Here is a 125,777-nt window from a genome sequence, read left to right as displayed (position 1 = left end):
TGAGATACAGATCTAATCTACTTGATTGCGATTGAAATGAAAAACAGTGGTGAATCAGTGCACACACAGCAATCATTTTCATTTTATCTTTGAAACCTTCTGCCAACAATGGCAATGGCAATGACAAAGGCACTGGAATAGACCCACCATTAACTAATAACCGATTGGGAATATGAAATTGATGATTAATATATTGAGATGTCATTTGAAATTTTTAGGAAAAAAGATTCATCTTATACCAACAGTGTGAGGATGCTTTCTTAAACCCTTTCATATCCTCATCATGCATGTGGGTATCGCATTGACACACTGATGTTAAAGACTGAGCAATCAATCCACTTGGATCGCATGGAAGAATAGGAGAGTTGACCTCAGATTTGGTCACCGTGGATTGGCCCAACAAAATCTTATGTCTGAAGTTGGAAACCAGTAGGGGTAACATAAATTTTGTAGTTAAAAGGGGGCCATTACCCAGTCCTAAATTTTGTAGTTAAAAGGGGCCATTACCCAGTCTTGGCCTTAGTTAGTAAGTTTGTATATTATATGCGTCTTAAACGTGTATCTGAATGTTTAAATAAAAATATGTATTATAACGTATATTTTCATATTTTTATTAAAAAAAGCGTTTTTTATGTGTTAGAGTATTAAACGCGAATAAATACGAATTAAACAGATTTAATACTTCTTAAACTTAATGTTTAAAAAAAAAAAAATAAAACTAAAGTCTAAAACAAGAAAAAAACGCAAAAACTTCGTTTCACATTCTGTTTGAACCCTAGCAGTTGCTGCCCCCAATCCCCTATCATCTTCTCTATCTCCGTTCAACAGCCGCCGACGAATCTTACTACAAGGCTCAAATCCTCAACGGCAACGACGACGACAACAGCTTTGCTTCTCTTCTCAATCTTCAAGGCCGATGGCTCTGTTCCTCCTCTTCTTCTCCGTCTCCGTTCGGTTGCAACGGTGATCGCAGGACTCCGTCCATCTCTGTTGTAAGTCGTTTCTCAAATCTCAACCTATATGTTATCTTATTTATCATATTTGGTAAAACTAATCCTGAGCTTGAAGATCTATGCACTGGGAATCATGGTTTTGATTTATAAGCTTGCTACCAGAAGACATTATCTGGTAATCTACACAGTTTTGGGTTAATGAGTTCAATGCAGACCGAGCGAGTTGTTTTTAAACTCCATTGATATCCTCATTGAACACTTGCGACTCCCTGGTTTTATCTTAAGTTTTTCAACCTAAGACCTTGGCTACCACGGGCTGTTCTGTTCATAAGATCAACACCATCTTTTAGGTTTTACTCGACCAAAGTTTGGGTCCATTGTGAGGTCTGGTTGTGCTGCTATTAAAAATCTCCATATTTCTGAGTTTTCTATATTTCAGAATTTAAGTTTTCAAAATTGTTTTCGATACAACCTTCTAATTGTTCTAATACTTTGGGGATTGGATTGGGCTACTGAAACAGAGGTTCAATCCAATTTTCAGTCCATTCCATTGGTTTGAATGTCTGTTTACATAGGGTATATACATAGTGAATATATACCCGTATTTTTGTTTATAGAATGATCATATTAAACACTTATTAAACGTGTATCGTATTATTGCGATATATATTTGAGTACGTCGAATTTTTTTAAAATATTATTGTCTAATCCGTTTAATTACCGTACATATGCATTTCTGTTCAATTGCCATTCCCATTCTTACTAAGATCCTGCCTATGTGAAATTGTGAGGTATTAGGAGTAGTAAGTGTGAAATCGGTTATAACCTTTGATATTTTGGCGCAAAATAATAGTCCTCAAGACTCAAACTCGAGCATTTGCCCCAACAATTCAGTCTCTTTGACCAAAGGAAAAAGGCTGGCATGGGACCCTGGTGTATACGCCCCCTCACAATCTCCCTTCTCTCCTCATTTATTTATTATATTCCATTAGCCAAAAATCAAAACCACCTTCTACATCGTTGACCAAAAATCAAACCAAACCATAACAAGTTGGAGACAGAAAACTGGGCTAAATGACAACAATACAGGGGTTCCACGCTTGAACAAGTGCTCCATGTTTCTTTAATTTAAGATATGGTCAATGGATCTGATCCAACACTTGAAATCATGGTTGTTTTTTTATTTTATTTTTTTATTTGAAGGAGCTGGTTATGACTGACGCCAAGGTGCCTAACATGTGTCATGTTCTCTTCGCCCTTTTGAAAAATACCTAGTTACCATCTTCTCTCTAACCCTATAATTGGTTGCATGTCTAACCCTCTCCCTTTTTTTTTTCTTGTTTTATGGAATACTTGAAACCATGTTCATAAATTTGCTTTTGATAATGGCTACATAATCTCAAAATATAAAAATGAAAAAAAATTATGATTAGGGTGATAAAACAATTATTTTTAGGAAAAGGAAGTTTCCCCCTCTCACTCGCTCATCTCTTTCTCCTCATTAAATATGTGGACCCTCCTCTCATTAAATATACAATTTTACTGAGTAAATAATCTCAAAATAAAAATTTTGATAAAATAAAGAAAAATATTTCCCTATGCACAGTAATTGACAAATGGCCAAGATCCCCACCATACAGTGGACCCCTTGAAATTACAAGGAATGGACCCACAAGAAGGTGGGGAACCCCGACTGTGAGCACATGCATGTAGGGCTACAACGACTATTATTTAAGATAGTTTTAACATACAACAGGATAATTTGAAATTAATAAGAAGAGCAATGGAAGAAGGCAAATTTGAATTTCATATACTAAATTCCTAGATTTACCATTAGATTCATGATGGGTACAGTTCTAACTTTGGTCTGATCTCTAGCAATCTTGAATCTTTGGGGGGTCAATCTGTATTTTAGTTTCTGAAAACCATCAACGAAAGAATATTTACAAAACGGGGGGAAGAGGATGAGGAAGATGAGATCTCAAAACCAGGATATCTTGGGCTCAAGTCTTAGTTGAGTTTCCTGTTGAAATTTTGGGTGAAGAGCCATGGTCAAGTTCTACATCAGTCTTGGCCATAGCAAATGGTTTGACAGATGAGCGAAGTGATTCTGGACCCTCTACAGAAATTCTCTTGCACAATGCATCACAATTACTTAATACCTCGGTAAGCCTACCCTTCAGCTCCCCTACCTCCACCTGCAATGGATGAACTGCATGCCATTTCCAACATCACATAACATACTTAAATATTTTAGAGAGCCATAAAATGTAAAATTAGAAACAATGATAGATTGATAGAAAATCTTAAACTGAGGACACTAATTCAAAATGACACCCCTGTACACATGGGATGGATGGATCTACAAGTTATGATGCCAAAGATCAACCAAGACCTTTAGTTCAAGGAACTGGAAACTCTATGAAATAAAGGGCATACCCAGTGAACGAGGCTCCCGCCACTGTGGGGTCTGGGGAGGGTCATAACATACGCAGCCTTACCCCTGCTTCGCAGAGAGGCTGTTTCCAAACTCAAACCCCTGGCCACTTGGAAATTCTTATGAAATATGCACAGGAAACTCACAACCATTCTAATCACATGCAAGGGAAAAAAGGGGAGGGGGGGGGGGAAAGTGTTTTTGTCGATCTTTGATCATCATGCTTGACTATCTTTGATGTTTTCATCTTCTCAGAATAGATTATGGCATTTCATTTCAAGCAATTTAAGTATTAAAAAGAAACCCAACATGAAAAGTAATTCCTCTACCTTCTGATAGATTATGTGCCGTTGTCCTCATAGTAGAGACTGAATAATTATAACGCTGAAGAAGTTTTACTGCCAAAGCATCAGCCACTTCTATTTTGTTATCTATCTCCTCCTGCACCCGTCAGAGAAAACTACAAAATAAGCACTACTTTTTCATCTACAACACTTGAAGTTCTTATAACAATGAATTAACACATCAAAGAAATTGCACAGATAAAAGGGACAAACTTGCAACAACAACCTAGCCTTATCCCAACTAAATGGGGTCAGCTACATGGATCCTTGTTCTCCAATCAGATCTCTTTGAAGTCATACAAGATATGAGACCTAAGCTATGCATATCCTTCCTCACCACTTCATTTAGGGTTAATTTAGGCTTGCCCCTGGATCTTTTAGATCCTTCTATCTGAATCAAATCACTCCTCCAAACTGAGACACCTTGGGGCCTCCGCTGAACATGACCATGCCACCTCAAACGACACTATCAAAGCTTATCATGTATAGGGGCTATTCCAAACTCAGCTCTAATATGGTCATTCCTTACTTTATCCTTCCTAGTCTTACCACACATCTATCTCAAGTACTCAACATCCTCATCTCTGCCACACATAGTTTATCTACATGTTGCTTCTTAACTACCCAACATTCCGCACCATCATCATAGTCAGTCATATGGAAGTCCTGTAAAAGTTTCTTTTGAGTTTTAAAGGAATAATGCCGACCACATAGTGCGCCTGTCGCACTTCTTCACTTCATCCATCCGATTATAATAATCACTTTGAGGGATCTACTTATCATCAATAATTACCCCCTCGTTAACTGTCATAGTGCGGCTAAAGTAGCACACCATGAACTTTGTCATCGTTCTACTTGTCTTGAGACCTTTTGGTTCCAAGGTAGATCTCCATAACTCCAACTTGGTGTTAATACTTGCTTTTGTCTCATCCACCAACACAATATCATAAGCAAAACGAATAAACCAAGGAATTTCATCATGAACGTCTCTAATAAGGTCATCCATGATAAGCGCAAACAGACAAGAGCTTAAGGCAGATCCTTGATGTGGCCCAAGCATAATTGGGAACTCACTACTTTGAACCCCCCCCCCCCCCAGTTCTTACGCTAGTCACCGCACCCACTGCACCATTATACACATCTTTGGTTATGATCGCATATTTACATGGTATCCTTCTCTTCTCTAGTATGTGCCAGATTAGCTCTCTAGGGACTCTATCATAGGCTTTTCAAGGTCAATAAAGACCATATGGATATCCTTCTTACCCTCTCTATACCTTTCCATGAGTCTCCTAAAGTAAGAATATAGATTTCATTGTGGACCTACCTGGCATAAAACTAGATTGGTTATCCGAAATAGTAGTTTCCTTCTTCAGATGGGTATCAATATCCTTCTCCCATAGCTTCATCGTATGACTCAAAAGTTTTATGCCTCTATAGTTATTGCAGCTCTGAATATCACCTTTATTTTTGTAAATCGGGACCACAATGTTTCTCCTCCATTCATCTGGCATTTTCTTTGTATCAAAATCTTGTTAAAGTTAAACAACTTGGTAAGCCAGGTTAAACCACAAAGACCTAGGCTCTTCCACACTTCCATAGGGACTCCGTCTGGGCCTGGTGTCTTGCCTACTTTCATCTTTCTTATAGCTTCTTTGACTTCAAACACCCGTGGATATATGTATGACTTGTGGTGTCATGATGGGTAATACAGGATTTCCCAATTCAAATGTCAGAAACCAGGCAGCCAAGAAAAGGACCTTAAAAAGGCATCAATGGGTACCTGGTAACCTAATTACCTAATTGACCCAACCAACGATTAGTACAACTGTTGGTCCAATTTAGGAACCCAATCAATCAATCCGTGAAAATAAAAAAAAACCGGTAGTAAATTATTTGTTGATTACTACCATTGGTTATTCATATGGGAAAAGGTAAAAGAAAAGACATACACAGAGAGAGAGAGAGAGAGAGAGAGAAGAAGAAGAAGAAGAATATTGCTATGGGAACCACAGTACGTTCTTGTTCGAAGCCTCAAGGTGCTTAGTAGGGGGTGGGGGAGACCCAAGATAACAATTCACTCCAAAAAATTCAATGCTTTCCCTAAACCACGTACTTGGCCATTAGACAAAACTGAGTCAACTTTTTCTTTCAAAACTTTAAGTGTCAGCAATATAAGATACCGATCAACAGCCAAGTATTGGGTGTGCAGGGTCCAGAAACATTTGTCTATATCTGGGCACAGATCCAAGCATCTAAAACTATTCTGTGCCTGTTGACCCCAGAATTAAAGCATTAAATTTCTACAAGTTGTCAGGTGCTGACAGAAGAGCAAATAGAACTGCTTCAAGCCTCCAGAGGATAATTGCTCCATGAGATACTTTGTATAGAGTATTTCATAAGGCCTTACAAGAGTGCAACACCTTCAGCTATCTATCACTGAAAGGTGAAAACTCCACTGTAATTTATATTCCATCATATTCATTGCAGAGACAGCCGTCTCCATGCATGGACAAGTGATCATGTCTACAAAGGGAAATTCACTTTCCAGAACTTGATTGCTCAACATAGTCAAATTCAGAGTGTTGATAATTCTCAAGTCAAGGATGCTCACCAAGTGAAAATCAAAGAAATTCATGATTTCTGTATATCTAGTCAAAGTCAAAGCGTTGATAGGTGTACGTCTAGAAATATACCTGCCTCTTGCTGATCATTCTGGCTTTCTCTTCCTGCCAATCACGGTACATTGAGAGGAGCTCCAGTAGGACCTTGGGATTTAAAGAACCTGTAAAAGCCACCACAGAAAAGGGGATCAATTAGACCTTGCCGGGCAATTTTTATTTCTATTGTTCAAAGAAGAGTAAAGAATTGGTACACAAAAGCAACAATGCCACTAATAACCAAGCAGGTTGGAACCTCAAAAAAGTAAGCAAAATCAAATAAATTATATAGACACCATATTCCTAGGGGATTCCAAACCAAACTCATTATTGGTAAATTCTGGAGCTTTTGAACAAGCAAAACAAAAGAACATCACAAGATGATTCTTTGGGTATGGAAGCAGAACTCAGCTAAAATTGCTTCAAAGACAAAGAAACAAACTATTGCAACACATCTTAAACCAGTCTGATGAATCGGATCAATGGAATCTTCCAAAAGAAAAGAAAAGCAACCAATTCTGATGGTCGACTTGTACCGGCAGAGATGGCACTGCTCCAACCATTTATAGATCCTGATCTTAATAGTTGAAAGAGGATGCAGTATTTTTGTATGACAACTCTTTAGAATTGTCAATTAGTTATTTGTTTCATTCTTTTTTACCACCTTACTTTTAGCCATGAGGAATACTTTTTAAAATGTTTATTTTGGGGTCAGTCTCAAGTCCAATTTAATTAGATAAGTTAATTCAATGCTTGATAATTTGAATTTGGGTTAGCCAAATTGGCTTTGAGTTAGTATTTTGACTTTTCAAGATGGGTCATGGAAAGGAATGGCCAAGCCTATGCATGCAAGACCTTGTAACTCCACTATTCATATGATCATTAAGATCTATGGCTGCTTCTGGGTAATGGGTGTTCTGCATGGATGGTTTATCACCATAAGACGTGTAATGATTTGAAGGAGTGAAATAGTGATCATATCTGAATTCTCTAGTAAGTTGCACACTACCTTGCTTGCCTTATCTGAAATTTTCATTGATACCGCAGTCCTAACCCTAAGAGCTGAGCTCAATCAATAAACCTTAACCATAAGTTGTCAACATAATCTAGACCAATCCTTCGCTCATCTCTCAGGCCATTAATCCCATCCTTTAACAATTTAAGCTGAGCCGCTTCCTTCTAAACCCATATTCTCTATGAATCACTCTGCTGCCCCAAACCCATATTTCTTCAAAATCCCCATTTTTCCTTCACATTTCCTGTTTCCCTTTGCTGGTTTGTTGGACCAGCCATGCACATGTTTGTAAAATTTACTCCGCCAGCTATCCTCTGTTTTTCTATCATGCGATTAACTTGGGACAGTATAAGCCTCAGAAGATAGAAGCGTCTTTCTAAGATTGACAATCAATATGGAAGATGAGAAAATACAATGTGTGTAACAGCTTGTGAGTCTTAAGGGTGTTCATTCCTCATATAATTCTTTCTTGTTTAATGTTTACTTGCTGTCTCGGACCCAACCATTAACTCTGTTGAAGACCCCAGTGTTTTCCCTAGCCCTAATTCTCTGATCAGGAATCTGATTTGCAAATAGAACTGGGGTTGTCTACCCTTTATCGGTCCTGCATTATACCCTCTCCTTACATCCTTAGCTCTGACGTCAAGAATGAAATGTTGAAAGGAAATCATATAGCAGGTTTCTTAGGTAAAGTCAAAATGTAATGCAGTGATATTCCTACCTTTGTTTCCAAATACTTTGAGTCTAAACAGGCTTCTCTATGATTTCCTAAGAAGCTGGATTTTCTTATTACCATGCAATTCCTCACTACCAGTCATCAGACCATAATTTCACCAAAAAGAAGAGCAAAACGGAGCTGAATTCAATAATGCTACGAATATTCATGTGCAATCCACCCCAGAAGCCCACAGAATTCAAAGACAAGGATGGTTTTTTGGGTTCATCGAAACAAGACACACAATAGAACAGAGAAAGAAACAGCGAGAAAGCTGAGTCACTACTCACTAACCAAAAACACTGTAAGTTGTTGAGATGCAAAACACCCACCAGTAACCGAAGCCGAGGAGGGTTTCTTCACAAGGATATCAGTCAAGCTGTTCTCCGTCGGCGGAGACGTCAGTATGGGCGTTGTCTACAAGTTGATCAAACAGAGAAATTAAATCGTGGACATCCGAAGTGAGACCCTAAACGAGGGACCAAATGAAACGAAAGGGAAACAGATGCCAATTAGAACTCACGACTTCCAGAGACTTGAGCTGCTCTAAAAGTGGATCTACGCTCTCTACTCTCTCGGAGATGGTGGTGATCACATCTCCCGGCTGCTTGATTGTGATATCGCAAGAGATGCGGGAAGCAGAAAAGATCAAATTAATAGAACCAAAACTAATAAATTACAGAGAGAGAGGATGAAATTGGAAAAACCTGTGACTGCAAGTTCGCCAGTGTGGATTCGGCGGAGCCCATGCGTGGCACTTAGACAGTAGGATGGAATTAACCGTCTCGCTTTCTCGATTATGTATGAGATGATGATAGTCGATATTGTTCAAAGTTACCAAAGGGATCTTCGTCGTTCGCAGAACCGCTCAAGCGGCGATGACCTCAACTGGTAAGCTATTTCGCCGGCTCCACCACGACCCCCAGATGGCCGATGCCTTAGCCAACAGTACATGCGGGAACCGTAGAAGACTATCTCCTTGGCTTTGCGTGTCTCGCTTTTGCTCGGGGGAAAGGAAATCCATGCTTGGTAGTTGGTACTTGGTAACAGGGTTTGAAAATCGACCGAATCGGCCGATTCGAGCCGAGCTTGATTCAATTGATCCAGATCGAACCAATCTAAACGAAAACTGATATTTTGCCGAGTTTTACCGATTCCAGACTGATTTTTTTAATCAAATTTGACTGAGACCAATCTAGATCCCGATTCCTGTTTTTTAAACCAAGTGGCAAATTCAAGGAATGAAAAACTAAGGACTATAAAGGAGAAATAAGAGAGGATCACTGGCCATTCATGGTAGTAGTTGATTGAAAAAAATGGACATTTGGATTAGTCCAAATCATTTCCTAGATATCCAATGATCGGAATAGCAACATTACCTTTCTACATGGTAAAAATAGGAGACTCACTTTAAAAAACTCTCTCCAAGCAGTCTTGTGTCGAATGTTATAAAATAAAGGGAAAGAACGCTACCTGGGAACATGCAGTGCGCTGCCCCTGTGCCTAGACCTGTGGCTACGAAATGACCATCGCACCCCTATGGAAAAGCGAAAATTCTTAGGGATGTAGGAATCAAAACGTTTTGATATAAATAAAACAAAAATAAAGTATATGATATGTAACTTTAATAACAATAGGACGAAGAGTGAGGTCATGCAAATTGATGATAGGGAGTCACCATAAAGTGATAATTTTAGATACATTCAATCATGAATAAAAAATGAGAAATAGAGGATAATATAATACAAATAGTTAGAATACGGTGGATGAAATGGAGGGTGCATCCCAAGTGTTGTGTGATCAACGTATCTCTTAAAAACTCAAACGGGAATTTACAGAATTGTTGTATGATTAGCAATGACATAGGGGACTGAAGATTCGGCAGTAAAGAACAAACATTTTAGGGTAAATTACACATCACCTCCTGGTTTTCAAACAAAACTCATATCACCCTTTGGTTTTTGAAAAAATTCAAATCACCCCCTCTACAGTAACGGTGTTGGTCTGTTGTTAGTTATTGGTGTGAAAGGACTATTTTACCCTTGTACTAAAACATTAGAATTAAATTTACAATACTACCCTTCCTTCATCTTCAACATTGGTCAAGGGTAATTTAGGGATTTAAATTTATTTAACTGGCTGACATCATCACTTAACAACATAAAACTAATTGTAGGGACTAATTTGTCATATTGGGGTCTAAACCAGGGGGTGATTTAAGTTTTTTCAAAAACCAGAGGATGATCTGAGTTTCGTTTGAAAACTAGGGGGTGACATGTAATTTACCCTTTTAACAAAACTCTATGTGGCTGAAATGAATATGTTATGGTGGATGTGTGGTAAAATTAGATGAGATCAAATAAAAAAAATTAACGAATTAGAGTAAAATATGTACATCACCCCCTATTCATGATAAATTGCAAAAGAACTGTCTAAAGTGGAATAAATACATGCATTAGAAGCCTGTTTCATCACGAAGAAGTGATTTGTTTTAGATTAAAGGAATTAAAAGAGGTGGAGATACACCTAAAATAAGTAAAGGAGAAATAGTGAGGAAAGACATATATGGTTTAAGACTACAATCTTGTATGGCTTTGAATAGAGTTGATTGGAGAAATAAGATCCATGTAGCTGGCTCCATTTAGTTGGGATACCGCTGAGTTGTGTTGTACCAACATTTTCAGTTTTTATATTTAATAATTGTTCAAATTCTAACTTGGCAATCCACAAGGCCTGATGGCTAATCCACTTATTAGACCGGCTAGTTATTAAATGAAAGTTTTTCAAAGTTTTTAAAACATTGTAGAGCAGTGTAATAAAAGATCAAATGTAGTTTGGCTGTGGTTACTCATTGCTGATTGCATCTCTGATTCTTCTTATTATCTGTAAATGCTGAACCCCCTAGAGGAACCTTCTTTTTCTCATCATCCTCTCCACTCAACCAAGTCTTGAACCTTGGACCTCAAGGTTGCACACATGATAAACTAACCATTTAAGATACCAAGAGGCTGGTATACCACTTGAATGGAAAGCAAGAGTGAAGCACAAGGTATATTTCATCTTATTTCAATAACTGTTATGCTCTCTGAAATCTCCATCTTACATTTAATGTCAAACTCTGGATAAAACTTAAAAGAGATGACACATCTCCACGAAGCCAACCAAACAATATTGCACACAGATAAAGACATAACAAACACAAGCACACCTCATGGCAGGAGTTTTGAGACACTATATTGTACATGAAATCCTCAATCCTGTGTTCTCCCTGTCTCCCCCTGCCCATTCCACACCTCAAACAGAGCAAAATCCTGAGATCCCAAACTAGCACCTGTGATAAAGCTCAACATCAGTCTACTGCTGACGCTCATGAGAAAGCCTGATCAAATGTCTCCACAACTCTGCATGAGAGGCCCTTTCAGAGATATTCATCATCTTTGCCATTTTCTCTCTGAAACAAGCAAACATTTGGTAAATATATAAACTCAAGAGCTCTACCACTAGCTTGGTATTGAATAAAATGAAACGGAAAAATCTAGTCTGTGATCTGTTGCACTTAAAATTTATAAACAGTTCCCCAATATTTAAGGATACTATTGTTTCTCCTACAGCCACGGCACATTAAAATGGGTATCCCCTCAACCACAATGCCTGAATAATTCTGTCAACAGCACAGAGAATAACATTTACAAAGACAAATACTCACCTCCCCATGCACTAAACATAGCACTACTGCACTAGAGAAGTGGGACACAGAAGGTGTGGTCATCACTCAAGAATGTAAAAAACTCCGCTCTCTCATAGGAACAGAGGGAAATGGCAAGGGTCTTTCATAAATATATTCAGAGTGGCATTTTCTGCAACTAATGCCCAATCATTCTAGAAATGCTATTTCTTTTTTTTTTCTTTCTGGTAAACAACTAGAAATGCTATATCAAGCATGTTTTTTTATAAGTGGACCACTATTTAATGAACATATATATTACCAACATTTTCTATAACCTAAAGCAACCATGTGAAAACAAGAGCAAGACAAGAAGATATAAAGTAAAGTCTAGTAGTTACCAGCTGGAGAATGTGTACCATTTCCCTTAACGCCCTGTTGCGCTTGTGACGTTGATCGTTGCATGCGAGGGGAGCCCTGCTTTCCATTTGCACTGGGTAGGGAATGTCTCTTCTTGATATAAATATCCTTGTCTTGCACATCTGGACTTGACCTCGGAGAATTATAGGTATGGTGGGCCTTGGCCTTGGCAGATTCTGTTGCTTGCATGTAACTGGGGAGAGAAATACTGCTGCTACTATCTCTTCTCTCCTGGTCAATGGGATCAGATCTTGCTGAACCAAATGAGTTACGGCGCTTCCCATTTTTGGAGTCCCTAGGCAATTGCTCTGTACTACTTCGTGCACCCGAGTCATTCTGATTTGAAGGGGACCTGTTACTTGTTGCATGGGACATCCGCTTTTGGTTGGACCCTCTCCTTTCCAATTTGTCCCTCTTAGCTTTGATTGACACCTGACTCGATGGTGTTCCATGTGCTTCAGGGGCAGTCATATGGCTTCTTGGAGATCCCTCTGGAGATGATTTGCAAGCTTGCTGATCAATGATGTTGTCCACCTGAACCCGTACATCTGACACACTTCCGTTTGGCTGCTGCTCCATCCTGGGAGAGCCTACAGCTACAACTGGATCAGTGGATTCGTTATCAACTTCTTCAGCCTTCCCTGATTGAACAAAGACATCATGGGACAGATTAAGTGGAGGCGTGGAGGAAAAGCCTTTTGCCTCAAGACAGGAAGTTCTAAGTTTATGTACATCATTAGCAAGGCTGTTTACATTGTCAGCTCCTCTTTCTGCAACTTTGGCTTCATGTTCAAGTTCTCCACCTCCAATTTCAGATATGTCTGGGGAATCAAGAGTGGAAGAAATAGAAAGTTCGGTTCCACATTCTGATCCCCCAACCTGAACCTTTGGATCGTGAGAGATTGAATATTCTGCAAGGCTTGATTCCTTGGTCTGCAACCCAGAATCTTCAAGAGAAAGAAGGTTGTCCGATTTCAATTCTGATCCAAGGTCTTCATTAATTGGATTGATTGACCTACCTAATGTTGCTGATGAACTCAGCTCTTCAAATTTTGACTGCGCTGCAATAAATGCAGGATTAGATGCCTTTCTTGATCCAAAAACAAACTTCTTACCCTCAGTCTCTAGTTGGTCAGATGCAACTCTTTTCATAGTACGTTTTGGTTGTTCACTGTTTAACCCAGCATTCTCAGAAACAGAATTGAGCACTGTCTGAGAAATAACACCAGATTGCATCTCTGTTTGAGTTGGAAACAAATCTATCTCAGAAGAGGCATCTTGCGATACACTCAAACACACATCCTCAACTCGAGGCTTATCAAGATCATCTTTTACTGATGGACAGGTTGAATGACCGTCCTGAATGCATAAGTCATCTGCATTTTGAGCTTTTCCCAAATTCACATCCTCAATGTGAGGCTGATCAAAATCATCTCTTTTCGATGAAAAGTTTGGATGCCCAGCTTGAAAATCAAGGTCATCTGCATTATAAGTGATCAAGCTCTCTTCACTCTCAAGTGCCATCACTGCTTCCTTGCTATTGGATTTTATATCTGCTGTCACAGAGACAGCAGATGGCAGTGCAGGTCCTGCTTCAGAAGCAGTTGCCTTGATATTCTCTCCTTGTTCCACATTCTCTGGACACACTGGTTTATCTGGCTGTGCAAGTTCTGATGATGATACGGACATCCACCTCTCCAACCAATTCCAAGCCGAATTAGATCTCGAAGCATCACATTTGATGTGTATTGCTTTTGTCTTTGGTGCTGACTCCAAAAGCTTTTGATGCAAAAAGGAATTATTGATTTCAGTTAGATGAAATGCTTCAAGAGATGAAGAACCCACTATGAAGTTACAGGTCAAAGGATACAAGAAAAATGACTTTACCTGACGAGCAAAACCATTGCTAAACAGTTTCTTAGTGGAAGAGTAAGTTTGGTTCGGCTTAGTTTCTGAATCTTCCTTCCCCTGAATCCAGAAAAGAGCATGGGAGGTTGCCACATCAGCATCACTTATTGTACATGAAAGTACAACATGCACACATAAATTTTAAATGAACAAAGATGAAAAATAGCATGCTTCCAATCCTGAAAATGAAAGCAGAGTTTTTAATAATGTATTCACTATACTGGAAACAAAAGACCCAGAAAGCAACAAAATTATCGATCAAAAACCTAACCTAGACGCTAGCTGCACCTTAAGATGCGTCGTTGCAAGTCTGAGCCACAGACAAGTTGGTTAAGGGCATGAATCCGGTCAGTACAGGCTTCATGAAGTTTTAAAAATTGTGTGAAACATCAAACTTAACTGGCCAATGCCAAATTATATTTCATGATTTACATCACAAATTTCCCCCCGACAGTCTAGAGAACTTGTTACACCATATGATTGAGGTATACTTGCAACAAATTTTGATGAAAAAAAAGCATTACCAAGGGCTTCACCATTTGTTCACTTCTCTCATTAACCAACTCTTCTACTAACAGACGAGCACGGCGAGCACGCACAAGAGCCTGCATCTTGACAATCGCTTGAACACAGCGTAGAGTTCCCACAGCCTGCCTCCGGACCAAATGCCCACGTACTGCAGCTTGCAATTTAACAACATTCTTAAGCTTCAAGAGAGTTCTTTTTGCCTGGAAATTTTGATGGGAAAACAGAGACATGCACACAGACAAGAATAAAAAGTAGTCAAAAAGAGAATCCACCAGAATAGTTTTCAGAAATAGAAAATTCTGTTAAAAGAAACTACCAAGTATCCTCTGATAGCAGCCTGGATGACAACGGCAACAGATTCTTCTAGGTTGGGATTACATGTAATCGCCTTGGCAAGTGGGGGATCAGTCTCTCTTGTGGGCAGTGCGGTTGACAATTCAGGTTTCTCATCCGTCCTTTGCGGTTCAGATACTTTCTCAAGAATAGCTGAGTCAGGTTGTGGACCAGAGTTGATTGCAATTGATTCTGGACTCTCCTTATTCCCAATTGATGGGGTTTCTGAGATAACAGTGTTGCTTAGCACTCGATGACTGGCTGATCTCTTTCTGAAACTCCATCCACGTTTATCTGTAGACTCTTTGCTCTGGAAGGAGATTTATATAAAACAATTAACAATAATAAACAAAAGACCCCTGAGATACTTTTCGGGATTTCTGGGGCGGGGGTGACTGCCCATCTATCCCTCCTCACCTATCATGTACAACGCAAATCCAATTCATCAAGTGGATCAGAAAAACTTTATTCATCCCAAGTAGTAAATTTATTTGGATAGTAGAATAATCAGTATATCAAGCCATATAAAGAGTAGCATCTGATCAAACCCATCCAATTATATGTGCATCTAGATCACGTAGAATCAGTCAGCAACAGTAAAAAATATATAAATAAGTAGGTCCAACATAAATCAAAAGGTTCAGAGACATCTACACCTCATTAAACATGACAATCAACCGGACAATGGGAAACAAGAAGAATATAATGTTATACATATATATTGAACATAGTGTCGCAGGTTCAAGTGAGGAAACAGCCTCTCTGAGAAGCGGGGGTAAGGCTGCGTATATTATGACCCTCCCTACACCTCGCAATGGCAGGAGCTCCGTGCACTGGGTACACCCTTTTATTGAACATAGTTTAAAAAATAAAAAACATTGGAGAATTATTAAATCAATAGGATTTCTTTCTCAAAACCAAAGCATGTAAACACACAAGAAATAAATGACCGCCTCAAAACAAAATATCAAAGCTATACCCAGGATGAAGCTGGCTTTTTGAATGCTATGTCAGCAAGAATAGTCAGCAATTAAGCATTACATCTTTGGTATAATGCCTGCAATATAGGCATCATAGAAAGCAATCAATGCAGAAAGCGATGCACTCATGGATGCTAGTGATTTAACAAAATGACAGAAGATATAGTCTTGGATAGAATGAAATGATAGGACAATGATTATCTATCCAGCCTCAAGTAATTGGGATTTGGGAAAAGGCTCAGTGAGTTGGCTAAGTTGAGATGAGACTAAAACTCTGATTGCTGAAGTACCATCTATTGGTAAACAATTTGATAAAATAAACTGCAGGCTCTTCCTATTAGGGAAACAGATGATCAAGAGCCACACCCCATTCTGTCATAGAAGCTTGAAATATGACAGAACCATAGCACATCCAAAGCCACGCATTGTAATGTATTCAACACCTTTAGTACAGCACTCATGCGCAGCAAGGAGTCAAACAAGCCATTTCATTGATTTGTTGAATTCAGCAGTCAGAAGAAAAGAAAAGACAACATGGAATTATCATTGCTATCGACAGAAACCCTGGATGAAATCCAGCATTACCACTTCCCAAGCAAATAACCAGCTTAAGCTTCCAAGCTATCTTAGTAGCTACTGAAATTGCCTGCAAACTTCTAACAAACATTTGGAAATTGTAACATCCTAAACCATGTAAACAGAAAAGAAAGAGCTACCTAGTGCATGAGGCTCCCGCTACTGCAGGGTCTGGAAGGGGCAAACAGAAAGTTGAGTAAAAATGCAAGATCTCCATAAAATGAAATGGCCTTCTTTTTCCCCTCCACTTTACATTGACCCGCAAAGAAGCTTCTCCGAGCCCAGATAGGCAGCGTAAGCCATCACAATAGTTTCTCAAGCTTAACTGACAGTAGATAATTCTGTCATCATTAAATCATTAATTACTAATCAAAGGAGGCTTAATCTGTAACTGGACAATCCACGTGCATCAATGCATAATTATCCTCCCCAAGTTATGCCAACATTCCATCTTTCTTTTAGAGGTTCCATGTCAATATGCATGAATTTGCTACATTTGATAATCATGCTTATGGCCACAGAGAATACTACACACCTAACAGCATCACAGTCCAATCAGATGTAACCTCGATCCAGAGCTACATTTTGATTTGAAGTAAAAAAAATAAGAGGTGTTACACAGGTACTACCATATAATAGACATTATCAAATACAATTAGTACATAATCAATTAATCATAAAAGGAAAAAAAAACGTAATTAACAATTTATCGTATTAGTAAAAAAGTAGAAAAATACAAGTTGCTTGATCACGCTGCTGACTACAATCAACATTCTCTCTTTCCTTCCATTTTGTCTTCCAAGTAGGTATCATGGAATGAACTGTGAAATGTGAATCACAAATAGAGATCTAGATAACAAGTAGGTGTCATGGTATACATTCACTGTGAATCCAAAAGAGATCTAGATAATGTACATTCCAAATAGATGGTTTTGAAGAGCAAGCCCAATCAGTTCAAATGTTGTTGTCCTTCAAATGTAGTCGATTGCAATAGATCTGTTGCCAGTTGTATATCATCCGAATCACATATCCAACCCGACCACTGAATTCAAGTCTAGAGTCGTTTGAACATATCAGGAAGGAAAAATAGAACGAAAAAGCCAACTAAGGCGAGTAACTCACTCTACTCCTCAATATCTTCGCTTCTAAAACCCTTCAAAGATTTCAACAATTCTAGAGAACGAAATCTTACTTCAGTAAGGAATAAGAAGGATTACAAACAAATGAATCAAACATAAACAGCAACAGTAATCAATTATTGATCATCAATGTCACTCCAATCTACAAAAGAAACTATACAAGTAGAATTTCAACAGGAGAGCGGAAAAATCCGACATTCACCAAATCAAATAGCGCAAGAAGTAGTTGAAAATGAATGCTCGGATCAAACTGCCAACAGTAACGCTAACGAAAACAGGAAATCTGAATAATGGAAAAAAACAAATACCTCAGTCTGTTCAAGGTCATCTTTGTCAACAGCATCGCTGCCACATGCAAGGATCTTGAAACAGGTGCTCGAGGATCTCACCATCTTCTCTGTCTCTCTCTCTCTCTCTCACTAGACTTTTTTTTGATGAAACCTCTCTCTCACTAGACCACCTCACTCAGTGAAGCTCATGAAGAGGAGCTAATAGCTATACTACTCTATAAGTTGGGAGGTTGGAACCAGAGATGTTTGACAGGTCGGTCGGAGTGTCGGAACTTAACACATTCCTAAATCACAGTTGAACATTGCGTTCAAGTCCGCCATTTTATCAGGTCCATTTTCCTTCTTCTCTGCGCTTCTCTCGTTCGTTGTAGTTGATAAGAAAGAGAAGAAGCAAAATAAGAAAAAAAAGCTGTCAGATCCGTCATGTGTTTTCCTTTTTTGATTTCCTTCTTAATCCCATCCTTTATTTATTTATAGTATTATTCTTGAAAAAGAGAAGCTCTTTATTTAGTGTAAAAAAAATTGAATTTTTCTTAAAAACAAATAATCTTATCCAGCAGTCAGTTACTCACAAGATTCCGCGAGAAATTTCGGTTTTCTCGCGATATATCGGGTAGTGCAGGAATCTTGTACTACTCCTATATATAGGGAATATTATGTTGGGGATGATTGGTGATTAATCTTACCTTAAACAGTCCTCTAGAGAGGACAAATATTTGGTCCACCTCACTTTCTTGACAGGACACGTCCACCCATAATCATTAATCAATTTGTTAGGAGAGTTTAAGGGTGTCAATCAGTTGGTTTGGTTCTCTCGGTTTGGTTCGATTCAAGATATAATATGTACAAACCAAAATCAAAATGAATTGGTTTGATTTTTTATTTCATTTGATTTGTATACAGTATTTTGATAATTTGGTTTGATTTACTCAATTCATTTCTTCGGTTCACTCGAGAGTTGGGAATGTCTCGTACTGGTCTTGAAGAAACAAGACAAGAAAAAGAAAATAAGCAGAAGTGAGGAGATTTGATAGTCGAATATGGAGACATAAGAAATGAAGTGAGAGTTGAAGTCTTAGAGTAGGGGTGTCAATACCCAACCCGAACAGATGAAATCGGCCTGAACCAGCTCGAATGAGCCTGGACCACATCGAACCAAACTCTTAATGGTTCGGATTCGGTTTGTGGATCCAAAGAGGCAAACGGTTTGGTTTGGTTTGGGCTAGTCCGACGGTGTACCTGTAGCTCGAACCGTTAGGCCCGAACCCAAACCGAACCGACCTAACCCAATAAATAAGTAAATCAATAAATGCCTAATGCCCCATTGCCCCCTAAATGTGTTGTGATAGTTTCTCACTTTATCTCATATCCTTTATTAGTGATTACCCAATCAATTGTATCCATAGGCCATAGGACATAGGATACAAAGATGTATTGTATTTAAAATATTTTATATACTTAAAAGAGAAAGAGAAGAAAAATTAGCACTAACCGGATCTTACTAGTTATATAAAACCGGTACCAAATCGAATCCAAATCGATATCAACCCGTTATCATAAATCGAAACCGACACGAAATCAAACCGCACCGAAACCGAAATCGAAATTGAACATTTCTTAATGGTTTGGTTTCGATTTCTATAAAAGTCACACCGAAACTGAAAAACCCGAACCAAAACCGACCCATTAACACCCCTATCTTAGAGCTTGGATATTAACCTTTTAGAGTTGAGTATGGTTTAAATTTGTTTTGAATTGGATTTATATAGGATACATTTCATTTGGTTCAATTCAGTTCAAATTAATAGTTTTTAGCCAAAAACAAAAACCAAATAAAAAAAAATTATCTTTGAAAAGCAAAATTAAACCAAATTTTGGGTGAAAAGTTCGCGCGAAAGAATGTACTGCCCACGCCCAAACAATTTCGCCCCACCCCATGAAAGATGGAAATTCTACGCTCTTGATGTCAATCGTGCGCTCTCATTAACCCATATGTGTGCAGGAGCTACGCTCCCCACAGAAAACATCAACCCCAAATTTTATTGTAGACAGATGGGAGCGTTTTCAGCCACGCTCTCAAACAGAAAACATTCCCCCTTCTTCCTCCTCTCTCCCCCCCCCCCCCCAAAAAAAAAAATTCTAAATTCTAAACCCTAGAATGGAAATATCCAATCTGCCGAACCGACTTCTCAAACCCTGAGTGTGAGGGTGAGGTAAGATATCGGACTCAAAGTGGTCGGGGTTTCGTTTTTAAGTCCTTCTCGAGGCAATAGATAGATTACCTTCTTACACAGCCTAGAGTTTCTGTGTTCGCTTTTGAAACATGAGCATGGTCTACGCTCTTACATGAAATGGATTTGAACCGTTAAAATCCTGTTTAAAGGAAATCTTATCAAATCAACAAGCAATGTCAACCGTCCACTCAGGTCACGTAGTTTCGTACTAATCCAAAAACGGGTGACCATATAAAAAAGATCCTGTCAATTCGGGCAGCTTGCAACCATGTGCAACGCCTGAGATGAGGCAGATGCATTGACCGCCTTACCCTTGCTCAGGCAAGGCGTTTGGGCAGGGGTAAGGCGATAAATGCACACCGTCTCATCTCAGGTGCTGCACATGCAGCACTACTGCCCCAATTGATAGGAGCAGAGTTTGTGACCATATCTCGCAAGCAAAAGAAGTTTTTTTTGTTCTTTTTTCGGTAAGGAAACAAATGGAAGTTTGATGTGAAGGAAAACTTTCCCTAACAAAGATTGATGAAGTCGCTTCTTCTTCTTATTGGATAGGTTCATCAAGAAACGGTTTGCAAGTCTGTTTTCTTTTGGCTTTGATTTGGGTGAACGGTGAACCGGATTGATTGATCCAATTTTGATTCTTGAAATCATGATCTGTCTCAAAACTACAGTTCCCGGTATGACTTCCAACCGATATCAATACCGATACTTTAAACCTTGCTTTTTATGCAATGGAGAGAGAGAGAGAGAGAATCCAATCCAATCCCCCATTCACACCTTGATTCATAAGAATTAGGAAGTTAAAGGGAACTTACTATTAAAAGCAAAAACGAATTAAAACGGTGGGGTAAAAGAAACCAATCATCAAACCAAACCAAACCACATCAAAGGTAACGGTGGTGGCCCGTCGTTGTCATGTCTGGGATCCCTCCAACAGATAACGCTGTCGCCGAATCTAACCACCGTTTTGACGTTAACCATATCTCCTTCTAACGTTTTTTTTTTTGATAGGTAGGGGGGATGTATTATGTGTGAAACGGTCGAGTGACACGTGTAAGATCAGGGCAATCCATACTTTGTATATAATTATAAAACATTAAATGTATACAATATGATCTGACGCATCACGCACCACATGTGATATATTATTATTATTATTATGTGATATCACGGCAAGTGGGATTCTTTCGTAAATTGATGGAGGTGGGGGTGGGACCCCCAAAAGGCTCTTATAGCTGTAGCAGAGCTTGTATTATATATTGGGAAGAATGTTCTCTGTGCCGCAGCGCAAGCTGCACCAATATACATGGGCAGCCTGTAGAAGAGGCAAGGTGGTCATTGTGCCCACCCCCATGTGCCTGGGCGCGACCTGCGCTGCGGCACAGAGAACAACACCCCTATATATTGACTATTGCTCCTCCAGTGCTCACTCCTTGTGGGCTGTGGCCTCTCTTAATTGTAAGATATCAGTCCACTCAGGCTTTCACATCTTCTTCCTCTTCTTTTCTCTTTTTTCCCCTCCCTTATTCTTCAACAGATACTACCACCTACCAGTTGAAATCATTTGGGGTAAAACAAAGCTTTCTTCTCAGTTTAAAGCTTCCAAATATGGGAATTGAAGCTTTGTAGGAGTAGGAGAGGGAGGAAAGGTCAATGTCACAATGAAAAATAAAAATCCAAGCTTAAATTGGGTTTAATTTGCATTTTACGTATAAGCATGGTGATATGTCTTCTTCCTTTTCTTTACTTTTAAATGGGACAACATTCATTTCTCATTTCTCATTTCTCATTTCTCATTTCTCATTTCTGCTGCAGCAATGGAGCCCATCTCACATGCTAAAAGCTATACGTATACAGGTTGATAATTAGATGGTCATCAGATGTTCCAGTTCAAGTGTAGTCTTCTTCACTCCATCACCCAAACATAGAAAATTTTCAACTATAGCTCCCCCCCCCCCCCCCTACATGAAGGCTTCACGTACGTGTCCTTTTGCTTCTGTAAAGCCTAAAACTCCTTCATGCTGCTTTTAAGAGTGTTTAGAAGAGTATTTATGAAAGAAAAATGACAAGAATTGCAGTATTAATGCATCCACATAGAGCTTACTTCAATGGATTGGATCATATGATACAAAGCCAATTTGAATTCAATCCAATTGGAGTGGATTTGAATGCCATCTGTTTTATGTCTGATTTATTTCAATTAAGATTTTTTTTTTTTGGTAAATCGTATTACCATTGAAGAATACGGATTACACTCCTGGGATCTAAGATTGAATCAACAGAAACACAGGGATCAGAATTTGGCCACACTAACCTGTTTGTAAGAGATAGAGCCCTCCTAGCAAGAGAATCAGCCACAGCATTGGCTTCCGTTGGAATATATTAAAATGAAATATGGTCAAAATAAGTAACCAGATGTTTAATATCACTAACAATCGGCCTAATTGAGAGGACCGAAATCTTCGTGAAATCACGGAGATAAGAGATAACCTCTTGGTTGTCACTTTCCACCACTAACATATAGGTTCCTTCTGAAAGGGCCTCAAGTAATCCATCTCTAATACCTTTCAATTAAGATTGAGATAATCTTTTTTGTTAGATTAAATCATTTATTAGTGAACCTATGTTGAGACGGCTGAGACAACTCATTTATGATGCAACTATGAATTATAAAACCCATTAATGGCGGTACTGGAAAAAGCTTTGACAATTGAGAGTTTGTAGGTCCTAAACGTACGTACTCTTAGTTATGGCATCAATTTATTAGGTTTTATCGTCACCGACAAACTATAGATTTAAGTATCGGTATCGTATCAGCCGTATTAGTCAATACATACTGGCTGATACCAATATGGCACCATATCATATGTATTGGTTAATACGGTCAAAATCGGATTTTTTGGTTGTACTGAAAGTGATCCGATACAGATTGCCGATCCATATAAGTATCAAATATCGATATAAATCTACCAAAAATATATATATATATCGATATAAATCTCTTTAGAAAGAACTTTTTTGAGTAGAGAGTAGAGACCAACAAAATGTGCTGAAATACAGAATCTAGAGCTATCAGAGATTCCCAACGTTAGGAGTTCCCTGAATTTTCAACCAGAATATGAACTTCCAGACCATTGGAAAACCCAGACCAAGGTCTGCTAAATTTAACATGGGATGTCTCTGTTGGATCCATTAATTGGATTTGGAGGTTCATAACTAGGATCCTTTCTTTTGGTTGAACACAAAGACCATGAAAACTGAGGGAAACACTAATATAAGCCCAGAAACCAAATAGATTGCAAAATAGAATGGGAAAAATGTCATTGATAGTAATAAATAGGTATAAAGTTTACATCTATGAGCCCCAGTTAGTACAATAGTATTACCAATGTCAAACACAACAAGATTAGAATCATTGAAAGAAAACCAGAAATAACAGGGCAGTCTATGTGAAAAAGAATACAATTATCTACGCAAAGAAGAAAAAAAAATCCGATTTGGATACGAGAAGAAGCCTATCACTTGCGAGGCCTCCCTCTTTTCCCTGCTTTCCCACTCCCTTGGCCATGCTGAGAACTTTTCTTCTCCTCGACAGGAAGCCATCCTCGTCCTCGCCCACGCCCCGTGCTTTTCTTCTCCTTCATTGGAAGTTTTTTCGCACCCTTACCTCGACCTCTACCTCTACCAGCTGACCTACCCTCGTCTTCTTGCTGGCCATTAGCATCCTCTTCACTACCGTCATCATCATGATCGCTATCTTCCTCTTCTTTAGAGTCAGATTCCTCAGCCTTCTTCCTTTTCTTTGAGTTAGCAGAAGACTTAGCAGCATTCTTTTTTGCAGTTTTCTTGACAGTTAGATTTTTGCTCTCAGGTTCTTCACTCCCTGCGGAAGGAGAAATTTAATTTCCATGTCATGAAATTGTCAACATTTTTCACTAGGAAAAAAAGAGATACAAGATCTGAATCAAAATATCAACTAACATCTTGCAAATATGAGTCAGGAACCTGTCGCATAAAAAAAGTTGCTATGCTCAAGTACTGAAGTTGCAAATATAACAATTTTCATGAACTGAGTGGCCAGGTCTCCCTCCACCCACTCCCCCTCCCCCCCAAAAAAAAAAAAAATTTGGTTGCTCTGGATAGCCAGTCTATAAGCACATAATTCAAAATATTGAAAGTAATAGCCCACATCCCAATACACATCGGTATTGGATCTAACCTATTTTAGGTCAGAAATCTATATAGGTTCAGCCCTAGTAAACAAAACCTCCTTATGTAGAATAGGCCCGTATCAATAATTTTGAGAATATGTAAACCAAGAGTACCTTCAACTCACGGGAACAGTTGTAATATCATTTAGTTTCATATAAGCATAATGAGTTGAGAACTTGATATTTTGCAATCCAAATAAGATTTCAAGTTGTTGAGAGTTTTGCAAGTTTAGTATTAAGCAAGTAACTGAGTTAAGTGTTACCAGGAGTCCATAACAGTTGGTGTTTGGTCAGTTTTTAGGTTTTCCTGGTTGTTGTCTGGAATTTGGAGATTATTTAGGAATTGGTTTAATGAATTAAGTCTGGTCAGTGTTTATAAATACATAATATGGCTATTTCAAATTTTCAAGTCCTGGAAATAAAGAGTTGAATGTTCTTTTTAGTAGTGCCAACTACTTGGCTGTCTTTAAATCGTGATAACTACATGGCTGTGCGTGGCTGAACTTCTTTCTCAGACTTGAGTCCTTACAACTCAGGTTAGTTCCTCTCTTATCCTCCTTCATCCTCTCCTATCTCTTCTATTCCTTTATCCCCTCTTATTGTTCCTGTTTTAACTTTTTAGGTGATATACCTTGTTTTTGTTCACTTTTCCATCCATTTTTATCATACCAGATCTCTCATAATTTTAGTTAATTTCCTCTCCAATTTGATAGTTAATCCACTGTTCTTGTTCCCACTTGATCACTGTTCTTAGATTCAAGTTTAATTGACTGCTATTATCCATGTAATGCAAAACCAGGTCACAATACCCAATGTGGCTTCACTATGGACCCACCCAAGTAATAGCAGGCTCAAATCAAGAGCTTAGTGGCACAAACAGTAAATATGTGAAGATTATAAGAGCAATGGCAGATTTGTAAATAAATATAAATTTATGATAAGAGTGGCAGTACCGTAATTTATTGAAACTTCAAATTATAGAAGAGAAGAGAAAGTGGAATGTAACATACAAGGAAAAGGGGTAAAACTTGGAAGGGAAAACAAAATTTAGGATAAGGTTGAAATTGAATTTTTTTTGGATGAATGAAAATTTAAATTACGAAGAAAAGAGAGAGGACCATACAAGCCCAAGGGCCAAAGAACAAAAACCAAAAAGCCTACTGCGGGTCAGGCTACAGAAGGGAAATAGGCAGACCTCAGGATAAAACAGTGAGCCTGTTCCTTGGGGAATCCTTAACAGGAGCAAGGGGGAGGGAACCTAGTTTAGTGGAAACTTCGAAAAAGATGGCATTCCAAATCTTATCTAGGGAGCGGGAGTTGGAAGTCCATCTTCTAAGATTGCGTTCCATCCAAATATGAGAGATAGAGACACAAGGCGAGCTTGCCAACAGAATCGCAAATAGTCTTCCTTCCAAATGTCATGTCGATCCAAAGCCATTCGCGCTGAAGGGGGAGGGGACTTCTTCTAACTGGCCAGCAGGTACTTAGGACTCTTTTCCATATGGATGAGGCAAAGGGGCAAGAGAAGAACATGTGGTCTGTGTCTCCAAGGCCATTCCAGCAAAGGCAGCAAAGGGAGGAGACTAGAATGTGGAGGTGGTTAAAGAATGCCTGAGTCGGGAGGCAGTTGGAGAGAGCTCGCCAAGAGGTGAAACTATGGCGGGGAATGTGACCTTTGAACCATACAACTTTGGACCAAGGGGTGGGGGGCCCTCTGAGTCTAACCAAATCCCAAGCTGAATAAGAGCTGAAGGTGCTAGTAGGGAGACAAAGGATCAAGTCTCCTCTACCACGGTGCCGAGGGGGGATGGGGGATGGGGGATGGGGGATGGGGGAGGGAGTTTCAGAGGACCTCTAAAGGGGGAGAGGGAGGAAGGGGGGGGGACCAGGCACCTCTGGAAATAATGGAAGCAACCATGGACATTCTATCAAGCCTAGAGGAATAGATCTCTCTAGGGCTCACAACCAAGGAGAAGACGCCTGAGGGATGCCATTTGTCGAGCCAAAGAGAGGTGGTATGGCAGTCGTCAATTTTGCAAGAGGTGGCTTCAATGGCTATGTACCTAATTTGTAAAATCCTGCACCACACCCAAGAAGCATCGGAAGAGAGGCTGACCGACCAAATGGAGTCTCTATGAAGAGGACCAGCATAAGCCCAAGATGTCCAAATGCCGTCTTTTTTGGTGAGGATCTTCCAAATAAGCTTGAGGGAGCCAGCAAGGTTGACATCTTTAATTCTTCTAAGACCAAGACCCCCTTCTGATTTTGGGAGACATAGGGAAGACCAGCTCTTGGGGTGGAGAAATCTACCCGGATCCACCCCTTTCCAAAGAAAAGCACACATAATAGATTCAGCTGACTTGATAATTGCCTTAGGGAGACCAAAAACTCCACACCAATAAATGTAGCAAGATTGAAGCACTGATCTGATGAGCTCTAACCGATCTGCATAAGAGTCTAAGAGAGGAGTCGGGCTTTTCAAAGCTATAGTCTTTTGCAAAGGAGATCAAGGATGGGGGAGCAGTGGTGGGCTGTCAGTGTAACGGGTATGAGGGGAAGGCCAAGGAATCTAATTGGGAGGGAGCCAAGGGTGAAGCTGGTGAGGTTAGTGAGGAGGGTCTTGTTGGTGTCGAAAACTCCAGCAAGGAAAATGTGGGACTTAAGGAGGTTAATACGGAGGCCAGAGAGATTCTGAAAGAGGAGGAGGGAGGCCATGATGGAGTTAATGGAGAGGATATCAGCCTTAGAGAAGATCATAAGATCATCGGCAAAGGCAAGATGGATCAGGTTGGACTGTTTGCACTTAGGGGTGGGGGAGATAAGGTGAAGGTCAGTTTTGGACTGGAGATTATGGGAAAGGACCTAAAGAGACAAACAAAAGAGAAAGGGGAGAGGGGTCAGCTCTGGTGGATACCAACAGAGGATGAAAAATATCCAACTGGGCTGCCATTGACCAGGACAGAGAAGCGAGGAGAGGAAATGCAAGAATTGATCCAATTAACAAAAATGGGGGGGGGGGGCATTTTAAGGAGGACATGGGAGATGAAGTCCCAACGGATGGAATCAAAGGCTTTGTGGATGTCGATTTTCAAGAGGGCAGAAGGAGAATGGGATTTGCGATCAAAGCCTCTAACAATTTCTTGACAAAGGATGATGTTATCAACGATGTTGCGACTTGCGACCAGCTATGAAGGCGGACTGGTTTGTACGGACCAAGGAGTCAACAAGTTGGAGACAATTTGCTAGGATTTTGGCTACGAATTTATAGAGGAGATTGCAAAGAGAGATGGGGAGGAAGTCAGCCATGGAAGAGGCTCCAGATTTCTTGGTGATGAGGCAGAGGAAGGTGTGGTTGATGCTTTGGATTTTCCCGGGGGTGTAGAAAAAACTCTTGATGGCATGGATGAGGTCGACACTGATGATATCCCAGCAGGAGAAGAAGAATCCCATGCTAAAACCATCAGGGTCCGGAGCTTTGCTAAACTTGTGGGAGAGGACAGCAGTTAGAATTTCAAAGTCTGAGGGGATGGATTGGAGGGAGCTGAGGAGGTGAGAGGGGATGAATTTATTGATTAGGTCATCCGGAATGGGGGATTGAGTGGGAGGAGGGTGGCATAAAATCTCAGAGAAGTAGGAAACCGCTTTCGATTTAATGGCATCAAGATTGGTGAGAAGGGTACCATCATTGAAGGCAAGAGTGAGGATGGAATTGGAGTTGACCCTAGCTTTGAGAGAGCGGTGGAAGAAAGTGGAGTAAGAGTCTCCAAGCTTAAGCCACTTAATATGGGACTTTTGGTTAAGAAAGCTTCCCTCTTGGGAAAGAATGGAGGAGAGCCTGAATTAACCTAAAGGAGGAGGGTATTTTCAGGACTACAGGATTAAAAGAATTGGAAGACCCCCACCCCCATGCATGAGATTGTCTTCAATCTCACAACAGCCAGAACCAGCGGAAACCTGGTTTGTTTCCGGATGAGATTACACTCTCGAATCACACTCAACCAAGATGAAAATTTGAGGTTCTCTAGCTGAACCTTGGGACTCTGGAATCATCACAAAGAACAACCCAACCTACATCTGAGAAATTAATAAATAATTCCTGAAATAAAATCAGGTGGTAAATGAAGAACCAGATCTGTGTTCAGTTTATAACTCAAAGCAGAGGTTAATTTTAGGCCTGAGTTTCTAGGGTTCGAATCACCCTATAGTGATGAACCAACACCAATAATATTACGAAGAAAGGAGAAGGGTGGAGTGAGATCTATCAATTTCTATGGGTCACCAAAACCCACGTCGGAACAGGTCAGCAGGAGAGACTGTGAAACAATCCAACAGAAAAGGAAGAATAAAAGAGAAAGACGAGGAATAAGGGAGGGAGAAAGGAAGGAAGAAGAAGAGCAAAACCTGAGAAGGATGTCCCAGACATGAATTGAGTGAGAGAGAGAAGAGGAGAAGAGATGAAAGAGGGGGGGGGGGGGGGAGAGGAAGGTCACACGACCTGTGCTATCGTACCAATCACCATAAACAACTCAAATAAAATCCATTCATCAAATCTAAATCCCTCGGTTACAACCATGTAGTTAAAGAAACTAATAAAAGACTCCTAATTAGATTCTAGAACTTGAAACAAAATTATAAATCAAACTCTACCACAACTTGGCCTATTAAAACTAAAATAGAAGATTACAAGATAAATCCAATTAATAAAATTCCAAATTAATTAATTAATTAAAATATCCTACTAGACCAAAAACCAATTGGGTACATGGAAGTGCTCTTGCATCACTATGTCATAAACCTGTCCTGTTTTTCCCCAATTCTGCAACCAGTTCTACCACACCATCTAATTCTCTAGAGAAAACCAGATATTACTATACTTTAAATAGGTGGGGTCCACAGAACACAGATGAAGTGTCTCTCTGTATGGACTTTTATTGAGTAAAATAATACAAACCCCCCATTCTTTTCTTCTTTTTTTCGGGTTTCGGGTTTCTGGAATTATTTATCAGTTGACACACAGCTTGTGCATCCTTTGGTAACTTCCTTGTTTGGCAATTTTCTAACATTTTTTCCCTTAGCTCTATTTTATTTCATTCACACCACTATTTCTATCTTAATTTTACCATCTAAAACCTATTACAAATTTGTCTAGTTACATCTCCAAAATTAAAAAACTGCCAACAACCTTCAAGTGCAATCCAGATCTCCTAATTTCAACTGATACTAGGGTTGACACAAGATAACGGTCCAAGAGCATAATTCTTCGCTCCCCCCCCCCCCAATTGAAATGATAGGTGTAATTGTTATAAATCAACTCAAAAAAGCTGTCTGCGCACTAAGACAGCTGTACAATTTGCACAGCCAAAACAGAACCCACTTCAAGAAAAGATTCAAAACCCTTAACCTATTTACCTACAAAATTATCCCAATTTCCCATTTATCAAAAGTATTTAAGCCCCTAAAATCCAAAATAACAGGATACAACTTGAAACCAGATTCATCGCTTTCTCATAGAACAGGTAGGAGCTTTCCTTGCCTTGAAAAGTGCAAGCATTTCTTTCTTTCCAAATGCACCAGATTATTACAAAGGGATCATCTCCCAAACTCTCTGCTCTCTTCCTTCCATGCCCCCTCCCCTCACATTCCACCACTGCTGCTTGTAATGAGCTAGGAAAAATGTAAGAGACTCTCATCACCCAAAAAAGCCCCTCCGAGGCAAATGGTGTCCGATGAACAAATGATGAGCATCTTCTTGAACCTCTCCATGTAGCTTTCATAAACTCCCCACCATTTACCACCTCCTAATCAAGTCGTAGAATTTCCTGTAGCATTGTTGTCCACATGAAAAAGCATATCCAAATAGAGATTCTGATGACTACAAACCACTTTTGTAAGGAAAAGACAATCCTCCTCCATGCAACTCCACCCTTCCTCCTCCAAAAGCACAACTTTGGCTAATGTGGGAGCAAAAACCTTCACATGTTTCTCCTCAGGCAAGACCACATTGACTCTCTATACAAAGATCTTTGGAGTTCCATTTGGCTTCATAGATTCCAAAGAAATGACAGGAATGGTTCATACAACAACGAAAGCATATCAGGTGAGGCATTCACTGGCTTTTTATTTAATTTCCTTCCTTTATTTAGAATTGAACATGGTGTTGATTTTATTCCAATTCTGCAGTAAGTTCTTTTTGTTATATTGAAAGATTTTCACAATCTTGACCAGGCCTGCTACAGTCTTTCACACTGACAAGGCAAATTAGTGCATCTGTCGGATTCTTCACCATTTTTTCCTGTCGTTGCAAATAATGTGGCATCAAAACTACCAGCCAATTGCAACAGATAGCTAAAAACAAGTTCAGGAACATAGAGAACTGATCAACCTTTTTTTTATAAGAATATTGGTGTCTTGAACATTGACTTGGATCTTTTCCTGTTCACAGTTGCTACGTAATAGGTATGGAGACATGGTGGGCCCAAATCATAGATCTCACACTCATCTCATTGCTCAAGTTTTATCACATTGTGGACATGCCACTAACATCTATTATGTAATATTGGAAGTTAGTGGCACCTTTGTAATTTTTCACTACTTTGGATGCATATTTTAATTAGTATTATTACATGGACCCACCCAATGTTTGACTGGTGATATGGGTTAAAAGTTGGCAAATTTTACCAAGTTAACACTAACCGTTGCAAATGGTATCAGAATTCCCCTTCTTAAGTTCAGTCTACTGCAGACTCCTCAGTTAACTTCAATTACCTTATCTGATTCATCCAGGTCAACCTAATCCTACACCCAGATATACATAACTTCCAGAACTAGAGATTCTAGAAAATTTGATGGAAAATTTTCAAAAGTTTAGCTTACCTTCACCAGAAGCTTTGCCATCATAAATATTGAGCTGCCAGAAACAGGAACAATCAGAAGCATATCATCAGCAGAAACTAAGCTAGCAGAAGCAAAACAATAGAAATAAGACAATGATACTGAAGTAGGCAAGTATCACATAAGAGCTGTCCCCAACATGTAAAACATGTTAAGAAAGTTATGAACCGCAGGGGTGTTATGTTCATTTCTTATTTAGGGGCTTATGTGTAAATACACATAAGGGTCTTTCTTGTAATTACCTAAATTTCATACCCATACAGAAATTAAACAGTAGAAAAGAGAAAAACATTTGGAAAAAAAAAACAACATACACTCAGATTTTACCTGTTCAAGTCGGTCACCAACATTTGTTCTATCAACAACAATTAGAGAATGGCCCAAACCACAAGCAACACTAAAGAAGATATTAAATAACTAAATCAGTGTCGTTACGGGCAAGCAGAGTATACATCATACATATAAAAAATAAATAAAAAGAGTATACATCATAGGAGAATTAGGCACTACAATTACACACCTGACAACATGCATACCCTCTAGTATATCAACCTTTTTGGGATTCGCAGAAGACCTATTGTGGAAAAAGACTCAAATCAGTGATGGTTAAAACCAACAAAAAAAAATAAAGAGAACGGACAGACTTAGGAAAAGCATCATCGTTGATGCCAAAAATAAAGGAAAAAAAAAACACATACTTTTGACCATCAGGGCCATATCCAAGCTCTCCATACGTTGCATGGCCCCAACTTATACACGATTTCTCAGCACCACAGAAATGGTGCATAGAACCTGAATCCATGCAACGTATATTCCAGCCGCTGGTGACAGAAAACATTCAGCAATAATTGAGTTAGCAAAAGATATGGATATATTTTCTTTTTTCTTTCCTTTGAACATTATTACATGTGAAGATGAAAATAAGTGATGTTTAACTGTTCACAGTACCGGGAAAATGGAACACAAGACTCGGCATCAATCAGTACTAAAAAAACTGGAAATTAAAACTAATGCGTGGGTAATCAAGTACAAGATTTTGACGCTAAAAAGAGATTTCAGGATTTGATCAAATGACTACTTGTTTTCTTCGATTTATGATGCAGAATTTCAGCAAGAAGAGAAGATGGGTCTGTTGTTTTGGGTTTGGTTCACTTTCTTGGGTCAAGTTAGGCTTAATTTTGAATGTCCAACGGATTATATGGGTCATGGGATTAGTATTTTTGAGTTCTCTATTGTAATGGGCCACTCTATAAGACCAAATATTAGAGACTTAGGTCCTATACGGAATAAAGTAGTTAGTTTCTATTTTTGTTACTTTGTAGTATCTTAAGTTTCTAACTTTATTTTCTTTGATGTACAAGGCACCACTTTACATGTGGGCCCTTAGCCCTATTCTTTTAGTAGTTTCTATCTTATTAGTTTCCTTTTGGAGGGAGTAGACCCTTCTATATATTGTAAGGGCCTTTGAGCCCAACCTCACAATTTTGAAAATTAATGAAATTGGCTTTTGCCTCCATTGTTGTGAGAGACAGTGAGCATGGTGAGATTCCTTGCAAAGCATGGTGAGATGCCATAGGGTTAGTGAGAGACTGTCTTAGGCCATAGGTGAGAGGCCTTGGTCATATCACCCCTCTTCTTCTTCCTTTTCTTCCCCCCCCCCCCCATCAGTTCTCTTTAGTTTCTATTTTTATTACCACTGCACCTGAGAGTTATACAGAGTCATACTGAGACCTGCTGGAGAGTTTTATTTGCTGTTGCATGTTCCATCAGTTCTCTATGCCTCTATGGATTGCTGAAGACTTGGAGGCAGAATACCCCAGCGGCACTGTGAATCTGTGTTCTTCTGGCTGCTACATTCAAGGGTTGTATAATCCACATCCAGCCATCAAATCGTAGTATGTTTATCCTCCATTCAATGGTCTCCTTCAAGGGTTCAACTGTAATTTCATAGCCATCCAATGGCTGTAAGTTCGTGGGGTAACATTCTTCTAATTCTGATTTCCTAGTTTCTAATTTTGAGTCATTGTCATATCTCATAATCTAGCCATTAGATGAGGCCATAATTTTGAAATGATCACTCCCTCAAAGTGTATTACCCTCAACTGGGAAATCTGGTCCATCTGAGGTGTCTATTTGCTATTTTGGAGTCCTTTCTTACTTTCTGTTTTTTGAGCTTCCTGTGTTCTGATGACAGCAGTATTTTGCCTTACTGTTGTTCACTGTGGTTGGGAATTTTGAGGCTAACTTGTATCAGTCCTGTGGCTATATAAGTGTCAACAATACCATCGTATTAGCTTTTCTTCTGGACTGTTATCTACTGTTCTGTTGCTGGAACAGGGTGCTATAGCCTACTGTATTCACTTGTTTTGACAGTACCTGGGATCCTATTTTGGGTTAGGTTACCAGTGACCAAGTCCCACATAATTTATTAGGTCTTTCTTTTCATTTAATTCCAATGTTACTCTTCTGAAAATGCACTGAGCTGCAACTAAAAATGCTCATTTTTCAGTTTGTGTCAGTTGTGTGTTTGTGTAGGTGTGTGTGCATGTGCTTGTTTGTTTGTGCATAACCAACAAAAAAAACAATTAATCAAGAAAGAGGATAACCATTAGCATGATGGTAAAATATGCACACCAAGACACAACCTTAAATCCATCAAAGGCTTTGGATACATCCAGTCATCGCTTGAAAACTTTATCTTGCCCCACATATACAACTGCCCTCCACCTGAAAAAAAAACATGAATAAACATCATCAGTCGAGCTGGAAAACCCATATCACAACTCTCTCTCACCCTCCCCCTCTCAGACACACACACACACACACACACAATCATATTACTTGATTATGTGCAAGATATCTAACATCCAGTAAAATAAGAACGAGACAAGCTAATCAGAAACACTGTAAACATAATTATTTTTCTTTTCATTCTAGCTATAATCAAATTTGTTAAAAAGGAACCTTAAAACAAAGTGCACACAGCTTAAACCCAGTAAAGATCAAGCCGTAAGCCAGAGAAACATGAAAAGATGCCCCTCCCTACAATGGAACACTCATCATGCCTTGTATTAAAAGAGTGTCAAACGTGTAAATGATCTGTGTCTCCACTCCAATGAAACGTTTAAGGAAGAGGCAACGGCATAAATTTGTCTGATCAAGTGCTAAAGTCTCCAAGGCCCACCCATGAACAATGAGAAATGTCAGCAAACGTATTATCATTTTGAATGTATGTTTTGTTCACACAATTGTAACTTACATGACCCCTTACTATCTTATAATGAAATGGGGTGATAAACCCTCTTTCCATGTATTTTTTTCTCCCCGGGATGGAATAACTTTGGTAAACCAGACAAGAGAGGCTGTACAGCCCTCTAATCCACTAAAAGCCTAAAGCAAAGTTTAGGGTTTCTTTCCCACCATCTTTGGGTTTGTCCCAGATTTTAATAATGTTCAAATTGGCATTTAAAGATAAACATGGTCCAATTGTTCTCCTTCCCTCTTTCGCCATTGTCTCAGAAGAGTCTCACGAAGCAAATAAGTTGTTCAAAAATAGCAAAGAAAAAGATTCTAAAAGACCAAACACACAAAACAAAACAAATAATTGGATATTTCATGGAATTTTCAAAATATTCACATTTAATCAAATATGTTGGGCAAACCAATACCAGCAGTGCATGCAGAATTAACAGAACCAGCTGAAACCAACGCATCAGGAGGTAGAACATTGTGTCTTTGAAAGACTTCAACACGACGAGGAACCCACTCATCCTTCTGCTCTCTATGTCCAAGCCTATATCACCAACTCAGGCAGTTACCAAAAAGATTCAGCCAAAAATGAACAAATCTGAATGGTTAATGGCAATGAAGCTATATTTTTTATATTTTTCCATTATCTTGCATTTTCTTCTTGTTGGGTAGGAGGCCAGAGGAACATGCACAAAAAAGTGACATACAAAACAGCAGTTGCTAACATTCCAACCTTCCATAACCACCAAATCCCCACCTGAATATGCACCAAAAACAAGAAAAATAATTATGTCATGCAGGAATAGGAAATATATACACTGGATAACCTTTCCATAGAAGAAACATGAAATAAATTTAAAGCAACAAAAGAAGTACTTACGTATAGACAAAGCCTTTTGAGTCCACAGCAACTGGATGACAAACCAAATTGAAACAACAATAGGTATTAATAATATGACAGAACGAAACAAACAAACCATATACACCATATACAGCAAGAGAGGGAAGGGAAAAGTTTATAGTTAACCCGTATGATTTGTTCCACATGCAACTTTTACAATAGTTTCTCCTGCAAGGGAAGCTATAGCTTTTGGGCGAGGCTGGGGTCCGTAAGCAAGTCTCACTGAACTTTCTTTAGAATTGTACTGCAAGGCATCCAACATTCTTTCAAGATTCTAGCCAAAAGCCCAACTTCAAGTATAAAGGATTAAAATTTTCTAGAAAAAAACCTCATTGTCTGTTCCATGTCCAAGTTGACCATATTGTGGAAGACCTGCAGTTCTGAAAACCAACAAGTAGATCAAAAATCAAGAAGACACATACACAATATAGAGATCTACAAATCATCAGGGCCACCATGTAGATGCAAGGTCATCAACCCATTCAAAATCAAGGACATAAGGAAACAGCAAATCTACAAACCATACAATATAGAAGATCCTTCAACAGAAGATAGCCACACAGTAAAGTCAGCCCCACAAACAGCATTTGTGACGTCAGTAACCTGACAGCGGACCGGTGACAGCTCGAACTCTACAGAAATTAGAGTGAAGATGTTATTAAATAACCAGAAGACTTTTCTCATGCACATAAAATGTTTAAGAAATACTGCCAGAAATAGATGTTTAGGAAGCACAATTAAAACCATCAAAGGATGCTGCTGCAGATAAAACATAGGAGTGGACTTATTTTAGCAGAAATAAGCCTAGGGTTGGGTTACATATATGTTGGGACTTTAATCCAATGGGCTTTTTATTGAAATAGGCCACTTTAATGAACCTAAAGTAGGGTAGGAGGAATGAGTACGGGATTTACTAATTAAGTAAGTTGGGGGTCTGTTCAGAGTCCTATTCTTTTGTTTTTTTAATTGTTCTTAAAGTGTTTTCGTTGGGCTGGTTTAAGTCTGTTTAAGTTTGGCATTGTTTAAGTTGTTTATTTCTTATTTTATGCAGAGTTTTAATCAGTTAACAGCACCTCCAAGGTAAGCTTTTGGCTGGAGTGAGTTTTAAGCTTTTTTTGAGTCTTGTTTTTTTAAGTCTGTTATATAAGGTTGTAAGGGGCTTTAGCCCTGTACACAAATTTGATGAATGAAAGTTGGTTTTTTTGCCTTTGGTTCTGTGGGGATTCAAAATGCTCCATACTGTGGTGATTCAATAGGATCCCTAATGGTGATTCCAGGAACCCTAGATGGTCATTCCAACCCTGGCATGGTTCGAGGTTTCGCAAAATTTCGATAGGTTTCGGCAAAAAGATTCAGTTTCGACAGGTATCGAAATGAAACGGCATGTGAAATACAAAGATTACCAAGTTTCGACTGAAATTTTGGTGTTTCATCGAAATTTGGGTCCTATTAACAGTTTCGCCGAAATTTTAATCGAAATTATTACAAACCTATACTATAAAAGCAAGGTTTTGCACGAAATGAGTCGAAATTTTGACTCATTTCGTGAGTTCTGTCTGGTTTCGACAGAAAAGGATGAAAATCCCATTTTTCTTGCTCTTTTGGCCAAATCACCGTCGTACAAGCTTGGAACCAGTGCTTGAGCAGTAGAAGCGACGATTTGCTGCGCTGTTGGAAGATTTGTGCAAGATCCAAAGTTAGAAGTTAATGACTTTTCCAAAAAACTAAGTTTTGAAAAAAAAAAATAGGATAAATACTTGGTGGTTGCCATTCAATTTTTTAACTGTTACACAATATTGCCTGATCTATAACTTCATGGAGCCGGATTTCATTTTCTGTTTTTAAAATATTTTTACAAAATCATTGGATATTATAAGTATATATGATATGGGATCCCATACTATACACAGTGGCCGTCACATAGCTGTTTGAGGCAAGACCTGAAAAACTTCCCACAGTAACTCTACTGCTGCGACCTGAAAAGTGCAAAATGACTGTAACCACTAAGACCTAAGAAACATCCAACAGGCCACCTCTGATTTGAGATTTGCGATTTCCCTTATTCCTTCCCACAAGCTCGTCCCATCTGTGTGAATCCCAACGTTGCAGCAATCTCCTCCCATCCCTCACTCAGCCTCTTGGAGTTGATTGAGGCTTTGATTCAGCAGCGATCGAGGGTTAGAGGGGGACAGAGTGAGTTCCGCTAGTCTGTGACCCTTTCTTTCTCTCATTCTCCTGTTTCAATGGCTGGTCTGCCAGTCCCTATCTCTCTTTGATGTCCATTCTGGCTCTGCCTGCCTTAACCCTCTCACCCACAGTGCAGAGATTTGGAGACCAAATCCTTAATCGGCTGTTCACGGGCTGGGGTCTCAAACTGATGGGACAGATGAAGGCCCAACCGAAACCGGCCGCTGACACCTTTATATGACACCATATCTTCTTTCCAAATATACCCCTCCCTTCATCCTTAATTCTGTTTTATCCTTTATTTATTGCTATTGCCTAGACTGTCCCTGATCAATAAATACTAATTCATTTTGTATATTTGTTCCCTCTTTATCTACCTTGGTAGCCCTTTAAAAATCTGGTTAGTTACAGAACTAGCATTAGCCTCATTGTTTGAATTGTTTAACCCTTGGGTGGGCCCATAAGCGATCCGAACCAGGATTTTTGAACCCCGGATTGCATTACCTTCACCAGATCTAGTCTTCTCTAAGGAACTCATTAAAGCAATAAACTTGTCACGGAAGTTTAAGTGCCAGTCATACGTTAGTTTTGCAAGAAGAACATAGAAATTTGACCTTAATGAATTGTGGCATAGTAGAGTGGTGAATTGACCATCTCGCAGGCATATGCAACAAGTCATCAACAGTAGAACCACAGTACATCTTGCAAAATCTTCAAAAGTATAGCTCATTCAGCTAATGGTCCTTAGTTTAACCAAGCTCAGCATGTAATATGTACGGCTTAACCATCAATGACAACAGAACTGTTTATAATTCAGCACTTACACAATTCCACGTGTAACTCGATCCAAAAAGGGGAAACTGTGACATGACATCTGCTACCCCACAACCCAGATTAAACCTGTTTGAAATCAGTCCCCCAAAATTTAATTTATTGTCCTACAATTTGAATGTCACTAACGTAATAACAAAATGGAACAAATTAATAGAATCAATGAATGAAAATTGGTCCAAAAACAACTAGTCCTCGTTAGTCAAAACAAATTAATAGAACCAATGAAGAAGAAGAATATTGAAGCCAGTTGCCACCTGAATATCTCAATAACAGATTTCACAAGTTTTTCTTTCTAGCAGAGAAAGACGATAACAAGAAAATACAGACATAAAATTACCAAAAGACAATACAGCTTGTCCTACCTAACCACTACCAGCAATGTTTTTATCCAGAAAGCACGCTTAAGAAATTGCAGGAGTCAATGGTAATATCAGGAGGCTATCAATGAAAACTCTGAAAGTTGACTTACCATTCTTTATTGAACCAGAACCCAACTGCCCATGCTTATTCCATCCAAAAGAGAAGGAATTTCCATCGTTAGTGACAACCACAGTGTGACTCCTCCCAGCACCCACTCTAATGACTGTGTGTCTACACCCAACAGCATTATTTAATTCAGAGTTTTCCTAGCAGAAATCAACTATGCAACTAGCAATCCAATAGCTTCACATATATTCAGTAAACTATGAACCAACAATGACCAAGTTGCACCAAAACATATGATTATTTAGAGACAAAATGATCAGCAACTCATTCCTTAATAAAATGCATCCATTACAAAATGGAGGTTTTACCAAAACACAGGCAAAAGCATTTGAAATTAGGAATGAAATTGGAGATGCTATTGCTCACATTGAAAAAGAATCCAATGTTGCGGATGAGGTTACTCGTGTTTTGGATTAATAGTTCCAATGCGTTTATTTAAGATAAAATGCTTGCGCCAAGAAAGAAGCAACTTACTTCAACAGGTCAGACACGACTGTAGGCCTGTCACGCTGAAGGTAATCTCCATGTCCGAGCTGTCCCTTCTGCAAACCAGTAATCAGTTAGGTATAAGATCATTTCATTTTTTTGAACAAAATGCTAAGCGTACTTTTATTTGTTATACCTTATTCCGACCCCAGGTATAGCAGCGACCTTCAACATCCAATGCCACACAATGACAGGAAGCTACATGGACATCGACAAGAAACCATTCATAAACACGTCGTTAGGAGTTGAGGGAAGGAAACAGTAGATGCATTTCGATGATCACTAGTAGGAGCCTAAGCGGCTACTCGGCTGATCAAGTTCAAGTCATTTAATAGTTCATCGAAAGCCAAAATAAAAAATAAAAAAATAGCCACCAGCTGTCTGCGGAACAGAAGCAATCAAGAAAAAGTATGATAAGAAGCAAATGAAAGAACTTACTGCAACCGGAAGCTACGAAGCGAATGTCAACACCAACGAATGGACGCAGGCGTGTTGGGGAGACCAAGTTGAATTCGCCAGGAGCTCCTTTATTACCTATAGTATCCCAGTTGGTTGCTCCACAGAACAATAACTCTCCGCCCTGCTTTACCGTTTTTTCCTCCTCCGGCGTCTTCTCCGTTTCCGTCGTCGACATTTCTGGTCAGTGAGAACTCAGAAACGAAAACGGAGAAAGAAATGGAATCCCTCGAACTAGTGGTCGAGAAGGATGTGAAGGTAATGAGGGGAGAGAAGGGTTTAAAACATTAACGGCTAGGCGGGAAAGGGTGGGGGATGGCGGGATTTGGCCCTAGATCTCAAACTGGGAAGAAAGAATGAACGAACTAAACCCAACCCTTGATGAAACAAAGGAAAAAAAAAGAAGAAAAAGTGAAAACAGCGCAAATGCAAATGTGAGAAATTTCTTTCCATTTATTATTGCTCATTATTATTAGTAGTTAGAGATTCTTGAGAATGGACCAACAAACTCACTCATTTCTCATTAGACTCCCTCCCTAGTCATGGTACTTCAGGCTCACCCACTTCTCCTCCTATGCACTATGCAGGGTTGGTTATCCCTCACTCATGCATCATGGAGGATCTAAGCTCCTTACATTGTGCTATGTCTGAGCTTTCATGTTTGTTCCAATGGTTTTACTTTATACACAAGTTATGTCAAAGTATCATTTCTTAAAGATTACCACAATGCCTATCTGCAGTTTTCTCTCATATGATTTTTATTATTTTTTCTTATATATTTTGAAAATGTGGTCCCATGCAGATGATACCTTTTTCAGGATACCCATTGGTGTACCGTGCAAGTTTCTTCCCGCATTGACAACGTAAAAAATGGAAAAATATCTGCCCCATCTCCTACCCGGTCCATTTCCCCAAGTTCCTCTAATAGGGGGGGGGGGAGTGGACCCCACTCGGGTACAAGCAGGGTGGTCATTTCCACCCCCTATTAGAGGAACTTGAGGAATGGATCGGACAGGGAAATGGAGCAAATGATGATCCCGTGAGAAACCCTCCTCATTTTTTAAATATATTGTGCCAAATCAAAAGCAAACCGATAAGGTATTTGGTCTACAAAAAATCAAATAGAAATTCATAGCTATTCGACCGGTCGCTTTCAATCCATTGTTAGTTTCTTCTAATGACCTCTTATTAGTCAATATCAATCTAGTCTTGGTTTTTTCATATATAAAGGCTAAAGTATGTAGGGGGACCGCAAAGGCCACGCATGCACGACAGCTAATGAGAGCACGCTCATTGGCACACAAGGATAGGGTGATCATTTCACCCCCCCCCACCCCCACCCCCACCCACACCCATTATGTCTGGGTATGTCCCTATGTCCCCCATAGAGAACTTTTCTCCAAATATATATGTCAAAAATATTGAACTTTCTAAGTTTTTATTTATTTTTTATTAGGTTTTGGATTTAGTTCAAATGATCGGTTCGGTTAGTCTTATTGTCTAGTCCGATCGATCCTGCCCTATTGATGGTTTTAAAAGTCTAAATCAATACCGAACCAATAAGGTGTTTGTTTGGTCAATTCTAGTTTCTGTTGGTTCAATCGGATCAATCTAAATTATGACATAGTTATACTAGATGGGCAAAGATAAAAAAGCAAACAAGTATCGATAAATATGTGTATCCATAAAGTCCAATTTAAACTCTGTTAAATTAAAATAAAATTTGCATTATCATTTTATGTGTGATGCGTTATCTTACAATTATACATTAAAGTGTTTACAACTAGGGATTGAACTGTGCTTTTTGTTCATAAGGTTGTCACATTATATATATTTTTAATTTACACCAAGATATAAATGCGAGCATTCATATTATATGTTTGTTGAACATGAGAGAGTTTTGTATGGATCGGGTCAGTTGTTTATGCAATAAGTCTCTTTGATAGTTATTTTGGTCCCCATACCTAAGAATTTTTTACTAGGGCGGAAGGTTTCCTATCCCAGAGCGTGGTCCTTGCGCTAGCACGAGAGGCCAATGGGAGCACGCATAGTAGCATCAACAAGGGCGGGATTTCTGCCTTTCATAGGGGTGGGGCAATTTTTTTGCTCCATCCTATGTTTGGATGTAGGAGCTACTCTCTCGGACAGAGCCTTTTTCCCTTTTATTATTACAATTATACTTTGTGTGTTTTAGTGTACCAATATACTAGCTATTGACTGTTACGATGAATTAGGGTTTTAACGATTACACTTTCATTACCAGTATGTCCATCATACGATATTGTTAAAGTGCATGGACTTAAATATAATGAAATTCTATCACTATGAGGTTTATTTGTTATTTCCAACTAACATTGCACTTATGGATACATAGTGTTGTTTGTGGGATAAAGAATAATATATGGGTTTTTTTTTTTTTTTTATGATAAAAAAAGGAACAAAAACTAAAAACATATCTTAGAGGAAATACAGGCATTCCTAGCTATATTTTGAGCTAGATTAACGTAGAAATGGTTACAGTTGTTAACAAAATTCACTCCTTGCACGTTGTCAGATATATATAAAAAGTCCTTAAAAAGGTTCCATGGCCATCGGCATTTGGTGGGAGATGGAAGAGTAACGGACAAGAGCAGGTTATCCATCCAAATCTCTCTAATCTTCAACCCAATGCAGGTTGCACGGTCGATCCCTTTACGAATTGCAAAAAGAAGAGCTATAAGAGAATCCGTAGAAATTGTAATTACTGTGTCAAAAAACTGAATCTTGCCAGTTATCAAAAAGAAATAGAACCATCCTGCCACGTTCAGGCCTGTAGAGAAGTATCCTGCACAGATCAACACAGGGTAATTGAGCATGGGTAAAGGAATACAAATACGATTCACAGAAATAGAATCCGTATGATCCATTATATCCTGGGAACAAAGGGGGTTGGGGGAGAGATTGTGATAAAAGATCCAATTCTGAATCCACCATAACACCTTTAAGGGATCGGCCGATTCAGAGGAGTGAATCACCCTATTCCTTGCAAACCAGACAAAATAACAAGTAATAGAGAACATAGAAAAAAACCACGCCACTAGTTGTTTGTCCTTCTTAAGAAGAGAATAAAAAAATAAACAAAAGGGGTATATAATATCAAACTTCAAAGACTCAGTTCTTAAACCCAATGGTCTTGCAGCCCAGATGTGTATAACCCAATCACAAGACAAGAAAAGGTGGCCTGAGGATTCGACACCACATTCACAAAGAGCACAAGTTGAGTCAATCTGGATCCATTTCGACAAATAAGCCTTGGTAGGAATTCCTGCATGTAGCAAACGCCAAAAGAAAATTTTAAATTTTGTATGAAGTTGTAGTTTTCAAAAGAACTTCCACCAAATTAAATCAACATGAGATAAATTAGGGGTTGGTGAAAGATAACGAGCTGCAAGTTTAGTTGTGAGAATACCATTTCTGGCATTAACACACCACCATTTATCCTCAGAATCAGAGATACTCACAGATTGGATCTGAGATGATAGAGAATGGGGGATGCGTTCACCAAGAAAATCAGATTTCCATAAATATCCATCCAAGAAAGAGCTAGCCAGGAGTGATTGCTCAGTAGGAAGCAGGTTTGTGGTATTCAGATTAGAAAGATTACCTGGGATGGAAGGAATCCATCTATCAAACCAAAAGAGGGTAGATTTACTATTACCAATCCTTTTAATCACCAATTGCTCCAAATCGGGAATTGCAAGAGCAATGCAATTCCAGACCCAAGAACCTTCCTTAGAACATGTAGAAGGATCAAACAGGGATCTGTTATGGAAGTATTTGGCTTTAATGAGTCGGGCCCATAGAGAACAAGGTTAAGATAGTAGTAGTATTCTACTACTATAATATTCTACATAGTAGTAGAATACTATATGGTATTCTACCATGTGGACAACTGATTTGGTCATTCTAATCATTGCATATATAAGTTACATGGCTCACCCACTCTAACTTTTCTCTTGTATTCTTAATAACCAAGGATAAAATTTAATGGATAATTTACACATACCTCTCTTGAGATATAATGTAATTATAAATCCATCAATAAATTTTGGATATTTACACATGCCACCCTACTTTTCAAAATAATTAATAAGTAAATTCCAACGATTGGATCAAAAGAAGAAAGAGGAAAAAAAGGGTCAATCGAAGTGGGTACCGTTAGATTTAGCATCTGTCATGTGTCGAGCTCTGGCACCCGCACTGGCACATGTGGGCACCGGAGAGGATTTTAATCCCAACTCTGGGAATGTCATGAAGGAAGCTCACTGAGCACTTATTGTTAGTTTTGCTTCAGAAGAGAGGACTTGGGACGGGATGAGAAACTCTTGCAGGAAGAGGGTTACATAGGAAAACATGGCTTAGGTTTTTTTACGTGCTTAGTTACCGTTGGGAGTATGTGCTGTGATTAGAGACCAACTGACCATTGGGAAGATAACATTGTAATTCTTGTGAGGAGGTTTAGCAACAGGAATCTTCCTTGTGGACACCCACACCACCTTTTCACCTGGAAGAGTACTAATAGGTCCTTTGTGTTTGTTGATAGTCTTAAAACCACACCATTACATGAAATAACACAGTTTAAACCAAAATCTCCCCAGATTCCTTGTTAACTTAGATTTGTAGTACAAAATTGAATACTGTTAATATCTCAACATCATGTACTCACCCTCGGAACCTGAAAATAATCCCAGGCTTGAATCTCACTGCAACAGAGATTTACAAGTTGAGTTCATCAATAAATTGGATACCTCAAGGGTTCCAATTTGAACAATTAAAACTGGATCATCGGATGCAACCATTTATAATGATACAGCCCAAAAGAGTATAGTATGGTCTGTACCAATTGGGATGGGCAGCAAAGACTAAAAATATCACCTTGCCATAAAAGCAGAGACCAATATCACCCACAATAGCACCAGCAGTCCCTAAGTCAGCCATTTTCTGCACTATCATAGGCATTAGATTTATGTTTTGGTGCAAATGTGAATCCAGCCGGAACCTTGCCAAGCAGCATCTCAGATATTCGAATCTACATAAATAATGAAAATATTATAACCATAAAAAGAAATTTTCAAGGAGAAAAGCGTTGAAAGTACATCGTCTAGGATGAATATCAACCACATACCCAATCAGCAGCAGATTCCGAAGCCATTAGCGTCTCAAGGTCATTGCGACCAAAATAACTGGGTGCCCGCCAGTTCAGTTTTTGCGGAATAACATCTAATAGACCAACAGGTATGTATCTATGTGTATAGCTAAGCCACTCCAACAAGAAATGCCTTGTTGTCTCCACACCTGCAAGCATATATTAGACAATAATAAAATCCAGCCCCCACTGCTGCTCGTGTTGTAGATTAGAAAGAAAAAAAATCAGAAAGTATTTAGTGAAGCCTAATTTTACTACTCGGCAATCAATTACCAAGAGAAATAAATACAAAACTTCTCCTTAGGAGAGAACAAGATTCTCTGAGGATCTTTGTGTGAAGAGTCCTTTGCCCAGTTAACTACTGTTGACAACTCCAGTGTTCTATTCATAAATGAATTTCTGGTTTGAAGAGCCTGGAAAAACCCCCAACCCAAAATATTAAAAAAGAAAAAAGAAACCACAGCACCACAGCAACCCTTTTAATTCTTGAATTTTATTAGGAGAAAGAGACACTGCAGAGATAACAATTAGTCTAATATGATGAATGATACTCATCCAATCATCCCCTCGAATAATCTGCAAATTGCATCAAATCCATGGAAATCCCTATCCATGCCTAGTATAGACACTCCAGGCCCTAACTTTGGTGAATTTGGAATTCACGGTATGCGGATCATTGGCAGCATCCATCATTTACCCATTACCATGGACAAAGTGTTCTTGCAACTTGTAAAACAAGCCAACCATAATTTAAACCAGTGAACTTTCTGAAATACTATATTTCGACAATGTAAAGAATCGCTCTATCAGAACTATAAACCTGCCCCCAGCCATCAGGAATTTAAGTTGTCTCAATATCCAGGACAGCAGCCACTTTTCGATTATTATTTCTTTCTTCTGTATGTAGGAAAGCAGCCAGTTTTAAGCATTTTATCTTTGACATTCTTGGAAGAAATAACTTAAAACAAAGCGGACCACGTTGGTTCAGAAGACCTCAAGATCTCTTCACCTTCATAAATGAATTGATCAAATAAAATAAAAGATGGTAGAAAACTCCATACCCCTAGGGTTGCTTCATTCATTCACCCACTACTTACCATCTTAAGTTACATTCTTCAAACTGCTTTAAAACACTGAATATTGCCATGACAATCGAGTATCCTTGAGTACTCTCTAGATCTTCTATTGCATACCGTAAGAGTATTTCAATCCCTTGGCCAATGCGTCACAGCGTCAGTCCCTAAGAAATGAAGATATAAACATTTTCTGTGCAATTGTGTGGAGGACAAAAAAGTTTGAGATGCGGATTTAATTTGGTTAGAGGGAGTTTGTTTTTAGGACTAGAAGGCTAGGAAGCCTTGGTATACACCTTGTAAGATTATGAATAAAGCTCTACTAATGAAATGGGTGTGGAGATTTTGCAATCAGTTGCCCCTGTGGAGGGAGTTGATTAAATGCAAACATGGGGTTACACCTGGTGGATGGGATTGGGAACTGATATTCATCTGAGGGATTGATGCAGTAGTGCTAGCATCGTTATATAAATGTGTAACCTCCTATCATGGAATTAGAGATTCTGAATGAATTGAAACTGGTTGGATTGCTGTGATTAGCGTGGGCCTGCTGGCCATCATGTTCCTTGTCTTCCCTCCCCTTTCTTCCTCCTGCCTTCTTATTCCTTCTCTTCTTCTGTAGTTCCTTTCCCAAATCCTTTCTTCCTTCTGCCTTCGTATTCCTTCTCTTCTTCTTTAGTTCCTTTCCCTTCTGCATTGCTTAACCCCTGCATTCAGTTCCCTATAACAGTGGCACCCAAAATCACCCATAGTTCTGGTTTTAATCTCCCTCAGTAGTTTTCTCATTCAGCATCATATTTTGGGAATTAAATCACCACCAGAAAATGACCCAGTTCCCTAGGTATTATCAGATCAATGATCCGATGTGAGATCGAACCAGGAATGACCCTAGTTCTGCAAGTTACCGTTCAGAGATAGTTCAGGTTGTTGGTTCTTCTCCATTGTTTTTCCTTTGGTCTTCAGACATCAGGAAGGAAGGATTGTTGAACTGAAATCTCAAGTCAAATGGTACTGCGGTGGTGGAGTTCTTTCCTTTTAAGTCCTCCCTATTCTTTCCCCTTGGTTGCTGTCGAGAGGTTAAAGACAACCTCATATCATGGTTTGTCTTAAAACCCTTATTGTTTTTATTTCCAAATTATTCCTGCCCTTCATTTCTAATTTTAAGTTTATGACCCATTAGTTAATTTCATTCCAAGTTCATTCTAGCCCTTTAAATATAATTCCTTTCTCATCTCTGTCCCCTTACCTTCCTAAGATTCTGTTTAATTACCAAGTTGTCAACCTCCTTTGAAAACTCCAGCTTATTTACAGTTTTGCCACTATCTTGTTGAGTTTATATTAGTTCAAGTCGGCCCATAAGCGATCCAAACCGGGTTTTGGAACCTTGGATGGTGTAATGGTGTATCAATGTACAGATTTATTATGAAATCCAATGCTGAGTTCATAGCCAATGGTGCTTTCACATTGGGTGATGGTTCTTGAATCAGATTTTGGGAGGAGGAATTAGAGAAGGAAGTTACGCAACACTCTCCGAAAGCTGTAATTGCTGGTACCTCAGAAAGTTGCAAGATAAATCAAATCTTTGAGGTCTCAAATGGTTCAGTTGTATGGGTGCCACTGTTCTGAAGAAACCTAAGATATCATGAACTTGACCAAGTTACTGATCTACAGAGGTTGCAGAAGGTATCATTGGCGAACAAAAGAAAACGGAAGAATGTTGCAAAAGTCAGTTATCTGTCAAAAGTATTCAACTTTTTAGCTGGAGATGACTCGGAAATTAAACAGAGAGCGATAATCTGGACAACTTCAGTTCCACACTTCCACCAACATGTGCGCTATCCTTGAGTAATTGTTAACTCTTGTGTGGTTTAAGAGTGAAGGCTCCTCTTTGGCTAGCAGATGCAGCTTGTGGTACAGGGCTGAAAGCCTGAAAAGAATGCCTGCATAGTTGGTACGGTGTCTAGGCGACCCAAGGCGTTGGAGAAGGCCTGGATACAAGGCGACACCAACAAGGTGACAAAAGCGTCCAAGGTGCCTGCCTGGGCAACCAAGGTGCCTGGACCCCTAAGCGTTGCGTAGACAATGCCTTGACCATTATGAATGCCAGGCATATGTTAGATTGAGTATGAAATCATGGACACACAAGCCCTGATCCACTCACACCATGACGAGGTGAAACCAAACTGCTGCAGCATCCTCAATATTTCAGAAGATATTAATATTTCTTCCTTCTTAACCGGTTAGCTCTTAGCAGTGGTGAAAAGAAATTGGAGTACGAGATAGTTTTATTCTATTGAATGTATTAGGCCTTACCCAACTACTTGGGATTAATAATGTGAATCTTGTTTCACCATTCCATATATAGGGTCATCTCTTTTACCAACTCATAAACAGTCAGTCTTTTCTCATTTCTTCAACCTAGGTCCAATTTGCACCATATTGCTCTCTCAACATGTTCAATTCTTTTTAATCTTCATTGCATGCGGCTAAACCATCTCAATAAATTTTCCCTCATTTATCTTTTTGATTTTATCTATCCCACACTTGACACTTATCCATTTCAATGTCATCATCCGGGTTACACTCATTTTATGTATATATTTCATGGTTGACCATTGAAAAATATTGCACTTACAATATGCATAGTTGCATACTTACGGTAAAGGGTGAAACTTGCCCAATTTCAATCCATAGGACCACCCCTTTTGTGACTTTTATTCCAATAATTTCTTCCAGCCTGGAACTTACCCCATGATGTAGATCTGAAGACCTACATCCGTAGGAGGAAGAAGTCCAAGTAGTTGCTGTTTTAGTTTATTTTTATGTCTTTTGTTTAGGTTTAGTTCAACTGAACCGGTCCAACTCTGGTCCAACTGTTGGTTCAATTTAAGTTGCAAGTAATTGTTATTAAGGGCTTTAGTGGGGTTGGATTAGGATTCTATAAGTCCAGTCCTGTTTTGAGTCTGTTTCCTTTAATATTTCACTTTCGTAGTCAATTTAGGTTTCCTACTTAGTTAAGGATTGGGTTAGGCCTTTCCTTTTTAAGTCTATTTTTGAGTTTTCTATATAAGGTTGTAAGGGGGGAAAGCATTGTACATTTGTACACGAATTTTATAAACAAAGTTGTTGTTATTGCTGCTTCTTCTCCATTGGTGAAGAATCCTTATGTTTGATCGAGGAAGAAGGAATCAGTGTTTGATCCAGTTGACAACTAGATGTAGGAAGCCTGGGTGGATCGTTTGGTTACTTTGCAACATACTCTACTGCTGTTCTTCTAGTTTAAAAGTTCTAATTTCCGTTTGCTACCATTAACAAGTATAAACCTTCAAACCTGCAACTTGAACCTTCCTTTCTAGAAGATCACATACTTGGTTTTTTCGGGATTAAGCAAACCAGCCACCCATTGACCTTAGATTTCACCATACCTCCATTAGCCCTAATTTGGAGAATGATTCAAATTTGACCTAATTCCTGTGGCCTGATTTGAATATATTCCCATATTTCCCATTCTACCCCAACTAGGAATCAACCAATAAACCTAGTTTCTGTCCGCATATTAGGCTGCAACTTTCAGCAGGCTTTACTAACCCAACTTTTGAACCATCCCTTGATTAAAGACTTCTTCTGCTACTGGTTTGAACAATTGAATCCAGTACTACAGTACCCCATTACTGTAAGAAACCTACGTTCAAATACCTTAGGTGATCACTAGAGCTAGAGTTTCAGGGCATTGCCCGATGTCTTTGGATACAGCACCATGAAGTTGCTACAGTTAATGCATAATCAGGACATACCTTTGTTATCAGAACCCCAGTGTTCAAGGCCAAAATGTGCAAAGTCCTTCAAAATATTCAGTCGTTCAGTGGAACTGATGTCCCAATGCCTCTGTTCCTTAATTTCAGTAAATATCCAGGGCTGCATGGCATAAAGATTTTTTATTCACAGATACTAATTTATATCCAGGAAAATATAGCAACCTTAATCACAAAATAATATTTTGAACTTGAATTTACACATGAGGGAGGGAAAGAGAGAACCTTAATCAACGCTCCTCGAGCAATCATGCAAGTAGATAGTTCAGGACAATCAGACTTGTGATTGTTCCAATCCAAGTGAGAAAATACATCTCCATTGCCGAGGACTTGCAAAGAATCTGGTGCCTTCCGCGTACATTGGTAGATGTAATCCCAATTCGCAAGCTTGCTGTAGCGCTGCTGACGAGAACGGCCGTGTATCGTCACAGCAGTGGCACCCCACTGGCCAATATCTGAAATTAATGAATCAATCCGATTCTTCCCTTCAAAATAAGCAGTCCGTACCTAAAGCAACAAAAAATTGTGTTGTATATAGCACTTTGTCAGACAGAAATGATAAACGATAACATGAGGGGTGAAAATAACAAGGAAACCTATCAAACCTATTATCTATTTCAAAGTAACCTCATTCTCTTTTTGGATAAGAAAAGCATGTTGGAATTTTAACCAACCCTATAGAAGGACATTAAAAAGCAAAACAAGAAAAGGAAAAAAAAGAAATGGATGCTATTTTAAGAAACCAAAGTCATGCTAGCTGCTCATTATCACAAATCATTTTATTTGGAAATGTCTACAACCAATATAACCTTAGGTAGGAAGTACCTTTACAGTAATTGGTGTGTCCACTGTGCCGGAAGCTGCCTGTATGATACTTTTCATTCTCATTGGTTTTGTAAGAAGAGAAGAGCCAGCACCCCTGTTAACAACAATATCAATAGGGCACCCCATATTTATGTCAATAAAATCAACCGTACATTCACGATCTATAAGGTCAATAGTGCGTGCAATGGTATCTGGGTATGCACCACATATCTGTACACCAAACAGATCCTCAGATGAATGGCGCCTCAGTAATGCCCATTCTGAAGCTTGCCCCTGTTTCCACCATCCATGGTAAAATTGCAGTGAGAAAGGATCAATTTATCTACGGATTAATTACAAGAATTAGTAGGCTATATAAAAATATCGTATCAATTCTGAAGGATGTAAAACAGAATAAAGAAAAACACAACAAACTTGAACCAGTCTAAGACCAAAAATACGATAATTTTTTTATTAAGGATCAAAACTAAGCCAAACTTGCAAAGTGTGACAATATGTAAATGATTAATGCAATATATGCAAAAACACATCAAGAATCAAGGTGTGAAATCATGCCCAGTGTCCCCCCAAAGTACATCATCCAGAACTTTGGTTGCTGGAACAAGCCAAGGATTTGAGCGGATGACTTCTATTTCCTAAGGATCACACTATTTTTTCCCTTAAAATGGATTATGTTTCTATGCTTATAAATGTCCCAATATACTGTAAAGGGGGCTATCATCCACAATCTTCCTTCCTACTTCCCAGAAGGAACACTTGGCCAGGCAATGAAAATGTCTTCTTACTCCAAAGGCATCACCCAAGCAACTTGGAACATGCGGAAAAAAAATATATTACCTTGCATCCTTAAATTAAAATGTGCAAAAAAGATGAAGATACCCACCTCCACCTCCTTTCACATAACAAATATTTTCGACAAGTGAAGACCTTTCTCCTTCAAATGCTCAACAATTAGAAACTCTATGACAAACTAAGGTCCAAATGAAAGCTTCATTCTTGGAGGAATCGGTTTCTTAAAAATCTTCTGAAGGGGCAAAAGTATTTGTTCCCTCGGGCTACTAATACAACAGCAGCTCAGCCTTATCCCAACTAAATGGGGTCGGCTACATGGATCCCTGCCCTCCAATCAGCTCAATTTGCGGTCATACTTGATACAAGGCCTAAGCTATGCATCTCTTTCCTCACTACTTGTCCTAAGGTCATTTTAGGTCTGCCCTTGACTCTTTTAGTTCCTTCAATCTGAATCAAATCATTCTTTGGGCTAATAATGAGTCATATAAAGATTTAGGGAAAAAGTCCCTCTTAATGTCCACTTTCCAAAGTTGCTCCTCCTCCTCCCCCTTCTCCCTTCCCAAATAATGATTCACTGGAAGCAACTGACAAAGCAAGGGACACAGGCCAGAAAACCTTTTCTAACTCCAACCATCTTGCCTAATCCTCCTCCTCATCATTACCCACCTTAAAGCTTGTTCTCCACGATTCCAATTAGACCTTCATGGAAACCTTGTTACAAGAAGTTCTTATATGAAATGTTAACCTCTCTGAACTACCAACCCTAAATGTCACTTGCTCGCAGAAACTTTACAGAACAAAGCATCTTGTTCATTAATGAAGCACCGTATCCATTTTCCTGGAAAATCCAAAATCAAGTTCCTTGCAAAAAAACCCCAAAACTGCCAAGAATACATTATGAAGTGTCCACCTCTCCAGAATTTCGGACAAATTAGAAAAATTCTATTACTTTCTAAGAGATATAGTGTACAATTTAACTTCATAATTTAGGCAATATTTCAATCTGATATGATCTTACAAGTTATAAGCTGTATCCATAATTAAGTTGAAACTTATAAATATTAAGAGAGGAAATTTGAATAGACAGTAGACACGAAAGAAGATACAAACCTGCAGGAGATTTGTACACATGGCCATTTCACCACATGTTATATCTGCCCCTAATACCCTACAAACCCTCCGAAAAGGAAGATTCCCAACAGTGGTCAGAGGTGCAAGATACAGCTTCCCCCCGAAGTCAATAAGCTTCTTTTCACGAGGGTGTAATTTGAGGCTCATATCGGTTTCTGTGAGAAAGGTGTCACTTGGTTTGGTTTCTGCTTCACTTTTTACATTGTTTTCCTCAAAATCATTTCCTGAAAGAGTTGATCCTGTCCCAAATGGTGAAAAGGTAAGTGACACGAAAGCTCAATGACAAGTAGCATAAAATCAAGTACACCCACAGGGAAAAAATAAATCCAAACCATTATCCACTTCACTGAAGCAACAATTTTCATCAACTGGGATTTTCGCCTTCTTCTGGGGTCGAAGGTCATCACTTTGAACATCCATATCCTGTTCCGATGGAACCTCTGGAGTGCAGTCTGTTGCTTTATCAGAATCGCCCACTTCTTTATCATTATCTTCATGGCAAACAATAGACCCATTCAAAACATCTTGATCAGATTCATTTTTAGTTTCAATAGTTTTTGACTTTGATTTGGCCTGACCCTGCAACTCAGGAATAAAATGGAATAAAACCAGCTGAAGAGTAAGACTATTGGAACCTATCTGAAACTTAGAGGAATATAAATAATTTTAACAATGGGATAAATGAAAATAAAATACAAACTGGAAACCAATTATCAAATCATAATGAAAAATCAGACCAATGCACTGCAATACCAAAACACTTTATGGTTCTTATATATCCAAAGAAGAAAAAAAAAAAAAAAAAACTACAGAAACACTCCAAAATAACATTCTTTGTGGGATATAGTGGCAGGTTTACAAATAAAAAAAAATGGTGGTACAGGACCAAGAGAAGCATTATTCATGGGAACAGAAATCCTGCAACCAAAAAATAAATAAAGAGAAGGATGGTACAGGACCAACAGAAATCAATAAAATTATAATTCAGTGGTGTTATAAATAGTGAATGAATACCAAAGACACTGAGAAGCTAAAGAAAAATAATCAGAATACGAAACGAAATAGCAAAGTATTCGATAAATGCCCATTAAAGGAGTTGCAATAATAGTCAATGATGGGGGGGGGGGGGAACTTTGTTTAAATGAGTGTGCGTACATGCATAGATTATGCAGAAAGAGTTATGTGGCATATGTTGAAGTATTCATACCGACAGCCCAAGACATTTCAGCTGAGCATCAGCCCTGGAAAAACACATTTTATTTTTCCATAAGAGTTTCTGAACATCTTTATTAAGTCCATTCATTTCGTAGCTCATCTTCTGGACGCCCAAAGTTTCTGCAGGAGCACCATCTTTATGTGAACCTGAAAATCTACACGCCACTCCATAAGGACATGGCTTTTCAAGACTGGCAAAAGGACAATTTCCCTCCAAATCTGCTGGTTTCTGCAATTGAAAATATTTGATACATCATACAGGTTCAGAGTTACATATATTTATATGGGGAGGGATTCTATGGTCTGACAGACTATGATAGTTTAGGGACATGGGAAGAATAGAAACCATCATTGTGAGGTTATTTCGGACACTTAGTCCCATATGGGGGGAGAGCTTATTCCATTTTCATGGTCTGTTGCTCCAGACCATGATGTCCCATCTCTGCTCCGCCGACAAGAAAACTTTTCTCCTATATTATATGAAAATTTTCATCCAATAATAAAGCAATGGCTTCAGAAAACACATGTCAGTAATTTACAGTACCTGAGCCTTGAAGGCTTCCAAGTCATGGCTGAAGCGACAATTGTCACCATAACGACATGAACTGACAGTTCCAGTCTTTGCAACCTCAGGACAGATATGTAGCGACGATTTCTGTTCCTGAGAATTAAAGGGAGCAGTGTTATCAGTAAACCCAATATACACAATCTCACTGTTAGCATAGAAATTACATGTACTACAATATGCAAAGATATAAGGATGGCCAGAATGCTGCCTTGTGTGATTAATTGGCCGATTTAGACGGGGTGAGCCATCAGAATTTTACTAAAGGTAATCTAAAGGTTCCGAAGGACATCGGGATTTCTTGGTCATTGGTGTTAAGTAATCACAGACTTGAATATGTCTCGGCTTGCTTCTTATCTGAAAATTGTGAAATCCTGATAAGGCACTAAGTTTGTAGCCTCCCCACCCCCACCCTCTCTTTCGTGGGGTGGGTGTTACTGGTACACATCTGTTGGGTCCTTTGCATCCCCGTCTCCTTCCTCTCCAAGATCTTCACCCAAAAAGATGGCCAGCATGAGTTCAGAACCTTATCACAATGACCTTATTAAAGCCTATATAAGTTTCAATAATTGTATAGCAGATCATAATCACTGACTGAAGACAACTGAAAATCATGTTTTCGTTAGGAAGCACTTGAACCAAGGAGAGTTTTAATAGTACAGTAGAAGTACAAGTCAAGTTTGCTTTTCAGATTGGGCCGAGATTAATGGCTGTTTTGGGACGGTCTCAGTCCCCATTTTCCCGGCAGTGGGCTTCAGGCTTCTTTCCTTAATTGTTGCAAATCGCACCCAAACAGTCTCCGCTCTTAAGGTAAATGTGAAAATATAAAGAATAGAACACTATATTGATCCCGATAATTTGATTAACTAAAGAAGAAAAGAGGCCGAACTGAATTTCGCCCACCAACTCATTCAACAAAATTGGAACAGAAGTACTGCTTGAGATACCAAACCTGTCGGCGTTCTCTCTTCAACTGTCTCTTCGATTTCTTATTTTCCGTCACAACATTCGAAGAAATAGACTTCTGTTCCGAAACTCGAACATCAATAGCGCCATTAGAGCTAGGCCTGACGGGTCGCGGTCGAAGGTACTCTCTCTTCACTGGAGCTATTGCTTTGGCGACGAGTTCCTCTTGTGTTAGATGAACTTCCTCTGTATTCAAGGGAGACGTATCACTCACTGCGACCTCTGTGTTCGGAAGAGAAACATCTTCCGAAACCTTCACTTCTACCTCAGACGACGACTCGTCCATGGTATGACCAAACTCTCCAGTGAAGTGAGGTGGTAACTGCTTCATGATTCACGACGATTAGGGCTTTGTGATCCACCAAATGGGCGGTTGGCGCGTTGGCTGCCCAATGGTAGCAACGGGCAGGGCAACTCGGCCCGCCTAAAACGCCTCGCTAACCCAGCCCAACTTTGGGCCCGCCGGCTGGATGGGCGGCCCACTAAGGTCATATGTGCATGAGAACCCAACAAAAAAAACAAAAACACAAAAACCCAAATTCACAGTCCAATCACATGAATGTTGCTTACAATCCACAAAGTTGGGCCATGGTTTCAAGATTCCTAATCTGGATTAATTCGAAAATAATCATTTATGTTTAACAAAATTCAATCTATTTTCTTGAATTCTTATTGAAATTTGACAAATAATTCAGACTATTCATCAATTTTCTTATAACTATTATTGAACTATATTAAATTTCTGAATTCCAGATTATTCAGTTCAAAAGTTATTCGGAAATTATTCGCAATAACATAGTTTCTGGACTCAGGATTTTTTGAGAAATTAGAATTCTATTTTATTCCAATTGACTTTGGGTGCTCTAAAAGATTGCTTTTTTCTAACATTACGGATATGATACAAGCTCAACTTTCGGGTTGGAAGGAATCCCTCCTATCCTTGGCAAGCAAAGAGGTTCTCATTAAATCCATTGCCACTAGTATGCCGACTTACGCTATGTCCATGTTTTCTCTCCCTACCTCTATCCATGATAATATAGCCTTATCAAACGGTTCTGGTGGAAGGATAGGAATGGGAAGGGGGTCTTTTGGAAAAAATGGGATGTTCTGTGTTCCCATAAGTCGGTGGGTGGTTTGGGATTTAGGGTCGTTTAACCTAGCCTTGCTAGTTCGCCAAGGGTGGCGTATCTTGCATCATAGTGGGTTCGAGTACTAAAAGGGAAGTATTTTCCATCCTCTTCTTTTCTTCAAGCAAAGGGTCGACAAAATTGCTCTTGAGATTAGCGTAGCATTCTTAAAAGAAGGGAATCTTTACTTCTTGGTTTAAGAAGGCATATTGGTAATGGGCGTACGGCTATAACCTTTGAGGACCCATGGATCCCTTCTCTCCCTGGAGGGCATATTACTAGTTGTCTTCCAAATCCCATATATAATTTGGTTTCTAGCCTTCTTCATCAACCCCTTAAGGAATGGAATTGCTCTATTCTTGTTAATCTCTTTTCAGCTGATGAAGGAAGGGCTATTAGGTGTATCCCTGTCCCTATCCCGGATATAGAAGATAGTTGGATTTGGGCCTGTTCTAAGAATGGACTCTTTTCGGTCAAATCAGCTTATCATATTATATTCCACAATCGCATTAGCACCCCATCCCCGTCCTCGGATCCTTTTTGGATATGGTTATGGAGCCTAAAGCTATTACCCAAGATAAAACTATTTCTTTGGCGTGCATGTTCTAATGCCTTGGCTGTCAATGAACTCCTCTTTAGGAGATCTCTGGCTCAAAACTCTTTTCTTTGTGCCATTTTTGTAAATATATTGAGGAGTCTATAGTCCACTCTTTAGTACTTTGCCCATTTGCTTCCAATTGCTGGCGGCTCTCTCCTCTTCGAATTGATACCAATCTGTTTAATGGGTCAATATTTAAAGACTGGATTGCATTTTTAAACACAATAGGCCAGCATTATCCAAACCCGAATGATTTTGTTTTACATTGGACATCCCTTTGTTGGGAAATTTGGAAAAGCAGGAATATGTTTGTCTTTTCTTTTATTCAGCCTAATCCTATCGCTCTAATATCTGTTTTTTATTTGTTTTTGGAGGAAAGCTTTGTTGGTCTTTAGTCTTCTCACTCGTTGCCAAATGGACACTAGGTTGATCCATGCCCTCCTCTGAGTGTGCCTTTGCATTGTCCCTGTGCTGTTACTGACGGTGCGTGGTCTACCAGATCTTCTAAAGGCAGGCGTGGGGTTATTTTGTTCGATTCTTCAGGAGTCTTTATGGTAGCTCGTTGTCATTCATCTTTTGGATGTTCTGCTTCTATGTTAGAGGCTTTAGCCATTCTCGACGCTATTACTCTGGCCAGCAGTGTTTAGCTACCTCAGTTGCAGATTCATCGTGATTGCCTCCTAGTTGTCCGTGCGCTTCAGAGGTTGCCAGCCACTTTGGATTGGAAATCACAGTTAGTGATTGATGATATTTTAGTTCTTTGTACTATCTTTTCTTTTGTGTCTTTTTTGCATGTTTCCCGATACTGTGTTAAAGGAGCTCATTTCCTTGCTATGGGGGCTTCTAGGTTTGGTTTGTCTCGTTTTTTGGTGGTCTAACCCACCTCCTGTCCTTGTAAATCTTCCAGCCGGCCAGAGTTTCTCTGTTGCCGATTTCTTTTAATAAAATTTTTCATCTTTGACCAGGAAAAAAAAACAGCTTGTGAGTTTTTCTAACTAATTAATAACTGACATGGATTTTTGTGAACCAACTTTTTACCAAATTATTATTATTTATTAATTTTCTAACTAGAGTCATGGCCCATAAGTCCTTTTTTTTTTTCCGTCTTAAACAACTTCACCATAATACCATATACCATGAGATTAGACTCTCTTAGGTTGTTACGGATCAAATTCTACTCACAATAGCCTATATTAGGGGGCAATTTTTTTTGGTAGAAAGCAGGGCTATTCATTCATGCACATCCAACGCCAAAAGAAAGAAAACAAGAAACATAACATAGATAGTTGACATGTGATACACAAGGTTTCAAAATTGACAAGGTTCAGAAACCAGTGAGAGAATATATGGTCCTGACATACATGTCATAGGCGGGACCAGTCGGGGGAGGGAATGGGTAATAACCACATCCTAAAGAAACTCGTTGTAGACACAGCTTACATAAGGAAGCGCATGTACGAACATGCCATAAAAAATGAATACATCAACAATAAACAAAAAGAAGACACCATTTTTTATGCTGCATATCAGACACGCCCCTGAGAGACAGGAAAAATCACAGTATGCACGTGGTCCAATGAAGACCTTGGTGGTTGCATAGATTCCAGGGTGCACATTCCGAGTAGCTTCACCATCGCCGGCGATGGTGACCGCCCAATCAAAAGGGGGAAGGGCTTCGATTATGGTCAAATCCAAGGCGCCACTAACACCGGAACCTGCAAAAACTGCACAGTCACAAGTAAAAAAAGAAAAGGAAAAACAGAACCAAGCGGATGCATAGGGGTGGAAAGGGGGTGAGCTGGGGGCTGAGGTGGGAATAGGGAATCAAAGCAGGAGTTTGGATGGAGTGAGAGAGGAGGTCGAGGGACGGTGAGAAAGGTGGTAAAGAACAGTAGGGCGGTGGCAGTGAGAATGAGGAAGGGGGCAGTGGCGGTGAGAGAGAAGAAGGAGGCAGTGGCGATGCGAGTGGAGGAGGAGGCCATGACGGTGAGAAAGTGTGAAGTGGGCAGAGGTACTTTGAGGGCTAATCTGTGGTGGGTGGGGACAGTGAGGGTGATGGTGTGGAGGATGGAGGCATTGATGAGAGTGAGGGAGGTGGCAGTGAGGGCGATGGCGAAGGGGATGGGAGCAGCGAGGGAGGTGGTGTGGAGGATGGGAACAGTGAGGGCGATGGCGAAGGGGATGGGAGCAGCGAGAGCGGTGGTGTGGAGGATGGGAACAATGAGGGCGATGGTGTGGAGTATGGAGGCAGTGAGCAGGAAAGTGTCGGTGAGGGCGATAGAGGTGGCGGTGAGGGGGGTGTGGGTGAGAGAGGTGGTGATGAGGGAGATCTGGAGGATCATCGGCGGTGGTGGTGCTGGCGGCTTCGGCAGCGACACCCAGAGTCATGGCTGGCGGACTAATATTGAACCTCATAAGGAGGAGAAACGCCATTGGGGCATAGAGCTTACACACCACAGGGACGGAGAGATAACAAGCCAACAGGGGTAGAGACTGAGAGGGTGCATGTGGCGGCGGGGGAGGTTGTAGAGCTCATTTGAGCGTAACAATTAGGGCTTGGTTTTTTCCTCTAAAGAATTAATCCATGAGAATCCCCTTCTTACCAAATAGGGGGCAACTTCTACAACGATAGAACCCAAGGGGTGGGGGAAACATATTTTATGAATCTCTCCCTAGATACCCACTTTAACTATCAATAATTGTCATGCGAGAACTTATTTTTATGTTATAAATATAGATTTTATTGATATAAATGACGCAACACTTCATTTACAGAGAGGGAATGGAGCCAAAGAGTGGGGTTTGATCAAATTATCTTATTAGAAAACGACAGGGCCTTCTTAACTAAGGAATGAGCCACACAATTAGCATCAATAATGGATAAATAGGCAATGTCATTAAGAATAGGCCCAACTTTAAATGGTTTGTCAATGATGAGCTAAAGTATCTCACTGCTCCCAGATTCGATCTAGATAAAAGGATACCCTCCCATAAGGCGTAAGACAAACCCAACTGAATGACAGCTTCCCAGTGTTGACATCCTTAAAGCTGGTAGGATCTGAAAGAGCAAAAACTGGAGCACCCAATGTGCTTCTAAGCCACCATGCCTAGACGGCTAGACCACCTTGGGAAGAATTTTGCATGCAAACTGTGCGTTTTGGAGATTGGGCAAAAGGCCATTTGCTGTCTAGAATTCCTCAAATGCTTCTTGAACAGCTTGGAAGAAGACTTCAATTGGAGTCCATTATTTTCTTGTAAAAATGACAAAATAAATTTGTCAGAAGTGGGATTTGAACCCACGCCCTCTCACGAAGACCAGAACTTGAGTCTGGCGCCTTAGACCACTCGGCCATCCTGACTTATTTGATAAATAAAATGTTTTAATCAGGCAGATAAAATAAAAAAAACAGAGGAAGGACCGTTACTCTTTCCTATCCCTCCATCGGCGGCCGTCTGATATATATTGAAGCGCAAACGCTGTTCTTCATTTTCTCAGTGTTATTGTGTTTTTATGGTTTCAGGCTCTAGTCCGTCAATTGTTGGTTCCGAGGGCGTAAAGCAAAAGCCGAACAACGGCAGAGTTTGTTCACCAGGTTTTCACAATCCCAGATTCCATTCCATCTGGAGAAAAAGGACATTTTTGATTTTGTTATCTTGATTTCGTAATGAGAACTCGCAACGCCGAAACCCCAAAAGCGAGGGCTACGAAGAAAACGCCGGTGAGGAAGTCTGCCACTAAAACCACTCCAAAGGCATCATCAGAAGCGCCGGAGTCTTCTACGACGACACCCAAGTCCGCGGACATTCCCATCTCTTCACCTTTAATTGAACCGAAACTGTCCAATGACAACAGCGCCACTGCGACGCCCGTGACGCCCACTACTGTCTTAGAGCCCGAATCCAAAGGTACGATTCCAGTCCTAACCAAATAATTTTATTTTTTTTTGAATTTTGACTTTATCTCATGGATGAGCTTATTGTTAAAATTGCGGGGTCTTTCAACCATCTGTCAAATCCTTCAGAGCTGGAAACATCCGTTGATGCTATTGCTAGTTAGAGTTTCATGGGGTTTTCCAAATCATTTCGTTCCATAATTTCCCCTCCCCTTAAAAACAAATAAGCTTTCTCTACTTTTTGCAGTGGAAGATTCCGGCCCTTTAGCAGACACTGCTCAAGCAACGCCTGAGATTAAAGCAACCCCCACCACAAAAGCACCAGCGAAGAAATCGCCCGGAAAAACTAAAACTAATGCTGCTGCTAAAGTCTCTCCTACACAGACACCCGAATCGGTAGTGAAGCCTGAGCAATCGGTTGTGAACGTTGGAGAATCTTCAGTCAAGGGGGAAACTGCTTCTCCACTGGTCGTAGAAACCCCATCGAAGGGAGAATCTCTCCTTGCAAAAGTTGGACAATCTCTTAAGAAGGAAGAAACGCTGGAAGAAGCTGCGGTTGCAAGGGTTCGGGAGTCTCCGAAGAAGGAACAGCCCGTTGTGGTGAACATGGAAGAGGTGGTCAAGGAAGAAGTTAATAAGGAGCCAGCCGCTGCTGAAGATACAAAGGAGCCCGAGAGTGACCCAGTTAGCATGGAAGGAGACGTGGAGGAAAATGTGGGAGGTGAAGATGCTGAACCGAAGGGGGATGAGAATGTTGCTGATGAGGGCATGCAAGACTTAGGAGAGCAAGAGGGATTGGAAGAACCTGTGGATGAAGAGTGTGCGGAGGATGATATGTTAGCGTCAGATGAGGAAGCTGTGGGGCTGGATGAGGAACAAATGGAAATATCCGCAGTTGCAAAGGAACGGAAGATGAAGAAAGAACAAGAGATCTTTGTTGGTGGATTGGAGCGGGATGCCGTGGAGGAAGATGTTAGGAAGGCATTTGAGAAGATTGGGGATGTTGTTGAAGTTCGATTGCACAGGAATCCGTCAACAAATAAGAACAAGGGATATGCATTCGTCAAATTTGCGGACAAACAGCAGGCAACCCGGGCGTTGTTAGAGTTGAAGAATCCTGTAGTACGGGCCCTTTCTTCTATTTGCTTTGTGGTTTCTTATTTTGTATTTGCTAGGTTCTAATTACCCGTTTCCAATAGATACGTGGGAAGCGATGTGGGATTGCTCCCAGTGAGGATAATGACACACTGTTCTTGGGTAATATCTGCAACACATGGACAAAGGAAGCTGTAAGTTTTTCAGTAAGCAGAAGCCAGTTTGCCACTATGATTGAATTGTTTCTTACATGTTTTGTTGACTCACAGATCAAGCAAAAGCTGAGGGAGTATGGTGTTGAAGGCGTTGAGAATATTACTCTCGTGCCAGATGCTCAACATGAAGGGTTGAGCAGGGGTTTTGTTTTCCTGGAGTTCTCTTGTCATGCTGATGCAATGCTGGCATACAAGCGACTTCAGAAACCAGATGTAATTTTTGGCCATGCTGAGAGAACTGCCAAAGTGGCTTTCGCTGAACCATTACGCGAACCAGATCCTGAGGTTATGGCGCAAGTTAAGTCGGTGTTTGTTGATGGGCTTCCTCCTTATTGGGATGAAGACCGTGTGAAGGAGCATTTTAAAGGGTATGGAGAGATTGAACGTATTATGCTAGCCCGGAACATGTCTACTGCCAAGAGGAAGGATTTTGGATTTGTTGATTATACTACTCATGAAGCAGCAGTTGTGTGTGTCAATGGTGTAAATAACACAGAATTGGGTGATGGGAAGTCAAAGGTAGCTTTCTAGTTTGATCTTTTGGGATCTCACGGTGTTACATGAATTTGTGTGTGGTAAAATTCTATGTTTAGATGGTATTGCCATTTACCAGCTCCTCCAAAAATTCCTGTTATTGGAGTACATTGACATCATGTCTTTCTATGTTCTGGTCTTTCTTTCATTGCTCCTTCTAGTAAGCAAACATGGAAAATACTCTATTTTTAGGTTGCTTTTTCCCCTTTTCAGAAAAAAACATCCCCCTGTTGTCTAGGTGAATTTTGGTTATATAATATTGTAGTGTTCTTTTCAATTTCTTCTTCTAATAAGCAGATACATGCAGCTGTATTTTTTGGCTTTTTATTTGGATTTTTCTTCTGGTTTATTATTAACATATTGCACTTGATCACTATGTGCTACTAGGCAAAAGTGAAAGCAAGGCTTGCTAATCCTTTGCCCAAGACTCAGGCTGTTAAGGGTGGAATGCGTGGTGGGTTTCGGATCGGTCACATTGGCAGTGGAGCCTTCTCGAGATTTGGTAAGCTAAACATGGCTATATACTTGTGCCTAACAGACAACTGTTTTTTTATGTTTCTCTTTTAATTTTGTACCTTCTACTTTAAAGGGAGGGGGTTTGGACGGGGTGGACGTGGTTTTGCTCCCATGAATTTTCAGCGTGGTAGAAGCTTCTATTCACACGGACGTGGTCGTGGTCGAACTGGAAGATTTGGTTTTTCTGCTGGTGGTGATCTTGGACACTATTCTGACTTTCATGGGAGGCAGCCTTTTGGTGGACGGGGTAAATTAACAAACTTACCAACAACTCTTCAACAGAAAAAGGGCTGTGCAGTTTGCGATCTTGAAAATTGTTTCGTCAATTTGTATATTGACATGGTTCTGTTATTTTCCATGATCTGTTTTTATCCAAATGCAGGAGGAAGAAGGGGGTTCTTCAGGGGAACTCATCAGACACCTGTTGAAGAATTTGTCCCACGAGCTGCTACCTCATCAAGGCTTGATCGGCCTAGGCGTGGTGCTTTTGAGAGGGGTCGTGGGAAACAGATCCAGTATAGGAGGCCACCATTTTCACCAGAAAGAGAATTTGGTGGTCCCTTTGGTGACAGGCACTTTGTTGATGAACCTTACATGTATGACGGTGGACATGGGTTAAAACGACCTTTTGCTATGATGGTAAGGGATATATCATATATGTGATATTTCATACATTTTACTCTTACTAAAGCATTCTTGATGTATCAACTCTCACTTATTGTTGAAAACTGTGGTTGCATATTTTGTCTTTAGGACCAAGATCCCCTGTATATGGAGCAGCCTAGTAGACTGCGTGCTCGGTATGATTATCCTGATCCAGTAGTATCATCTCGTGGCACTCATTTCCGAGGTATGGATTTTGTGCGTGAGTTTATGTAGGTTGGTGCATGCATGCATGTTTCATTTAAAGTTGGTGTTTGGTAAACTCACATTTGACATGCCTTAATTTCTATCAGATTCTCTTGGAGCTGGCGGTGATCTTTATGAACATGATTACTACGGTTCAGATGTAAGTGAATAACGTTCAGCTATTTCCTTGTTAAAAAAAATTGCACTCTGCTCGATTGCTTAAACTTTTGTACAATTAAGGTCTTGGTTTGGTTAGTTTATCAAAACAGATGCCTGGTCAAGGGTTGTGTGTCTAAGTATATATGTACGTAGGTATTGGAGAAGAAAACTAATGCAATTTGTACTTAGGTATTGAAGGAAATTAATGCAATCTGTAAATCCAGATTCGGATCTCAGATGCAAGCATGTCCAATAATCAAATCTGTGATCAGATATGAGATAAATGAAGCAACTGCAGTGTTAAGGGAAAAAATCAGACCGATGGATGGGGTGGGAAGAGAAATGAAATCAATCTTCTTTGGAGGAAGAAGAGAATAGAGGAGAAGAAATGAGGTTTGGGATACCAATCTTGTATGCACTGCTCAACAACATCAAAACTATTAGAAACAACTTATATTCTTTACTCAAATTATCTCTAATTGATAGTGGTGTATTATATAAAGGCCTTCGAAAATTCCTAACTTGACTTCTAAAAGGACTCTTAATTACTCTAATACACTCTATAAGTACATAAAGTAAATAAATTCAAAACAGAACTCTATAGCTATTAATTAAGTATCCTAATCTAACTCTAACACTTAACTACTAATCCCCTGTACTAACTTTATCTCCTCTTTATGGGCTTATAAATTAGGCCCTTTACATCAAAAACCCAAAAATAAGAAGCCCAATGTCCATAGAACCCAACCATAGGCCAAAATAAAGTCTTCTGAGGCCTGAGTGACCCAATTGGACAATCTTAACTACATAAAAAAATGTTGAAATTAATACTTCTATCATCAATGCAATCTGAACCTTAATCATTTACCACATAATTGTGCCAATATCTATTGAACAAATATGATATTTACTTGTATAATTCATATTATTCCCCTTCCCCATCAGATAAGTATGGCATTGCAGTCTGGACCACTTGAAATTAGTGTTTGGACTGTTGGCCAAATTGTTTGACCTTCGGTATGTGATGCTGCTCAAAGTGAAATTGCACAGTAAGGTCGAAATGGAGAGTTTTTTATAGCAAAATGAAGAGCCAAGTACAAAGTAACAAAGGTGAGAGGATCACTTAACTCTTGGTCTCTTGGGAACTCTTTCACTACTAGAGGACCTCAAACTCTCAATGGGATTATAAAAGCACAACCAAAGGTAAAGGGTATGAAGGTATTCATTAACTTATTTTTCAATTGAACTGCAATTATATAGAAGAGGAGAGAGAGAGTCCTTGGGGGGAAAAAGCAAAAGAGACAAGGGAATAGAGGCGTTAAGAGGTGGTCTTGGGAAGGGAGAGAGAGATGTTTAGAGTGGAAGGGGGTTTGGGAAATGATGGGGGTGGGAGAATTATTAAAGGCTTCCCATATCTCGATTTCATCATTCTCCCTCACTTTGAAAGAATGTCCTCGAGTTTGAAGAGGCTGTCTTTGTCCACGTGTCATGATCAAACTTTTTCAACTCTTGCATATTCACCCTAGTATCTTCTGAAGAATTAGGCTTGTTCTTCCAATGGACAGATTGTGTGTATGTCCAATTTCTAGTGGCAATAGACTTTGAATCAAGCGCTGCCAAGATTCTGAAAAGATCAGTTGGTGAAAGGTTCACATTCCCAACGTCGGGTGCGGGTTGGTTATTGGGATCTCTATGATAAGGATAAAGATCGGTGATATAAAAAAATGCTATTAATTCCAATTCCATCGAGTAGTTCAATAAGGTATGCATTAGGCCCAAACATTCTTGTAAATGCTGCATGAGGCCATTCTTGAGTTTGTTATATGTCTCCTTTGGAAACCTCTCTTTCTTCAAATATGCCATAACCAAGTCTCATTCATTGGACTTAAGATGTCGGCATCGAAAATCATAAGCTAACTTCTTGTGGTTCTTGGCATGTTGTAGTTGGAACTTCTCTTGCTCTTGCACTTCTTTGATGTGGTTGACAAATTCTTCCGCTGCCTTGCTAACCTTTCCTGTATTAAGAATAGATAATCGATCTGAGATATGGCTAGGATTTCTCCCATAGATTGTTTCAAATGGTGCCCTTTGTGTAGGTCGGCATTTAGACCTATTGAAGGCAAACTCAGCTCGAGATAAAATAAAATCCTATTCCTTCGGATGATCACTTGAAAGGCAATGAAGAAAATTCCAAAAGAGCGATTAACCACTTCAGTTTGTCCATCGGTTTGTGCATGATAGACACTTGAGAATTGGAGTTGTGCCTATGAGTTTCTATAGAGTACGCCAAAAATGACTCATTAATAGTGTCACAGTCCGATGTAATGGTCTTTGGCACCATGAAGTCGAACAATTCCCTTGAAGAAGAGATGAGCCACATGTACCGGCCCTCTACTAGTACATGCTTCAACCAATTTCTTTTTTTTATTTTTTATATCAAATTAAAGCTTACATCTGCCTAATTACTCCAAATTAATTCTTTGGACTTCATGGAAGTTGTCATTGAAGCAACAATGGTAATACAAATTTTTATGAACTGCTAATAGAATGTTCAATGTTGCCGATACATTTGTCTTTGGAGCCACATTTTGGTAAAAAATTTTATGAGCACTTTGGTGATTGACTTTGGAGTTTGCCAATCCATAATTGCTTTGATCTTTGCCTCACTCGCTTTGATACCTTGATAAGAAATAACAAATCCCAAAAAGGATATTCTCGTTCATGAATGGACACTTCTTGAGTATGACAAAAAGCTTTTTCCCTGCGCAAAACTTAAAAAAATTGACACACTTGGTTAGTGTGTTCATCATGAGAAGAACTAATATTGCAAAAGAAGGTAGAAAATGGGGAGAATTGAATTGCGAAATGAAGAATCAAGTGCAAAGCTAAAGGGTCAGAGAGGACCACTTAAATCAAGGGTTAGAGATGACCACTTAACTCTGGGTCTCTCACCATTAGAGGACCTCTAACTCTCAATGGGCTTACAATGCACAACTAATGGTAAAGGGTACAAAGGTATTCACGAACTCGGTTTTCAATTAAACTACAATTATATAAAAGAGGGAGAGAGAGGCCTTGGGGGGAAAAGCAAAAGAGACCGGGGGAGGGGAGGAAGATAGAGACTATGGGAGGTGGTCTTGGGAAGGGAGAGAGATTTCGAGAGTGGAGGGGGTGGGGTTGGAAAATGATGGGGCATTGAATGCTGCCCATCATGACTTTGTCAGTATGGTTCCAAAAGTATTATGACTTTTTTTATCTTTTGCTGTTCCATTCAGAATTTTTAATTCCTTGCCCTTTGTTATTTTGCAGTATGCTGGTGGTGCATACTCATCTTTATATGGAGGTGACCATGCATTTGGAGGGGGCTATTATTATTAGATTCAAAAACCTTTGGTAATTATGCTTACTTTGCTGCAATAACATCTCCTTTCATGTTATTGAGTTCTCACTTAACTGTACTTTTGTGGCCTTACAGAGGGGGACAAGCTGTTGCTGAATGATGGACCAGTAGCTGTTCTATCCTTTAATTGGTTGCTCTCATAAACTTTCTGCTTAGCTTTGCTGTCTTTGTTGAGTTTATTCTAGGTAGGTTGTTTGAAGGACTTATACCCAGGAACTAAGATGTTTGTATTTTGGGTTGAAAGTAATACAACTTCATTTTGTTAATTAAATGAATCATCATGGGGACATCAAGTATGAATTTGTGAGGTCAATCTGGAGTTAATGGCTTCCAATCTTATGTTCATGATTTACATCTGGTTTGAGGATAGATGTTGGCAATCTTTTAACTGGAAGCTTGAAAGGAGCAATTTTGATGGTACTTTTGCTTTACTGGATAAAAAATAATGGTGGCGGGTTTTTGATATCTATATTATTGGTAGAGATGCGAAAATGTATGGGCTTAGGTGGTTGTCTTGGAGATCAATCAAGTTTGTGAATACCAGCATTTGACCCCTCTCAAAAATGTTCAAATCTTAAATGTGGGACCTATTTGGAGTATATTGTGGACTAAGATGGTCCTCTTTTGAACTTATTTCATCATTGTTTGAGTGAAAATGAGAGGCTTAATATCATCCTTTGTTCTTCCAAAAATTTATTTATAGTTTGAGCATTTTTGCACCATATGGCTATGGGTTCATGGGGCTGCAATGGATTCTCATGCTCAGAAAGCATGCTTGATCTTTATGTGCGTTTTCTGAGGAAGCACATGACTTTGATTTATTGCAGATTCTAGGCCCCAGCTACTTTGTACTTTCAGTGGGTGTTTGGAGGAGTAGAAATGATCAATTGAGTTAATGATGCTATGTGATACTTCGCTTCCATGTAATATTCACTGTTTCATTCTTTGTTACAAAATGGTATTTTTACTGGTATATTTTGGCAGTGCAGTGGTTTCACTGAATCTGGGTTGATCTGTCGGGTTTAAGCAACCTTCATGATGTTATAGAGGGAGTTGTTTTTGAGGTTGATATATGCATTTTAATCAAGTCAGGCTTTAAATTCTCATCATGAAGGTTGAATGCCCTTAAAAGGGTGGAATTGAAAGTACAGTTACTGCGGCTCTGTAAGCATCTCTGGTATCTATGGAAATGATTGATCATGTGAGGTAACAATTAATTTGGGGAGGCAATTTTGTTATGTGGTATGCCTACTATCTATTTGTTTGAACTTGTAATGCTGGAGGCTGTAGATTGGATCCAATAGCTGCTACAATGAGTCAGTTAAATTGAGGGAGAGTAAATCTACTGATCAACTTGGCTATTAAACCAGTCCTAAATGATGAATGACATGGGCTATTAGACACCCGTCTTAAACGATGACTATGTTGATTTTTAACGAGGATTGTTCCTCCAAGTTGAAGGAAAACAATAAGATCGTACTGCCTGGTTTTATGGATGCTTAATTTTATTTATCCATTTTTGTGGTTCTTATTGCTTCTTAACCTGGAGAGTATAGAGGCTCTGTGACTTCAATCATTTGAATATTTCCAACTTGGTCCCACTATTGAAATAAGCCTATGGTGAAACTCGTACTCATGGTTTAATTATGTGATGTCTCATGATGCAATTTACTTTATGGGCATCATACCTGAAAATTTATCTGCATGCACTTTTTATTGATTATCCGCTGTCTAGGGGGAACTGCTATGGGTTATTAGCAATAGAAATGTTCATTAAGCTTTATGTTTAATACCTTGTAGACCCGTTAGGCTTAACTGTAGTATATTTTGTACCTTAGATCTATACACTGAGGAGTTGTTAGATAGAACCATTAACTGCCCTCTGTTAAAGCCAAGCAGATTTTCTTGTGAGGTGGCTTTGATTGTGAAAGTATGGGGGGGGGACTTTTTTTTGGTTTATTTGCTCTCTTGATGGGTTGATTTCTTTATGGTCTGAATGAATAGTAACAGTGCTTGAGGTTCCATTTTTTAAGCTGAATACATGTTTGCTGGTTTAGGATGTTTCTTAACACTTTTTAGTCATGTTGCATTCAATCATAAGTGTTCTTGAATTTTGAAACATGAATGCTGTTTTCTCTCTCTAGAGGGCAGGCCTTGGCGCAACGGTAATGTTTCTCCATTTCGACCTGGTGGTTGCGGGTATGAATTGGGAAACAGCCTCTCTACGAAGCGGTGGTTAAGGCTGAGTACATTTGCCCCTCCCCAGACCCTGCAGTGGCGGGAGTCTCATGCATTGGGTATGCCTTTTTAATGCCTTTCTCTCTCTCCCTCCCTCTCTTTCTCTTGGTTGTTGAAAGTGGAGTTGGAATGGATGAGCATAGTTGGTAACTTGCTGTGAAAATTTTCAAAACCATGGGATAACATTAAGTCTTCAAAGCTGAGAATATTCTATAAAGTAGTATGGAGAAGTTTGGGACATAAACTGTAATCAAGAGAGCACAGAAGTACTGTTACTGCGTGTAGTTTTGTTGAAAGCCTATTACAATTTTAATCCTGTTATAGACCCTTGTTTTTAGGTTCCATTATTATGTTTGATTATTTAAAAGAAAAAGAAAACATAGTTTGAACTTTTACTCATCTCTCCTAAGTGATGACCCCTAACTACTCTCTTGGATTATTTTTTAGATTGTCTAGGGGAAAAAGGTACGCTAGAAACTTTTTTATTGAATTTTCTTAAGAATCATTAGTCATTTGAAGGATCTGCATCTTTTGGGGGGGTCCTATTTGTTCTCTCTGCCCAAATCTCTTCTTTCTGTTTCATTCACTTTGATGTTGAAGGTGGTTTTGGATTTGACTATCTTCTCCACCAGACCTAGATTGGGGATTGATCATCCAAGTTGCTGTGTATTTATCATGTCGATTTGCTGTGTACTTATTTTTGTGGGAAATGGTTCTTCGTTGTACTTTAAGCTGCATTTGAAGTAAAGTATGGGGCTTCTTCTATTTACTTTGGCAATATTTTGTGGGGCACAAGCTTATAGATAATTTGCCTTTGATTATATGGCTATGGAGTCAGAAATTAATCTGTTTAAAGGAGGATCGACAAATTGTGCCAACTGACAGCAGAAACCAGGTCTCATGGCTCTCTTCATATACCAGTCCCCAAGTTGGTAAATACAGACAGACAACTGAAATTGAAACTTAAGGGCTGAAGCTTGGCCTTGGCATTGGCATTTTCGTCCATTTGAATATATGAAGGGACCTGGTCAGCTGCGTGGGGAAGACATTGGAGATAGAAAAGGGGGCAAAGGTTGAAGATTCAGAAAAGGGGAGTAGAAAGAAATTGCGCAGATAAATGTGGGAGAAAGAGTGAGACAAGAGAGAAAGATATCAGAATATTCCGTAGGTGGTTGGTGAGTTGCATTTTCCTCTGGAACCTCTTGAAGATTTCTGGACGTTTTGTGAGAACATTCTACAATCAAGAATGCACTTTAATCTTAATATGTATCTAAACAGTGTTCTCATTATCAGTTAAGAATGCATCTTATATTTTGAGAATGGGAAAGCATACCAAAAATAGTCTTAGGCTGTGTTTTGTAGGCATTATTGGAATGCATTCCAGGTTGATTTCGCATCTAGGATGATAATAATAACTGTTTTTATAGTGAGATAATGCGAAAGTGATCTAGAATGCACCAAACACAGCATTACTGTTTGAATTGGAAGCCAAGTCTCCGAGTCTATAGATCGTATGATTCCATTCTCTTATTTTTTTCTGGACGGTGAATGGATATCTGATTATATTGAGATTTGTTGATTTTCACCTTATCTGGGTTTCTTAATTTTTTGGTAATTAAGGCTATGTTTGGAGTGCATTTTTGGAATAGATTTTAGATCTAGAATGAATTCTTTCTAGACGTAGAATATATTCGGAGGAGAATACATACCAAACACAACCTTAAATAATTTAATCCCTGCAAAATTGTAACCATTACCAATGCCAGAGAATAAAATTTAACTGAGTGGGATGTTTATTTTGTAGTGAAACTAATAGAGTTTGCCTTTTTCAATCCCTTTTAAAAGGAACTTACCAGAATTCCACTCTGGGATATGGACAAGAAGTACCATAAAATTCTTTAGCACACGTGTCTCAAATAAATTGACTTAAAAAAAAGTAAGGAATCTAACAGATTCCTAGAAGTTTCATGATTTCTATGACCCTGTCAAGGAATCTGCTCTGAGCTTATAGAGAATATATGTTTCACGGGCAATCAATGGTTTAAGTTTTCTTTACATTTTTTGGAAATGGAAATTTTGTGCTACAAGGGCTCTGAACACCTTTGACATACGAATCAAAAGAACTACCAGGAAAAAGGAAGAAATGGAAATCCAGCAGTCAAACCAAACCAAAATGGCATGGAGTTATTACCAGAAATGCCCATAACCGAATTGAACGTTAGATTTGTTCCATGGAACCAGCAACAAAAAAAGGGAATATAAGAGTTGATCCAGAATAGCTAATAACACAGAAAGGGAGTCGTTTGCCACTTCCATTTAAGGGGTCAGGGGGAAATTACTAACACGTGTTGTTAGTATCATGGATGGACATGTCAGGGTGCCTGCCCTGTGTCTCTCTCCCTTCACGTCCCATGGAAAAAACCATCCTGCCCCTCTCATTCCAACCCGCCCATTGTTCAAGGCCACCCACTTCCCTACAGTCCGACAATAACAGCAATAAACTCAGCCTTATCTCATTTACAAGGGTGACCTACCCAACCTTTGCCCTTATTATTATTGGAGTAAGAAATTGTTGTCTAGTCACGCAATCCTTCCATAAGCACAAGGGCCAATAAAAGCACATGAGATTTTTTAGTTCATCAAAGGCTTATTGATAATTTCACAAGGTCGATCAGTTAACGTTGTACCCTTTCCCTTATAATAAGGTAAAGTGTTATCTCTGAAGGGAAAAAAAAAAAAAATTAAGGAAAAAAGAAGTCTGCTTGGTCACGCTTGCACCCCGTACGCCCAGACACATGGATAGTAGAATGACCACCCCACCCTCCATATTGGATGCTTGGACATGCTCTTCCATTGATCCCATGCTAGTGCAGGGGCCATGCGACCATATTTTAATATGGCAATGATACAAGCCTTCAAAGAGAAATTTGAAATCACATAATGATTGGGATATGGAACCGGAACCACCACACGTAACCTAAAAACATGAACCCATAAATATAGAGTAAAAGGTTTGTACGGTATTCTTCCCTAAAAAAAAGGACAGAGGAAGAGTTGCCTCTCCTCAGTGTCCAAACAAAATAAACAAAGCCTTTAGACAAATCAATGCTTAAGTAATGTAATGAAACTTTGAAATATTAACAATAAATAAATAAATATATGTGCTTCTATAACTTTATGCTATCCTGGATTCAAGTCTTCAGAAGGCAACTTTGCACAAAAAATGCCGAAGGGAAATCTCACCCATCCTGGGACCTTGCAGCCCAAAACAGGACACAGATCGAATCAGCTCATGTCATTTACCTGCAAGTGCACATCTTAACAGATACAGGTAATGATTTGATGGAGAGTAGAAGCCAGACTGAATCTCCAGATTAATATACTAGACCATTAAATAGTTTTAACTTGTAACCAAGATACCACTTCCCCCTCAGCTTATTGGTTCGATTCATTCTTTGCCGTTGTGTTGCTGGGATGCTGCTGTTGCTGATGTGCCTGTTGTTGCTGTGGTGGTGCCTGTTGGTTGTGCGGCTGTTGCAACTGATAAATGTTGAGCTGCTGATTCTGCATTCGGAACATCTGAGGATTTATGGATAACTGCTGAGCCAAGCAATTAGAAGGATGAACTTCCCCACTCAATTCTCCAGTAGCCATCTTCAAGCGCTGAAACTCCGCAGTCAATGCCTCATTTAAGGCTGCCATGTTTTCAAATAAATTAAACTTCTTTTCTATTCTGAAAGCTAAACTGATCAGGTCAGACCTAATCGAAAGTCATTACATGAAATTACTTGGAGAAAAAAAACCTTGGACTACAAATGTGTTATGGAATTACAGAAATGATGCAATAACAGGAAAGAAAAATATTTATCAGCATTTGCCATAAACAGGAAAAAAGACACAGGGAACAGAAATCAGATTCCAAGCATATGCATAGAATGGTACTGACATCTTATCCCACATTTACCACAAAGAAAAGGGAAAGACAAATCAGATTACAAGCATATGTCAGCTAAAATATTGACCTCCCCTTGCATGGTCAGAAGAAAATAACTGAAAACAAATACGACAGATGTTAATATAAAGGCACAACAATGACTTTCTTCGAAGAACTGCCACATGTTAGGAATGCAGAGAAAATGGTACACAAATTGACTCGGCTGCAAGTCAGGAAATTGTAATGGAGTGTTTTTTATAAGAAATGTTAATATTAATCCAACTCAACAAACTGTCTATGTATCAACATAGAGTATTCTGTGTCACAGTATGTGATTAGGATTATCATTATGCACAACAGTATGTGATTAGGATTATCATTACGCACAACAGTATGTGACGAAGTAAATCCACCCCAACCCAACCACAACACACCAAAAAAAATAAAACCCTTCATAGAGAAGTAAAAACTGCTGGGATGTAGTAAACCTATCCAACAATAGCACCAACAAAAATGCATGTAGTCAAGCTACAAAGGTTGTCAATAAAGCAATGCTAGGAGGACCCAGGGCTCACCCATCTAGCCGCCCCTCCCCTAACCTTCAATGCATCAAATGGTAACCCATATTTCATAGTCTTGTTTTAGGGCAACGGTTTGTCGTATGGGGGGAATATCTCACGCCACCCCAATCATGATGTGAGAAACAGTTTCATCAAAACGGGCCAACATGATCAGAGAGGAGAGAGTGTTAGTGCAGGCCCACATGATTTGAGAGGAGAGAGAGCATGGGAAAGTATCCCCACACTGTCAGTATGAGGATATTTTCCTCCTCATTTGATTCCTCCAAGGCCCAGCCAAATTTGGAGGTCCTTTAGATGGTAGGCCCAGGGTCTCTTAAATATTTACATTACCAATATTGCAACTATATACAATAAGTCCTTTGAGTAGTTCTGGATGTTGCAAACTTGCAATTACTTACCTTTGTAGAGAAGAGCAATATAATTGTCAAAGCGTCACCAAGGGCCCTAGGCGTCCAGGTGCCTTGGATGTCTTGATCGCTTTGTTGGTATCAACTTGCATCTGGAAACCCCCCCCTCCTTTCAACTCCTTGGGTTGCCTAGAAGCCATGACAACCATGTTGACAGTCCCAGGGCCATCAACTTTCATTATAAAATACAACCTACAGAACGTACAATGATTGCATCTGTTCCTACATTACAAGCAATCAACAGCCATTCTTTACGTTGTACTAGTAGTACCAAGGATGATGATAATGATAATTATAGTAACAAAGGTCAAGCAAGCAACATAAGATGCCGCATTCCGCATGTCCAAAGGCTTAGAACCTACACACAAACAGGCCACAACTTAAAGATAACATGTATCATTAAGGGGGAAAAAAAACGAGCGTTCTAGTGCGCGAGGCTCCTACTAGTGCAGAGGCTGGGAGGGGCAAATGTATGCAGTCTTACCCCCACTTCGCGGAGAGGATGTTTCCATGTTTTGAACTTGCAACCTGATGGTTACAATAGCACATCTTAACCATTGCACCAAGGCTCGCCCACTCAAAGTCATTAAGAAGCTTTTATTTTCGGGTAAAATTAAGAATCAATTGACATATTATTATTATTGACCAGTTCATCAATCCTATTATAGTTTTTTCACCAAGTATAAATGAAGTAGATCCAACTTTTTAATTCAAAGAAATAGGCACGACGAAGATAGGTCTCTTTTCCAACACATCCACTGAATTGCAAGTGACTAAGGCCACAAACATCAAAGAAAACTACACGAAAGATGTAATGAAATGCATACACCATTTGACAGGAAAATAATGAATTTCCCAGGCATACTTATGTAACCAGTATAAGCCTACTTGCTGCACATCAATTCGATTGTAAATTTTTCTGCTTATTAACATAAAACACATGGTAATCAATCATGTAATAAGAAAGGAAAAACAATAAAAGAGAACAAAACATGTATACCATCTCTGAGTTGAGCCTGTTGTTCCATGGCTTGAAGACGAAATTTCAACTCATTGTTCTGGCTTGTAAGCCCAGCAGAATCCCTCTGAAAAACACAAATTAAGATAAACCATTAGTCAAGTTTTCTTTTCTTTTTTATTTTTTAATGGTAAGAATTATTGTCAAGTCATTTTGATGGAAAAAAACACAGGAAAATCTAGGCATGTCAGGTTCCAACCTGTAACAGGGTCAGCTGTGCAGACAATGTGGTGGCTTCTGTCTGTAGAGTTTGCACCTTGTGTTCCAGTTCTGAGATATACCTCATTTTTCGCTCCTTGGATCGAGCAGCCGATTGTCGATTTGCCAAAATCCTGTGACAAACAGATGAGCATTAGGAAAGGGAATATACAACAACCCTGGAATTCATTACTTCCTGACCAAAAACAACTTCCTTTACTGAATAGATTATGAAGATTTCAGCACCTTTTGGCACGTTTGGGGTCTGACAATGCAATCTCAGCAAGTTTTTCATTGGCCATAATCTTCTTAAGCTCAGCCCCACTGAACTCGCCGTTCCCAAAATCCAAACTGAAAGTAGAGTTCCCGTCCATCGAATTACTGCGTGAATGTTGAGCTGCAGGGTTTCCAGGGGAAGGTGGTAACTTTGGTGACTCGTCACCAAAGTTAGGCATCTTGCCCATGAAGCTATCCATAGAAACACTTCTGTGGTGACGGGTAGTTGGAGCAATATCTCCCCCTGCACTCCTTTTGGTACCTTCCTTCCTCTCAGTGAAGGAACTTGGGTTTGGGCGACTTAAGCTGTTGCCACTCTCATTTATGCTGCTTTCAGATTCATTGTCACTGCTATCGGCCCCATTTGTCTTTGTGCCACTGGCTCTGCTATCTAAATCCTCACGGTTCTCATGATATTGTTTGTCCTCGGTTCCAGATAAATTCAGGGAATCCATGTTGTCCAAGTTCATATATGCGGAGAACAAATCATCAATAGCTTCCCCTTCAGATTTTCTCTCCCCCATTCCTTCTGCTGCATTGCTGTCGACATCCCTATCCCAGTCCGATTCTCTTTTCACTAACTGAGCCGGCTTAACCATTCCCAAATTCTCTCTTGACGATGTTGAGCGGTCGAGAACACCCTGACCCCTGAGCGGGATGAGTGGAGGCGAAGATTGGATCATAGCATTAAACCCGAAAGGGATATCACTGCTAGAACGCCTGTGCGCTTTCCGAGGTGGGAGGCTTTCACTGACGCGGCTGGTGTTACCTCTCGTGAAAGGTGAAGGAGGGTGGGATGCCTGCAGGCCACCATCTCGGTCTTCCATTGAAACATCGGCAGAAGATGGGTCAGATAGTGATGGGGATGAGGAGTCACGGTAAGGTGAAGGGCTCAGGGGAGGTAAGTTATCAAGAGAGAAAAATGTTGGCTGTGACAGAGATCTCGAATGAGAAGGACCTGGGCTAAAATTTTGAGAGCCCAGTTGCTGAGTAACTGGGCGGGAGACTGGGATCTGGGAGTAGGGAGAGGCGGGAGGGAAGTGAGGGTGTGATGGAGGTATACCAGGCCTCTTGTTGTTATCCGGACTAAAATTCTGCGAGAAATGTCTCAGCTGAGGGTGAACCAACGAAGTATTCAAATGGGGAAGGTCGAATCGGCTGGTCGATGGCTGCTTGGGAAGAGAAGACGACGATGTCCCAGAAGACGACTGAAGTCGCTGCATCACATCAGCGCGAGCTTCTTCTGTGTCTTCCATTTCCCCCACTCTGTAGCTACAGTAAATCACTTTTTCCCCTTCAAATACAATATAACCTTCCACGTTTGTTCAAAGCTCTCAGACTCCGATCAAATTAACCGAATAAGTTGTCTACTATTCCGTTATCAAAACTCAAAAGGAAAACCTGACGATCAAACCCTAGAACATCGAAAACCAGAACAAATAGAATGTCTAAACAAGGAAACTGAACCATAACATTACATTCCGGATTTACAAACCAAATTATAGACCATTTGGTTCCTCATTACTTGGGGAGAACACGATAACACTAAAGTGTTTGGGAGAGGGGGTATACACAGTCCGTACCTCACCACTAATAGTAGTACGCCATTAAAGTCTTAACCAGAGCAATGCCGGATGACCATTGTAAGCTACCATTAAATTCTCCGCCGAGTTTAGCAGCGATTCAACTGAAATCCAAAGAAAAAAGGCGTCGAATAAAGAAATGGAATCGTTTACTTCACCGACGGAAAAGACGAAGTCATCCGCACGCAGCCATAAACAGAGCTCTCCCTCTCTCCTCCGACCATCGGGCGACTAACGAAGCACTCTCTCTCTCTTTCTGCCTTTCTCTATCTTAATTCCGCGTGAATTTAAGTCGCGTTTCATTTAACGTTAATTTCAATTTTCATTTGAAGTGAATTTGAATTTCATTCCGACTGGTCATTTCTTTTCTCACGGGACTTGTCTCAATATGTCAATCGCCTCCTCCGTCTCCGCAGATGACGCAGGTTAGAACTTTCTATAAATTAGTGTATTCGGTCTTAAAAGGACACGCCCTTTTATCACATTGACATATGTGTCTTTTTTTTTTTTTTTTTTCCTTTCCTTCATCACGGGGGGGTGTGGCTCCTACATCAGAGCAAGACTCAATCAACGTCCCCTTTCGGTTAAATTTATAATAAACGGGGAAATGATCTCCATGACGACGATGTGTAGATGCCATCCCACATTCTCTCACATTTTATGTCATCGACTTTACACACTCTGTCCACATTGAATCTTGGAATCATGTCCCACGATGCATATTGATGTAAAAGTGCACTCTAGCGTCGTGAGAAACCTCTTTTCTTGTTTCTATTTTTTCGCATTTAATCGATTCTTATCCTTGCAATGAACTCACAACTTACCTGTACCGTTGGTTATGTAATGGCCATATTTTTTTTTCTTCCTCTTTATCTTAACGGGAGGGTTTCCCACACCACCAATGCAAGGAGTTTGAAAACCACATCAATGAGAATCTAAAGAATGGTATCATCTACAAGAGTTACATGGTCAGAATATGAGAGTGTTAGTGAGACCCCCCCTCCATCCCTTCTTACCAACAAAAAAAAAGGGAAATTTACGAAACACCCCTTGAAATTGGGTCAAAACTCGAATCACCCCCTGAAATTTGAAAATACTCAGATCACCCCCTGCATTAGAACCCTATACTCAAATTAGACCCTATCGTTAGTTAACTGATGAAGTCAGCTAGTTAAATTTTTTAAAAACCCTAAACTACCCTTGAGAAGAGTAAATTACTATTTTACCCTTAGATCTAAGAACCCAACAAGTATTTTTTTTCTTTGGAATGGGAATATTCCATCTCCTCTACAACCACCATTGCCCCAGCAGCCGCCGCCGTCGCCACCACCACCATCACCATTACCGCCGTGCAGCCCCATCCCACATCATCCTCTTCTTGTGCAATCCTCACTACCCCCTCCCCCTCTCTTTCTCCACCCTTTCCTCTCTGTTCTCCTGCTCTTCTTCTCCTCCTTCCTGTTGCCACCGCCACAGCCAATATCAAAACCATGGCTGGGCTTGAAGGAAGATTCAAGATTGTCTAGTTTATTGAACTCGTCTTTCAGCAAAAAGAACACCTGCAACTTTTTTTTTTTGGGTCAAACACCTGCAACTCAATCTCAAGGAGTTCACCGGAGGAAAAAAAAAAAAAAAAAAGCTTTAAATTTTGAGAACCACATGAGGTTCTTGGGGAGGGATAGTGGCTCTCTAATGGAATTCGTTCGTCTCTCCCCTGTATTTTTCCTCAGATTTTCATGGGGATATTAAAGCCGAAATAGAGAATAGGTAGAAACTCTCCTGCTGGCTAATTTAAGATTCATGGCTGTGACCAAATAATTCTTGAGGTCTTCTTTGGTGGAGATATCATCTTTCGTTCCTGCTTCATTAGGAGGTTTCAACTGGCCGAAACAGAACAAGAAGATATCATTTTCACCACCTATTTTGGTGGTTCCTTTGGAGAAGAGAATGTTGCATTCAATCATTGGCTCTTCACTGCCGGTGCCGACTGCAAGTTTGGAGACTGCAAGTATGAACCTCATCCCTCCCTAAGAACCTCATCTGGTTCTCAAAATTTAAGTAATCCCAACATATTGCTAATTATTTCTTTGAAATTGCTCTCTGAAGCAAACAGCCAAATATCAAAATTTAAGTAACCCCATTGCACCGCCATGGCGCCACCAGCATTTGTACCCTCTTTCTTTCAACATAGGTTTTGGGTCGAAAGAAACCCCCTTCTGCTATCAAGTTCCTGGAATTTCATCCCTGAAATCATCCGCTGCTATTAGATTTACACAATTCGTTTTTTTTAATAAAGATTTACACAATTCATCCCTGAAAACATTTTTTTTTTTTCTAACGATGAATTCATCAGAAGCATGCAAAGATCCCCTTGAATCAGATTAGGGTTTTGTTGCTACAAGTTAAAAGTTCAAATCCTTGGTTTTCAGCTTCAGGCCTGCTCATCCCACGGAGAAGACAAGAGGCAATTGGGAAATCCATGCTTGGAACTTGTTCGATCCCGAACCCTTGTGTCAGTTTGAGAAACCAAATTATTCCTTCCATGGAGTTCCTTTTAAGAGTTTCCTTCATGATGCTAAGAGAATTGTTGTGGCCTTGAGTCGGTTAAGGTGGATTAGTGGGATACCAAGTCCAATGAAATACTATGCCCTCAATTACTTATGTTGAAACAACCTCGGTTTAATGAGGCTGTACTGCAAGCCAATGAAATAAAGGTTCAAGCAGAGAGGAAGAAGACGACGAAGAGTGATCGAGCATGGACTGGCGGAGGTGGCGGTGCTAGGGCAAAGCAGAGGCGGCGGTGGCGGAGTTGCAAGGAAAGGGGTGGGGTATTTTTGGTTGAAGATGAAAGAAGGGTCGTATTGTAAATTTAATTCTAATGATTTAGTATAAGGGTAAAATAGTCCTTTTACACCAATAACTAACAGCAGACTAACACCGTAAGTGTAGAGGGGGTGATCTGAGTATTTTCAAATTTTAGGGGGTGATAAGAGTTTCGACCCATTTTCAGGGGGTGTTTCGTAAATTTCCCAAAAAAAAATGAGATCCCTCCACTCATTATGTGAGAGAAATATGTTTGAATCCACACTCTTGCAGCGTATGCTTATTTTCCCTTATCTTATTGTGAAAGATAAGATCCTAAATTGATTTTATATGAATCTTTATTCATGGTATAATTTTTGTATTTTAGGTAAAAATGAATTACTTTAGAAAAACATTAATTGGTGGTGTATGCTTATTTTTCCCTTATCTTATTGTGAACTATAAGATCCGAAATTGATTTCAAATGAGTTTATATACATGGAATAAATTTTGTATTTTAAGTAAAAATGAATTATTTTAGAATAATGATAATTGTTATTAACACCCTATAGAATCTCTCTACAAGCATAAAGGGGATTTTTTTTAGGGGGAGGGAAGACGATTCTCAAATCATTTTATATCAATCTACACATTGGTCGCGTATGCTTAGTTTTTCCTTATTTTATTGTGAAGTATAAGATCCTAAATTGATTTCATATGGATTTGTATATGATATAATTTTGTATTTTAGGTAAATGAAATACTTTCTAAACAATAATTGTTGTTAAAATACACCCCATGAAATACCTGAACAAGCACAAGGAAGAATTGTTTTTGTAGGGGAGGGGGTGGATTCTCAAGAATAATTATCACCTTCAATTCCTCTAATAGGGGGGAGTGGACCTCATCTTGGCAGTGTCTTCGGACAAGGGGTAGGGTGGTCATTTTCGCCCTCATGTGAGAAATTAGAGAAATTGGAAAGGACAGCGAATTGGAGGAGACAACAATTCGGATTCTCAAATCCTTCTAATTTTTTTTGAGACCAATAAGGTCTTCATGTAAGATTACTACTCTTTATAATTCTAGGGTAGTCGATTTTAATAATCTGGCATGTTTCTCTAAACTGGAGTAAAAAATTGTCATGTGACAAATCGCATAAACCTGAAATTTTATGGATTAGTAGGCCTTGATGTCCAGTGTTCACATGTCAATTTTTAGCCAAAACGAAGTTGACCATGTTGCTTTATAAAATCTGATTTGGTTCAAACATGTGAATCCACTAGATTATATCAAAATTTTATTTTGCTTTGCAAGACTTTTGTTGTAACAATCTCCGTTAATGTAATTATTATATTTCTATTTTTATTATAAAAAAGGTAGAAAAGTTTCTTTACATCAACAGACGTAAAGGGTATCTCTACACTAGCACCCAATTTATTTATTTTTTGGGTAAGGCTAGCACCCAATTTTTACCATGAAAAGTGATAAAGAGAATTTCGATCATATGGATATTTTGGAAATAGTGTGAATTATTCACATCATTTTTCGTACTCAGATTCAATCATACACTCTCTCTCACGTAGTGATATTTTTTCATGACATATCCACCCTTAAAATTTTTAAAGGATAGTCTTAAATTTTTTTATTGCTTTATTAGCAATAGATATTTGGGTCAACATGTCTACAAAGTTCCAATCTTATCTAATGTGCCACATGGCATAACTTGGGTACTAATGTAGAGAACTCGTCTCATTTAAAATTTTTATAATTTAGTTGATATATAAATTCTGAAGACAATAATAGATATTTCATTTTCTATCATGGATCATACATGATATTTTATATTTATTTATAGGGGGACCGTTCTCTTTGGGGGAGCACAGGGGTCACGCGTGTGCGGCAGTCAATGAGAACGCACATGTTGGCTTCTCGAGGGGGGGGATTTCTGCTTTTCATGGGAGTGGGACAATTATTTTTGCCCCCTACTGTGTCTGGGCGAGGTCTGCGCCCCTCTCCCCACAGAGAACATTTTCCCTTATTTATAAGTATATTATACTAAAAAGATAGTATCTAATAAGGAAGGGTCATATGCATTGTTGCATAAAACATGGTCATGCATGAAACACAAAAAGAGAAGTGCCTTTTAATATAAGACATGAATATGTAATGCTGGTGTCATTCAATTTGTTCCAATTCAAGTGCGCCGACATCGGATGAGATGTTTTTTCAAGTTGATAACAAGGCGAGTGATCGTTGGTTTACATTTTACTAACTTCACAGGGAGTTGGATGGAACATAATCATGAGTTTAAGGATATTTTGGACACTTCATAAATGGAGAGTAATTATGTTATTTACGTGATGTATTATGTCAATAAATCTTGGGGTAAATAGTTTCTTTTGGGCCATGAACTACTTTAGCTAGTCGACGAAGCAACAAATTTTTGTCATTGATATTTTGTATAAATGTATAGTTTGTCCTAGCCCCCAAGAAAAATATTGATGCTAAACACTTGAACATTTGGTCATAACCACAACTCTTGTAATTTGTGCCTATTATTTTGAGGTGTTTTAAATATTTGAAATTCACTAGAGATCATGACAATTTTTTTCTTCTTCATTTAATTACGCATGGAATACCATCAAGGTCTGCATTGTTATATTGAAATAAAATTTAATTCATTCGTATTTGATGCAAATACCTTCTAATCCCAATCTGATTGATGTAATGGTTAATGTAATCTACTTAAATCATAGCACTACCCTTGTTATATGAACTGGACTCCAACCTAAGGTTGTATTTGGTATGCACTCTTAGAATAGATTCTAGGTTTAGAATGCATTCTAAAACAAGAAAATAGAAAAAAATCGAGTATTAGAATGTGTTCTAGACCCAAAATCTATTTTTAAAATGCATACCAAACACAGTGAGTTATGCTTACGTTGGCTGTGTTCATATGTTGTTGCCAAATGGTTAACAAAAACCTCGTTTCTTTGTGTAGGTTTGGTCCCCAAACCCACCATAAGGATCATAAATGCATAAAGGATTAAACGGGTGTGCTTACTTGGCTAAGCATTTTGCTTTTGAATGTTGTGCTTTTGTGTGCTAGATGCCACAAAATCTGACAAGCATTTCTGAAATGTTAGGCTTATGCTCAAGTTGGTCATTCGCCAAAAGTTTTCCCTTGCAACACTGAATGGCCAAAAGAGACGTGAAGCAAAATATGATCCTATAAGTCATTTTATAGTAGTAAACATGGCTTTAAATCAACGAGATTTTAAGATTTGAAATCATTGGCATCAGATCAAAACTAGGAAGGATAAAGTAAAAAATAATCATATTAAAGTTGATTTGGGAGTAACTTCGATACATGATAAGCTACGAGAAAATAGTTTGAGGTAACATGACCATGTTTAACAGAGGCCTTTGGATGCTCTAGTACGAAGGAGTGATTTGATTCAGATTAAAAAACCTAAAAGAATCAGAGAAAGGCAAACATAAAATGACCTTAGGAGAAGTGAGGAAAGATATGCATAGTTTAGTTCTTGTATCAAGTATGACCTCGAATAGAGTTGCTTGGAGGGCAATGACCCATGTAGTCAACCTCATTTAAGAGAACCCACTATGTAGCTTTAAGGAGCTCCACAAAATAAACATTAAGATTGGATGGATTAAATCATTTAGTCATATTGCTTGTTATGTGTACAATCTCATGTTGTAGAGTATAGTTAGTTCACATATGATACTTGAACAATGCTAGAGATATGGAAAAATAGTTATACATTTTTAGTGAAGAAAACATTACTCATATTTTATGGCTAAATCGTTAAGATATAGGAAGGCCTTTTATTTGGTCCTATTTTTTGATCACTTGAAAAAATAGTTAACTATTTCAATTATGGCATTTCTACCAAAAAGAAAATTTCAATCATCTCATAATCTAAATTGACTATCTATCAAATTTTAAAACTTGTATACTCTTTTAGTAGGCTATGTATTGCTTTGTTGCGATTTCATGTGAAATCTACGATCTCACATCGGATACGAGTAGCCCGATGTAAAGGCTTTATATAAGGACTTAGACACCATCTCCTTAATGGTTAGGTTTTAAGAATGAGTTTTATACGAGTTTCAACATATCTTACATTATTTTGCTATTTGGAAAACCTTCATCAACTATTGCCATTTTTCTTTGGTGCTTCCACCATTGTGAAGTTACAAGGAAATCCCCCAACCCAAACCCCCAAGTAAAAGTGGGATTTGGTCTAAGGGCACCATGACGGGAGGCCTAAAACCTTACTAGTTGTGTTAATTGGTAACCTTCAACTATCCCATGTTTTGAACGAACACCCCACGTGTAACACGTTGGCAGGTAGCAGCAATAAGTGGATGCATTGTTATGATTGGAAGAACTCACCCTCTTAAATCGGTCCACAAGGGGAGAAAACATAATATTATATATGCCCACACCCAAGCCCTTACGGGACCAATATGGGACTATTAGTGTACATAACACACATCACTAAAAAAGGGTAGGAGTCATTTTGAAAGGGGACGAGAGAAGAGAGAAGAGAGACATAGAGACATAGAGACACCCCAGTAACAAACAGCATACAAGGGGCATACCCAACCTTTCCCAAATTTATATTTGAAGTAAAATTTTTCATTCACTTATGAAATAAGATTCACCAACAGGTACAACACATTAATGGTTAGATAGGTAATGGACCATTCCACTATCTATCAAATATTCAGTCTGAAACACAAAAATAAAAAGTCAACGATAATGAAGCCAATATCCGGCTTTGCAAAAGCATCATGAGAACCGCCAATACCAATGCATTTTGGGGGATCGTGACTACGTAAACAATAATAAATAATATTTAGATTTATAATTTTTCCAACTCTGAGAGATGCTCTTACATACATGGCTCACACAGGCGTGTGTATAAAAACGTTCCCTTATTTTTAAATATTCACGTGGCAAACATAGCTGCGTTTGAGGTAAACAGAAGGTCGAATATAATCAGAAATTATTCTGGGCCGTGTACCCTTTTTTTGTTTTTGTTTCCAATGTGCTAACTGCTCGGCCCGACCAAACTTGTGTACAGGCCAAGTGGGCCGCACATTTTTGCACTTTTTCTTTTACAGTTAAAACCCAAGAGATATTTTATGACGATTCCTTCCAAATAGGTTCATCTCATAGGTTTATCCAAGTAACCCGAACTATCAAAACAGGAAGTAGTTTTATGTTCGGGAGAGTGCTGGCGTAGGCTACACTCTGGGACAGAGTTCTTTTTCCCTTCATTTTTGGAAGAGGTAGGGTACTCTTAGCAAGCGGAGCATGACAAATCAATATCATACAGAGGAGAACTATGAGATCATTGCATATGAATAAGAGAGAGATAGACACAGAGGTGTTCGATCGAAGAACCCATTCCCTCGACTTTTTGTATACAAACTAGTGACGTAACCATTCAATCCACCATGCATTAGCCAAATGATTAACAAAAACCTGATTTTTATTTGTAGGTTTGGTCCCCAAACCCACCATAAGATCATAAATACATAAAGAGTTGTGCTTAAATTGGCTAAGCCTCACTTTTCTTTTGAATGTTGGTGGGCTTTCCACATGATTAGATGCCAAAAAAAAATTGACAGACATGGCTGAAATGTTAGGCTCATGGTCAAGTTTGGTCATTGGCAAAAAGCTTTCCCTTGCAATAGGGAATGGCCAAAAGAGGTGAAGAAAATCAAAAAGGTTTTAACTTTTTAGACTCAGGATTGGGCATCCTATCGGATCAGAGTCCATCAATTCTAATTAAGATTCCAATTTGCATCAATAGGGTATTGATAGAACTTGTCCAAGACTTGATTGGACTCGTTGAATATACCATTTTTGGAATCAAGGTTGGTCGATTTCGATTGGAACATCCCAATTTCGTCAATTTTAAATTTGAAATTTAGAAGACATTTGAATGTATGAAATCAAAAGGTAGAGAATCCACCAATTAAATTAAAATTGATTTTAATAGTGTAATCCCATCTTAGAAAATTTCCAGAACTAGTATCTGATCAATTACTTGAATGGTGAGGGCTTACAAAAAATATTCTTACAAAAAGTAAAATGATTTCCACCATGAGGAGTATTAATCATAAGAGGGCCCACTATATAGCTTGAGGGAGCTCCACAAAATAAACATTAAGATTAGATATATATATATATATATATATATATATCTTTTTGGGAAAATTATACTGTCATTTCCTGAAGTTTGTATTAAATACAGAACAACCTCCTGTGTTTTTTAATTGTACAATCACACCCGCTGAGAGGACGGTGTTAAATAATACAATGTAAAATGCTAACTTTGCCCTCTTCTAATATCCTGTTAAATAATACTTAATGAAAAATACCAACTTTGCACTCTTCTATTCAATTCAAACCTATTCTTTAGCTTCTTCTCCTTCGCTGCCGTCGTTGTTTTCATCGAAGCAGCACCACCACTACCACCGCCGGAGAAGATGACTGATAGGATGAGATTGGAGCGGGAGAGAAGAGAATGATCAACTATACAGAATGTGGTATACATATTTATGCTCGCCAACTCTTTATGAGGAACAAGAACAACACAGAAAAAACTTATAAATTTGAGATAGAGAGAGGGAATTAATGGGATATTGAAACTTGAAACCTTCAGATCTCCTGAGTTTTCTTATATCTCTTCTAAGAGCCAAGGGCTTTGGCAATGAAATCCACAATCCGTCGTTGTGATTTGATAATCATCTCCATCTTCATATTCTCTACCCGAACAAACCCTTTCCCAAATGCTCTAATCACCGAAGCAAAGTCTGAAATCGGATCAACTCCCTCTTCCTCCTCCACATCCTCATCCATCTCGAACGACTTTCTCTTGCGAAACATCGGATTTCTCAAAACCCTAAAAATCCCAGGAGGCCCTGCTACTCCACCACCACCGCCATCATTCCACTGCGGAGGATACAGTGAGGCCATTGGTGGTCGGCGAAGTATGTGATTGATGCTTCGAGATTTATTAATTGCATCATCATCGTCGTCGTCTTCATCGTCATCGACTCTAATACTATGCAGATCGATGGCGGAGATGAGAACGGCAGCAATGGGGAATGGCCCAAGTTCCATCCGATCCATGAGGTTGAAGTAAGGCCAAAGGGCGAGAGACGAGCGTTTCTTGTCTGAGCGGTAGTGGTGCGAAGCTTCTCCATCTTGTGGCGGCACTGAGTAGCAGTCTTTGAGAGCTCATCGTAGCTGCACCGAACACCGACAGAGATGGCGACTTCTTCCCATTAACTGGCCTTGAGGTGACCTCGTTTCAGAGAGTACCACTTTTCCTGGTAGGCTTGGATGAGGTGTACGGTCTCCATGAGAGGCCATGGCAGAGGAGAGATTTTCTTGTGTTAATAAGTGGAAAGTAGTGAGGGTTGGGGCTCATGTGTAAAGGGTTCGTTCTCCGTCCTGTCGCCTACCACCGCAACTCCCGTGGTCATTGCACCTTCCTGTTGCGGCCTCTCTGTCACAGGTAAGTTGAGTAGCAGGGGAGGGGAGGGGAGGGGGTGTGAAGTTTGGGCTTTCCTAAGGGTAAAATGGTAAGCTCACACATCCCATTAGAAGTATATTTGTCATTTTAAGACATCAATGGTCAACACATCAGCAACTAAGGAAAATACTCTAACGGTTGGGGGCTGAGTGTAACAAATATCCCAAACTTAGGGGATGCGATTATATAATTTAAAAATACAGGAGGTCATTTTGTATTTAATACAAATCTCAGGGGATGGTAGTGTAATTTTCCCTATATTTTTTTGGTAAGCAAGATTAGATAGTTAAAAATCATTTAGTCGTATTGCTTGTAACGTGTACAATCCCATATTGTACGAGTATGGTTTGGCGAATTTCAACTATGGCATAACCAATTAGCTGCGTTTGAAGTAATCAAAGGTGGAATAAAATCAGAACATATTCTGGGCCGAAAAGAAAATCCCTAAATTTTTCGTACCGAATTTGCTTACTGCCGCCCCTGTAAAGGTTGCATGGGCCGCAGAATTTGCCTTTTTTTTTTTTTTTTAAGTTTTTCTTTTCGGTTAGATTTTTCTTTTTAGTTTATTGAGATATTTTATGACGATTCCTTACAAATAGGTTGATCCGGAGGGTTGGATTCCAAACAACCTAAATCACTAATTAACTTTCGAAAAAGACATAAATCTCTTCCTAAAGGTGATGTAACCATCTGATTAGACTCTTGGGTTGTAATTATATTCTCTCACCCCACTATTGAGTAAGTCGAAAGTACCTTTTGATTTCATACATTCAAATACCTGGGCTGCGTTGGAAGTTATCACAGGTCGAATAAAATCACAACACATTCTGGGCCGTATATTTTTTGTTCCCACTGTGGATTCCCTCTTCACCATGGGTGCAGAGAATCTCGCTCCAGAAACTATAACCAACCATCAGGATTTTAACCGCAGTCAAACCAGATTCTCCACTGCTAAGCTCCAAATTTGAAAGGTTGGGTTAAAATAGACTCACCTAATTTAAAAAGGATTGGGGTACTTAGTTCTGCCATTGGATGGGACAAATCTTTTGTAGACAGATACACCCAAAGGGTACCCAATCAGATGTCAAGTTTCAGTCCAAACAAGGTGGGCCAAGTGAAGAATACACAGAGATGATGCATATCAACACACAAGAGGGTATATATGACTGAAATTAAGTTTCCCATTTGACACATGACCATTGAACAATCCAAACCTTTCCCTACATATCTAACAGTCAAAATGGCCACCATTCCACATGGCAGCCTTAAGAGCAACCATCCATAGTTTCCTGAAGAAAAATATATCTATATATATATACATGCTTCCTATGAAAGTATGAAAAATATAAATTGGGTACATTAGGAATTACCATTACTATACCCTTTTCTTCTACTTTACTTTCTCCTCCAGAATTGGGGCTCAATGTCTATCCAAATGTCAACCTGAGTCAGGGACGGCTCTTCAGAATGGCTCAATTCCCACCTCTGATTTGCCCACTTTGCCAAAGAGGGAGAGAAAGAATGAGAGACATCCTAGGACTGATTTATAGTCAAAAGCCAATTCTTTACTTCACAAGCAGAAAAGAGTAAGCCAAAAGATTGCCTACATCTCCCGCCATCCTGTTTCAATTTATGTCAAATATATACGTCAACTTACCAGCTACTTGATGGTAATAAAGCGATTCGTCCCATGCTTGGCCCAGTGGTCTTTGAGATCCAGGGATGTTGACAGGTCATGGCCCTCTGCAGCCAAGCGGGTTAGCAATTTAGCAAAGGCACTGCCACTCATCTTACGTCCACCTTTGCGAGCGTGGCGCTTGTTAGGTATTGCAGGAAGTGGATACATTGACAAGTTGGTGGTGCAGCAGGCAGACTGCCAACCCCCATTCCCCCATTTGTAGCACTGCTTAAGGACTCCAGTGCATGAGCAAACTGGCACTGGCATGGTTGACTCATCGAAAGTGACCTGGTTCAATCCCAGATCATGACCCTTCCAATCGGGCTTTGAAAATGCTATCTGCCTATTCTGATCCTCATCATCACCCCCACCAGTATCACAGCCATTCCTCCATTCATGTGTCTTGGCAATAGTTACCTTATTCAAGTCCTGACCCTTCTTACAACCCTTGCTTGATGATTTTGATGACGTCTTCAATGGCATAGTCTTGGTTTCCGTCCTTGCTCGCTTAGCATGCAGGGGCTTCACAACGTCAAAAGCAGCTGCTGCTGATATAGGTATGGCCTCGGTTGTGTGAATCTCCCTTCCATAAGGAGATCCTGCCAAGTGAAGTTCATTATCATGGTGATGGTGCATGTGTTTTGTCCCACGTGGGCCACTGTATCCTAGTGTACATGTTGGTGCACCACTTGCATTCATGGCATTTTCCCTATATTGAAGAGCTGCCAAGGCATTATCCCTTTCCATTATGGCGCTGTTCCGCTCAGCAATGGCTGCATCTTTCTGCAAGATAGCCATTTCTCGCTCAGCCACAGCAGCTTTTTTTTCAGAAATGGCTAAATTCTTTTCATGGATTGCAGCATCCCTCTCGGCCATGATGGCCATAATTTGTTTCACTGTCAAGGCATTATGTTCCTTCATCTGATGTTGAGGATTCATCCACTGCAATAGAAACATAAATGAGTAGAAGTAGAGAAAGGTGAAGAGCAATGATTTTATTCATTGCTTAAGACACAGGTCTGAGATAAACACCAGTAATTAGGACTTGATGCCTTCTCAGCAGAAACATAATGGAGATTGATACCTGTGAGTGAACTGCTTTATAGTGATCTGGTTTGTGTCTTCCATTTTCACGTTGGCCACCATCATCCATGTTAAATCTACCTTTTGCAGTAATTGCACAAGATCAGTTTTTAGCCTCCACAAAAGTTGAAAATGCAACTGAAACTCCAAATCAGATCTTCCATAGGGAAGAGGTAAACAGTTAAGGCTGTGTCTAGCTGCTTAAAATGCACAGTTTTATAATGGAGAACACTGGAAAGATGTTAATTTCTCATGCAAAACAAAACTCAATTTCACATCAAATTGGTTGTCTATAACAGATAAAGTGCACCCCACAAGTTTTTTCTTCCTTTCTTAAGCTCATTTTTTCTGCTGATTCCATCATATTTGACCCACTTCCTGAGGAAAGAGAAAATTCCATGAGTGGTGGCAACAACGGAAGAAGCCTCTCCTCATTCTCCATCTGAATTTCTGACCATTTTCTAGACAACCAAATTCTGTAAGCAGTGGTACTTCCTATCTAGTCTTTTAGTGAACGAATTAGCAATAACAAAGGACACAACTTTCTTCATCCACTTCTGGACAACCAAATAGTCTTGTAAGCAAACAATAATTACAAAGGGAACTAAATAGAATCCATCACCTCAAGACCTTAAGAATTATCATAAATAAAGGAGGGATGCTTAAGTAGAAATTTTATGGAAAAGCAATACAGAGGCCATAAATCAACAGTGAGACAGCGTCCTGATGAGCGATGACCAACAAGAATGTCTAGTATTTTTTCGCAAATGCGGTAATGCCAGCTGCTTTATCGCCAAGTGGCAACAAGCAGGAGAGCTAGATCAGAACACTACCAGAACTTGTGGGTGTCTCAAATCAATTTGAACAAATAGGATCATGTGAAACAACTGCAGAAAGACTGCACGCCATTTTTTTAATAAATGACAATAAGATTTTATTCAGAATAAAACAACAGAAAGTAAATAGAAAATTACAAAGAGTCCATGTGGGAATAGAACAGTAACAAAACAGAACCACCCCTCTAGAAGCCTCATATCTGGTCAACAATGTAATATGGCATCCCACCACCAAAAATAGGGATTATTTCTTTCCTATTGGAAAACAACACATTGAACAAAATTAAACATAATGCAGTTTAATAGCCCCACAAATGCACCACTGGAATTCCAGCTTCTGAAGTTGACAAAACTCTTAAAAGGCACATAAAGATCATTTGACTAGGATGAGATTCCTTAAACTGAGACACACACCCAGACAGCAAAACAACCATGCCAAACTTACTTGCTGGTTAAGTAAACAATAGTGAAGCAGGCTCAGTTCGGCAAGACCACATCAACAGCTCAGATTGAACCAAGCACCCCCATGCAAAATTTGATTTTTAGAAGTGTGAACACAACCAGCCACTCTTGTTAGTCACTTTCCTATTTTCAAGGAAGCTCTTGCTATTCTATCGGGAAGAGCATGCAAGGAAGATCTTGTTTATTATGGAAACTACTTTCCTAATCTTTTGTAAAGTAAATATTGATTACCGATTCTGGAAAGTTGCTTAACAAAGGAGGTTGAGGGAGATAGGAAGATAGTCCTTTCTTTTACGGAAGTTATGAAGCCAACACCTAGCCGCCACCTCACTCCCTAGATCATGATCTTCATGAAAGATCTCCATGGCTGGACGATTTTGAATTCTCCTAGCCACTTACAGAGTTTTGAGAGTTCCCCACATTGGGAGGAATTTTGAGGAGAGAGGAGCACGGTTTTAAAGCCCATCCACCCTTGGACGATTTTGGTGTTCCGGGCAGCCACGATTTTATAGAAGGCAGCATGCTTTGTCCGAGTTTTTCTACAGTCCCCCTTCCTTAGGTTGGATTTTATCAATTTTGGTATTTCTTAGTAATGAAGGAGCTTAGCTTAAATTAGAATTTATTTTGATATTTTAATTGTCTTTGATTTCCGATCAAATCTCAACCGTTGGATTAGCATAAGTAGGCTTGAGACCAAGGAATTAAGTATCGGAGCGTATCGTATCGTCTCGGCCGATACGTCTCGGTATCGGTCATGGCCGAGACAAGACAGGTCGAGACGTATCTTTTTTTTTTAAAATGTAAATGTCTCGAATGTATCGACCGATACATATCGATACGATACGATACGGTCGATACGTATCGATACAGACGAGACATGATTTAAACCATTATTTTATTATTTTTGAAATAACGATACATACCGAGACGTCTCGATACGTATCGGCAACTTAAAAACCACATGGGCCCAAGTCTTCTCAAAACAGAAAACTCGAGCAGGAGCAGGCTGGCGGAAAAAAAAACAGTTCCAGCTTTGAGAAACCATAAAAAAACATCTTTAAACTTGGTTTTTGCCAAAGATTTGTTGAGGGCTTTGATTCCTTTGCCAAAAACGATCCTAAAGGAGGTGAAATCTCATCATTTGCTACATCTAACAGTCCACATTCGAAATCAAAAGGTGTTTTTGAAGGGCAAGGTAGGTTTTTTGAAAAAAACTTGATTCTTTTGTTTAAATCTTTGATTTTTGGTATTTTTTTTGCTATGATTCAAAGGGAATATGTTAAACTAACTTAGTATTGCATTCTTTGTATACATTTACAAAGATTTGAGTTCAAAATCCATGTTTCTTTGCATTTTTTACCCAAAACCGAAAATTGCTTCTTTAAAATGATTTATTTATTTATTTTCTTCTAAAATTTAAAACAAATGCTAATGTATATAATATATGTACTATATTATGTATAGATCTATCACATTCCAAGAAGATTATATATTTACCCTAAAATCTATCACAATAGTCACTCCTATTGTTGAAGACCCTTACAGACATGACTTTGATCCACCCCGACATTCTTCATGGCAATTGAGTGACTTTACATGTAAGAAATTTCATCTTTTAATCTTTTATAACAATTTCAATGTGCCGCACTTGTCTGGTTATTGATTATTCACAATTCTTAGTATATATGCATGATATATGACACAAATTGCTTGTTTATATTGTTTTTATTGTCCAAAAGTGTATTTCCATATGTATTTTGATCATTTTCATGCGTTTCTGCACCGATCGATACGTATCTCCGATACGATACGATACGATACGTCTCTTAAAATCGCCCGACCGATACGATACCCGATACCGATACTTAAATCCTTGCTTGAGACATTAGGGTTTTTTATTTTATCTTTAAATATTTAAGAGCTATGCTCATTGAGATAGTGACAAACGGATTAATGAAAATTTACTTAGTTGAGTATTTTGGAACCTTGAAGTGTTCTACCCCCGTAACCCTGAAAAGTTACGTTGCATCCTTTAAGAGTTGCAATTTTCCCACGTCCATGAAGAAACACGTTAATCCCCTTGAAACCATAGAGAGTTTAACTACAACCTCGAAGAGTTGTAGCTTTCCCCTTGCGATTTCTTTGTTCTTGTGTTTGTGTTACGCGGTTACACACTTGGTAGACTGTGTTCTTGACTCTCCTGATCTGTAGCTTCCAACTTGGCTGCATCAAATAGTTGTCTTAAAACACATATCTTCTTGATGTGTAATGTAGGACCGACTTGATGACTCACACAGTACCAATAACAAGATCTTTTATCAAAGAATAAGTTCAGTTTAGGGATAAATCAGATGGGTAGACGGGGCTGAGGCTTAATTGAGTTCAGTAAATAGGGATTAGAACATTTGCTGAAAATCTGAGATCAATTGGATAGCTGGATCAGAAAATATGGACCAATATTAGTTAGACTAGGGCAAGAGCAAAACAGTAATTTCAGGGGTTAAAACTGAAGTCAAAATTAGGGTTCAGTTCTGTCAACATATTCTGTTTATGTATCAGAATTTGATAATAAAACAGGTCATACATAGTAGCTCAATAAGTCATAAAACAGTAGCTAGAATGGGGTTAGGGGCAGGATAGGAAATTTAAAATATTTCCAGATCAACAGGTCAGAATCTTATCAAATTTGAATCGAGTTCTTCTGTTGGATTGAAGAACATTAAGCAAAAGATGATATGATTCTAACAGTTGGATTGTTCTACACAGAAATCATGCAAAAAAAAAAAGCCTTGCATTGAATCTACGATAGAGTATCAAGTGTAGGAAAATTCAGAACTTGAAGTTACTTGTTAAATGAGACGAAGATAGAAGAAGAATAACAGCAAACATAAATTAAACACCCGGGCTTCACACTGCAAGGTGGTTCGATTGGATCAAACACCAATCTCAACCAAGGGATTCTTCACCCAAAGAGGAGAGCAGCAACATAGAAGACTCAAAAACTGACTCCTACACTAAAAAGGAAAGGACTAACCCAATCCTTAACTAATAAGGTAACATAAATTGACAAGGAAACTGAAATAATAAAGGTAACTAACTCAAAACAGGTCTGGACTTATAGAATCCTAATCCAGTCCAACCAAAACACTTAATAACAATTAGAATAAAGAAATAAAGACACTAACTTAACTAATCCCGTATGACTAGCCTCTACCCACATTATAGGTCCATTAAAGTGGCCCATCACAATGAAAACCCATGGGATCAAAAGCCCAACACATACATAACCCAACCCAAGGGTTATTTCTAGTAAAATAAGTCTATTTAGGTGATTTAACTTCATCAATGTGTCATGTCAAAAGACAACTGGCAATTTCATCACAAGTGTCCGTACATTGCTCAAAACACGTAACCTTCGACATGCAACAACAATCATAGAAAAAGATCTTCTTCAGGCGCCATCACACTAGGAACTCTTCTTCTTTGGGCAACAGATCCATTTCATAAGCAACTGCACATTTGCCATATTACTTGCCCTTTTGACATGTCAAACACCTATAATACTGGAAATTCTTATTTTTCTAATTCTTCTTATTCTTCTCCCATTTGAAGGAGCTAAAAGAGCCCGGGGCAGGCCTAAAATGACCATAGGAGAGGTTGTGAAGAAGGACATGCATAGCCTGGGCCTTGTGCCAAGTATGATCTCAGATAGAGCCTATTGGAGAGCAAGGATCCACGTTGTCGATACCATGTAGCTGAGATTTCCCTGATTTTCTGGGCTATCCTCCTTTCTATTACTTTCATTTTCGATTTCTCACTTCTCTTATATCTTTTCTTCATTTTTATTCTTCAGCCCTCTTACTTTCATTTCCCATTGGTGAGGACCTCAGTTTTCCCTACTTTGTTTTGAAAGGATCCATGTAGCCGACCCCATTTAGTTGGGATAAGGTTTGAGTTGTTGCTGTTGTGTTCTCCTCTCCACAGTCAATGTTGGAGCAAATATTGACTTCCTCAAAGTAATACTAGGATTTCAATAAAAATATTATTAGGCTAGTTGACGCAGGAGCGCTTCCATGGTTTGACTCGAACCTGTTTGGGGCTTGAGTTGTTGCTGTTGTGTTCTCCTCTCCACAGTCAATGTTGGAGCAAATATTGACTTCCTCAAAGTAATACTAGGATTGCAATAAAAATATTATTAGGCTAGTTGACGCAGGAGCGCTTCCATGGTTTGACTCGAACCTGTTTGGGAACATAGACTGAGAACCAGGTCCAAATTTTGCGTCTTTGGACTAGTAGGATATTTAGCATTTTATTGATTTTATCGAGATAACTATGTAAGGAGATCTTTTAATTTGGGTAGGATAGGTAGTAGAGTTTTAGTTTTAAGTTGCTTTTGGTTAGGAATTCTAGTATAGTTGTTTCCTTATCAGACTATTTTTCTTTGACTATTTATATGCTTGTAACCAATGCATTGGGCAGGTTGAAGATAATGTATTAAGTTTTGGTTGAAGCCTGTGTAGCCTGTGAATGTGTGGTCTCTCCCTCCCCCTCCCTCTTATTTTTTCCTTCTTCCCTGCGATACTTTTTTTTTCTTTCCTGCTATTGCTATATCAGTTGGGCTGATAGAGATCCGAATCATTGGATCGATCTCCCTCATTCCTTTTTCTTTCTCTTTATAACTTCCATCATGGGTACATCCAGCACAAGCGATTCTAACCCTAGTTTATTTGTCCCTGAAACCAACCCTGCTGCGTGAACCCATCCGCTAGTCATTGCTGAATTCAGTTCTACCAGCATACCCAGTTTCAGGAGTTGGTCGTTGTACTGAAGGTTTATCTATGATCTGAAATCAATATCACTAAGGATTACGAACTGATTCAAAGCTTATTGTAGCATTTGGAGCTTGAGTTGGAGGCATGAATCAATCGCAAGGGACTTCCTTCACCGCTGGTTCTGCTGTATTCAGAGGTTGAAGACAATCATTCCCCTACCCTCCACTTGATTATTTGAGTGGTGTAGTATCTTGGTGGGTCTATTATAGACCCGAATTGGGTTTTTGAACCACAGATCCACATCACTAGTTGGCTTCTATGAGCCCAGCACCATAGATGATGCACTGTGCCATATGCATGGTGAAGAAACCCTATGGATACTACTCCCACAGAGCTCCACATATTAGGGATGTTACATATGTGACAGCCCCCTAACCTTTAAGAGGGAATTTGTGGGAGTCTTTTGCGTGGAAGGGAGTCTTGATAAGTTTGAATAAATATTGTAACGGGTGGTTAATCCGTTGGGCCCTAACTAGTAGGGGAGTGGGGAGTGTTTGTAGGTTGAATAAGTTGTGTAACGTGTAACTAGTCCTTGGGTCCTAAGTTGTAGGGGGTGGGTTGCACGTAGGTATTTAAAGATATCTAAGTTGTAATGGCAAATCAGATTTTATCATAATAGAAGTTCAAACCATTGGAGATTGGTTCTCTTGAAAGAACAGATTCCTTATCAGTTATCCATATCTACTAGTCAAAATAGGTAAGAATAAAGAAAAGAGAGAGAAGAGAGAGTAATGTAGATCAAAGCATGTAGAAAAGGGCAAAAAAACACTGTTAACGAAATTTAAACTATATTGAACATTGATGTCCTTATTCTGAGGAATAACAAATCTTGATGGGCTGAATCCAAAAAAGTCCAGGACTACCTAAACATTCCTAAATTTCAATCAGCCAAAACCAAAATGTCACAAATTTCCTAAAACCAAGAGCAAGGACTTAGTCAGATTAGAAGCATGATGTTTGATGTCAGTAGCTCTATCATAGGTTCGAAATTTTGGATGACCAATAGGCCAAGAAACTCCGTCATAGGTCTTAAGATGCGTCTTTCAATACAGCAACAAAATATGATAGCTTCTAATGACCAAGCAAATTTCGAAATACCTTAAAGATTAGTGTAAACAATGCTAGGAGCATCATAGAAGATTGAATTTAAAAAAACACACACACAATAATATTAATATTACTAATAACAAAGAAAGCCAGGAGCAGCATAGAAAAATCCAAGCTGAATGCAGAACCATTTCAACCGCTGGATGATCAAAGAATCAGTTCCATAGAACATGTAGAAAGAAGAAAACCGCCGATCATAAACACCCAAATCAACGCCTAAAACCCATCGAAGCTAAGTTTCTTTCCCCTTTGGGGCATGCATGAACAGAAATCTAAAGCAAAATCGAACATAAAACTACAACGGCGTATTTAAAATAAATGTGCTCAAACTGCATAGCTCTTCCTACCAGCAAACAGAATCAACGTCATTGATAGAGAGGAAAAAGGAGAAACAACGAATGACGGGGAGAGAGCAGGGTTGGGCAATCAAAGAAGAGGAAATCTGTAGAGAAATTAAAGCATACCTCCAAAGTAGAGAGACGACGGAGACGAATTTGCAGATATTAATCGAAAAGAAGCTCGTCTGAGAATTTTGAAGGGAACCAATTTTATACTTCTCTACTGTCTACTACAGCTTCTAGCCTTCTACTGAGGTGTCTTTCGTTTTCCTCTAATAAGTAACGTATGGTGTTTTGAGAGATGGAATTTATAGCTATTTACCAAAAAAAAAGTATAGAATTTATAGCTTTAATTCGGTACCCCGCGATATATCAGTTTAAAATGTGCTACGGTTTGCAGGTTCCGTATCCCGTTGATCCCTTATCCATTGTGGTTCATAATTGAAGATTCTGATTTCAGACATCTCTATAGATGATTTTTGGCGACAGAGCCAGAAAATAGCCAATAAGCTCATTCTTCACCAATCAGATACTGATCGTGTGGTAGTCGTACAAGAGTATCCATAGACTATCCCGCTGATTTGCAACTCTTTGTTTTAGGAAAAAGCGTGGCTTCCTCCCCGAGACAGCCCAGGTGAAATGACAGCTGCACCCATGGTGAAATACAAAAATCCCATTTCCGTTGATGCTTCCAGACGCATTGTGATTGGCCCATGCTAGGTTGAGAACCCTCTGGCCAAAAAAAAATACAATATTTTTTTGTGAAGGTAAATGTAAATCCCAACCTAGCGGGCGTGGGCCAATCACGCCCAGACAGGGGCGTGTGTGGTGCGCTGTCCCCTACGCCCAGACAGGGCGGGTGAGTTTGGAATAAGTAATAAGTACTGAATGCTTGGAAATGCATAATGTATGTCGACTAAGGCCTGATTTGGTATGATTTCTATTTCAATTTTGGATTGATTTCTGGAAATAGTCAATAAATAGATTTTTTGTCAAAAGAATAGTTTTGGTTGTATCAATATGAAATATTTCAAGAATAAAAAAAAATCCACTTGATAGTTCAAATTATGAGAATAGATTCTTGGGAAGGATGGTAGTGGTGGTGGTGACGATGGTGGCAGGGTAGTGGTGACATAGAAGTAGTGGCGGTGGTGGTGGCAGCGTGGAAGTGGTGGTGGTAGCGGGGTAGTGGTGGTGGCAATGGTGGGAGTGGGGTGGTGGTGGTGAGACCATTAGGAGAAGAAGAGTGGTGTTTTATTTTTAACATGAAATTACTATTTTACCCATGAAATTAATCATGTGCTCATTCAAGAGCAAGAGTGCTAAATGCCTAAATCAAATGAAATAGAAATTCTAAAGCAGCTCCTTAGCTATTTTCAGAATTTCCATTCTACTTGATTTCTATTTCATTTGGGTGTGTCAATGGGCCGGTTCAGTCCGGTTTTGATAGGTCTGAATCAGTCTTGATCTCAAGTGGATCTGAATCCGACCCAATAAGATGAGGATCAGTTTCGGTTTGATTCGGTTTTAGGTTTGTATCGTATTACAGACTCTTATCGATTTGATTTGGTATGCATTTGGTTAGCATATATATAAAGGAATTAATAATAAATTTTATCCATTTTTTTTTTTTACCAGGTTTGATCAGCCCAGGCATTTCGATTTATATCAGTTTCAGAAAAAACTAAACCGAAACCAATACATAAAGGATCCGGTTTGACATGACTGGCGTTGAACTAGTCAGTTTCAATCTATCTAATCGGTTTGGGCTGAAATTTGACACCCCTATCTTCATTGATAGTCTTGCAAGTACTATAGCCATTAAATTGCAATAATAAGCTAAGATCAATCTATGATTCCATTTCCATTATTGCAAAATACCTATTTATGTACCAAAAACATCTTGAGTGTGAGAAGATTAGGCCCAACTCCAACCGAGTTTGGACCCTCTACCCTTGTGGGGTGATACCCCACACAGTGAATGAGAATCAATCAAACACAATCTCTATACTAGGGGTGTAAGTTTAATTCTAATGGCTTGAGCCTATCCTGACTCGCCCTAAGCCCGAACAAGGCTTGGGTTAAGATACCAAGGGGTCAGGGTTGGAATTTTTTATCGGGCCTAGGCCCAGCTAAGGAGACTCAGGATTGATCTTGGATTTTAAAAGGCCTAGCGCAACTCGAACCTCTTGCTGTCCTACTCTATACTTTTGTCTTTGATGGAGATTTTGTTTAGATGGTTCTCACCGTGTGGGGTGGCACCCCATGTGGGTAGAAGATCTACATTGACACTTTAGTTCAAATTTTTGGGCCCACATGACCAAGGTGTCAATTACAGTTGATAAGGTTGGGAGTGAGAGGGGAGATCCTAATTCTTCAATTTAGAAACAGAAGGGAGGCCCGGATGACAGACTACAGTAATCGTTTGGGGGAAAAACACACACGGTGTCGATCTGTGTCATAGAGAATGGACCAATCAGAACGAAGCACACGGATTGTGTGCTTGTTTTCAAACTATCTACTCTATGTTCTTTTCGAGTCCCACTGCAACTACACCTTATTTCCCGTGAAAACCTGCAAACCCACCCTTTCTCTTTCACGCGTATATTAATCGACCGTTACCTCTCTCTCTCCACCTCTGTATCGTTTTCTGCGTCTCTTCCAAGATAAAGAGTTCCAGTCGTCTCAAATTGATCGTATTTCTCTCCGATTTCGATTCCCTTTCTGATAACCACCAGGTAAAGAAATCTGATTTCTTTGAATCTTATCTGTTCTTCATCCTCTTACAATTATGTTTTGTTCGATTTGGATTGGTGTAGTTGATTGGAAGGAGGGTTTGAGGATCTGATCGTTTTCATTGCTTGAAATTTGCAGCTATTTTCTTTATCCGTTGATTTGCAAGAAATATGGCTCGTACGAAGCAAACCGCTCGCAAATCTACGGGAGGCAAGGCTCCAAGGAAACAACTCGCTACCAAGGTGTGTGCCTAAATCTATTTTGTATTGAATCTTTTCTGAAAGCATTTGGTTTGGTTTGGAAATTCAGTGTTTTTTTATTTATTGGATTCTCTCTGGTTCTTTCCTGATTTTTTCTTCCGCCTTCGATTAGGGTTTTGCCAAAAGTTTTTTAATGGAATCAGCCGTGAGTAGTTTTGCCGTAAGAAACTTAACAGAGCGTGATATCATCTGAAAATTTTCTTTGATCTCTGTGAAGGCTGCAAGAAAGTCTGCTCCGACCACCGGTGGCGTAAAAAAGCCTCACCGATACCGCCCGGGAACAGTAGCCCTTCGGTATGTTTTTTTTTTTTTCCCCCTTTTTTAATGACTTGCTTTTCCCCCTTGATTGTGAGGCCCTTATTCATTTAATCTTCTTATTGATGACAGAGAAATTCGTAAGTACCAGAAGAGTACTGAACTTTTGATCCGTAAGCTTCCCTTCCAGCGTCTGGTTCGTGAGATCGCTCAGGACTTCAAGGTATCTTTCTTTGGTTATAACAGAGTGCATTGGTTAGATTTTCGTACGTTGTGTGTGTTATTTTGAGTTTCAAAATATTTCTGAATTCCTGATGTGATTCTCACTTGTTTCTGTTCAGACGGATTTGCGGTTCCAGAGCCACGCAGTGCTTGCGCTTCAGGAGGCTGCGGAGGCTTATCTTGTGGGTCTGTTTGAAGACACCAACCTCTGTGCAATCCATGCCAAGAGAGTGACTATCATGCCCAAAGATATTCAACTGGCTAGGCGAATTCGCGGTGAACGAGCTTAATCATACAGTGCAATAGTTGGAATTATTAATAGCTTAGTTCATTTTTATTTATCCCCCCTCCCCCTTTTTGTGCCTCACCCTTCCTAATCTAGAAGGTATAAATGAGGGAAGATTGCAAGCATTTGCAGCGAATTCCTTGTTCCGAATGCTTGGAAATGCATAATAGGTTTTGCGGTCCAGAATATGTTGGATAAGTACTTCTTTACTGATATTCAATCAGTTTCTGAAAATTGTTTTCCATTTCAATTTGCTCTGTATATAGTCTTGACTCTTGATATTGATACTAATATTCTAGTTAGCATCTCTTGTTGATCTGGTAATGATTCTTCAAACCTTGTTTGTACTTGAACGAAAGTGGATTTGGCCTAACTTGGTCTTCGATCTTCACCCAATTGGATTTGGCCTAACTTAGTTTGAATTGGTAAGCATCACTGGGGAATAGTGGTATTTGTTCTTTTTCCCATTAAATTATATAACTGTTTCTAAAAGTTCTGTTTAGAATGGACAATCCCTTTCAATAATTTTTGAAGAACTTGGACCTCAAATATAAGAGATAAAATCACACATGTGGTGGGGTTATGGTTTTAGGTATACTGGGATTGTGGATCAGCCATGGAATTCAGTGATGATGTTTTAAGCAGCAAAACGGTCTAATGATATTTTGGGACTGATATTGATTGATATCCGCACCAACTGATGATATACCATTGCCAATATGTTGCACTAAAACCCTGTGTGGGCTGGGCTGAAGGCTTTCCAATTCCGCTATTTATTAAGTGGGTATGGGCGTAACCTTGTGAAATATGAAACTGTTAATGGCCCACTATGTGCAAGTCACATGGAGGATTCTCTGTTTGCTAGATTATACTCCATTGAGTTCAACCCTGTACCTTATTTAAAATGAAAATTCTATAGGTCCATTTCTTAGGGTCGGCGTTACAACCTGGACTGGGCTCTTTGCCTGAAAGGCTGTACTACTATGTCAAAGCATATTCTGAATAGGGGTGTAAATGAATAGCCGAAATCCGTTTCCGTATCTGTTTAGCACTATCTGAATCTATTCGAAAGCTAAATGGATGTGGATATGGATAGGCTATAGTTATCAGAAAAATTATATTTACATGTAAATGGATAAAATATTAGATTCGTATTTGTGTCTGTATCCATTTAGCACTATCCGAATCCGTCCAAAAGCTAATCGGATGCTGATGCGGATGTGGATGTGGATGTGGATATAGCACTATTCGAGCCAAATCCAATCCATTAACATCCCCTAATTCTAAACCATATTTGAATCAGGCCCAGGGGCGGTGTTGATGTTGAAGGGTGCCTTATGATAGACAAATGTTAAGCAGGATAATCGATCCCATGACCTCCTGGGGGGTGTTAGTTTTTTGAGAACGTGTGGTCACTTGCAAATCATAAATATGGGTATTTGCCAGGAATTGAAACAGGACCCTTCTACACTTATTGTTTTAGATGCTAGTGAAACTGTAAATTGAATGGGCTTTCATTCCCTTGCGAGCATGTAGTCTGTGTGTTGGTAATGTGTCCATCAAATCTATATTTATAAGGAATACAAGATTAATTTGCATGATTTAATAACGGAGTTCGGTAGTCCTTTGGGTTTTAACCTAAAACTACTAACGGTTAGGGATAAAACTGGACACCTTGTGCATAAAGTCGTTGCATTGAACCAGATTATATGAAAATTCACTGTGTCAAAATTTTCGTTTGGTGGTGTTTTGTCGGTCCCTTGTCTTGAGGGATCTTTATTGATGTGGTTATACATTGTGAGGTTTAGAGCACTAATAGTTTATGTCTATGTTTTTTATATATATATATATTTTTTGGTAAAAAATGTTTTTTATATATTAGTGTATTAGATTTGTAGTGTTTGAACTTATTCAAAAGAGACGTCTAACATGGAATTCGTTGCCCTAATTGAGAGAGAGAGAGAGAGAGAGAGAGAGAAAATAGTAATTGATTGGATACAAATCTAGATTCAGTTGCATTTTGTTTTTTTTTTTTTGTAAAATTTGCAAAATTAATATTATTTATTACTATTTATTTTCACAAACATTTTTTGAAAATGTTTTTACTAATCCAATAGGAGTTATAGAATCTTTGGAAAAGAAATTTCTATAAGTTGGGGTTTTGATAGTACACACATGTCCTATAGTCTATATTGCGATATTGTGATATTACATTGTGAGGGATTTTTTTTTTTGATACGATACACTGAGGGATTGATGCATAATAATCTACTTAAATTGGGAGATTTTGATTACATCTAGTTGGCAGTAAGTAAATATCATATTGTGAATATGGCATTGACTTGACACATGGCAACCTGGGTGGAATCCCAATTGAATCCTACCCCCGTTGGAAGGATATTCCTTGGTTTGAAATCTTGGCATAAGAGGAGATCTTACTCATATATTTGATTGATTGATTTGAATTATGAATTGCAGATATTGAAAAATCATGCCTAGTTATGATTAGATATTATAATTTTGTCACTAAGATTGTGATTGGTAGGGCAAATCACAATTGGATCTTCATTTTTTTTTTTTGGATGAAAATTTAATCACACAAACCACACACAATTGGATCTTAATGTTGATTAAGAATCCAGATAACAAGTGATCTATCAATCAGTAGACAGAAAATAATATTCCAATCACAAATATTCTTTGTGAGAAATGTCAGGGTTTGTGAAACCTTGGTTTAGAGAGAGAGAAGTGATGGTTCTCTTTGATGAACAATGTTGGATGGAAACGAAAAGGCTACAGTAGTGGGAAGAACCGTTCATAAAAGGGCTAAAATTGCGTTGAGAACTTGCACTTGTGAGCCTAAAGGTAACCATCGATTCGCTTTCTTCTTGTTATATTTTGATGGTCATCCCTTCAAGATGGGATGATTCCTGTCGCACAACACTTTATACGTATTAAATAGACCCCAAACACAATCATTTAAGGACTGATGAACCGAGAACAGAGTCAGCAGAGAAGCGAAGACCTAGGCACAATAACAATGGCACTGTTAATAAGATCAGGCCAGTGGTAGCCACTAATAGGATGGCTGAGTGTCAATTTAATTTTGTCATGGTCTCCTTCGAGGCTGGATCAGGTTCTCGTACGATCTTAACCACACAAATGGAATCCAAGAGAGAAATGATAAAAAACCATGTGTTTCATTCTTTTGCAGTTTTCAATTCATACCTTTCTCCATTTCATTAGATAATGGAATGTGATATTTTGACCCCTTTTCTTTCTTTTGTGCAAGACTGCATTAGGCTCTGACTCAATCTGAAAGTGTTGTTTTATTTTTTTTTCTGATATACGTATTTTCACTCCGCCAATGACAGAGTGATGCGTGTCTTTCCCCCTGGTCGGGTCGATCGGACCGACCTGAACCGTGGTTGAATAAGGCGGGCTGGGGTGAAATACCAAATTATGTTGTCCAGGGTTGGTCCGACCTCAAGGACAGCTAGCACACGGCCAACCCCGAAAATAGCTCGGTGGGATACTGACCAAGCCGATCATACTACGACCGAGGTCCAACATGACACTGGAGAAGGAAGGATCACTTCACCCAGCTCACGCTAAATATATGAGTTAGGGTCATGCATTCGGCATGATCCCCCAAGACAGGTGTCCACCCAAATAGGACTCCACCTCAACACTTCCTAGACTAGAGTAATGGTCCATCATCGATAAGAGCCTATGACAGTCCGCGGCACAGAACCTATAGATAGCCAGGTATGTTGTGGTTCAAGGGGGGACTGGGAGTTGAATCTTTTGAAATTCTCGAATTATCAATGTGTGCGCGATCTGACTTTGGCATCGAAGCTTAATCTGCCGGCACAGACCGGCTAGCATTGACTCGTGTGTATTGTTTTGCAGGACGGCTCGTGGTTTCGGATACCCAGCTCAGGTCGCGTATCAACGTTTTCTAAAAAAATTCTGGGTCCTTATCCTTTACCATCATTAGAATTCAAATTTTAGTGTGAACGATTTAATTAAGGATTTTTTTTTTGGGTCCACGTATATTAGCATCTTCAATGCTAAGTCAATTTAGGGGTGGGGCACAAAGGAGAGAGTCATATACAAGGGGCTCACATGGTTAGAGAGAGAGAGAGAATGTGTAATATTAACAATTTGCATTTTAGGATGTTGAAATTGAAATTGATGAGTTCATGGTAAAACTAGAAAAGATAAAATAAAAAAGGACAATTTAGAGATTGCTGTCTAGGCATGTGGCCTTCTAAAATTGAAAGTTGTTTCTTACATTCCATTGAGGAAAAAAAATTTGGGTTTAGAATGCATTATGAATCTTGACTCTTCTCAAATTTTTTGTTCCACTTCAGAATGTGTTTAGGAATATAAACCAAAGTACCAAACACAACATAAATTTTCTCTCTCACATTGCACAATTGTATGAAGAGGTTACACAATTACATTTAGATGTCTTTATTAAAAAGAAGGGGCGTTGTTCTCGGTGCCGCAGTGTAGTCTGTGCCTAGACACATGGGGTGGACACTGGGGTGCATAATGACCACCCTGCCCCCCGCACAGGCTGCAACCCAAACCCTGTTCGGCCTCAGGGCGGGCCAGGGCGGGTTCGGGCCGACAGGGCCAAACTTGCACCCCTATGCCTGGTAGTACGCTGCTCTGCGGCACAGAGAAGTGGGGGGAAGGGCTGGCAAGGTTTGGTGAACGATTGTGCTCATTGCCTTTACCATGCCCATCACACCTTTTCTTGTGTATTGTCTACACGACACCACCTCTTAACCCTACGCTTCTCGCTTCTTTTCTCCACCATTCTTCAATGTTCCTACATACTCAACGCTATCTCACTCTACTCCAAACCTCCACATCTATAGACACTTTAAAGTTTAAAATATACAACTACTTTTCTTTTTTTAGTAAATATACAACTACTCATCTTGGGTACTTTTGATTGGTCAAAAACTTTCTGAATAATAATAATTCTCTTCCCTTCATTGGGTCAAAAAGGTTTGATTAATTATATACGAAGAATGTCCATATATAGTTTCTGGAAGCTAGACTTGAACCCAATGAAACTCTCTAAATTCAGGCATAGCATGCCTATTATATAAGATTATATTATAATATCAGGCTTAATTAGTATATATTAAATTAATATGAGGAAACATTAAATAATAAAACCTGACTTTGAGAGGGGAATAATAGGAAAGAGTACTGAGATGAGATGAGATGAGATGAGATGAGAGAGACTGTTTTATTAGTTCAGTAGTAGTAGTAGGGGAGTGTGAGTGTGAGTGTGAGTGAAAGTGCAAGTGATGATATTGTCTATTTAGACTATAAAACCAGGGTCGCATTGCGCATGCTGGACCAGCCATGGTCGGGCATGGGAACTAGGCCCCCGTTCATACAGTAGTAGTTCTAACAGTCGTACACATGCTTCCATGCCTTCTCTAAAACCCATCATTCAATCAATGTTTTTAATATCAACACTGTAAGTTAAGGTTAGATATATTTATGAACAAGAGAACAAGCTGGGGAGTGATTATGTATGTATGTAAGTGAGGTGTAAAACCTGAAAAGCTTTTCTCAGCTTGCTGGATCTGGGTGTTTTTTTTTTTTTTTTGTTGTTCAGGAAGTGGACAACATCCATCTCCTTCTCAAGTCTTGATCAGTAGAAACAGCTCAAGGTAGACCTGATCAAGATGGCCATGGTTGTGGTCTTGTGGGAAACTAAAATTGGTTATTGGATTTGATAAGCAAGCATATATTTCATGTTTGTTTGAGTAATAACAATGAGATTCCATAAAAAAGAATATCCAAAATTCGAGTGGTTGAAGCTGAAACAGCTACTTTAAAAGTAACATTAATTAAAGAAAAAACAATGACTAAGAATGGGAGAGTCAGAGTCAAAAAGATGATTCCTCACTTATTTTTCTCATTCAAAACTGTGTATGAGACTTTCATCTCGCACGGCTCTTAAATGATAAAAGAAAGAAGATTAGTACTTCTTTCATTTTTGATTAATTACCTTCCTGACATATGTGAGTTCAAAATAGTTATACATTAATTAAGTGGAAAAGTAAAATAAATGGTTAAAAAGAAAACTCGAAATGAACACGAAAAATATAAGAGAATCACATAGTTTGATATGTGACTCTGTATATTCCCCATTTATCAGTCTAGATTGACCTACTTGCATGCCTTGTGCTTCTTCCACTTTTGCCTTTTTATCTCTAATTTTTTGGATGCAATTTTTGCGTTTTAGAACTTAGAATATTTTGTAGCTAATTATAGAGAGTAGGATTAAAACATATATATATATATATATATATATATATATATATTATTTATATATATTATTATTTTCATATTATATATACCTATTATAAGTTACCTATAATAAATTATAGGGAAATAGTTTTCTGTCCGGGAGTGTGGCCTACACCAACAATCCCATGAGTCAATCTCTCTCCTCCTCAAAACAAGGGGACAGAGGTGTTTTTTCATATGGGGGAGGAGAGAGATGGACAGAGGTATTTTTACCTAAATTAAATTACCGAGGTAGGATGCTCTTTAGCCAAAAATTTTCTTTTCATAATTTGGAATGGTATAACATTAGGGAGAGGGTTCTCTGAGCTAGTGATATGGAGGAATCCACCAATCAGGGGATAAATTTGTATGATTTATTAATTAAAAATTATTTTTTTGAAAGGAGAGTCTCATTAGAATATGTACCAAGGGCTCAAGAAAAACCTACTTATATGGTTTTGTTTTTTGTTTTTTGTTTTTTTATATTGTGAGATCTAATAAATGCATATGATGAAACTACAAAATCTGGTTTCTATTGATAAAGAAATTATCCTAGTGTTCAGACTTCAGATGAATGAACTAATGAGTGTAAGAAGTTGAGCTGGTTATTATCTTTGCCTCCCCATTCAAGTGGAGCTTCAGTTGCCTATGCTTTCCCTAGGGGTGTGTAACTCATTATTTCTCGTTGAAGCTATTGATGGTATTTAGCCATGTATGGCTGTATTTTCTTATCGTTCACAAAGTCTATGTGCGAATTATTACTGTCACAATGGTCCGTTATTTTTCAAATATCACAAAGTATCTATTTTGCCACGTGGACAGATGATATATGTCCATTCCGACATATATAGTTCACATGTCACTGAAATACAATACAAATTTACTCTAATTTTATCATGGTATCAGAGCAAAATTAGATATGAGATTATTTACTTTGGTTTATTTGAGATCAATTCATCTTTTAAATTGTTCGTCATTGTTTCTGAGATCATTTTATTAAAGATTACACCTTTAAAATCCAAAATCAAGAGGACTTCAAATGGGGTTTTGTCTTCATCTAACACATTTTGGCAATGTTTGGTATGCAATCTAAGTCAAATTCACATTCTCGGATGATAAAAATAGTTGTTTAATTTTATCTCTCGATAATGCGAAATTGACCTAGAATGCATGCCAAACAGTCTTAATAAAGTACAAGAACATATTCTCTCTCTAATACTGATTCCTTGTAATTCCCTATCCAATTATTTCATCTTCTAATTTTTGACCTTATTACAAACCCTAGTCTCCTGCAAGCATTCTTTTGTCCTAATGGATATGTGTGAGAGAGAGAGAGAGAGAGAGAGAGAGAGAGAGAGAGAGAGAGAGATTTTTCCAGGCCATCCATAACGATATATTTTACAAACTTATAGGTTCTAAAGCATCCAAAAAATAGAGGAAAGAAAATGGAAAAAAAAGAAAAAAAAGAAAGAGTAAAGGTACCAACACCCTCCAGTCTCCAATATCTGCACTGAATCCCTCTTTATCTTCAACCCCTCCCCCCTCTTCTTTCTCTTCAATTATCGAAGACACAAATTCCAATATCACAGTCTGAGTTCGAACTAAGTAAGCCATTCAACTTATTTCCTTCCTCTCTATTACTCTGCAATAGAAGCAAAGCCATATCCGAATTATAATGATCTCCAAAGCTTGACATTCCTTGACCACCATCATATCTATCTTCTTGACTCAATTGGGAAGCAACAAACTTATCAAGGGCCCTCCAATCCGTCACTTTCTCTCTATTATTGAACCCTCTTCTTGCTTCTTCTCCTTCGTTATTATTCTCCGGCAACATCATTGATATCAAGCTTGGCCTCTTTACTAGTGGTAGAGTTGGGCTCTCAAGTTGAGGAAGTTGTACAAAACGATCGGAGCGCGAGACATTCAGATTATCTGCTTCAATCTCTTGCTTACATAGGAAATTCTGGGGTTGCCTTGGAATATAATCAATTGGATCAACACTGGAGCTAACCCCACTTGGTTCATCATAAAAATAACTTGAATCCCATCCTTCATTGCTTCTTGTTTGGCAATTGGTTCTTTTCTTGAATGCTCGGCAGACTACCCATCCTTCTTCCTGTAAAGAAAGGAAGACTAAAATTAAGGAAGAAGAAGAAGAAGAAAGAAAGAAAGAAGTTATCCCTTTTGCTTTTTTTTTTTTTTTTTTGGGTCTTTGTTTCCATCCCTTTTTGTTGCTTTCTTGGGTAGAACTTTTTGTTTGATAAAGAGTAGTAGTAGAACTGTAGAAGCATTACTTAAATTAAAGGTATTAATCTGAAAAGAAGTAATTATAAGTTTCCTTTGGAAGATGTGATTTGTATATAAGATTATAGTTAGGGAAGATAGGTGGGAGAAACTCTTACCGATAAAGTAATTGAGTAAAAGCACTTCAAAAATGCCTTAAATAAGAATTTTAAAGGTTAGAAAGAGAAGTTGTCTTTGAGATGGTGAGAGTCAATTTTTCTGATAAGGAAAAGAAATATGTTTTCATTCCATGGTTATATATTCCTCTAAAAACTGATAATAAGGCCAAAACAGTAAGTATCCAGAAATAGAATGAAAAAAATCAATATTTTGATGACTCCTTTCTCAACATTAGAAATAGTGATCACTTATTGATATGATCCAAAACTAAAATATCCAATAGCCCCTAAATGTCCAGAAGGAAAATTTAATCATTTTAGGGTGTTCTTCAAGCTAGAGAGAAATTTTAAGAAAAGCTGAAAGGCTTGGTGATTTCTTGGGTAAGGAGGCAACCAAGCGAGAGATTTCTTCCTTTATGATTGATTCTCCATCTCACATTAAGGAAGAGATTCTAAGGGATGTAGGTAATTTAGTGTTTCTGTGGATTGGGTTTTGTTATTTAGGGTTATTCTTTTAATATAATAGGAAAGAAAAGAAGGAAAAAAAAAGGGGGGGTTTGATGAGAAATTGCTTGCCTGAAGAGGACCATTTTCTTCAGACTCGAGCCTATATTCATGCATGATCCAGTCGGTTTTCTGTCCATTGGGGGCTCTCCCTTTGTAGAAGACAAGGGTCTTCCTCATGCCAATGAGTTTGATCTTGTCATACACAGCCTTATCCCTCCCAGTTGCTTTCCAAAATCCAGCCATGGTTGCCCTGTTAGTCCTTGTTCCTGTTGGATACTTCTTATCTTTATGGCTAAAGAAATACCACTCATTCTGTTCTTCATATCCTATTCGGCACCGCTCTGTTACAAATCCCAAATAAATCACATAATTAAGCAGTGAGTATACATGCATTGGACATGGAAGGTGTGTTTGAGTTGATCTAAATTTGTATACCTTGGAGGTCCCATGGTTCAATTCTATACAGATCGATGTCCCTTATGACGTCCAGATCAATCTTCTGTGATGCCACCTTCTTCTTCAGATAATATCCGACGAGCTCTTCGTCTGTTGGATGAAATCTGAAACCCGGAGGAACGCAAGATTCCATCGTTTCCATCATCACCACCACCACAAGCACTGCATCAAATTTATCACCAAAATTTTTGTTGGTCTATCATCTTTAAATCATAACAAAGACAAGAGAGGAGAAAACCAAAACCAGAAGGAAAACAAGCTTAAGAGAAAATATGAAATTGTCAAATCCAGAGACGACATCTGGTGTTAAAGATAATGATCAAGTCATTTGGTGATGACCGACACTCACCATTTATCTCTAAAAAGGGAAATGAGCGCGTGTTATAAATAAAACCCCATTTGGTTTTTCTTTACAATAAATGATTTCTTAGGTAAAATCAGAGTAGAAGTTGGGAGGTTAGGGAAGGTATTGGGGTTGCAGGTTTGAAGAAACAGACAAGTAGCTGTCCGTCCTAATGATGTTGTCTAGTGAAGGTGAATGGTGTAAATGATTCATCAGGAGCTGCATTAGGGTTAATATAATTGGGGTTTAGTTAAATAAATCTTAATGAAATATAGATAGATAGATATCCTTAATTACATTTAATTTTTTTGCTTTTTTCCCAATTGTAGATAAAATTAGAGATAGAGAGAGAGAGAGAGAGAGAGAGAGAGAGAGAAAGGCAACCAAACTATAACAAATTTTGTTTGAATTAGAAAGGCGTGAGAGAAGTGAGAAGCTTGGCAGTGAGGAGGACGAGAAGAAAAAGTGGATTAACCTTTTTGGGGTTTGGAGAAGAGAGAGGTGGGATTGGGACGGCATGGAGGAGGAGGAGGAGGAAGAAGAGGAGAAGGTGGGTGACGTGAGCAGAATTTAGCACGCGTTTCCTGAGGGTGGTTAAAAGGAGGCTACGAGGAAAAAGAAGAAAGAGACGGTTTCATTGGATCAAGCCAACCATCAGAGACGCAGAAACAAAAACAAAAAAAAAAAAAAAAAAAAGGGGAAAGGAATGGAAAAAGGACTGAGGAGGGAGAGCAACGGCCATCAGAGCACTCCTCTTCTCATGAGTCTTGCAGGCAGCAGCAGTGGGGGGAATGATTCTGATACTGCTGTCTCTTTGTCGAGAATTTCCATGGCAACATCTGACCTATCTCTTTTGATTTGAGTATCGATAAAATGCGGATTCATCAACAAAAGGAAATTTCGGGAAGCGTTCCTCACCATTACTTTAATAATCATTAAATAATCTCCTACTCTCTGCATCTACTACTCTAGGGTTATTGAGGCTGTCTGATGTTTGTGCAATTGTGCGTGAGAGAGAGAGAGAGAGAAAGTTGAAATTTTGGAAGACCAATACTCAAGAATGTTGATGGAGTATCTAATCTTCGGATTACTTCTTTTAATGGATTCAAATTTATCCTTCAAAAAAAAAAGAAAAGAAAATGAAGGATTTTTAGTGTGAGAGAGAGAGAGAGAGCTGCGTTTCTCATTTCAGAATTCCGATAATCTAGAAATGCTAAAAAAATTGCTAGATCGGTATTTAGCGACGAGAATCTGTGTTGGTAACAACGATAAATGAATGGTGCAACTATCTTGGCGGCAAAGATGTGCTTTAATCCCATGGTATCTCTTGAGAAATTTTCATCCCCACTTTCTGGACTCAAATGCAAACAGTAAATTGTGCGTGTTAGAGCGACCGAGCGAGAGTGAGAGCGAGAGAGAGAGAGAGAGAGAGAGAGAGAGAGAGATCAAATTCCTTGATGAGAATTTGATGTTATGTATTTAATTGTGCGTGAACGAACGATCTGTTTAGGTTTAACTGTTACATTCGAGAGCAATGTAGGTTAAGAAGAAAAAGAAGAAGAAGACTAGATTTATATAAATCAACAAAACAACGCACTCTCGTTCTCATTGAAAGCACCAAAGGAGGCAAGAGAAAGTCCGATCCGGAAAAAAGAGAGAGAAAGTGAAAATGTAACAAATTCTGATAAAGACTGAATGTTACAGTAAACATTTATCTGATCCAAAAAATTGAAAGAAGAAGTTAGAGCTGTGAAATGTTTTGAAAAAAAATGATGAATCAAGACATGACATTTAGAGAGAGCATAGAATTGAACTAGCTAGATAGTTCTTAATTATATGTTTTTGTGTACGAAAATTTTCTGGATAACCTACACCTCGAAACTATACCTTGAGAGTTGAGAGAAAAACAGTACTGTCGCGCAGTTCACAGTTCGCTTCTTCTGTTGCAGAGATGATGATGAAGAAGAAGAAGAAGAAGTAGAATGAGAAGAAAGAAGAAATTAAGAAATATTACGAAGAAGAAGACGACAATGGAAGAGGAAAGGACAGAGAGAGAACGAGAGGATAAATTCCGTTAGAGGGAGACATGGGGGAGAGTATAAAAAAGAAAGGGTGAGGGACCGCTCGATTGCGCGTGGGTCGAGAGAATGAGCGACTTGCCCCCCAGTGCCTCCCACTTGGTGACGTCATCCCGATCGCCTTCTCGATCGCCGTTCCTCTCGTTTTTTTTGAGAAATTCTCCTTCTTTACTTTACTTGTATTTCTCTTCTTCTTGCCCTCTCGTTTTTTTTATAGATTTTGGGGTTTCTCGCGTGGTTTTAGAGCCAGGCTCCTCTCTCATGCGGGTAACCACTCCACCACAAATCATGCCTCAAAGGTGGTCTCGATCCACATCCCATGAACCGTGTGAGATGGGATGGGGTAGTTATCTACAAGGGAAGGGATTTGGACTATAATTTTAGTAACTAGTATTGATATTAGTATTAGTCTAGATCAGTTAGATTTGCTCTATTTTTAAAAAAAAAATATTAAGTTTTTATATTTTTATCTCTGTTCGTATCAATCCATCAATACAGGATCGATCAAGAATCAATATCAATCTCCACCAATACTGATACGAATTGGTCGATCCAATATCAATCCCTCAAACCATAATCTAGACTTAGGTTTTAACCTTTTAAGGATCATTATTAGTCTCAGTATTGATATAAATATCAAGGGAAAAGCAACGTTGTTTAATTACATGGTTATTATGTCTAGACGTAGAAGCACTTAAAATTACCATCCCATCCCTCATTAAATCAAAATTTCATCCATATTGATGCCCTTATGCATACCCTCATTGACTCCCATACGACACTAGTAAAGTAAATACTACCTATGTTCAATTATTCATCAAAACTTTTTGTTTTTTGGGTAGAAATTATTCATCAAAACTGAGTCACACAAATGAATTGCGAGAAAATGGAGACAATATATCACGAAATGGGATGAATTTCAATTTATCGCTTTCTCTGGCCGACCATCTGCTCAAGGTATCAAGCGTTGTCTTTGTTTCTAACTTTAGCTTTCCGCTCTTACTTTTACGACGACGTCCCGGTCTTTTTGACACTCTCCTCACCTGCCACGAGGGGTGCCTTCAGCCACTCCACTTGTCACCGCCAAACAAATCCTTTACGCTTTTTACCGTACTCGGCTGGCGGCGGCTCTCATGGCTCATCTCGATTCATTATCCGGCTTTAATTCTTGAATTTACCGAAAGCTCCCCACCCCCATCTTGGCACTTTCCGATAAAATCGACGGAAACGTAACACCTAATGCTTCTGTACAAGTCCCGTCCCCTTGAAATGACAGCAATAACCTCATCCACCAAAAGGGTTGTGGCGGTCACCTTTGGGGTGTTTTACGTCCTTCTATTGGTATTGTAATGATGTCTCGACAAGTATCGTGGAGAAGGAAGACTGGAAGAGTAGGAAGAGAGTGTGAGGAAGGAACCAGGCGTACCTCAGCGGTTGGTGGAGGAAAGGTAAGTACTTTACGTACAAGATAAACAAAGGGAATAATACTTCATAACAAATTAATTAACAAAGACCAGGGTAAAATATCCTTAAACCCCACCAATCCATGACCGGACCCACCATTTCATTGTGGTATAGAGACAAAAGGTGGGCCCGCAGCTTTCACTTGAGTGTATATTGGGAATAGGTTGCGGTGTTCTGATTGGATATCAAACTCCTTCATGCAGCTCAAGGGCCAAGGCTCGTAACTCCTCTTTTGTACTTTATTTTTTGTGGTTAATGTTGCATTGGCATGAGGGTGGTGCTACCATAAGGTTGTTCTATTCTGATCAAGTCAATATGAGTTCGAATCTGAAAATGGTTTCTTTGTAAAAATAAGGATAAGACTGGTCTAATCGTTCGATTGAAACCATTTTTCTTGATTTATAGCTTGTTTATTGTCCTAATGGATGAAGGCCTTAAATTAATAGGAACCAATTAAGCCTGACATAAACCGATTACCCGGACTGTTTAAGAACCCTAACAATCAGGGTTGAGAGGGGCCTTATGGCCATGAGAATGAGTAGTAAGGGAGCTTCTTTTGGACATTGAAGCACATGTTTTCTTCATATATATTATCTTCAGTTCCATCATTATACGTTTCTGTAGATTTCACACCACGCACGCTCGACCAATAGGGACTCTTGAGAATTAGCGACGTGGGCCACTAGACATCCAACACTTGGGAAATTGAGAAGGGAGCTTTGGATGGTATAAGCATGCCTTAATGTGTGGACTTTAGAATGGATTCGGGAATCCACAATCTGCCACGTGTCTTGTTTTCAGAAGATTACCCCACCTTAAAAGTAAAACCCTAACATCAGCTATGCGAAGTGATGGCACGCGGCTTTTGGTCCTTTGGGCTATGTTTGAAAGGTAAGAAAATAAATATTTTAAAATAAAGAAAGACAAATATATAGACTTATCATATGTCACATTCATGTATGAGACGAGTAAATTCCAAACAGTATTTCTTTTTTTTTTTTTTTTTTTTTGTTAGGGTAGGCTTTTCCAAACAGTATAGTGTAAGTATTCTAATGTATTCTACTACTATTCTACCCAATTTCCCCCCCTTTCTTATGCATCCTTGTGGTAGTCTTTTATTTTGGAAAGATTAATTTTTTACTTGGCCAACTTGAAATTGGGCTCTTCTATAACGATCGGGGTGCGTTATAGATCTTCTGATGTTATATCAGAGCTCGCCATATGGATGAGTTCCTATTTAGATGACGTAGATCGAGTTAAAAATATAACATCGACTGATACTATCGATTGGTATTTATGTTGATTGTTGATGATACTGATATGTATTGACCAATACAATTGATACGATACCAATACTTTGAACCATGATCAGACCTGATTGTGTGGTACAAAGAAGTGGGCCATTCATAGATAGACCATTGGCAGGCCCCGTCTACAAAACCTGCTCCCTTATTATAATTACATAGGTGGCAGCCTCTGAGTGAGTAGCCGGACCAATATCGGGCAACCTGGTTGGACCACAGGCGCACTCTTTCTTTCTTGAGAAGTAATTAAGATGTAACGGTGAATATGTATCCATCTCATCTCTACAGTCGAAACAAAATCATTCATGCATTAGATTCCAGAAATATGATTTAAGTAAAGCGTGCGTTAACCTAAAAGGCCGGCGCTTTAGAAGGACGACAACCCAAAAAGGAAGGAAGAAAAGGAATGAAACTTTGGACAAAATCCAAACGTTACTGTCAAGTGTCAACTCTGAGAAGAGTTTTCCCATTTTCAATAAAGGCTAACACCTAAAGCACGGAAGGAAACACTCTCACAATCTCATGCAAAAGCACAAGTTTCAGTCTTTAAATTAGGATTTAGATTGGAACTCTTTATAATAAATGAGGAATGTGAAACAGATATTCTTCTTTCTTTTTTTTTTCTAGTACTTCCTCCTTGGATAAATTGACAAGACTGATCTGACGCAAAATATATCCTAATTACTCTTCTAAGATTATTCCAAACTGTTACCAAACTGATATGGATTTAAATTCAACCATCCAGCCTTACCTTAAGTAATTTTTTTTTAAAGAAATCTATTTATTTAGACATGATCAGCGCAAGGTATTTGATCAATTATATAATTTAGACAATCAAAGAATGGAAATGTGTCAAGATGTCTAGCACGCCAAGGACAAAACTTAATTTCCAGGTTAGGGAGCCAACCAAGCTGTTAATATCCATCGGTATATGATGGAAGGAAATAAAGTACAAGTAAAAAATGAGCTTCTTAATATCTTGGATTATACAGATGATTGCAGGCTGAGGTAAGTTGTTGTTGCTAATGAGGAGAGAAACCAACTCGAGATTGTCTGGGTCTACCATTACCTTGTCCATATGCTCCGCGATGCATTCCAACAAACCGGCTCATAAAGCCATTACTTTCCCTTGGAGAATGGATGAGAAGGAACAAGGTTCAGATATGACTACTATTTGCACCCCTTGAGAGGTACGGATAGTATATCTCATGCCTCCTTTGTCATCTGAGAGTTACGCAGTTCCCTTTCTTTATTGAACTTTGCATTTGGTGGAAAAGAAAGGCCTCTTTTGTTTCTTTAGAAAAGGTCCGACTTATTACTAGCCTAGTACTGGTTCCAATTTTTATCTGGTTGAAACGTAACCGTAGGCGTTTTGAGGAGAGAATGATGTTCCACCATTAGGTTTGGCGTTTGATTAAGAGAGAACTAAGTACTCTATCTTTAGCCTTTTCCCATCGCATTTCTTCTATTGATGATCTGATGCAAGCAAGAAACTTGAGGCTTCAGTTTCATCCCTGCAAACCTCAGCCTCTATTGCAAGTATTTTGGGTTTTACCTCCCTCGCATTCGTTGAAACTTAATATAGATGGATCTTCCTTGGGGAATCCTGGTCGAGCTGGTGCAGGTGGCATCTTTTGTGATCATATTGCCAATGTGATTTTTACTTTTAGGAGTTTCCTAGGCATCAAGACTAATTTTGAGGCGGAGTTTTTGGCGTTGGTTTTGGGCCTCAAATATGCAGAGTTACCGAGTGTCTCTTAGGATTGAGTGTGACTTTGTTGCAGTAGCGGTCTTGTGTTCAAAGGGAAAATTCCATAGTTTAGGCGTCAAAGATGGTGAGCTCTTCTTTCTTTTGTGAAGGTCATTCAGTGGAAGATTACTTATTGTTTTAGAGAAGCAAACCCAATTGCCAATTTTTTGGCCAAGCAACGGCTTGGACTTCCCTTCTTCAATCAAGGATGATATGTTGGTCAATGCCCTTCAAAGACCTTGATATCGGTTTTCCTACTTTCTCCCTTTGTTAGCTTTGCTTCCTCCTCCTGTTGATGACAATACCGAAGGTGGGAGGGGGCATCTCTAAGCTATTTTTTGTAGTTGTGTCTGGTTTTGTCTAGGTTTCTCTTCTTTGTATTATTTTCTTCTTTTTCATCAATACATATGACCTTTTATCGGAAGAAAAAAAGAGCGACACAATTGAATTAAGTTTAAAAACCATGGGTACATTGATTTTCTCTCCTAGGCCACACCGCATGATCAAACTTTGGAATGTAAGACATCAAAGTAGGTGAGTCAGGCATCACTCCACCACTTCACATCCTCCCTGTTTAAAGTTATCACCTATCAGGATTCAAATGAAGAATTAAGATGGACCTACCATATTCCATTATATATCATTAATGGTTCCATGGAAAAGCTTCTTTGAGCTACTAGGGTAGGGTATGCTAGCACTTTTGTATCTATCTCTATCTTCATAACATGAAATGATCTCGATGTCCTCTTTGCACAATGTCATTTTGACGCACCTTAGTGGTATACTCCCTAATGATACTTGCCGAGAGAACCCTCTCCCTTTTTCTTAGATACTCATTTGGAACACATTTGTTCACCTAGCCAAGGCTATGTTTGGAAGGCAAAAAAACAAAAAAGGAAAAGAAAGAACAGTCAAACTTTTAAATTTAAAAAAAGAGATAAACAGATATTTTAGTGATTGTATCATCATGTTTTTGTTTTATTATGTTTCTTCATTTCTTGAGCCATCAAATTGGGATCTTTATCCCCTGAGGTTAGTTGATCGGTACGATTGTGCGGTTCCTCTTATAGGGGGATTGAAATGAGCATTTCATCCCCTAACAGAACACATTGCCCAGGTGAGATTCACCCCACTTTTATTAGAGGCACTAGGGAACCATACCGAACAGAAAACCGCAGGTGATAAAAATTCATCAAATTGGCGGTTAGATTCTGAACAAAAAAAAATAAAATTGGCATTTAGAAAATTGTAGCACCCATCAAACGGTGAGCAAAGAGGGGGAGTGCACGCTGAACGTATGATCGGTGACAAGTGCTCTTTTCACTTCCATAACTACCCCTCTGACGATTCGTGCAACGGAACTCAAACAATCAAACTCGAAAGAGGTTAGGAGGGTCTTCTGGTCACATCAAACAAATTATACGAATCGGGTTGTCCACTTGGCCAAAATCCAAGCCTACAAGCAGCGAGATCCGGGATGGCGATTGACATTGACGTGTCATCCACGTAGGACTTTGCAGTCGGCCTAGACCTCCACCGGCCCCAAATCATGCGGCGGACCGCATCATTGAACTCATCGAGTCTCTGGTTGGGCCCCACCGCAAGTTGGGGGCGGTGACCAATCTCTCTCTCTCTCTCATTGTGTATATCGTGTGTTAAATAAAGAAAGGAATCTACCAAAAAATAAAAAATAAAAAAAAAGATAGCGTAAGCGACAAAAGGGAATCCTTGAGGGGTCCAATAAGGAGGATCTTGGCCCTTGACATAGACTAGTCTCCAAACTCACACCTTTATCTCTCTCCTCCAAAATCTCTTTTAAACATTGTTCTAAACATTGGTATCGTATTGTCCTATATGTATCGGTTTTGCTAGTTACAGATATTGATATTATGCCGATATCATATTGATAACACAGTATGGACAAGGAGTAAAATGGTCCAAAAACTTATTTTTTAAGAAAATTAAGAGATAATTTTGTTCGATACAGTTGATCCAGATTGTTACCATTTTGATATCGTATCGATTTTCCATGTTGTCGGTGACCGTTGCGATACCATGCACTAAAACCATGCCTCCAAAGGCTTGAAGTCTCAAAGAAAAACACTATGGTCCGTACTTGATTTTTAAATTATTTTTTTTAGTTTTTGTTAGGGGTGGGGAGGTGTTGATGGTGGTTGGTATGTTGTGAAGCCAAATGACTTAGGGGGGGTGTTGATGATGGTTGGTAGTGAAGCCAAAATGACTATTAACTACTTATAATCTTACATAAAGTGAATCAATTAATTAGTTTAACCACACTTCCATTTCACTCATCTCTACTCTCTACTAATTTCAGTTTCCACTTCCAATTTTTTTTGGTTACCAAAGCTCAAAGGTGTGAACCACAATTCTCTTTGTAGAGCCCATGAACTATGATTGCTACCTCTCCTCTTCTAGCTTGTAGGTATTGACTGGTGGGAACCCCATATCCTTTTACACTTCTTTATGCAACAAAAAAAAAAAAACATTTTCATTCCAAGTGTACATGTGAGGAAAATGATTTTTCCACAGGTTTGTGCATATGGACTCTGTCCTACTGTTCATGGCAGCAGGTCTCACCCAAAACACATGTTCATTGCTATAATATTGGGAAGGGAAAAAGTTGTGCACAACGTCAGTTCAAAAATGAAATTGCATATCTCCTCACATATCATTGTTCATGTGAGGGTGTGATATGTCATAATTGCCCCCTTATTGTCAGATTCCAATGGAGATTTCTTCATTTATTTGAAACTGCATTCAGGCAATGTAGGGAACCCTCTCCCTATTGGGAAATAAAGCTTCGAGAAAAGATTGAAAATCAATGAGTTTGAAAACAATTAAATCATTGAAATTACAAGGTTGAGATTGGTTAGATTCTAACTAAAAAGCTCGAGCTGTTTAGATGGAGGGACCAATAGGTATACGAAGATACACCCAAAGTCTTAGTAGGTTGGCCATGGAGAGATCTGTTAAATCTAAATAAAGTTGAAAAACCCATAAAATACCACTTAAGGGAGTTCAAACCAAAACTTTAAGGTAAGGTATTAGGTGGAGAGATAGCTCTCAAATATATAAAGGCACCAAATACCTAAACAAACCGATGTGAGACCATATTTCTATAACACCTAACATCTCAACATTTTTCAGCATACCTGGACAAACTACTTAAGGAGCACAACAAAGAGACGTGGGCTCTAATACCATATTGAAGGGTCCAATTCAAAACATTAAGGCATGAAGTGGAGATAACCAAAGGTATATTACGACACATCTAAAATCCTAGATATTTGATGTGGGACTATACCTCTATAATTCTCAACTTCTCAACACTCACACTGATGTAGTTCTATTACATTATTAAGCTTAAATAAAGTGAAAGGGGAAGGGTTCGCTACGATGCTAAGGTGTAGTTTTGCACCGATGAGGGGGTAAGGTGACAAATCGTCCAATATGGGTGGAAATTTGATGAGGAGAGTGTGTGTATGGTCCATAGGTGGTATGTGAGAGGGCATGCACTGGAGCAGTTCCTTTTCCTTTAAGTGAAAAACAAAAAACCCAAAAAATACCACTTGGGGTCTTAACCCAGAAACTCAAGGTATGTGGCTCCATTTGGCTCCTGTCCTGCAGTGGCGGGAGCTGGAGCGTCCAGCCCAACTAAACGACAGCAAAAACAAGGGGTGGGGTGGTCATTTCACAGGTGGGTCCCACCTGGGCCCCACCTGTGAAATGACCACCCCACCCCCTGTTTTTAGGTGATTTCCATGGGCTGGACGCTCCAGCTCCCGCCACTGCAGGACAGGAGCCAAATCCGTATTTAGTGGAGAAAACTCCTCAAAGATATGAAGGCATCAAGAACCGATGTGAAACTATAGCTAATTAGCTATAATATCTCATCATGTCTTAGTTTCTAGATAAACTTGTAAAGGAGATATTTATGGTAGTAGTAATTTGTCTTTCATTATGGTCAGTAAATTTTGTCTTTCTTTCTTTGGGATAATGATTCTTCATCATGGTTATTAGAGTGGGCATTCGATAAGTAGCTAATCGATTAAAATTAATCCTCGTTAAAAAGCTCCAAGTCATTGATGGAAAACAGTAGAATGCATGCATTCCTCTTCCTACCTAAAATGGTTGCATATTTTGCAGTAACTATGGTTACATTTATAATTGTTTATCATTATTATAACAGAAGAATTAAGAAGAAACCAAATGGAAATGGAAACGAAAAAGATGTGTAGAGAGGAGAGATTGATTGAAAAAGAATGGAATGGAATGGAATGGAACAGATGCCATAATGGGTACAAGGTGAGTTGAGGTGTTCATTAATGGGAGTTCTTCTTGGGTTTCAGTGGAGGGGTCCATAATGATGATGATGATGACTATGATGTGGTTGTGAATTGAAATTGACAATCTTAATTACTGTGTTTTTTGTTGCTTACCAAATTCATAATCATTGGAAAGAAATTTTCTCTATACAGATCACCCATATATCTCTTCAAACCCTGACATGGCCAACCCAGAAGGTCCATCAGATCTGTGACTTACCACCTCGGCTATGATGCAAAGTAAAGGAGGCACCAATACCCATTCCCCCTCTCTCTCGAGCTTCGATAATGGGATCCCATTCACTGTGGGTGGAGAAAAACTCGGTCCTATATCAATTGTCAAGGCAATTTAGGCAAGTGTTATATTGACAATCCAATTTATATGAATATCTTCACCAACTTGTTGAATGCCAAAGTAGAACACTAAAGTAGTTCAGCACACCTGAAATCATGTTGGAAACAGGAATTCCATTACAACCACAATCATGTTCTTCTTGTACACTAATTTCGATCTCCTCAATATAGATGTAATGTTGTTTTGTTTACTTGGAGCCTTAGAGGTGGTAATTGAAATAGCTAATTATAAAGTGATAATGGAAGGATGCCCAAAAATGTTTGTCAATGTTAGTCATCACTCCATTGCCATTGTTTTATATATATATATATATATGGGGGAGCGTTCTCTGTGGAGAGTGCAGGGGCCATGTGCACGGCAGTCAATGATAGTGCGCATTGTGACATCCGTGGGGGCGGGATTTCCGCCTTTCATGCGGGCGGTCATTTTCGATAAAATATATTTCACTTCCAAGGAAATATTTGCATTTCCCTTGAACCAATCAGAGCCAAAAAAAAAAAATTTAAATTAAACAGGTTAGTGGTTCTATCAGGCATTTCAACCATAGGAGGGGAATGCAACGGAGAGAATGAGAAATAGCTTTCTCCCAGATGGATTTGGGTTTTCTGAAATTTTGGCCTCTTCAGATAATTGGGTTTGCATCCCTTTATGGGCTAAACTCATAAACGCGTCACCATAAATAGGAATCGGAACACAACTTGGGCTTTGCCAGCCCACAGGCCATCTGTCGGTACTCACTATTCACAGTCTCACGAAGGCTCAAATTACAAACCTGGTCCAAATTTGCTGATTTATTAATTGATGAGAGCCCATTTATGATCGACACATATAGGGCCATTGCGGGTCTGGGGAGGGTCATAATGTATGCAACTTTGCCTCCACTTCGTGGAGAGGTTGTTTCCTGATATTCGAACCCGTGATCACTTGGTCATAATGGAGCAACCTTTCCGTTGCACCAAGGTCCACCCTCTTATGATCGACGCACGTATGAGATACAAAATTTAGATTTCCTCTTTGTTTTGTTCGTTTCTTTCCTTTTTCCCTTGTGAATCATACATTCATATTTATTAAAAAGGGCAAGAGATTTTTGTCTAATCGTGTAGCCCTTACATCAATACGGGTGCCAATGAGAGCACGCACAGAGGTATCAACATGTATGGAATTTTTGGTTTCATAGGGGTAGGGTGGTAATTTCACATGCTCCTGTATCAAGGCATAGGAACCAACCGACCTGCTAGCGTTCTTTTTCCCTATTAAAAATTAAGGAGGAATTTTTTCATCTTCCACCCATAGTTGAAAAATTATGTTTTGACTCAAGCAACTCAACGATTCAAGTAAAAAAGAACATTAAACCTAGTTAGGAATCATGAAGACTTGCCCAAATTTAAGATATTATCAGACAGGTCAGAGTGAGTCCGAGTTTTCATTTACTCGGTATTTTTCTCAAGTGTCATTGAGTCTAGGTTTTTTTTTTTGACATATACTATTCATAGACCATAAATTAAATCTACAACTAAACAAAACCTACAATTTTTTTTTAATATTAACCCCTTTTTTTCCTCTCACCAGTGAAGTAACCATAGTTTCACTCCCTCCTCACTTGGAGAAAGAGAAAAATGAAAATATTAAAAAAAAGGATAATGTTTTCTGTTTGGGAGCGTAGGGTACATTAGTGCCTTCCTGTGTCTATCTTTCTCCACTCTAATCTCCCCTATGAAATGACATCTCATCCCCCTATTGGGGGAGGAGAGAGATAGACCTAGGGAGCGCTATTGTACGCTAAGTTCTCAGATAGAGATCTCAATCCTTAAAAAAAGTAAGAAAAAAAGGCTTACCCAAGTCACTAGGTTTCGAAAAACGACGAGTTAACTCAAAAATCCTAGTTT

The 125,777-nt window shown here is 39.1% G+C and overlaps 9 protein-coding genes and 1 non-coding gene across 18 annotated transcripts; 2 read left to right on the top strand and 8 right to left on the bottom strand.

Annotated features, from left to right (window-relative positions):
• Positions 1 to 2,867: 2,867 nt before the first annotated feature.
• LOC122658743 lies at positions 2,868 to 8,966 on the bottom strand. Of its 2 annotated transcripts, none has more exons than XM_043853834.1 (6): positions 8,832 to 8,966; positions 8,648 to 8,731; positions 8,415 to 8,541; positions 6,431 to 6,519; positions 3,720 to 3,831; positions 2,868 to 3,165 (listed from the first exon to the last, which is right to left on the bottom strand). In XM_043853834.1, exons 1-6 carry the CDS (start codon positions 8,871 to 8,873, stop codon positions 2,957 to 2,959), a joined length of 663 nt encoding a protein of 220 aa, XP_043709769.1. In that variant the 5' UTR covers positions 8,874 to 8,966; the 3' UTR covers positions 2,868 to 2,956. The 2 variants fall into 2 exon arrangements, with proteins under 2 accessions (XP_043709769.1, XP_043709770.1); XM_043853835.1 differs by having other exon boundaries at positions 8,457 to 8,541; positions 8,832 to 8,962.
• A 2,196-nt stretch (positions 8,967 to 11,162) lies between these two features.
• On the bottom strand, positions 11,163 to 18,337 carry LOC122657750 (protein IQ-DOMAIN 32-like). 3 transcript variants are annotated; one of them, XM_043852542.1, is made up of 7 exons: positions 18,114 to 18,337; positions 17,981 to 18,067; positions 14,961 to 15,287; positions 14,641 to 14,844; positions 14,096 to 14,176; positions 12,190 to 13,987; positions 11,163 to 11,575 (listed from the first exon to the last, which is right to left on the bottom strand). In XM_043852542.1, exons 2-7 carry the CDS (start codon positions 18,062 to 18,064, stop codon positions 11,556 to 11,558), a joined length of 2,514 nt encoding a protein of 837 aa, XP_043708477.1. In that variant the 5' UTR covers positions 18,065 to 18,067; positions 18,114 to 18,337; the 3' UTR covers positions 11,163 to 11,555. The 3 variants fall into 3 exon arrangements, with proteins under 3 accessions (XP_043708477.1, XP_043708479.1, XP_043708478.1); XM_043852544.1 differs by having other exon boundaries at positions 12,208 to 13,987; XM_043852543.1 differs by lacking the exon at positions 18,114 to 18,337 and having other exon boundaries at positions 17,981 to 18,096.
• Positions 18,338 to 23,669: 5,332 nt separating this feature from the next.
• On the bottom strand, positions 23,670 to 40,334 carry LOC122657752 (protein RCC2 homolog). Its single transcript, XM_043852545.1, has 16 exons — positions 39,880 to 40,334; positions 39,578 to 39,639; positions 39,430 to 39,497; positions 38,939 to 39,060; positions 35,975 to 36,080; positions 35,777 to 35,828; positions 35,575 to 35,692; positions 35,428 to 35,458; positions 35,281 to 35,304; positions 34,967 to 35,091; positions 33,944 to 34,025; positions 31,997 to 32,119; positions 31,819 to 31,872; positions 31,626 to 31,695; positions 31,281 to 31,314; positions 23,670 to 24,079 (listed from the first exon to the last, which is right to left on the bottom strand). Exons 1-16 carry the CDS (start codon positions 40,073 to 40,075, stop codon positions 23,715 to 23,717), a joined length of 1,632 nt encoding a protein of 543 aa, XP_043708480.1. The 5' UTR covers positions 40,076 to 40,334; the 3' UTR covers positions 23,670 to 23,714.
• A 4,201-nt stretch (positions 40,335 to 44,535) lies between these two features.
• LOC122658630 (tRNA-dihydrouridine(47) synthase [NAD(P)(+)]-like) lies at positions 44,536 to 55,812 on the bottom strand. 3 transcript variants are annotated; one of them, XM_043853668.1, is made up of 10 exons: positions 55,448 to 55,812; positions 54,475 to 54,591; positions 53,923 to 54,159; positions 53,048 to 53,327; positions 52,695 to 52,954; positions 50,793 to 51,065; positions 50,193 to 50,474; positions 49,950 to 50,070; positions 45,062 to 45,231; positions 44,536 to 44,965 (listed from the first exon to the last, which is right to left on the bottom strand). In XM_043853668.1, the coding sequence occupies exons 1-10, from the start codon at positions 55,790 to 55,792 to the stop codon at positions 44,867 to 44,869; spliced, it is 2,184 nt and encodes a 727-aa protein (XP_043709603.1). In that variant the 5' UTR covers positions 55,793 to 55,812; the 3' UTR covers positions 44,536 to 44,866. The 3 variants fall into 3 exon arrangements, with proteins under 3 accessions (XP_043709603.1, XP_043709605.1, XP_043709604.1); XM_043853670.1 differs by having other exon boundaries at positions 53,048 to 53,288; XM_043853669.1 differs by having other exon boundaries at positions 53,048 to 53,294; positions 55,448 to 55,811.
• Positions 55,813 to 60,461: 4,649 nt separating this feature from the next.
• On the bottom strand, positions 60,462 to 60,545 carry TRNAL-CAA. The gene has a single exon. It is a non-coding gene; the product is annotated as a tRNA-Leu (tRNA).
• Positions 60,546 to 60,739: 194 nt separating this feature from the next.
• On the top strand, positions 60,740 to 68,267 carry LOC122658629 (heterogeneous nuclear ribonucleoprotein Q-like). Of its 2 annotated transcripts, none has more exons than XM_043853667.1 (11): positions 60,740 to 61,092; positions 61,327 to 62,201; positions 62,279 to 62,368; positions 62,444 to 62,908; positions 63,311 to 63,425; positions 63,513 to 63,686; positions 63,822 to 64,078; positions 64,193 to 64,289; positions 64,396 to 64,448; positions 67,757 to 67,840; positions 67,923 to 68,267. In XM_043853667.1, the coding sequence occupies exons 1-10, from the start codon at positions 60,852 to 60,854 to the stop codon at positions 67,823 to 67,825; spliced, it is 2,436 nt and encodes an 811-aa protein (XP_043709602.1). In that variant the 5' UTR covers positions 60,740 to 60,851; the 3' UTR covers positions 67,826 to 67,840; positions 67,923 to 68,267. The 2 variants fall into 2 exon arrangements, with proteins under 2 accessions (XP_043709602.1, XP_043709601.1); XM_043853666.1 differs by having other exon boundaries at positions 64,193 to 64,290; positions 64,388 to 64,448.
• A 4,791-nt stretch (positions 68,268 to 73,058) lies between these two features.
• On the bottom strand, positions 73,059 to 78,296 carry LOC122658631 (bZIP transcription factor 29). The gene is made up of 4 exons (XM_043853671.1): positions 76,470 to 78,296; positions 76,225 to 76,357; positions 76,008 to 76,092; positions 73,059 to 73,780 (listed from the first exon to the last, which is right to left on the bottom strand). The coding sequence occupies exons 1-4, from the start codon at positions 77,753 to 77,755 to the stop codon at positions 73,521 to 73,523; spliced, it is 1,764 nt and encodes a 587-aa protein (XP_043709606.1). The 5' UTR covers positions 77,756 to 78,296; the 3' UTR covers positions 73,059 to 73,520.
• An 11,758-nt stretch (positions 78,297 to 90,054) lies between these two features.
• Positions 90,055 to 98,986, bottom strand: LOC122658710 (protein BASIC PENTACYSTEINE6-like). Of its 3 annotated transcripts, none has more exons than XM_043853795.1 (3): positions 98,924 to 98,986; positions 91,224 to 91,303; positions 90,055 to 91,081 (listed from the first exon to the last, which is right to left on the bottom strand). In XM_043853795.1, exons 2-3 carry the CDS (start codon positions 91,290 to 91,292, stop codon positions 90,122 to 90,124), a joined length of 1,029 nt encoding a protein of 342 aa, XP_043709730.1. In that variant the 5' UTR covers positions 91,293 to 91,303; positions 98,924 to 98,986; the 3' UTR covers positions 90,055 to 90,121. The 3 variants fall into 3 exon arrangements, with proteins under 3 accessions (XP_043709730.1, XP_043709729.1, XP_043709728.1); XM_043853794.1 differs by having other exon boundaries at positions 91,224 to 91,379; positions 98,924 to 98,946; XM_043853793.1 differs by lacking the exon at positions 98,924 to 98,986 and having other exon boundaries at positions 90,055 to 90,081; positions 90,114 to 91,081; positions 91,224 to 91,744.
• A 2,436-nt stretch (positions 98,987 to 101,422) lies between these two features.
• On the top strand, positions 101,423 to 102,626 carry LOC122658712 (histone H3.3). The gene is made up of 5 exons (XM_043853797.1): positions 101,423 to 101,509; positions 101,670 to 101,775; positions 102,011 to 102,087; positions 102,181 to 102,271; positions 102,390 to 102,626. Exons 2-5 carry the CDS (start codon positions 101,704 to 101,706, stop codon positions 102,558 to 102,560), a joined length of 411 nt encoding a protein of 136 aa, XP_043709732.1. The 5' UTR covers positions 101,423 to 101,509; positions 101,670 to 101,703; the 3' UTR covers positions 102,561 to 102,626.
• Positions 102,627 to 110,236: 7,610 nt separating this feature from the next.
• On the bottom strand, positions 110,237 to 114,613 carry LOC122658711 (NAC domain-containing protein 37-like). Its single transcript, XM_043853796.1, has 5 exons — positions 114,609 to 114,613; positions 113,342 to 113,346; positions 112,231 to 112,400; positions 111,865 to 112,136; positions 110,237 to 111,002 (listed from the first exon to the last, which is right to left on the bottom strand). The coding sequence occupies exons 3-5, from the start codon at positions 112,394 to 112,396 to the stop codon at positions 110,439 to 110,441; spliced, it is 1,002 nt and encodes a 333-aa protein (XP_043709731.1). The 5' UTR covers positions 112,397 to 112,400; positions 113,342 to 113,346; positions 114,609 to 114,613; the 3' UTR covers positions 110,237 to 110,438.
• Positions 114,614 to 125,777: the final 11,164 nt, after the last annotated feature.

The sequence above is a fragment of the Telopea speciosissima genome, chromosome 4 (genome assembly GCF_018873765.1).
Source record: "Telopea speciosissima isolate NSW1024214 ecotype Mountain lineage chromosome 4, Tspe_v1, whole genome shotgun sequence".
NCBI classification, from domain to species: domain Eukaryota; kingdom Viridiplantae; phylum Streptophyta; class Magnoliopsida; order Proteales; family Proteaceae; genus Telopea; species Telopea speciosissima.
Note: the sequence above shows the minus strand (reverse complement) of the source record. Positions and strands in the feature narration are given on the sequence as shown.

Coding starts and splice junctions, on each gene's coding strand:
- LOC122658710 (XM_043853795.1), bottom strand. CDS start 91,292: ATGGATGATGGTGGCCAACGTGAAAATGGAAGACACAAACCAGATCAC. Junction 91,082..91,223: donor ATAAAGCAGTTCACTCACAG/GTATCAATCTCC, acceptor TTTCTATTGCAG/TGGATGAATCCTCAACATCA.
- LOC122658629 (XM_043853666.1), top strand. CDS start 60,852: ATGAGAACTCGCAACGCCGAAACCCCAAAAGCGAGGGCTACGAAGAAA. Junction 62,369..62,443: donor ACACATGGACAAAGGAAGCT/GTAAGTTTTTCA, acceptor GTTGACTCACAG/ATCAAGCAAAAGCTGAGGGA. Junction 64,291..64,387: donor CGTGGCACTCATTTCCGAGG/TATGGATTTTGT, acceptor CATGCCTTAATT/TCTATCAGATTCTCTTGGAG.
- LOC122658630 (XM_043853668.1), bottom strand. CDS start 55,792: ATGAAGCAGTTACCACCTCACTTCACTGGAGAGTTTGGTCATACCATG. Junction 52,955..53,047: donor CTTCAGTGAAGTGGATAATG/GTTTGGATTTAT, acceptor CATTTGGGACAG/GATCAACTCTTTCAGGAAAT. Junction 45,232..49,949: donor CTGGGGTTCTGATAACAAAG/GTATGTCCTGAT, acceptor ATATGCTTGCAG/GTGTGGAGACAACAAGGCAT.
- LOC122658631 (XM_043853671.1), bottom strand. CDS start 77,755: ATGGAAGACACAGAAGAAGCTCGCGCTGATGTGATGCAGCGACTTCAG. Junction 76,358..76,469: donor GACCCCAAACGTGCCAAAAG/GTGCTGAAATCT, acceptor TGTTTGTCACAG/GATTTTGGCAAATCGACAAT. Junction 73,781..76,007: donor ACAGGCTCAACTCAGAGATG/GTATACATGTTT, acceptor AAAACATGGCAG/CCTTAAATGAGGCATTGACT.
- LOC122658712 (XM_043853797.1), top strand. CDS start 101,704: ATGGCTCGTACGAAGCAAACCGCTCGCAAATCTACGGGAGGCAAGGCT. Junction 101,776..102,010: donor GGAAACAACTCGCTACCAAG/GTGTGTGCCTAA, acceptor ATCTCTGTGAAG/GCTGCAAGAAAGTCTGCTCC. Junction 102,088..102,180: donor CCGGGAACAGTAGCCCTTCG/GTATGTTTTTTT, acceptor TATTGATGACAG/AGAAATTCGTAAGTACCAGA.
- LOC122658743 (XM_043853834.1), bottom strand. CDS start 8,873: ATGGGCTCCGCCGAATCCACACTGGCGAACTTGCAGTCACAG. Junction 6,520..8,414: donor ACTTACAGTGTTTTTGGTTA/GTGAGTAGTGAC, acceptor TGGCTTTTACAG/GTTCTTTAAATCCCAAGGTC. Junction 3,166..3,719: donor GGCACATAATCTATCAGAAG/GTAGAGGAATTA, acceptor AATGGCATGCAG/TTCATCCATTGCAGGTGGAG.
- LOC122657750 (XM_043852542.1), bottom strand. CDS start 18,064: ATGGTGAGATCCTCGAGCACCTGTTTCAAGATCCTTGCATGTGGCAGC. Junction 15,288..17,980: donor ATGACCTTGAACAGACTGAG/GTATTTGTTTTT, acceptor ATCTCCTTCCAG/AGCAAAGAGTCTACAGATAA. Junction 14,845..14,960: donor CTGCTATCAGAGGATACTTG/GTAGTTTCTTTT, acceptor CAAAATTTCCAG/GCAAAAAGAACTCTCTTGAA.
- LOC122658711 (XM_043853796.1), bottom strand. CDS start 112,396: ATGATGGAAACGATGGAATCTTGCGTTCCTCCGGGTTTCAGATTTCAT. Junction 112,137..112,230: donor TGAACCATGGGACCTCCAAG/GTATACAAATTT, acceptor GATTTGTAACAG/AGCGGTGCCGAATAGGATAT. Junction 111,003..111,864: donor AAGAAAATGGTCCTCTTCAG/GCAAGCAATTTC, acceptor CTTTCTTTACAG/GAAGAAGGATGGGTAGTCTG.
- LOC122657752 (XM_043852545.1), bottom strand. CDS start 40,075: ATGTCGACGACGGAAACGGAGAAGACGCCGGAGGAGGAAAAAACGGTA. Junction 36,081..38,938: donor TTCTGGTTCAATAAAGAATG/GTAAGTCAACTT, acceptor TAATTTCTGTAG/AGTTCGAGCTGTCACCGGTC. Junction 31,696..31,818: donor GAGGGTATGCATGTTGTCAG/GTGTGTAATTGT, acceptor TATCTTCTTTAG/TGTTGCTTGTGGTTTGGGCC.